At 37.5% G+C, this 144,179-nt stretch overlaps 1 long non-coding RNA gene across 1 annotated transcript; it reads right to left on the bottom strand.

Moving 5' to 3' along the window:
• Positions 1 to 43,026: 43,026 nt before the first annotated feature.
• Positions 43,027 to 132,896, bottom strand: LOC134759853 (uncharacterized). The gene is made up of 6 exons (XR_010136701.1): positions 132,480 to 132,896; positions 131,977 to 132,091; positions 122,422 to 122,529; positions 97,936 to 98,050; positions 96,420 to 96,497; positions 43,027 to 43,090 (listed from the first exon to the last, which is right to left on the bottom strand). It is a non-coding gene; the product is annotated as an uncharacterized LOC134759853 (long non-coding RNA).
• Between the last annotated feature and the right edge of the window lie 11,283 nt (positions 132,897 to 144,179).

Genomic DNA, 144,179 nt, shown 5'->3' with positions numbered 1-144,179 from the left:
AAGTGGTGAGAGAGGGCATCCCTGTCTTGTGCCAGTTTTCAAAGGGAATGCTTCCAGTTTTTGCCCATTCAGTATGATATTGGCTGTGGGTTTGTCATAGATAGCTCTTATTATTTTGAGATACGTCCCATCAATACCTAATTTATTGAGAGTTTTTAGCATGAAGGGTTGTTGAATTTTGTCAAAGGCCTTTTCTGCATCTATTGAGATAATCATGTGGTTTTTGTCTTTGGTTCTGTTTATATGCTGGATTACATTTATTGATTTGCGTATATTGAACAAGCCTTGCATCCCAGGAATGAAGCCCACTTGATCATGGTGAATAAGCTTTTTGATGTGCTGCTAGATTCTGTTTGCCAGTATTTTACTGAGGATTTTTGCATCAATGTTCATCAAGGATATTGGTCTAAAATTCTCTTTTTTTGTTGTGTCTCTGCCAGGCTTTGGTATCAGGATGATGCTGGCCTCATAAAATGAGTTAGGGAGGATTCCCTCTTTTTCTATTGATTGGAATAGTTTCAGAAGGAATGGTACCAGTTCCTCCTTGTACCTCTGGTAGAATTCGGCTGTGAACCCATCTGGTCCTGGACTTTTTTTGGTTGGTAAGCTATTGATTATTGCCACAATTTCAGCTCCTGTTATTGGTCTATTCAGAGATTCAACTTCTTCCTGGTTTAGTCTTGGGAGGGTGTATGTGTTGAGGAATTTATCCATTTCTTCTAGATTTTCTAGTTTATTTGCATAGAGGTGTTTGTAGTATTCTCTGATGGTAGTTTGTATTTCTGTGGGATTGGTGGTGATATCCCCTTTATCATTTTTTATTGCATCTATTTGATTCTTCTCTCTTTTTTTCTTTATTAATCTTGCTAGCGGTCTATCAATTTTGTTGATCCTTTCAAAAAACCAGCTCCTGGATTCATTAATTTTTTGAAGGGTTTTTTGTGTCTCTATTTCCTTCAGTTCTGCTCTGATTTTAGTTATTTCTTGCCTTCTGCTAGCTTTTGAATGTGTTTGCTCTTGCTTTTCTAGTTCTTTTAACTGTGATGTTAGGGTGTCAATTTTGGATCTTTCCTGCTTTCTCTTGTGGGCATTTAGTGCTATAAATTTCCCTCTTCACACTGCTTTGAATGCATCCCAGAGATTCTGGTATGTTGTGTCTTGGTTCTCGTTGGTTTCAAAGAACATCTTTATTTCTGCCTTCATTTCGTTATGTACCCAGTAGTCATTCAGGAGCAGGTTGTTCAGTTTCCATGTAGTTGAGCGGTTTTGAGTGAGATTTTTAATCCTGAGTTCTAGCTTGATTGCACTGTGATCTGAGAGATAGTTTGTTATAATTTCTGTTCTTTTACATTTATTGAGGAGAGCTTTACTCCCAAGTATATGGTCAATTTTGGAATAGGTGTGGTGTGGTGCTGAAAAAAATGTATATTCTGTTGATTTGGGGTGGAAAGTTCTGTAGATGTCTATTAGGTCTGCTTGGTGCAGAGCTGAGTTCAATTCCTGGGTATCTTTGTTGACTTTCTGTCTCGTTTATCTGTCTAATGTTGACAGTGGGGTGTTAAAGTCTTCCATTATTAATGTGTGGGAGTCTAAGTCTCTTTGTAGGTCACTCAGGACTTGCTTTATGAATCTGGGTGCTCCTGTATGGGGTGCATATATATTTAGGATAGTTAGCTCTTCTTGTTGAATTAATCCCTTTACCATTATGTAATGGCCTTCTTTGTCTCTTTTGATCTTTGTTGGTTTAAAGTCTGTTTTATCAGAGACTAGGATTGCAACCCCTGCCTTTTTTTGTTTTCCATTTGCTTGGTAGATCTTCCTCCATCCTTTTATTTTGAGCCTATGTGTGTCTCTGCATGTGAGATGGGTTTCCTGAATACAGCACACTGATGGGTCTTGAGTCTTTATCCAATTTGCCAGTCTGTGTCTTTTAATTGGAGCATTTAGTCCATTTACATTTAAAGTTAATATTGTTTTGTGTGAATGTGATCCTGTCATTATGATGTTAGCTGGTTATTTTGCTCATTAGTTGATGCAGTCTCTTCCTAGTCTCGATGGTCTTTACATTTTGGCATGATTTTGCAGTGGCTCGTACCAGTTGTGCCTTTCCATGTTTAGCACTTCCTTCAGGAACTCTTTTAGGGCAGGCCTGGTGGTGACAAAATCTCTCAGCATTTGCTTGTCTGTAAAGTATTTTATTTCTCCTTCAGTTATGAAGCTTAGTTTGGCTGGATATGAAATTCTGGGTTGAAAATTCTTTTCTTTAAGAATGTTGAATATTGGCCCCCACTCTCTTCTGGCTTGTAGGGTTTCTGCCGAGACATCCGCTGTTAGTCTGATGGGCTTCCCTTTGATGGTAACCCGACCTTTCTCTCTGGCTGCCCTTAACATTTTTTCCTTCTTTTCAACTTCAGTGAATCTGACAATTATGTGTCTTGGAGTTGCTCTTCTCAAGGAGTATCTTTGTGGCGTTCTCTGTATTTCCTGAATCTGAATGTTGGCCTGCCTTGCTAGATTGGGGAAGTTCTCCTGGATAATATCCTGCAGAGTGTTTTCCAACTTGGTTCCATTCTCCCCGTCACTTTCAGGTACACCAATCAGATGTAGATTTGGTCTTTTCACATAGTCCCACATTTCTTGGAGGATTTGCTCGTTTCTTTTTATTCTTTTTTCTCTAAACTTCCCTTCTCACTTCATTTCATTCATTTCATCTTCCAGGGCTGATACCCTTTCTTCCATTTGATCGCATCGGCTCCTGAGGCTTCTGCATTCTTCACGTAGTTCTAGAGCCTTGGTTTTCAGCTCCATCAGCTCCTTTAAGCCCTTCTCTGTATTGGTTATTCTAGTTATACATTCTTCTAAATTTTTTTCAAAGTTTTCGACTTCTTTGCCTTTGGTTTGAATATCCTCCCGTAGCTCAGAGTAATTTGATCGTCTGAAGCCTTCTTAGCTCGTCAAAGTCATTCTCCGTCCAGCTTTGTTCCGTTGCTGGTGAGGAACTGCGTTCCTTTGGAGGAGGAGAGGTACTCTGCTTTTTAGAGTTTCCAGTTTTTCTGCTCTGTTTTTTCCCCATCTTTGTGGTTTTATCTACTTTTGGTCTTTGATGATGGTGATGTACGGATGGGTTTTTGGTGTGGATGTCCTTTCTGTTAGTTTTCCTTCTAACAGACAGGACCCTCAGCTGCAGGTCTGTTGGAGTACCTGGCCGGCCGTGTGAGGTGTCAGTCTGTCCCTGCTGGGGGTTGCCTCCCAGTTAGGCTGCTCGGGGGTCAGGGACCCACTTGAGGAGGCAGTCTGCCCATTCTCAGATCTCCAGCTGCGTGCTGGGAGAACCACTGCTCTCCTCAAAGCTGTCAGACAGGGACATTTAAGTCTGCAGAGGTTACTGCTGTCTTTTTGTTTGTCTGTGCCCTGTCCCCAGAGGTGGAGCCTACAGAGGCAGGCAGGCCTCCTTGAGCTGTGGAGGGCTCCACCCAGTTCAAGCTTCCCAGCTGCTTTGTTTACCTAAGCAAGCCTGGGCGATGGCGGGCGCCCCTCCCCCAGCCTCGCTGCTGACTTGCTGTTTGATCTCAGACTGCTGTGCTAGCAATCAGCGAGACTCCGTGGGCGTAGGACCCTCTGAGCCAGGTGCGGGCTATAATTTCCTGGGGCACCGTTTCCTAAGCCTGTCGGAAAAGCACAGTATTCGGGTGGGAGTGGCCCGATTTTCCAGGTGCCGTCTGTCACCCCTGGAAAGGGAACTCCCTGACCCCTTGCGCTTCCCTAGTGAGGCAATGCCTCGCCCCTGCTTCGGCTGGCGCACGGTGCACTCACCCACTGACCTGCGCCCACTGTCTGGCACTCCCTAGTGAGATGAACACGGTACCTCAGATGGAAATGCAGAAATCACCCGTCTTCTGCGTCGCTCACGCTGGGAGCTGTAGACTGGAGCTGTTCCTATTCAGCCATCTTGGCTCCTCCTCAAAACTTAAAGTATAATAAAAAAAAAAAACTACATCAAAAAAAAAGATCAGTCAATGTAATCGACCATATTAACAAACTAAAAATGAAAAGTATATGATCATCTCAATAAATGCAAACAATAATAATTTAACAAAATCCAAAATGTATTTCTCATCAGAAAATCTTAGCAAACTAGAAGAAAACAGTAGGAATCACCAAAAACCTATAACTAACAGCATATTTAATGATGAAAGCATGAATAATTTTTCTCTAAGAGCCTTAATAAGACAAGAATCTTCACTCTTATCACATTTATTCAATGTGTTTCCATAGGTTCTAGCCACCACAATGGGTCAAACAAAAAGGAGTTTTAAAAACATCCTTAATGGAAAGGAAGAAATAAAGTGTTTTCTGTTTTTTGAGATGGAGTTTCACGCTTGTTGCCCAGGCTGGAGTGCAATGGCACAATCTCAGTTCATTGGAACCTCCACATCCCAGATTCAAGCGATTCTCCTGCCTCAGACTCCTGAGTAGCTGGGATTACAGGCATGCATCACCTTGCCTGGCTAATTTTGTATTTTTAGTAGACATGAGGTTTCACCATGTTGTCAGGCTGGTCTCAAACTCCTGACGATAGGTGATCTGCCCACCTCAGCCTCACAAAGTGCTGGGATTACAGGCATGAGCCACCACGCCCAGCCAAGTGTTTCTTATTTGAAGACAACATGACCATCTATGGAAAAAACAATTATATGAACTTTATTTTAAAAGTACTAGAACTATTAAGTTTAGCAAGATTACAGGATACAAGATAATATACAAGTCAATTGCATTCCTATATTCTAGCAACAACAGTCAATTGCATTCCTATATTCTAGCAACAAACAATCAGAAATTAGAGTTATAAAACACATAATTTACGATGACATCAAACCGTATTAAATTTATAGGGATAACTCTGGCAAAAGATGTTGAAGACTTGTTCACTGAAAAGTACAAGACATTCCTTAGAGGAACTAAAGAACACCCATATAAATGGAAAGATAAACCATGCTCATGAATCAGAAAACTCGTTATAGACAAGAGATTTTTTTCCCAGTTAGTCTATAGATTCAGCACAAGCTCAATCAAAAGTGAGCAGCTTTATTTTGTAGAAATTGAAAATGATTCCAAAATTCACATGGAATAATAATGAGGCTTAAGTAAACAAAATGTTTTTGAAAGAGAATCATAAAATTCTGTGAAAGAAGACAAATTTTCAAAAGCAATCAATCAATAAAGGATAGTCTTTTCAACAAATGGTACTGAAACAATTGGATAGCCATATACCAAAAAGAAGAAGACAAAGAGGAGGAGAGATGGGGAGAGGAAGAAAGAACTTTGAGCCACATAAATATTAACTCTCAAAATGGATCATATACCTAATTGTAAAACCTAAAGCTATAAAACTTACTATAGAAAAAAAGTAGAAAATATTTAAGACTTTTTGTTAAACACGGCTTCCTTTGCAACACCACCAAAAGCACAATTCATAAAACTTTTTTAAAAAACAATAAAATTGGCAATTTTATTTCATTAAAATTAAGAAAGTCCTCTTTGAAAGGCACTGTTCAGAGAAAGAAAACATAAATCCCAGACTAGGAGAAAATATTTGCACATCACCAATAATTCTCAAAACTCAATAATAAGAAAAAATAATAATCCAGTAAAAACAAGAGCAAAAGATTTGAACAGATGCTTCATAAAGAGAGTATATGGAGCTCAAAGAAGTACATGAAAAGATTTCTAACATCAGTGTAGTTCAAGCCATATTGGTACCTGAAATGAACAAATCAGTAATATTAATACTATATTTAAATTTTAATATTTTGTTTATTGTGACTATTTTGCAGTAATTTTTAAAAAATATTGTACTAGAATATGATTTATGATGATGACTGAATTTTTTGGCATCCCTTTAAATTTTATGTCCAAAGTTAATGTCTCACTCACCTCATCATATTGTCTCTGCTTAAAATTAAATAAATAAATAAATAAATAAATAAATAAATAAAATTAAAAAGAAAAAAAATTATTAGTTATTAAATAAAAGGAAAATAAAACCCACAATTAAATATATCTACACACGTATTAGAATGTCTAATTTTTTTTAAAGATTAATATTTTGTAATGTTAGTAAGAGCAGAAAGTGACTGGGACTCTCATACACTGGAGATAGTAGTGTAAAGTACTATAAGCCCCATTTTGAAAAGCAGTTTGTCAGTTTCTTAAAGAGTTAAACATACCACTACCATATGACCAAATTGTTCCACTCATATATTTACCCCAGATAAGTGAAAGCATATTTTCATAAAAAGACTGTATGCAAATATTAACAACTTAATTGGCAATGGCCAAAAACTACAAACAACCAAAATGTTCAACACATAAATAGATTAACAAACTATAGTTATCCCTAAAATGGAATACTGCTCAGCAACAAATAGGAATAAACTACTATTATGTGCAAAAACAGATAAGTCTCATAAATATTATGCCATTTGGGAAAAAAAAACAGAAAAAATAGCTACTATATGTTTCCATTTACATAAAATTCAAGAAAATATCAAGTAACCTATAGTGATAGAAAGTAAATCAGTTTGCTTGGGGTGGTGGAGGAAGTTGCAGGGAGAAGTGGGAGGGAGATGACAGAGGGGCACAAAGAAAGTTTTAGTGGGAATAATATGAACCTTGTCTTCACAGTAATGATGGTTTTTCAAGTCAGCACATCTGCCAAAACTTATGGAGTTGAACACTTAAAATTTGTACCGTTTATTGTAGGTCAGTTACACCTTAATAAAGCTGTTTAAGAAACATATGGTTGTACAAGAAAGAAGTCATGTCTTACTCTATTCCTTGATATGTATCATTTAGAAGTGTCAAGGGAGATGTCTGGAAGTAATCAGTGTTGGACTCAAGATGGTAATACATTACACCTGGTGAAAAAAGAAATACAAGATAGCATTGGGAGATATACCTAAAGTATAATAATAAAAAATAAATAAATAAATAAATAAATAAATAAAAAAGAAATACAAGTGAAGTTCAGGGTACAGAAAAAGAGGCTGTTATTTTTCATTATAAGGCTTTTATATATTTTTACTTCAAAATTATCTACAGTGTATTGGTTTAATACAATTTAAAGTAACTTTAAAAAACAAAATGTTGGTTTTCCTGTAAATTGTAAAACTTCTTGAAAATTCTGAAATTTCCTGACAAGAAATTTTGATGCAAGGTAAAAGTTAAAACTCACATAATTTTGGTGGTGCCTACAATAATACTAAAAAATACAAGGTAGCAGTGTGTAAAATAAGTTAAACTTTATTATTTTATGCTAAGAGCCACTGATTATTGGCCCTGTTGTTTATCTAGAATTATCTAGATGTTAAACAAATTCTATTCATTTTCCCCTAAAATAATAGTTCCTGAAATATTAGGAAACCACCACTAAACCCCAAAGTACTTTGAATGTGTTGGTCAAAAAGCCACAATTTTATACCTCCTGCGAAGTTCCCAAATATGAAAAATACTTTATCCCTTTCTTTGTTTGATCATACAATACTCTTATATTAAGAAAGAAGTATGCTCACTGTATGGGAAAAGATAGCATTTTATTAAAAGTAAATAAACATTCATAACAGTTGTTAGTGGTGACCTCTGAAATAACCTCGGTGTCAACATCATACATCAGGGAGCTGTGTAATCGCGGGCTACTCATTTAATTTCTTTGTGCCTTACTTCCTCAAATATTAAATGGAGAAGTTAAACTAGTTCTCTAAATCTCTCCTGGCTTTAGGTGTATTTAGTTCTATGATATGATGACTAAAGGCTATATTTTATTGAATCTAAAATGCCATTGATTTATACGATGTATTATTATTTACCTACCACAAATAATAAAATAAATGCCAAGTAAACTACATTTTACTGTCCTTTGAGATTTTTGTTTTAAATGTATTGAAAGAGCATTTAAAAACATATTAGGTTTGGCTTTCCTCCCTCCATGTAGTGTTCTTGTTTATACATTGAAAAGGGAAGTGTAAATTAAATACATAGTTAAAGGTTTTGCAAAACTTCTTGGTATTCAGAAATCAATTCTTCCAAGCTACATTTTTTACTCAGCCAAGAACATGGATGCAGCACTTCCTGAAAGAGCATTCTGCTATTTTTTTCAGGATTTTCTCCAAGCTACTTGTACCCATTCTTCAAGATTTCATATTGGTGCATTCTTAGAAGAGTTTCAGACTAGCAATCTCACATTCCTTTTTCAAATAGTTCTTAAATGATGTGTTGATTAACACGTCAAGGAGTTACACTTTTTCAGTTATGCCAATACATTCAAATATGGATAGGCAATGACAATCATGGCAAAACTGTCCCCAGACACCATTAGCTGGAAAATGTTCTTGATTTCAGAGGAGTTAAATATGAGGGAAAACACATTCATCTTAGAACTGATGAAATATGACAATAGCAATGAAGAATCAGTGAAGTATATAAATTACTAACCTAGAGCTTTATGGCAGCTGTACTAATTAAATTAACAAAGGCTCAGGACATATGCCCATGGACAGTCTCCCTCCTTCTCTCTCTCTCTCTCTGTCTCTCTCTCTCTCTCTCTCTCTCTCTCACACACACACACACACACACAGAGAGAGAGAGAGAGGTTGACATAGAGAGAGAGATGTGCATACCTTAAGTAGACCAAGAATTAGGATATGTGCAAGAAATATTCTTAATATAGGAAAACACTTTTCTCAATTTAGATAGTTTGTTTCATCAGAGTATTAATGATTTTAATCATACATTGAATAAATTGTGGTTATGCTCTGTGCAAGGAAAAATTTGAAAGAAAATCAAAATATACATCATCATCTTAACCATGTAATAATTTCTGGTGTGCATGCCTCTTACATATACTAAAGTATGAATACAAACATTTAAATACACAATTTCCATTTCTCCCATCATACTGATATCATACATTCTCACGAATGAGCTACCTCTAATGGAAAAATTCTCTGTTGATTTCTGCTTCCCAGTAGGCTCTATGTTTTGCCTGGTCAACTGGATTTCATCATATCTCATTGCTTGAATGAATGTTGGTTCCTCTCAGGAGTCAATAAGGACTGTTTCCTCTAAGAATTAGAAAAGCAAAGCATTGTAGGGTCATTAGCAGTATTATTGGGGGGCAGGCTGTAAATAGGAAATAAATATACATGGGTCTTCATCACTTTTACTGAAAATGAATTGGCAGAAAAAATACCCAGCTGATCGGTAACAAAATATGTATTTACTTTTGCTTGCTCAAGCTTGGGAATGAGTGCAGAAGCAAGCTAGCTCTGGGACCAATTTCTCTCTGCCCTTGCTGCCCTGCAAATGACATTCTTACCAGACCATTAAGAAAACTGTTATAACTTCTAGTGAGACCACCTGCTAGGTCTCAGTGCTGGGACGATTACATCTATCGGAAATAATGACCCATAACTAGAATAAAACACATTAATAACATCACATTTACCCAGGATAATGCCTTTCACCATTTTATATCGCAGAGACCAAGTTAATCAGTAAAAGCATTACCAAAAAACGAAGCAACTAACAGCACAGAGTAGATAATGAATATAAAAGCAGAATGTTCAGGCTATTTTTTTTCCTTTAGAACTGAGAAGATGTATAATGGGCAGTAATGGATGGAGCATTAGGTTGGGAATGGCTAATCCTGCCTTCTGTCTGTGGCTTTATATGTTAAGGAAGAGCTGAAAGTGCCTTCCTCCAGACATAAGAGAAAACATGAGGTTGTTCAGTACAATGGAAAGAGCCCTGGATTAGAAGTTGGGAAACCAAGGTCTTATTCCAGCTGTGTTGTTAATGAGCTGTGTGACCCTGAGCAATTCACTTCACTCTTCTGAGTCTAAATTTCTTATCTGCAAAATGAGCAGCTTAGATGAGGTGATCCCTGAAATCCTCTCCAATTCTCATATGTTGTTATTCAAAGCAGACTGTCAACCTGACATGGGAATGCTGTGAGATGTAATAAAAATGCCTACAAAACCTTGAAGCTTCAGGATCCTCAGAGCTGCAGGCAAAAAGGATAAGATTGCAATGGCATTTAGGAGGCTACTTCAACACTGGACCCAGGCCCTGGTAAAACACGAGGACTTTCAAGAAACAGCACACCTGAACCACAGCAGGGCAAGCCTATGGTTCTTCTATTATTCACTTTCTTAGGCAAGAGCTTGGGTTGACTGTAGTTTATTTTGGAAATTTTCATATGTAGAATTACAGGACAAAACTAGCCCGAAATAAAACTGGGAATATACAACCTAAATAAACCTCAATTCTTACAATATATAACACACAAAATTTAACCTAACAATTCCATATTTTTGGAGTGTAAGGAAACACGAGAACAGGAAATTATTTAAGGATTTTGAAGCCCTTGATCTTTCATACTTTTCTGTTTTGTTTCTGTGACTAAGAATGGTCATCTTAGAAAAACACATTTCCTAACTCACTGCAACAGCATTTCCACTGAGACATAAAGTAATCAGAAACAGTCGTGAGGAAATGCATATGATGAAACCCAAAGATCTAAAGATTCCAAGGCCAATGCCTAGTGTATGTCTTATCTCCTTCATCCTGGTTTGTAGATACTCAATTCTCAGGACTACTGTCAATATTTTGAAGGAGAAAAGTCAGAGTGACCTTTTCATTTTAATCAAGATGCAAAGTGTTGAGTTGATTTTACGGAAAGGGTAGAAGTGGGTACAGTACATGCTGGCATTTTACATGCAGAGAGCTGCACTGACACCTGCACACCAAACCCTCTGGGACGTTAACAACTCTAATCTTGCTACATAATGCTCTTTCATTTTAGCCTTGCATTATTACTTGAATCGAATTTTAAATTAGTCCACTTTAAGAACAAATTACCAAAAGTTTAATTTTCCTGTTTCAACAAATCCCACTACAAGCACCAGCCACCTGAAGCCAAGTGAATTGTACAGTTTTGTCCAAATGCTAGTGTATTAAATATTAAAATCAACTAATTCTCCCTCAAAATAAATGTGCAACCCATTTATACTAACAATCTTTGGTCAATCCATATTTTAGCCAAACATAATCAGAAATGGTTCTTAAGTCAAGCTCTCCTTGTTACCCCAAAATAAAATACAGAATATAATAGAAAAGCTGATAGCTTCTTGTAATGAAGGCAAGGTGATTGAAAAAAGATGTAAAAATTAATGATATCTGGCTGACATTATTTAAATAGACAATGGTTCTATCAATAAAAAGAAACCCTAACAAATGTGTTTCATGACAGAAATATATTAACCACTTTTCATCATCTGGAACCTTCATAAATCAATAAGAGATAATATTTACTCTATCCTGCTGGGGTGGCTTTTTGTATTTCTAATAGAATTCATTTAATTCTGGTTTCCATAGTTACGACAGAGTTTTAGAATGAGTTTGTTTCATCATAATTGCTGCATGTTCGTATATAAACAGCTGAACTCTACCTTCAACTAGCAGCATTCATTTGTGAATAAAGAAAATCTCTTATCATAAAGTAATTGAACTAGAATTCAAAATATACCACTGAGTCCTCGCCCTCCTCAGAGAGTTGGCAAATATGTCTCAAACTTCTTTTCAGCATAGTTATCTCTGAAAGGCACATCAGCAGTACAAGAAGAATTTGGAGGAAGATTAAAAATGTTTAAAGTGTTGTGGATATTTGCAGAATTTAAAATAATTTATTTTTGGCCTGTACCATAAGGCATAAAGAAAATTTTGTTTCTTCTAATTGCAACCTTTGATATGTCTTTTTACTAGATATTTGTCAGTTCATGTAAATATTACATTTGAAATGTGTTCTTTCCCAGCCAGTTCAGTGCCAATTGGTTCAATACAACTTTATCCATTTAAAAAGCACAACAGCCAGAGAAATTACTCTTAAGCCTGATATCTTTTTCACATTAATTTCAAAAGCCACAGGTAAAGGTAAAGTAAAGGAAAATAAAAATGTATTCTTTCTTGTTACTTGTTTAAGGTAGCAAAGAACCAGGAAACATAAAATCAAAAGGGAATAATTGGATCCCACCGATTGGGTAACAGGGTATTTAGAAATCACAAGGTGTAGTATTTGTGCCCTAAGCAAAGCTGATACAAAAATTTCATGGACAAACAAATCTGTGCCAGTAGTAAGTAAAATAACAGTTAAGTTAAAGATACAACCTTTAATTTTTTTTTTTTTTTTTTTTTTTTTGAGACGGCGTCTTGCTCTGTCGCCCAGGCTAGAGTGCAGTGGTGCGATCCTGGCTCACTGCAACCTCTGCCCCACCAGGTTCACGCCATTCTCCTGCCTCAGCCTCCCAAGTAGCTGGGACTACAGGCACCTGCCACCACGCCTGGCTAATTTTTTTGTATTTTTTAGTAGACACGGGGTTTCACCGTGTTACCCAAGATGGTCTCGGTCTCCTGACTTCGTGATCTGCCCACCTTGGCCTCCCAAATTGCTGGGATTACAGGCGTGAGCCATCACGCCTGGCCCTACCCTTTAATTTTTTAAAAACAAATACTTCTATTTATTACTAAGTTTTTTTCAGATGTATTTATCCACTTGTAAAATTCTACAGTGATGAATGTGAAATCCAAAAGAACAAGTCATGAGAATATGGAAGGACAAGCAACTTAAACTAAAATTGTCTTTTCCCAAATGGTAGCTTTAAACAATCTTAGCCATGTTAGTTTGAGAGATACACAAGTTTTAAATAACTGTAGATACCTCAATTATTCTAGAAAATAGAAATACTTTCACTTATTTGCCTTATAGTTTTTCTATTTAGAGGTTACTATTCAATATATTCTACGTGAAACTCTTTATTTCCTTTATATTTGTAGAATGTATTGATTTTGAGGGGAACCATTTTCCTATGTATATGTTAGATTTGAATTGTGACAATTTGCATGAAATTCTATTCAAATGCATGGTTTTGAGCATGAAGAAAATGATGTGCTAGTAATTCAAGATATACAGTGGTAAATAAGACAGTTCTTGCCCAAAGGAACAGATACTAGAAGAACTTAGAAAAAGAAATGGGGAGATATGTTGTAATAGGTAATATTATATGTTGTCATGAGTCGCTTAATGACAGAAATACATTCTGAGAAATGCCTCTTTAGGTGATTTTGTCCTTGTGTGAACATCATAGAATGCACTTATACACATCTGGATGGTATAGCCTCCTACACAACTAGCCTGAATGGTATAGCCTGTTGCTCTTAGGCTACAAACCTGTACAGCATGTTACTGTACTAAATACTGTTGGCAACTGTAACACAATGGTAGGTACTGTGTATGTAAATATAGAAAAGACACAGTGAAAGTATGATATTATAATCTTATAGGACTACTGTTGCATATGCAATCAGTCATTGACCAAATCGTCATTATGCAGCACACGACTGGTTCCATAATATGGGCCGGTTTTGGAATGTGGTAAAGGAAAATGGAGCAGAGTTTGTTGTGAGATTCAACACAGCAAAGAGATATACCCTTAGAAGAATTAGAAAAGGCTTCAAGAAAGAGGTAGTGTTTGAATTGAGTGTCCTATTAAAGGTAAAGTCAACAGGCTAAGAATAGTGAGAGACATTCAGAAAGAAGGGAAAATATTAGCAAAAATAAAATTGATGACCAGAACAGGATATGCAAAAGTTTGTTCCAGAACCTGGACCAACTTTTAGATGTCGTTATAACCAAAGGCAAGAGTATTAGTCTGTTTTCACACTGCTAATAAAGACATACCCAAAGACTAGGTAATTTTCAAAGGAAAGAGGTTTAATTGACTCATAGTTCACCATGGCTTGGAGGGCCTCAGGAAACTTACAGTCATAGCAGAAGGGGAAGCAAACACATTCTTCTTCATGTGGCAGCAGCAAGGAGAAGTGCTGAGCAAAAGGGGGAAAAGCCCTTTATAAAACCATCAGATCTCATGAGAACTCACTCACTATCATGATAACAGTGTGGGGCTAACCACCCCCACGATTCAATTACCTCCCACCAAGTTCCTCCCGCAACATGTGGGGATTATGAGAACTAAAATTCAAGATGAGATTTGGGTAGGGACACAGCCAAACCATATCAGAAAGTTATTAGAAATACGTTTTGATTTTGGCCAGGCACAGTGGCTCACGCCTGTAATCCCAGCACTCTGGGAGGCTGAGGCTGGCAGATCATGAGGTCAGGAGTTTGAGACCAGCCTGGCCAACATGGTGAAACCCCATCTCTACTGAAAATACAAAAATTAGCCGGGTGTGGTGGTGGGCACCTGTAGTCCCAGCTACTCAGGAGGCTGAGGCAGGAGAATCGCTTGAACCCAGGTAGCAGAGGTTGCAGTGAGCTGAGATCACGCCACTGCACTTCAGCCTAGGCAACAGAGCAAGACTCCAACTCAAAAAAAAAAAAAAGAATGCAACATTTGTGAAAATTTTAAGACCTTTTTATAAATTGAGGGAAAAGCATATTTCCACCATGCAGCAGGGGCCTTGGGAGAGGAAAGGCAATGTTTGAGTGATGCCAGGAAGCCACTGCAGAGGTAAAGAACTAGCTTTGAAGGCAGCCTGTTTCTGTGTGAATACTTGCTCTAGGTGAAACTAGAAAGTTCCTTAACCTCTTTGTGCCAGTTTTCTGATATAAAGGAGGATTATTAATAATATTTACAATTTAGTATTCCTAAATTGTCATAAGTATTAAATGAAAATATGAACAAAACACTTAGACAAACATCCTGCAAATTGAAAGTGTATATTAGTTCTCATTATTATTGTGTAGAACAGAGCTGAAAATATTTCAATTCAGATATAAATATTGTTTTGAAAACTGTCTTTTTTTCTTATAAGTAATATCATCCTGCTCTGGAATATCTAAGAATTTCATTAATGAGGGGAACATACAGTAAACTAAGCTGGTCAAATAGAGATAACATCCAATTTAAAAGTATTCTTCAAATTTCTTTTTTCTTGTTGCAGTGGTTCTAGAATCTGGCTGTACTTTTTAATCATATGAAGAATTCTCAAAGGTAAGAATGCCAGGATGCCACCTTCAGAGATTGTAAGTTAATTGGCCTTGGCTTTAAGGAATTTTAAATGCTTCCCAGGTGAATCCAATGTGCAACCAAAGTTGATAACCTCTGATCTAATGGTTAAATCATCTACCAATTTGAAACTTAAAATCCCCATGAAAGCCATTCACCCCTTCTCACCAGAGTTTTCTCTTCATTATGTCTTTACCCATCACATTGGTACTGGGGAAATTATGACACCTCATAGTGATGTATCTTTGGTTTGAGTCTTGACTGTTCTCCCCTGCCATGAGTTTGGTCCACTTTTATTGCGAGAAGCTTGCACTGATGCCTACTAATGTATAGATCCAGTATGAACCCTGCCTTCCCTGTCCTGATATCAGCCCACATAGCAATTAATCTTACCTAGTCTTGGTAGGCACTTTGCTTGACCTGCTGCTGAGGCCCACAGTCTCACACATGTGCCACTTAGGCTCTCTGCTGGTCACTGGTCCTCTTGAAACCTCCCTAAACCCCCTACTCTATCCTCAAAGCCATGCACATGAGAACCCTTGGGTAGCTTGCAAACTCTGTGCAAGCCTTGGTGGTTTATGGTCCCTTTACAGGTGGGTCTATCTAGACATCCCTTTCTCTATGCTCTTGCTCTCTCTATTCCTCTTGGGCAACATTGGAAGCAAAAGAGAGAATAATCTGGGATTTGACCAGATTTATATTATCTTGTGGCTGAGACCTAGGAGTGTAGATTCCAGTTACACACAAGGGACTCAGGAGTCACCCCACTCTAGTCCGTCATCTTCTGGTGCACCTCTTCCTTCCCCACTCCTCATCTTGTTTCTATTATCCTCTTTGCCCCATGCTTCTCATTTCTACTATTAACAGCTTGGTATTGGTCATATGCTTTCTATACTATAGCTTAAAGAAAACTCTGTGATCCAAGTCTCCTTGGGTTGCCTCTGGAAATAAAAAGGGGAAATTTCTGGAATTCAGAAAAATCTTTTTCTGTTAGTGAATCCTGGTGTATTTTCTCACCACAGACAGAAAATCCTTCATTTGTAGTCCAAACTTGAATAGTAAAAAAATTCTCTTTGTTTTCTAGCCCTAACATTTCTGCCTAAATCCTTCCTGAGGCAATGGATATATCTGGCTGAATCAAGGGACAGCCCAATACAAGGAAGTATAAATAAGAAAAGTATATTAATATATTTCAAACTATATTATTCCCATGATATTTGTAATTGCAAATAATTTCAGCACGAATCTTCCACTTATCTTGAAGCAATTAAACCTTCTAGCTCAGTAGACAGAATAAGCTTTTTTCAGCCTCATGCATTCATACCACTATTTTTCCTTTCTATCTCTCTCAATTCAAATCCGTGTGTTAACTCTTATATATTACTCTCTAGATACTTTATGTACATGTCACAGCATGCCAATATATTCTAAGCATTTAAGAATAGGAATCCTGTCTTGACTATCTGTTCTAGTCAGCTTAAGCTACCATAACAAAAATACCATAAACTAAGTGACTTAAATGAAAATTCACTTCCTTACAGTTCTGGGGCTTAGAAGTTCATAATCGAGGTTCATGTAATTTGGTTTCTGGTGAGGGCTGTCTCTTTGTGTTGCATATGGCTGTCTTCTCACTGTGTCCTCACATGACCTCTGTGATGATGTGAGAGAGTGCAAGCTCTCTGGTGTCTCTTCTTATAAGGGCTCTAATCCCATCCTGAAGGCTCACACTCATGACCTCTCAAAGTTTACACCTGTGGGTGTCACCATTTGAATTTTGGGGGAACATAAACATTCAGCCTACAACACTCCATCCTTGGCCTTCAAAAAAATCTGCATCCTTCTTATATGCAAAATACAACATCATTTGATGCTATCTCAACAGCCCCAGAAGTCTTAATTCATTCCAGCATCAACTCTAAAATCTAAGGTCTGAAGTCTCAACTAAATATTATCTTAATTTGCAGGTATGTGTTAATATCTATGTAAAGATTTATCCTGAAGCAAAATTTCTCTCCAGCTGTGAATTGGTGAAACCAGACACATTATGTTCTTCCAAAATGTAATGCTTGAGACAGGCATGTTCATATCTGAAGAGCTCTATGGTCTGGTCCTATAGAATCCAAGTCCAGCAGCTATCTTTTATCTCATCTAACATTCTCTGTCCCCTTTAGTTCAAGTTGGCAGTGTTTAACTGACATGATTCCATGTTTATTCTTGTCTTCTATTGAGATGACTGAGCCCATGAGTAGCATGGCTGATCTCTTTTTCAAATCAAGGTTCATGCTCAGATGAAAAGAATGGCATATTCTGTTTTTATTGGGTGGAGGGTCCTGTAGATGTCTGTTAGGTCTATTTGATCAGGAGCCAAGTTTAGATCCTGAATATTTTTGCTAGTTTTCTGCCTCAATGATCTGTCAATTACTGTTAGTGAGGTGTTGAAGTCTTCCACTCTTATTGTGTGGTTATCTAAGCAACTTTGTAGGTTTCTGAAAACTTGTTTTATGGCTCTGGGTTGGGTGCATATATATTTAGGATAGTTGAGTCTTCTTGTTTAATTGAACCTTTTATCATTAGGTAATGCCCTTGTTTGTCCTTTTTGATTATGGTTGATTTAAAGTACGTTTCATCTGAGGGAACATATCTCAATAACAGTGTTCTATCTTACATCATACTGAATGGGAAAAGCTAGAACCATTCCACTTGAGAATGAAGCAAGAAAAGGTTGCCCACTCTCACCACTTCTGTTGAATATAGTACTTGAAGTCCTAGCCACAGCAATCAGGCAAGAGAAAGAAATAAAAGGCATTTAAATAGGAAGAGAGAAAATCAAACTATTTCTGTTTGCAGATAATATAATTCTATATCTAGAAAACCCTGTAGTCCGTGCCCAAAGGCTCATAGAGTTGACAAACAAATTCACCAAAGTTTCAGGATACAAAATCTATATATAAAAATCAGTATCATTTCTATACACCAGTAAAGTATGGGCTGAGAATCAAACCAAGAATGAAATCCCATTCACAATAGCAACAAAAAAGAATAAAATACTTAGAAATACAGCTAATCAGGGAGGTAAAAGTTCTCTACAATGAGAATTACAAAACAATGATGAAAGAAATCAGAGATGATGCAAACAAATGGAAAAAAATTCCATGCTCATGAGCAGGAAGAATTAATATTATTAAAGTGGCCATACTTCCCAAAGCAATTTACAGATTCAGTACTATTACTATCAAACTACCAACATCATTTTACACAGAATTAGAACAAAACTATTCTAAAATTCATATGGAACCAAAAAAGGCCCAAATAACCAAAGGAATCCTAAGCAAAAAGAACAAAGCTGGAGTTATCATACTACCCAACTTCAAACTATACTAAAATCCTACAGTAACCAAAATAGCATGGTACTGGTAATGGTACAAAAACAGATGCACAGACCAATGGAACAGGTTAGACAACCCAGAAAGAAAGCCATGCACCTACAGCCATCTGATCTTTGACAAAGTCGAAAATAACAAGCAATGGGGAAATTACTCCCTATACAATAAATGGCGCTGGGATAACTGGATAACCATATGCTGAAGATTAAAACTGGACCCCTTCCTTTCACTATATACAAAAATAAACTCAAGATAGATTAAAGGCTTAAATGTAAAACTTAAAACTATAAAAATTCTAGATGATAACCTAAGAAATACTATTCTGGACATAGGAACTGGCAAAGATTTCATGACGAAGACACCAAAAGCAATTGAAACTAAAGCAAAAATTGACAAATGGGATCTAATTAAATTAAAGAGCTTTTACACAAAGAAACTATTGACAGAGTAAACAATCTACAGAATTAGAGAAAATATTTGCAAACTATGCATCTGACAAAGGCCTAATATCCAGAATCTATGAAGAACTTCAGCAAATCACCAAGAAAAAAAAAAAACATTAAAAATGGGCAAAGGACATGAACAGATAATCCTCAAAAGAAGACATATAAGTGTCCAACAACCACGTGAAAAAATGATTAATATCACTCATCATTAGGGAAATGCAGGTTGAAACCACAATAAGATACCAGTCAGAATCGCTATTACAAAAAGTCAAAAAATAACAGAATCTGGTGAGGTTGCAGAGAAGAGGGAATGCTGATACACTGTTGTCGGGAATGTAAATTAGTTCAGCCACTTTTGAAAGCAGTTGGGAAGCTTCTCAAAGAACTTAAAACAGAACTATGACTTGACCCAGCAATCCCATTACTAGATACATGTTCAAAGGAATATAAATCATTCTACTATAAAGACACATGCATGTATATGTTCATTGCAATGCTTTTCATAATAGTAAAGACATGGAATCAACCTAGATGCCCATCAATGGTGGACTAGATAAAGAAAATATGGTACATACACACCATGGAATATTACACAGCTATAGAAACAAACAAAATTATGTCCTTTGCAGCAACACACTTGGAGCTAGAAGCCATTATCCTAAGTAAATTAATGCAGGAAAAGAAAACCAAATACTGCATATTCTCACTTATAAGTAGAAGCTAAACACTGAGTACACATGGACACAAAGAAGGGAATAATAGACACTGGGTCCCACTTGAGGTTGGAGGGTGGGAAGAGGTTGGTGAGGATCAGAAAACTACCTATGATATACTATGTTCATTACCTGGGTGATGAAATAATTTCTACACCAAACCTCGGTGGCATGCAATTTACCCATGTAACAAAACCCCTGAACCTAAAATAAAGTTAGAAGGGGAAAAAATAAAAACACATACACAGACCACAATAACAATACATCTTCAAAGCACCTAGTTGATTATTATAGTCAAGCACAAGAATTATGTGAAGAAAGCCTCACTGATATATATTTGTAAGTCTTTAAAAGGATTCATATAAATATAAAATTTTTCAGTGTCCTCAGGAATAGTAATAATATTTAAGAAAATAAGATGTTGTTCTACATTCAAACTGTTGTTGTTATTAAATGTAACCAAAAGACAAAACAACCACTTTGAATATACTGGAGTACAGATATTAGTGATATGTTAACATGATACTACTCTTTTTGTGAGTTGTGGTGGAAGAGTAAGCACAGTAACTGTAGCAACCTGAAGCTCCTTTTAAATAAAGAAGTACTAAGAAAAATTATGCAACTTATTTTAGATTACCCTTAGTTCAAGGTGAAATGGTATGAGAAGGGATGAAAAACCCACAAGACATTAGAATGATAAATAATAATAGTGTCAAACCTACTATACTCCAACATCTGAGATCTGCTGCTTGGACATTAGTTGCAATTAATAAACATAGTATTGAAAGAGAAACTATGGCTTTATCCTAATGGTTTAATGTTGTAGGGAATAATAGCCCTGCCTCTTCTACCAGATCACATAAAAATGGAATATGATATCAGAAAAAGACAAATGCATGTTCAACCACATTCTTAGTATTCTCTTAAGAATGAATGTTATCATTTTTTGCAGTATAAATAGGCTGAGAATTTTCCAAATCTTTATGTTCTGGTTCCTTTTTGCTTAACAATTTTTTCCTCAGTTCATCTCTTTTCTTTCACATTTTACTATAAGAGATCAAGAGGAACCAAACTATTCCTTTAACAATTTGCTAAGAAGCCTCCTCAGCTAGATACCCAATTTTGTTGCTCGCAAGTTCTACCTTTCACGAAACACTAGAACACAGTTCAGACAAACTCCTTAACACTTTTTAACAATGATCACCTTTCCTCCAGTTTCCAATAATACATGTCTCATTTCTATCTGAGATCTTATCAGAATTGCACTTCATATTCTTATTTCTAGCATGTTTCTCAAAACCCATCCCAAAAACTGACATCAGCAAGATGGTAGAATAGGACTTCCCAGCCCATATCCTTCCACCAAAACAGCAACTTGAACAACTATCCCCATACAAATACAACTTCACAAGAGCTAACAAAGCCAGGTGAAAGATTACAACACCTGTGAGTAACAGAGAACATTTAAAAGGTGAATTGAAGAGGTTAGAAAGGAAAGTTTTATATTACCCAAGTTTTCTCTCTCCGAATCCCAGGCAATACAGAATGGAGCGGAGAGAGGGAAATGAGCACTAGACTTTTCCTCAGACTCTGGGTTTCTAGGCCTACCCCAGGGCCAAGATGGTCTGGCAGCCCCAGCCTCCAGAATATTCTCAACACCTGTCTGATCCACGAGGCCTCAGGCCTCAGGCCTGCCCTAGCATCAAGCCAGCTTAGAAACTCTAGTCATCTGGCCAGCACTTGCAGATCCAGTCTTCAAGCCAGTCCCTCTGGATACAGGCTCCAGGTCCACCAGCCCCAGGCAAATCCCTGAAGCTCCAGGCTTCAGACCTGTCCCAGATTTCAGACTATCCCAGAGCATAGCCTCAGGCTTTGTACCCTTTGTACCCTTCCCCCCAGTCAACAATGTCTCAGTGCCAGGTCAGCCCCCATGAATTCAGTCTCTAGACCCACCTAGTGGCTGCAGGTGCCTTCCCCATCCCAGCAACTGTCAGCTCCTTTGGACCCAGGCTTCAGACCAACCTCCATTGATACAGGCTCTAGACCTACAACATAGACCCAGGCACCAGGCCCACTCACATTCTGACCCAGGCACTAAGACAACCTTGCTGAGGTCCTAGCAGTAGGCCCATCTGTGGGCCATGCCAGACAGGCTGCCTTGAATCTCTGGATGGGGTGACTGGTGAAGAGCTTTCCTAAACAAAGCCAGTCTACAAAGACTGGAATTCATCCCTATTTCTTCAAATGTACACAGATCAACATAAGGCAATGAGAAACATGAAAAACCAAGGAGACACAGCACCACCAAAGGAACACAATATGCCAATAGCTTGCCCTAAAGAAATGAAGATATACAAAGTGCCTGACAAAGATTTAAAGATAATTTTTTTCAGGGAAGCTCAGAAAATTTCAATAAAATACAGAGAAATAATAAAATAAAATCAGTAAAAGAATAAATGATCAAGATAAGAAATTTAACAAAGATTTAAATTATTTTAAAAAATCAGACAAAATCTGGAGCTGAAAAACAATGAAACAAATAAAAAATGCAATAAGAATGTCACCAGGAGAATTGATCAAGCAGGGATATCTGTGAACTTGAAGACAGGTTATTTGAAAATATACAGTCAGGAGAAAAATAAAAAAGGATAAAGACGAATGAATAATGCTTATGGTATTAATAGCAGGGCATCAGAAGAGCAAATATTTAATTTATAGGAGTTTGTGAAAAAATAGAGACAAAGGGATAGAAAACTTATTTTAAAAGATAATAGCAGAAAACTTTCCACATATTGGAAAAAATATAAATATCCAGATACAGAGTACAGAAAGGCCAAACATCCCCAATCGGATTCAATCCAAAGAAGATTACATCAAAAGATATTATAATGAATCTGTCAAAAATCAAAGACAAAGAAAATATCTTGAAAGCAGCAGGAGAAAAGAAGCAAATAACACATAAGGGAGTTTCAATAAAGTTAGCATGAAATCTCTCAGCAGAAACCTTACAGGACAGTAGATAGTGGGACAATATATTCAAAATGATTAAGAAAAATAATTGCTAATCAAGAATACTGAATATTAGACCCACTTGTATGGTTCCTGAAAGAGACTCACTTCAAATGTAAGGATACACACGGATAGCAAATAATAGATGACAAAAGATATTCAATGCAAATGGAAAGCCAAACAATGCAGGGGTGACTTTATAGGTAGAGTATAACTTATCCACAATGCTTGGGACCAGAAGTGTTTCAGATTCCAATTTTTTTTGGAGGGAGGAGGGGAATTGGAATATTTGCATTATACTTACTGGTTTTGCATCCCTAATCAGAAAATCTGAAATCCAAAATGCTCCAGTGAGAATTTTCTTTGAGCATGGCCATTGAGCATCATGTAGGCATTCAGAAGTTTCAAATTTTGGAGCATTTTGGATTTCACATTTTCAGATTAGAGATGCTCAACCTGTACTGTATACCACAAGTACCATTGTTACCATTTTGGTATATTTTCTTTAATGAATTCAGAATAGATTATGATCAAATACATAGCTGCCATTTTCACTTTAGAATATTGTGAGGATATGCTCATGCTCTTAAAATGTCTTTGAAAATGCTTGTTTCAACTGTTTTTACTCTTATAAATAAAACTGATGAAAATAGCAACAATATGAACAAAATGTAATATTACTTAAATTTATAATTGCCATGCACAAGGCTAACTCTTTAACATGTATTATGTCATATAATCCTCACAGAAACTTTGTCAGTCATTATTAGCATCATATGCATTTTATAGATGAGGAACCTGGGAGATCCGATGATTAAAATAATATGGCCCTTAACACAACAAATATAAAGATGTCTTCTGTGGCATGTGACACTACATTTTATAGTTACCAAATCTCTATTTATGTTTGAGTGGTGTGGACAGTGGGACTCGTGTTATAAAGTGATTTGTGTGCATGTGTTCTTGCTCACTCTAGGCTCAATTATGCACCACTCTTTGAATGAGGATGTGAACTTTTCTGCCCAATACTTTATGTAAAACAGCCTGGCAATCCCCTCCAAGGGAAGGGTGAGTGAAGTCAAGGGCTAGCTATAGACCCTGTCTACTAGCACCACCACTTCTGAATATACCTCTCTTTACTCCACCTCACACAGATAGCAGGACCCACCTGAAGCACCAGACATACCAAGTGACCTACATGTAGGACTGTAAAGTATGTGGCCCCACCCATGCTGCCCACAACACTGACAGAGAATGTTTTTACAACTCTTCATCCTTGGTGTTCTCATGAAACTCCAGAGTAACAAAGATAAAGTAATAGACAGAAGAAAGACTATTATTCTCCCCCAATGAGTACTGCTTTTCTTATCCCTTCTATTCTCATCTTATCCTAAAGATATCTTGAGTAATGCTCTCCAAATGGAAATGAGCTAACCTGAGATGGACTTATTAAGTAGCCAAGTTCTTTCTCCATAAAAACCTAACTTGTGGATTTTTTAAAAATATTTTTCTCCAGCTGTTTAATTTAGCTTAGTTTTCATCCAACAACAACAACAACAAAAGAAAAAATACGGAAAAGAAAACCTCTACCAAATAATATGAATACTCATAAATAGATTTTTCACATTTGCTTTCAAATCTAAAAGAAAATAAGATTTGAAGCTAATTTACAGTGATGTAATACCTTATCTTTTGACTAAGACCTGAATCAATGAAAGCCTTCACAATTTGAGCTAACATGGATTCTGTTTGAATTAGGTTAGGTAATGTCTAACATTATCTACTTCAATTTATATTCACCAATAATTGCCATAACATGTTTATTCTCTCCCAGAATTCTGCTACTAGCTTCTCCGCCCTGGCCTCTGACTTAGCCTGCCACTGTGAAGTTTGTCTTGGTTCATTAATTCCTATGTAGGTTTCTGACTTGCCTCCAAGTCACGGAGAGGATTTGTGGCTCTGTAAAGCTCTTGCAAGCACCTAATCCGTGAGGGTCCTTATAGCTGTGCAGGAGTCACCTCTGGTTCTGGACTGCCCGTATCCACAGGCACAGCTGACTGGTTTTCTCTTGGGTCTCAAGGCCAGGCATTGCACTAGACCCAAGACTTTAAGGCTGAGTAAGAAACTGAACTTAGGAATGGAGGAAAGCCTTTAAGGCTTTTTACCTTATTTCCCAGCTCTTCTCTTTGGGGTAGTGAGAGCTACAGCAAACAAAGACGCTTTGTCTCTCTTCCCTGTAGAGTTTCTTGACTAATATTAAAGCCATCTCAAATACCCAAGTTCTGCTATGAGTTTTATTTCTGATCATGTTGTTTGTGGCTATTCTTTCCCACCAGTCAGGACAGACTTGTCCATGGTACCAGTGCATTTCATTTCCTTTATTCATTCTCAAATCCCTCCTGCCAATACACTTAAGGATTCTATAAAAAAGTCACTCAAGTTTCTCTTATGTATTTCCTTCTCATATGGTCTAGTTTATTGAAAAAAAAAACTAGCTTAACATTTGAAATAGATACAAAAGAAAAAATCTATACCAGCTAATAGAAATATCATCATCATCATCATCATCGTTATCATCATCTCTAACAATTACATAGTATTAAAAGGTACCAGGCACTAATATAACTGCTTTACACATATGAATTCTTTCATTCCTTACAAGTTAACAGGGGAGGTAATAGTATTGTCCTTATTTTACAGATAAGGAATCTACAGCACAGAGAGAATAAATAATGTGTGCAAGCTCACAGAAACAGTAAATCATAAAGGCAGCATCAAAACTGGATTCAGACACCCTGCTCTAAACCCCAGCAACATGCAGCTTTCCTACAATGTCAATTCTTGATGGCTTCCACAAATCACTATTTCATGTAACCAAGCACTCTGTCTTTTGAGTTTGTAATTCTCTCCTGAGTGTGTATCATGGTGAATTTACCCTAAAGGGACACTCAGTGAGAAATTGAGCAGGTATGATTATCAAGCAGGCAAGTATAAAAACTGGGTTTGAATGTCCACAACAGAATAGAAACTTTGACACCTGCATACCAACATGTAAACTATATCAAAACTTTTTTTTTTTATTTGCAACATTTATTTTAAGTTCGGGGGAACATGTGCATGATGGGCAGGTTTGTTACATAGGTAAATGTATGCATTGGTGGTTTGCCGCACAGATCATACCATCCACTAGCTATTTTCTTCCTGATTCTCTCCCTTCTCCCATCCCTCACCCTCCAATGACCCCAGTGTGTGTTTTCTCCACACCATGTGTCCATGTGTTCTCATCATTTTGCTCCCACTTGTAAACAAGAACATGTGATATTTGGTTTTCTGTTCCTGTATTAGTTTACTGAGGGTGATGGCTTCCAGTTCCGTCCATGTCCCTGCAAAGGACATGATCTCATTCTTTTTTATGGCTGCTTAGTATTCGACGGTGTATATGTACCACATTATCTTTATCCAGCCTATCACTGATGGGCATTTAGGTTTATTCTATGTCTTTGCTGTTGTAAATAGTGCTGCAGTGAACATATGTGTGCACGTGTCTTTATAATAGAAAAATTTATATTCCTTTGGGTATATACCCAGTAATGGGATTGCTGGGTCTCATGGTATTTCTGTCCTAGGTCTTTAAGGAATTGCCACACTGTCTTCCACAATGGTTGGACTAATTTACACTGCCACCAACAGTGTAAAAATGTTCCTTTTTCTCCACAGCCTCACCAGCATCTGTTATTTTTTGACTTTTTAATAATAGCCATTCTGACTGGTGTGAGATAGTATCTCATTGTGTGGTTTTGATTTGCAGTTCTCTAATGATCAGTGATGTTTAGCTATCAACAACTTTTATGTAACAGTATGGAAAGCATTGCCCCCATTTTATGGAGGAGAAAACTAAAGCTCAGGACATTCAAATATCTTGAGCACCATCACATATGTAGTGGCTGAACTATTTTATTATAAATTGTATATTCTTTTCCATTTTAACACAATTTCTATTCAATAAAGATAGTCTAGTAAATTGTATAAAAGTCACTCTAACAAGGTACTCTTACACTTAATCCTAGTGGAAATTTTCTTCCACTATCAATATCCTGTGGTACTGGGAACAGATCCACATCTCCATGGCCTTCTCCTCAAATTCAGATTACCCTCCTGAGACATTCAAATGCAGGCAGTGGCCTGAGGTGGAGGTAATAGGAACTGTTAGATGGACTGGGCAAACATTACACTGAGACAGTCTATCATGTATGCTTCACAGCCACACCCTTAAAGTTTTCTGTGATTCCACAAACAGCTGTAAGTATTTTCTTCAGTTTCTCTAGTCTGCTCATTCAGTGACAGAACATTCAAACTGACTTCTCTGCTAGGGGATAGCCAATCACTTTGCCCAAAAAACATTTGCAAAGAGCAAAGTTTCACTGTTCAATTTTTTACAGTCACTATGGTGTGAAGTACAGAAAAAAAAAATCTTTAAAAAAGCAACACTCAACTAATTTAAGTCCACTGATAGTAATTCACTATCAGTGTGAACATGAGAAAATATCCCCCAGCCCCAGTTTTAGTTAATTCACCTGTAAGTATATACGAATAATATGTGTTGATAATAAATATAATTTTTAAATTTTAAAAATTAAAAAATAAAATAAAATAAAAAGGAAGGAGGAGGTGGAACAAAGTTTGAAAGTGCTAGTGTCTATCTTTCAAATCATACAGACAATAAGTATATTCTTTAAAATTAAAAAATCTATATATGAGGTGGGAGAATTGCTTGAGCCCAGGAGTTCAAGACCAGCCTGGGCAATATAGTGAGATCTAGTCCCTACAAAAAAAAAATTTTAATTAGGCAGGCATGGTGGCATAAACCAATAGTTCCAGATACTCAGGCGCCTAAGGTAGGAGGAACACTTGAGCCCAGGAGGTCCAGGTTGCAGTGAGCTGTGATTGCAGCATTGCACTCTGGCCTGGACAACAGAGCAAGACCCTGTCTCAAATACATATATATATATATGCTTAACATTTATGCCTAACTCTAGGCTCTATTATGCACCACTCTTTGAATGAGGGCTTGAACATATATATTTTTATTATTTGCATATATATAATGCATATATATGCATACACATAATATTGTTATAATTTTTGGGATTAGAGAGGTGGTAAATGCCACTGTATCTTCCACTGTAGAGTTTAGAACCAGCTAAGAAATAAGAAAAAGGAAAAGGGCAAATCCTTATCAAAGTGCCTGATTTATTGACAAAACTGTTCAAAGACCATAACTTTAGTTCTGCAGCTAGGTTGGGTTCCTTGAATGTCTCCAATATTGGGCATGATTATTCCTCTACTTATACGTAGAGTAAAATAAGCTCTAGCCACTGGCATCTAGCCCAAATGGAAATCTACTCCTGTGTCCTGAAGACATGTGAGCTCTGCCAAGAGCAGACCCAGAAAGCACAAAGCCATGCATGCTAAGCTCCTTCTACAAGATTCATCAGTAAGATAAGTCAATAACTTCCCTCAAAAGAGGAGTCAGTGAGGAGGAAGAGCTGAAAGTGTTCCTTTAATATTTTTCTTCTGTGGAGTGGAAATTCTCTCCTCATTATAAATTCACAAGGATGATGTTTTCAGCTAAGAACTCTCTTATGCATACCTAACTGCATGTTGAATATTTCAATTTGGATATAACACAAGTACCTAAAATTTAAAAGCCTGAAATTGAATTAGTAATCTTACTTCTTAATTTATTCCCCATCTAAGGTACCCCATCTCCATAAAAGGTACCACCCCCCTTTCAGGGACTCAGACCAAAAATCTAGGCTTTCCTAATGCTTCTCTATCTGACTTTATTGAACTAAACACAAGATCTTACTTAATTCTACCTTCTAAATATTTCATATACATCTCAATTCTCTCCCCATTCCCACCATCATCATTCTCTTCCAGGACATTACCTTCTCCTGTATTTTTGTCTTACATCCTATTTTTCTTTTTCTATTCCTGCCCTCTACCGTATCATTTACTTGAACTAATTCTCCCAGCAATGCCCAAATTTACTTTCCAAATATGTAAGTTGAATTCTGTTTATCTCATGCCAAGCTATGATTTCTTCAGGTTTCAGCTTAAATCTTATTTTTTTCAGGAAGGACTTCATAATTTTCTGTAGAGTTAGTTTACAGCAACTTATTATTTACTTCGTCTTATGATAATACTCACCATACTTTAATTGCTTTTAATATTTGTCTTCTCTACTAGCTTCTGATTTTCATCAGAGAAGAGACCAGGGTCAAATTGTTCACAACTGTACACAGAAATTCAAGCAGCATAGCTGAAGCATAATGGGAGCATAAAAATATTTAATGAATGAGTGAGCTCTAAATTATATTAATCTTTGCTGATATTGAAAATCTCTAATATGAACTATAAATGAGTCAGTCAAAAACCTATGACCAGTCAGCCAGTCAGCTTGCAGAAATGATAGTCTAAGAACTTATCAGATTTTTCTCCTGCAGAAAATAACTATAAAATCTGGAAACAATACAAAAAGCAATTCCATAAAGGTACTGGAAGTTAAAAAAAGCAGACAGATTCTGGCATGAGTACATACTCAGAGGAAGAAAGCTGGGTGATTTACAAATAAGTTCCCATCTTTATGGCTTTTAGCTTAGGAAAGTACAGTTGGTACAGTGAGATGCTGATTGAAAAAATATAGTCTCTATTGCCTAGGTAACAAGACAACAAAAGCAAAGTGAAACATGGTTGTTGAAAACAGCAATGAAATCTCAGAAAGAAAAGAGAGAAGGGGGATTCCCCATTTGTGTCTACCCGCATCTCTGATTGAGGACTAGGCCATAAATATTTAGAACAAACCAAAGCAGAATTTCAGATAAAGCAGAATTTCAACTCATGTAATTCTGAGCTGAAAGCAGAGCTACCACCCAAAAATCTGGGTTTTCCCTTTGTGTCCAGATTTTTTTAAAACGCCTGCTCAGAAGGAGGAGGAGGAAGAGGAAGAAGAGAAACAACAATACTAGTTGGAAAAAAAATAATAGAATCCTGAATATTCACAACTTTATACTCATAATGTCTAGGATATAATCCAAAATTACCTGATGTCTAAAGAACCAAGAAAATGGAAAATATTCTCAAGACAAAAGAAAATCAACCTTGCTCAATCCCTAAATGAACACAATGCTAGAACTACCAAATGATGAGTTAATGATTACATTTTAATGATAACAATACTATCACATCACATTTCAGTGCTATAGCAGTTAATCTAATTAACTGTTACAACTTTTCTAAATAAAACAAAGTAAAATAAGTGTACGATACATTTTTAAATATATAAAAATCCAGCAAAGAAATAGAACATATAAAGAAGAACCAAATGGAAAGGTGAGAACTGAAAAAATACAATATTGAAATTTGAAAATCACTGGATGGACGTAACAGAGAAATAAACATTACAAAGGAAATAGTACATGAACTTAAATGTACATCAATAGAAATTACCTTAGGGACTTCTCATGAAAACCATGGAGGCCATTAAGAGATTGTAACACGTCTTTAAAGAGCTGAAACAAATAAACAAATTCTTGCCAACCATAATTTTCTAACTAGTAAAAATATTTGTCAAGAATCACAGAAAATAAAGACATTTTGGATAAAACAAATTAAGAGCATGTGCTGTCAACATTACTGCACTAAAATAGATGCTAAAGGAAGTTCTTCAGGCTAAAGGCATATGATGTAACATGAAAACTCAAGACTCTCAGAGCGGAAGAAAGAATATCAAAAATGTTATGTATCTGGGTAAATGTCAAAGACTTTTTTCTTTTTGATTTATTCCTCTTAAACCATACAACCACTTAGAACTAAAATTATATTATCTTATGAGCTTTATAAATGTATTTAGATGAAATTAATATTATGAAATGCATTAATTTTCTATTGCTGCCTTAATAAATCACCAAAACTTAATGGATTAAATAGCACAAATTTATTATATTATAGTTCTCTAGGTCAGAATATCTGATTTGAATCTCACCAGGCTAAAATCAAGGAGGCAGTCTGTGTTTTTCTCTTAAGGCTCTAGGGAAGATTTTGCTTCCTTGCTCATTGGGTTATTGACAGAAGTCTCTTGTATGTGTAGGACTAAGATCTCTATTTCCTTCTGGCTGTCAACTAAAGGAATTCCTAATTTCTATGGGACACTCTTATTCCTTGTCTCATGAACCTCTTTCTTTATCTTCAAACAAATAGCAGGTCAAATCCCTTTTTCAATCCTTTTTCTTTCTTCCATTTCATGTCTTTGACCTAGCTAACAAAAACTCTCCTCCTTTAAAGACATTATGATTAGATTTGGTCCACCCGTATAATCAAGGATAATCTCTCCATCTCAAATATATCTGCAAAATATGTTTTGCCATAGAAGGTAACATATTTACAAGCTCTGGAAATTAAGGCATGTGGATCTTTGGGGGCATATAGTTCTGCTTATCACACAAAAGTACACTAAAATTTGGGGAAAGAGAATATACAACTATAGCATTGAAATTTTAAAATATTTTACAGAAAGTAATACAATATTAATTGTAAGTAAAATATAAAAGGTTAAAAAAATGCAACCCCAAAGACAAGCATTTTTTAATATTGCAGAAAAATATAGTCAAAATTTTATAGAAAATTTTTAAGAATTGTAAAACAAAATCAAATTTTTAAAAATCTGTCAAGAAAGGAGGAAGTGAGGACCAGAAACAAAGACAAAGAGAAATAGTAACAAACAGTGGAAATAAAATTCAAACATACTGATAATTACATTAAAGTATAATGACCTAAACACACACCAAATCAAAAGCAAAAATTGTCATAATAAAATTTAAAAGATAAAAACAATTATATGATATCTGTAAGAAATGCATTTTTAATATAATGAACAGACTGAAAGTAAATAAAGAGAAAAAGACATACAAACAGTAAACATAGAAAGAGTGGAGTGACTGTTTTTACCAGATAAAATATATTCAAAGACAAAAATTATTCTCAGAGGAAAAAAAAGCCTGACACAGAAGGCCATATAATATATGATTACATTTATATGAAGTGTCCACAAAAGGCAAATCTAAAGAGACAGAGAGTAAATGAGTGGTTTCCAAGTGCTTGAGAAAGGGAATAATGGAGAATCACTGCTAATAGGTACAGAATTTATTTTAAGAGTGACGAAGTGTTTTGAAATTAGATACTATTGATGGATGTAAAACTCTGTGAATATACCAAAACTCTTTGAGCTCTGCACTTCAAAAGAGAAAAATTTATGATATGTGAATTATATATCAATACATCTATTATTTAAAAAGTATTCTGAGTAAACGTATAACTCATAATAATAAAAGAGTCAATTTATCATAAAAGACAGGATAATCATAAATATGTAAGTACTAATTAAAAGAGCTTTCAAATACATAAAACAAAAATATTACAGTATTTAAGGGAGAAATAGACAACCTCACAATCATTGTTAGCTATTTAAAGACCCTCCTCTCACTTGATAAAACTAGACAAAAATATAGCAATAATATAAATGATCTGAACATTATCTACCACATTAACTTAATAGACAACTGATGATAGATGATAGATTAGAGATAGATAGATAGATAGATAGATAGATAGATAGATGATAGATATAAAAGAAGGGAGGGGCTGGGTGCGGTGGCTCACGCCTGTAATCCCAGCACTTTGGGAGGCCGAGGCGGGTGGATCACAAGGTCAGGAGATTGAGACCATCCTGGCTAACACGGTGAAACCCCATCTCTACTAAAAATACAAAAAATTATCCGTGCGCGGTGGCAGGCGCCTGTAGTCCCAGCTACTTGGGAGGCTGAGGCAGGAGAATGGCATCAACCCGGGAGGCGGAGCTTGCAGTGAACCGAGATCGCGCCACTGCACTCTAGCCTGGGCAACAGAGCCAGACTCCGTCTCAAAAAAAAAAAAAAAAAAAAAGGGAGGGAGGAAAGGAGGAAGGAAGGATGGAAAAAAGGAACTACACGCAACAGCAAAATACTCATTTTTTCAAGCACCTAAGGTGCTTTTCCCAGGATATATCATATAATGTGCCATAAAAGAAGTCTCAGTACATTTAACAATATTGAAATCACACAAAATTTGCTTCTGAACCTCAATGAGACTAAACTGGAAATCAATAGCAATACATAGCTAGGAGAAATACAAATATTTGGTAATTCGTGAACGTACTTTCAAATGATATGTGGGTTAAAGAAGACACCCAAGAGAAATTATAACATCATTTAAACTAAATGACAATAAAAATATAACATATCAAAATTTACAAAATATAGGTAAAGCAGTATTTAGAGAGATATTTATACATGTAAATGTCTATGCTAGAAATAAATATTAAAAGATAATTATTTGAATCCCCATCTTAAAAACTAGACAAAGAGAAAAATGAACCTAAATGAAACGGGAAGAAGAAAATAATAAAGGAAGAAATCAATGAAATGGAAAAGAAGAAAAACAAGACTATTATCATTAAAACCAAAGCTAGTTATCTCAAATATAAGTAAAATTAAAAATCACTTGTCTATGCTAATAAAGAAAAGAGGGTCCAGGCACAGTAGCTCATGCCTATAATCCCAGCACTTTGGGAGGCTGAGGTTGGCAGATCACTTGAGGTCAGGGGTTTGAGACCAGCCCAGCTAACATGATAAAACCCAGTCTCTACTAAAAATACAAAAATCACCTGGGTGTGGTGGCACACACATGTAATCTCAGCTACTTGGGAGGCTGAGGCAGGAGAATTGCTTAAACCTGGGAGATGGAGGTTGCAGTGAGCCAAGATTGCTCCACTGCACTCCAGCCTGGGTGACAGAGCAAGACTCTGTCTCAAAAAAAAAAAAAAGAAAGAAAAAAGAAAAGAGAAATGCATGTCAAAATATCAACATAGAAAGAGGATACATCAGTACAGATCCTACATACAATGAAAGCACAATAACCGAATACTATAAACAACTTTATGCAATACATTAACATCCTAGATGAAATAAATTCCTTAAGGTCATAAAGTACCTAATTCAACCAAAGAAAACACAAAATCCTTGAATATCTTATATCAATTAAAGAATGAATTTATAATTTTAAAGGCTTCCCACAAAGAAAACTCCAGGATCAAGTAGCTCTGCTGTTGAATTCTATCACATTTTTTTTTTCTTTTTTTTTTTTCTGGTGCTTTTTTATTATTATTATTATTATTATTATTATACTTTAGGTTTTATGTCACATATTTTTAAACCAATTCTATGCAAACTCTGTCAGAAAATAGTAAAGAACACTTCCAAAATTACTTTATCTGGACAGTATTACCCAGATCCCTAAATCAGAAAATATTATAAGAATTATAAAACTATAAACCAACATCCATTATGAACATGACTGCAAAAATTTTGAACAAAAGTTTACAAATCAAATCCCACAGTATAAAAATAGATAAAATGCATCATGACCAAGTGAGACTTGTCACAGGAGTGGCTAAGTTGGTTTAACATCTGAAAATCCATGTAATTCACCATATAAAAAGCATAAAGTAGAAAAATTATATAATCCTTTCTCTTTTTTTAGTGGCTTAAATCAACATACATTTATTGTTTTATGGTTCTGGAGGTCAGAGTCTCACTAGGCTCAAATGAAGATGTCACCAGGTCTAATTGCTTCTGGAGACTCCAGGGGCAAAATCATTTCCTTGCTTTTTCCAGCTCCTAGAGGCCACTTGCACTCCTTGGCTCTTGCCCCCTTCCCACCATCTTCAAAGCTGGCAGCACAGCACCTCCAAATGTCTCTCTCTGACTCTGAACCCTGCCTCCTTCTTACAAAGACCTTTGCAATTAAATGCTTGTCTCTGCATCTCGGGATCCTTAATCATTCATATTGCACATTCCTGTTGCTGTGGGAGGTGCCTATCACAGGCTCTAGGGATCAGGCATGGGCATTTTAGGAGGTCATTATTATGTTTACCACCATACTTCTCTCAAAGGGCTCCAAAGAAGAAAAGGTTTGGGAATGGGGCTGGGCTGACAGGCTATGAAGAAGATGCTGCTGAGCAATTAACTCAAGCTCCATCTTAGAATATCTGGGTTTGGTGAGGTTTGACGGGTCTAGGAGGTACAAGCTGATGCTTACTGTGATCAGTGGTGAATTCCTCATCAGTGGAGGTATTCAACTAGAGGTTATGAGATGTTTGACCCTGGTCATCTTTTTCTTCTTTTTAATTTATTTTGAAATAATTTTAACTGCAAAACTAGTACAGAGAGTTCTGATACGACGTCACCCAGCTTCTCCTAATGTTAACATTGCACATAATCACAGTACACTGACACCGACACACTTTAACTCACTACTCTGCAGACCCCAGTGGAGTTTCACCCATTTACCCCCTAATGTCCTTTCTCTTGTTGGAGACCCCACCCAGGGTCCCACATGCATTTTGTTGCCATGCCTTCTTAGTTCCTTCCAGTCCAGTACAGTTCCTGGTCTTTCATTACCATGACACTTTTGAGAAGGGAGCATTGGCCTGTTATTTTGAGAATGCCCATGAATTTGTGATTGAAATTTTTCATGTTCGTTTCTATAGACACAGAAATAGTATTTCACGAGTTATAATAAGCGTCTGAAAATGAAGAATAGGAGGCATAGTTTAAAGACAGCTATGAAAATCTTCAGCTAATATCATACACAGCTGTGGCATATTCAAAAACTTTTAGCCAAGATCAGGAAAAAAGCATGGATGTCTGTTCTCCCCCACTTCACTTTAATATTGTACTGGAAGCACTAGCCAACTCAGTAAGGCCAGAAAAAGTAATAAAAAGAATTAAGATTGGAAAAATGGAATCACGCTGTTTATAGAGGACATAATTGTGTTTACAGAAAACCCTTTAAAAATCTACAGAAATATCTACTAGAACAAATAAGTGATTTAAGTAATATATCAGCATACAAGGTCAAACAGCAAAATCAACTTAAGTTTTACGTATTAGAAATAAGAAATTTAAAAATAATCTTTAAAAATGTAACTATTAGGCTGGGCACAGTAGCTCATGCCTGTAATCCCAGCACTTTGGGAGGCCAAGGCGAATGGATCACTTGAGGTCGGGAGTTCGAGACCAGCCTGGCCAACATGATGAAACCCCCGTTTCCACTAAAAACACAAAAATTACCAGGGTGTGGTTGCTAATGCCTGTAGTCCCAGCTACTTGGGAGGCTGAGATGGTAGAATCGCTTGAACCCAGGATGCGGATGTTGCAGTGAGCCAAGATTGCACCACTGTACTCCAACCTGGGCAACAGAGTGAGACTCCATCTAAAAAAAAAAAAAAAAAAAAAAAAAAAAAAGTAACTATTGCAATAGCAGAAAAAAAAAGTAAATTTAACAAAAGATTTCTAAGAACTGAGCAATGAAAACTACAAAACATTGCAAATACAAATTAACGACCTAAAAAAAATGGAGAGCCATACTATGCTCATGGTTCAGAAGACTAATATTAGTAAGATGGCAATTCTCCACAAATTGGATATATAGGTTCAATGTAATTCTAATAAGAGACTAAGAGGCTTTGTTGAATAAATTGACAAGTTATTTTATACTTTACATGAAAAGAGAAAATAACCTAGGATAGCCAAAAACAATCATGAACTCAAGAGTAAACTTGAAGTATTAGCTTGATTTGCCTTCATTACTTAAAACAAAGCTATAGTACTTATGGCAGTGTGGCATTGGTATAAGTTGAGAATCCACAAATAAACTCACACATTTATGGCCAATTTATTTTCAACAAAGGCACTGAGGTAATTCAATGAAGAAAACATCTATTCAATAAATTGCACTGGAACAATTGGATATCTGTAAGAACAAAAAGGAAATAATAAACCTCAACCTGGGTTACGCAAAGATATCTTAGACAAGACACAAAAGACTACTAAAATAGTGATAAGTTAAACTTCATAAAAATTAAAACCTTTTTCTCTTTGAAAGACAGGTACAGATCATATAACTGGCAGATGGGAAATTGGAATCCCATTTTAGGCATCCTAGGCCCTAAAACCCTAGCCTTTTTCACCACTCCATGTGGTCTCTGGCACTCACTCTGGGGTAAGGTAGTCTGGTCAGAAATAAACAGCATATATTAGCATATATATCTAAAGAAGCCTAGGAAATATTTGATACAATGAGTCAAAGGTCAATGATAGTAGCTAACACATGTATTACATAAAATTAACTTTCTTACACTACACAGAACGTTTCCAGAAAGTAAATACCTTTTGCCTCCTCATATTACATAGATAACCAATAAAACAGATGACATTAAAAAAGTAAGAAATGCACCCAGAATGGAAATAGCACTGACTGACCAGGGATCTGGACCATTAATCTTAACTCCTTACCGACAAGGAGTATGACCTTAAATTACTGCACATTAGATTCCCTCTACCTAAAACACAAAGGTTAACTTAGAAGGACAAACCCTCATGCTCCTTTCAGATTCATAATATTAGAAAAGATTCTCCATTCCTTTAGTCAACAACTTTTATTGCCAAGTTCTAACTGTGCATAGTTCCTCAGGTTGAGCGAGGAGTGTTAGAACAAACAGAGTCCGAACCCCTGATCTGAAGTCAGGACCATCACGATGGCTGACGCTCCCCTTTGGCAGTTGAGCTGCGTAGTCCCTGCTGGGGCACCGTCTGTCATAGCCCTATGAAGCCAGAGGATAAAAGGTGGGAAATATTCACTAGCTGTGGTGTTTTATATGGTGGGTTATTTTTCACCAGCTGCAGATGGCTCTGCAAGAGAAAAAAAAAGAGGGCACCTCAGTGACTGGCAAATCACACCCAAGAGTGTCACCAGAGATGAATGAGCTCTCTGTCTAACTGGGAGCTAGGCCTGGAGATTCACTTTGGGGAAAGTCCAGCCTCCTCTATGTTTTCTGACAATCTCCATCCAAACTCCCCACAGGCCTGTGGTGTCTAGTACTGCACAATCTCACAGCCCCCATGCACTCAATTCACAATGATTAATGATGCGATGCAGTGCCTCAGACTCATCCACCCATTCTAGAAGTCCCTATGAAATAGCAGTTTGTACCTGGCCCACAGTAGGTACTTGACAGGATATTTATCCAAATATATTGCACTGAAAAGTCCTTCACGTCTATCATAGAAAACTACAGATGGAGCTTGTTCTTTCACCTCTATCAAATATCTTCTGAAAATAAAGCTATTTAAGCATAAGAGGCTAAGCCTGATTCAATCTGATTGTCGCTGTTGTTCCAAGCCTTCTTCCATTGTCCCAAATTCCTGCTTTAATTTTGAGCTAACTGAAATTAACCTCTTGTACATCCAACACAGCTGGAGTAATGAGAAGTTCTAAAATTAACAATAATAGACTTAGGGCTTGGCCCAGTCATTAAATGGTGAAATTTGTTTGTTTGGGGCATCCAAAATATTTCCTTTTTGCATCAGCCAAAATACCACTGGCTGCTCTTTTTTACTTCTCTGCACAAACTTGCTTTCATAAATGGCTCTGACATCCGTCATCTATACCATAGCATAAGTTTGTCAATGTGATGGAATTCTGAGGAAATTTACATCCTAAGGAATAATTCTAATTGTTTCATGAAAACTTTAGCCAACCAAATAAGCAATTTAGTTGGGAGAATTCAGGGAGAGGTTCTGTTTTTTGTTTGTTTTTGTTTTGTTTTGTTTTGTTTTGTTTTGTTTTTGAGACAGAGTCCCACTCTGTCGCCCAGGCTGGAGTGCACTGGCACAATCTTGGCTCACTGCAATCTCCGCCTCCCAGGTTCAAGTGATTCCCCTGCCTCAGCCTTCCGAGTAGCTGGGATTACGGGCATGTGCCACCACACCCTGCTAATTTTTGTATTTTTAGTAGAGACAGTGTTTCACCATGTTGGCCAGGATGGTCTCGATCTCCTGACCTCATGATCCCCCCACCTCAGCCTCCCAAAGTGCTGGGATTACAGGCATTAGCCCCATGGCCGGTCCTGTTTGTTATATCATAGAGACTATGTTACCTAAAAGTAAAATAGGCCTTAACTTTTTTTGTGTACTCTCCTCCACTACTTCTTTTGACCTTTAGCTACCCATACACCTGATTCACTGTGTTAATGCTTTTGATGCTAAAAGGTGAAATAGATGGCTAATGACTTTAAAAAGCTACTACCAAGGAGTGACTAACGGTCTGGAAAGACACAAGCAGACAGCATCATAAAATACACCTGTGCATTCAAAGAGTTAATGTATTTCTGAAGGTTTCCTCCTCCTTAGAAAGATATTCCTCACTTTGAAGTAGAAAAAAATCTAGGTGTACCTGAAGAGGAATGCTAAAAGAAGAGAGGCTGCTTTTAGGAGATATTGAACTCCAAACTTTAAATGATTTAAATGCAATCCCCATGTGCAGCTGCTAAACCAAAGCACCTCACCCCAGGGAAGAGATGAGAAATTTTGAGGGCAATTGAACACTGAGAATTCTCATCGTGGCTTAGCAAAAAGTGACTTAGCACATGTGTTTCAGTAATTATGAAGCGTCGGAGTGCTCACTGGCTCTGAAACACAGTCACCAGTATGACAACTCGGGTGCTGGTGTAAGAGGCAATCGGATGAGGCAGGAATGAACACCTTTTGCCTTTGCAATCTGCTCATGCTCTGGGCAACTTTTCTTCTGGGAATGGATGTCTGGGTTGTGCACTCACACCAAGATTATTCATTACTTTTTAAGATTAGCTGTGCAGAGCGAATCAGGGGAAGAAGAAAGGTGGAATGCTTATTAGGTAACCACCATGTATTCAGCGCCTACTAGGAACCTGGAATTTTACATATACTCCTTAAAAACAAAAAGAAAAAAAATATATTGTGAAATCTCACATACATTACAGAAAGATATAGAAACAGCAAGCTCCTCTGTCACTCTGTACAAATCATAAAATAGAATGTTGCTAGGCGCTCAGAGGGCCTCTGCAGATCCATGCTTTAGAACCACCTACCCCTCCCATAAAGGTTAGCCTCATTTATGTCAATCTCTTTGCCATATATATTCCTTGTAAACATGCATTTACAAAGGCTTGGTTTAGTTGTGCTTGTTTCTGAATTATATATAAATAGAATTATGCAGCATGACCTCCTTTGTACCTGGCTTCTTTCATTCGGAACAAAGTTATGTTTATGATGTTCATGTTTTTGTTTATAAATGCAATTTGTTCATTTCATTGCTGTCATATTATATTACATGACTACATCACAATTTGTTTATTCAACTGTTGATGGGCTTTGGGTTAGAACTACTATAAATAATCTGCTATGAACATTCTTTTTTTATTTTATTTTTTATTATTATTATTATACTTTAGGTTTTATGGTACATGTGCGCAATGTGCAGGTAAGTTACATATGTATACATGTGCCATGCTGGTGTAATGGCTATGAACATTCTTCTACCTGTCTTTTGAGGCAGATGGGCATGCATTGTTAGATATATACCTAGTGGTAGAATTGAGGGTCATGGTAGACTAAGGGCCTATACAGTCAAGTTAGTGCAGACAGGTAAGTCCATTATGTAATTCACACCTATAGACATTTATGGAAACTTACACAAGTACTTTGAAATCAGGAATCATCCAATCAATAATTATCTTGAATCTAATGCAATGTACTATAGTAGGCCTGCAAATGGGAAACTCACAAATGGTGACTAAATCAGAACCAAAAAAAGGTCACTCATTCATTTATTTGACTTTTTCATGGAATACTAGCTATGTACTACATACTGTGCTAGGAGCCTGCATTGTTCTCTGTAGAGTAGAACTTTCTAATAGAAAATAAGAATCACAGAATCGCAGTAGGGTATAACTGAAAAGAGATAATATAGTTGAGGCCATTTATTAAATAATGAAATTCAGAGCCACAGAGAAGTAAAGGAAGTTACTCAATGTCCATAGAGAGCTGTAGGATCCAGGTCTCTTGGTTCTCAGATCTAGAAAAATCTTTTCTGAGAAGGAAGAGTGGGGTCAAGGAAAGGAAAGTTGTGTGCTCATATTAATTAAATTCAACTGCTTCTGAGACTCTATTTTCCCTTTCTTCTCCCTTTTAAAGGCTAAAATAAGAAGTATACAACTCACCAAGGTGCAAAGTTTGTTTCTTCTCTCAGTCTCCAAAGACTTTGCCTCTGACGTGGTCTACATCTTCTTTCGCCAGGTACCTATTCTAGCAACCCTGAGGTGCTTAAGAAACTCAATCCAACTCTTCTATAACATCTATTGATTTGTTAATACTCCAAAAAGCCTTGCCTTCTCAGCCTCACCAACCATGTTGCCACAGCAGCTGTGGCATGAAAGAACCACAGCTACAAGAGAGTAATGCACCTTTCCCAGATCAGATACAATATTTCTGGCAAGTGAGATTTACATGGTCACTTTAGCCTCGTTAAACCTAGTTCAATTTGTACCTTTCCATACATTTCTCAAAAAGTGTTGAACAGTTACAATTCAGTGATCATAGAAGCTTCATTTTGACCTATTTTTCTTTAAGTAAAAAATAGGACAATGCTATTTTCTTCCACGACATCATTAGTACTCTTGGGTTTCTTCTCACTAAAAATTGGAGAGTTCAATATTCTGTTCAATGGTAGAAAGAGCATGGGAATTGGGGACAGAATACACGATTTATATCCAGGCTTCCAGACAAACCATCACCTCTGTCTCAAGGTTGTTTATTACGTATAATCTATTTGAAAAATTGTTTAATAGTAAGTGCTTAAAAATGTTACCCCTTTCTGTTGTTTCTTTTTCTTTCTTTATTTTGGCTTAAATTGAGTTCTGAAAAAAGTGCTAATTTAAGTCCTCAGAATAAAAAGACTGCAAGGTCTTGTCAAGCTCTGTATGATTCTGCAGAAACAGTGTTGTGTCTAGTTCCAATGGCAGCTACAGTCCCCAGCCTGAATGTACCAATGTATGAAAAGGACCATAACTATCTCCGGGAAGACCAAACTAAATTCAGCTTCTCTTGATGGCAAATCTCCACTTTGTCAATCTGCTTCTTAAAACAACTACGTCTTTTCCCTGTTTATTTTTCTTCTACCTCCCCAGCATTTCTGTTTTAAATCTGGAGAGTCTCAAAAAGATATGAGGAAGTTCTTTTTAATTCCTCTGTCAGAGTGTGATGACCCACTACATAGAGTCTCATAAGTTGCACCCCATAGAGCAGGCAATCAAAGATTTAAAAATGACATGTTTAGATGAGCATTTTTAGCTCTGGGCTAAAAATCAATACTGGAAAGTGCTGGAACATGGCTCATCTTGCTGTGAAAACACTCAATCAGGGCTCAACCTACAGCAGAGTTAAATTAGTAGAATGCTTATCTTTCAAAGTGTTCAATTGGGAGTACTCAAATTTTGATGCATTTTAGTTGGGTACTAATTAGCAACTAGCTGACTGCTAAATGGACTGTCACCTTTCCTTTCGACAATTCACTGAAAATTAGTCCCTCAACGTTATTTGAACACAGAGGAAATGGGTTGGGAGGGCTAGAGTTAAAGATGGGATTTCACTTGGTGTATTTATATGAGAACTTTTAGTGTGCTGCTGATATTTAAGGACTTCAGTAAAGGCAAAAGAGGGGAAAAGGTTGGGAATGACAGACAGTGAGTTCTGCTCAGCAGGCGTTGACTCTATAGTTAAAGTATGAATGGATCTAGTTCTTTTTAAATGTTAATAAGCTTTTACACTGGAAAGGATTTCATATGTAGTTGCTATAATATCAGGCACTGGCCTATTCTGTGGTGGCTGAGGTAGCTTGGGTGTTTGAATTATTGCCAATATTAGGTGAGAAGGAATTCAAAAGAGATGTTTAAATGTTAATACAAAAAAAATCTTACATTTGAAAAGTAAATATAAACTATAGGTATTTTCTTCCTTCACATCCATTTCTTAATTGTATTATTTTGATATAGAATTGAATTTCAGTCCATCATACATTAGTTATCTTAGCAATAGAAAATGCATGAAAGGCAAGCATAAGCATGGGCTGAGGTAAGTAGGATCTCTACTTTCCAGTGCTTAGAGAAAAGTGTTTTCCTGAGTATGTAGCCATTATATTGCAGGGTTTGGATCTCAAATCTTCACATTCTTCCCTGACTTCTTAGGCAGCAAATGTCAAAGAAACGAAGTGATGTGAGAGAAGGTGGAGTGATAATAATTTGGATCTAATAAAAATTAAATGATAATTGTCTTGGCTTCCAGAAAAAAAAAGTCAAACCTATCTTAAGCAGAGTTTAATATTGGAATTATAACAACAAAAAAATGACTCAATATGCTCTTACCAGATGTATGCAAGGATCTAGATGCCAAAGTCACCCAGGCCAGAAATGGTCCCTACCCAGTTACCTAGAAAAAAAAAAAAAATAGCCATTGGAGAGAAACTGATTGCATTAGTCCAAACCCTGAGTCCAGTAAAACAGAGGAATCAGTTTATTGATGTTGAACAACAGCATTGATCATGTTCCATAAGACCTTCTAGACAGAGTGATCTTAACTCTCAGGCTAAGAGATCTATAATTTTAGGTATATGAAACAACTCCTGATACAGAAACTTAATTGTCAAGAGAGAGAAGGCAGATCCATCATGTGGGAAAAAGGAGGACCGAAAGTATAAATTACAGGATTATAATAAATATGTAGATTCCATGAAATACAAATGATGATACGTTTTGGAAATAAAATAGCAGATAAAAGTTTATCTTAAAAACATGTATGATATCTAGCTTAAAATAAGCCTTGAAAAAGAAGGGTAATGAGAAGGCATATGTCCTGCCTAATAATAAAACAAATATAGCTGTGACAGTAGAATGCTTATATTTGGCACGTGAGCTAAGAATGTTTTTTGTTGTTTTGTTTGTTTGTTTTACATTTTTAAAGCTTTGTTAAGAGGTGAGGGAGGGAGTGGAGGAAGAACCTATGCAACAGAGGTGTATACGGCCTACAAAGTCTGAAACACTCATTGTCTGGACCTTTTCTGAAAAACTTTTGATAACCTCCAATTTATAATGTACATATACATTATTTTATATTTTTAAAATATATTTTGTAATACTTTTTAAAAATGACTGCCTAGTCTCTACTCTGCTGGAGGAAATGAAAGGAAAACTCAGTTACCGTGTAACAGTGATCTGAGAATCTTTACTTGGGGCAAACACTGAAATAACAGGGTACCTTTTTCTTCCTTTGCCAGCTCCACATAGTGACTGCTGAGAAAGATGATCTACATTCCAAAGGACTGGATCAAAGGCTACATACCAGGTAAGAGATAATAATCATAAGAAATAAAACCTGGCCCCAGGACAGCTGATTTCTCTCCTGTCTCCTGAGGAGGAAGTTGAAGTGAACTAAAAAGGAAAGGGAGAGGGTCAGGATTTGTGGAAAAAAAAACAAAATATTTGCTTCTCTTGATGATTCCAGCTCTTCTAGGATGTGCCTTTCCGGTCCTTCTCAAAGTTTAGTGCTTTCCTCGGGCAAAAAAGACCACCATTTTGTTTCTCATTTACTCCTCCATAGACGAGAAAGGCACTGGATGGGGTGTAGTGGGAGAAAACAGAGCAGTGGGAAGAGGAGACTGCAGACAGTGCCAAAGGAAGACGCAGGACTCAGGAATATATTCCTCCCTGCCCTTATTCCCAGCTCAAGACACAGATCCATGCATTTCTGTACCTGTGGTGTGGGCCCAGAGTGAGCCAGCAGAGTTCAACGAGATCATGAGGAATAAGCCTCCATTGCTATCCCTATCCAAAGTTTGTCTGGCATATCAGGAAGACTCCTACAGCAAAAACAAGAGGAGGTATGCTTGTGGGGGCAAAGGACTGAGTGAAGAGAAACTGAGCCTTTTTAAAATCACCAGTATGTGAAAGAGGGTGTCCAGGCAGCCAGGACACTTAATGGGCCACCCCTTAGAGCTAACAGTGAAAAGTGATTGGGGGCAGCCAAAGGGTAGTATGAAAGCTGTGTCCTCTTGAAAATTGGACACTAGTAAGTGGAAAATGACCAAAAAAAGGGAACAAACCACTTCATCAAAACCTCTGCCCATATATTTTCTCTGTATTTAGATGTTTCTGAATTGCCGAAGCTTATCCGCTTAACAATAATAAGCAACAACTTAATAATAGCTAACTAGTAAGAACTAAACTACCCTGTTGGAAGAACTAGATAAACATTACTTCTGGGAAAGGAATCGCTGTTATGCTCTCTCTCTCTCTCCTTCTCAACAGGTCAGCCTCCTCCCTACATATTAGTTATATTTAGAGTGACCACAGAATTTATTTGGAAACTTTTGAGAATAAAGAGTATATTACTAATGATTTTGCCAGGACCAGGAATAAACAGATTCTGCCCGGAACAACCAAGAATGCATGGTTACCCTAGCAATACCTGTGCCCTTTCACTTTCACAACCACAGACTTTGTAACAATAAAAGCTGTCACAAGTAAGTGCCTACAATGTCAGGTGCTTTACCTATGTCGTGCCATTTAATCCTCAAAGCTACCCTATCAAGTAGGTGTTATTTTCACAGTTTTACAGAAGAGGAATCTGAAACTCAGACAGGTTAAGTAACTTGCCTAAGGTCACACAGCTTTCATCCAACAAGAGAAGGTTTTATCAAGCCTGTAATATATGTTAAGTCTTTTGCTAGCTGTTTCCACATTTGATATGCCATGTTAATGCTTAACCTTTGAGAAGGGGGTAAGGATATCTCTTTACAGATGAGGAAATAACATTTCAGAGGAGTTATTATGTTATTCAAATTCAACCAATCCAGGAAGTGCAGAGTCCAAGTTGAACCCAGGGCTCTCTGAACCTGATGTATAGGGTTCTCAGCTTCCCATGCTACCCTTCAAGGGGCTGAAAGGGGATGTTCTCAGTCTTTAATTGCTGAAGCCCAGTTTGGTAAAAACAGAGTGAATGGACAGCTGATGATGAAGTTCAGGTTTTCCATTACTTTTATCATTGGAGCTTTGTACCTGTCATAGATACATTTGTTTAAGATGCCTAGGGGAAAAAAAAAGCCATGCTAAATTATCAGCACAACAAATGAGGCATAAACCTGTAGCTCTCCATACCAGAACAAATCTCACTAAGATGCTACCAAATTAAAGAGAATTGTGTTTATGTGCAATGTTCCCAGATAGCCTCCTGCAAGGCACACAGTGAACAGAATGCACTCATCCTTACTGACTCATATCCAGGCCTTTCAAATGACTTACATGGAACCAGGGTAACTACACACTCCATCTCTTCAGCATTGGGTCACGTAGCTGCAAATCCTTTTCGACCCTCGAGTAGATGAACGGTGTGCATATAAGCTATCTAAATTTGTGAGTAGCCAGAAAGAATTGAAGGTGGTCAGGGAGTGTGCAAAAATTAGCAAAACAGTGCCTCAGCCTGCCTTCCCTGGTGACCTGAAGGGAAATTTAATAGAGTTGGTTTTCGTAACATTCCTTATTACTGTATTAGGATCATGTTAAGCATACTATCAAAGCCTGATACAAGTGAGGCAGTCCTAAAGAAAAGACTAGAAAAAGTCTAACAGTGAGTTATTTTCTGAGGGAAAACAGATATTCCCAGGACACACTCGAAGGCAGAGGTCTCTCTCTGAAAATCAGTTCATCCTTCAGCTTATGAAGTCACCTACCTGAACACGAGATGAGATTAGGACCATAGGCTTTGCTTTCAGGCAGAGTTGGATTAAAAAGTTAATTCTCACACTGACTGGCTTCTTTCAGCTTGGGTTAGCAACTCAGTTGCTTCCTCTATAAAACATGATCCTAATACCAACTTCCAAGGGTTGTAGTAAAAACTAACCTGAGAAATCATGTATGTGCACACCAGGCACAGAAGACAACATGGAGTCACGTAGTAGAGGCATAGTGAAGGTTAATTTTCCTTACATTGCTCTAAATGTTTGACCTTCTGTGAGTCACTCAGTTCCTCAAAGTTTGTTTCTTCATTTGCAAAATGTGAATAATAAAATTTGTGAGCATTAAATAAGAAAATGCATGTAAAGTATGAATCACAGTTCCAGGCACAGGTCTAGCCACTCAGTAAATATTACTTCATATCCCTCCAGTGCTGTTTCTCCAGGCCGACTTTCTCTTCAGCTGCACTAGTAGATACTGCATTATATTTGCCCAAAGTTTGCACAGAATCATAGGAGTTAAAATAGTGGTGCTATTCCTGAGCAATGAAAGAAGTGAATGGTGTCTGCCTGGTTTTGGCCATCACACCAGTTGAACCAATCTGGAATATGTGGCCTTTGCATTAACCCAGAGCCATCCAGCCTACTTCTACCACTCAACTGCAGCACAGTGACCCACCTCCTGCAGAGGCTCATTATCATAGAGACACTGATTTGTCATGCTGGGCCTTGCTAGCAGCTTTCTAGTCACTCACTTCATGCTTCTCGTGGCAAATTATATTTGACTTTCAATTTAAAATCCAGGATACTCTAAAATAAAATCTCAGTGTAATCATGGTGATAAAGCAGAGGCACATGCACTTTTAACAGGATGAGTTTTTTTGTTGTTGTTTGTCACGAAGAATCTCCTTCTGCATATACCCATGCCCAAACCCCACCTCTAAAACCCCCACATACATATCAGGAAATGATAGAAGGTTCACTCATCCGCACTACCTTGAACTTATAGGGAGCTCACCACGCTAGAAGTTTCTTTTAGAAGCAGAGGATTACTGTCCTATTGAAAGTCATGGAGTCTTAGTTAGGCTTGGTTCAGTGAGCATGAAATGAATGAAGTTATAAATGGAAAGAAAAGCCATATCTCAGCAATAAAGTTTTCATCTTATTTAATCAAACACATATTTGCATATTTATTTGGCAAAGACATCAGGTTCTCCAGTTGACAAGCTAAAGCAAAATCTGCCAGAGGAAATTGTTTTGGTTCTCTCTCTTGAATAAGAATATTAACTCCAATTTTTCAGTATTAAACTTTGGTGGCTATTATTGCTATTTTCAAATCCATTTGGCTGTCATTATCTCTAATGAATTTCAAAAACACAATCTGGGATTCCGAGTATTTAGAGGAGGGTTACTTAATTTCAATAGATTATCAACTGCATGAAAGTTTGCAAAGGTTGGTCAACTCTGTTTGAGTGATCAATCCAAAAGTATTTACATTTGGTCCTGAGCTACAAGCGTACTCACATTTAAATATGGATGTTGGACTTGTATCTTATAAAGTACTTGATATTTTTAGCATCTTGGCCTTGGAAACCTTAAAATTAGCTACAAATTAGGGAATTATTTAAACCTAACTTTTACAAGCATTCTTCATGATACTTCTTCACATATAATGTTGTCATACTGATTTATACTTAATCTCCTCCCTTAATGCCTTCCAACTGGAAAGTAAACTGTTGAACAAGCCAAATTAAATTCTGGTATTGAAAACTCTATAAGTGCCAAAAATATAAAACCCAAAGATAATTCAACTTGCCATTGGAGATATGTAAATTATATATTAAAATTTACAGCCTATCAGATATTTTCTATAAAAGCATTTCAACTGCATAGAAAATTGGTATTTATAAATATTTGACAAATATCCCTATGCCATAAATTTAAATAATAGGCAAAATGCTGTTTGCCCCCAATGACATTGTAACCAAGGGAAAAGCTGTGTGACTCAGCCTCCAAAGAGCTGTGCTGGGACTCCCCTGGATGTATCTTCTTCAGTCTCCCCATTTGCCACTGATTTCAATGGTTCCTCTTTTTCTCACACCATCTGGTATAATCTGGCCACGATTATTTTTATGACTTAAGAAGAAGAAACACTGCCTCAACACACAAGAGGTTTCCAACTTTAGTCTTTGAGAGCCAATGCCAGGAAAAGAAAGTGGGGATGAAGACAAAAATTCCAGAAACTGACCAGATGTGAGCAGCGCCTGTTAATGTTCCCCCTAACTTCTCTGTGATTGGGATAGATCTGTATCATACACTAACATCAGAAAGCAGTAATGTGCTCAGCCAGCTTCTCATCTTATGCAGTCATCTTAAGACTTCACAGTCTTATTCCCAATAAATTAATATGACAGGTTATCTTTCCTGTCAATGAAATCATTATCCTTGGAATTCCTCTTCCAACCATATATTTTTCTCAAGGCCCTTCTTTGGTCCAAGATCTATGTTAATATAATAGTCAATATCTATTGAGTATTTACCTTATATTGGCCAATTTACCAAATTCTTTATATGTTTTAACACAAAATAATGATATTATTACCATTTCCATTTTACTCATGAGGAAATGAAGGCATAGAGAGGTAGAAGCATTTAATGTGAACTCCAGAAGACTGAGTCCCACGAAGTTAGGCTTAGCATCTTCTTACCCTTACTGTTCTCCAGAAACAGTACCTTGTTTTCTCAGCCTAGCATTATTAGTAAGGCCACATGTTTGATTCTTAACTTTTGAGCTTCTGATTCCTAATTGCCTTGATGAAAACTTATTTTGAGTTCTAATTATATAATAGGCACTAAGTCATTACTTTAAGGTATATGAAGCCAACCAAAAACCCATCTCTAACTACCATCATTGGCTTCTTCCACCAACTGATCCATGGATCCTGACTTATGCTGGCTCAGAAGGTAAGGGAGTTCTGATTCAGTAGAATCAAGAATATTGTCCCATTCCTGGAGCCAGGGGTCTCTTATGGAAGGGAAGGGAATAGTGTTCTGCGATGAGCCCTCTAAAAATACCTAATCTGCCTCATTGGGAAAGATTCACAAAGGTAAAGAGAGAGTATATTGTAATAGGAATGATAAAGGCACTGTAATGTGGCCTGAAAGTTAGAAAGAAACCAGAAGCACAAAAAATTGTAACAATAACCACAGAACCTATTTGTGAAGCATCTGATATATGCCAGCAATATACCAGTGATTGTGACAATGATGATGATGATAACAATAAAAAATGCTTATATAGTGATTTTTATGTGCAGGCATTGTTCTAAGTTCTTTATATATAGTAACAATCCTATGACGTATATGTATATTCATGTATGAGGTATGAGGTATATTCACAACAGTCCTATGAGGTATATGTTATTAATACTCACACTCTAGAGATACAAAAGGGACTCTTATGTTGAGTAATTTGCTGCATGTTGGCTCAAAGATGGGTTCTAGAATATCCTCTCATAATGAAGCCCCCAATTTGCAACATAAGACATGGTTTGGTACTGAAAACCCACAGGACTTGAGTGACACTTCTGTGAACTTTCAGACAATGATGGGTGGGAATGAGGAAAGAAAGCAAATAACAGTAAAACCTCTGCTCAGGAATAGGTACCACAGATATTTTAAGACACAGAAATAAACTAACTTTATAGAAAACAGCCAAATTACTCGTGAAATGAAAGACTATGTCTTGGGATGTAAAAATATTGGAGAATTTATAAATAATTTCAAAGTATACATTAATTTTATTTATTTATTTATTTATTTATTTATTTATTGAGATAGGGTCTCACTCTGTCACCCAAGCTGGAGAGCAGAAGCTGGACAGCAGAAGCTGGAGAGCTGGTGGCACAATTATAGTTCACTGAAGCCTGAAACTCCTGGGCTCAAGTGACCCTCCCACCTCAGCCTCCAAGATAGCAAGGATTACAGGTGCACACCACCACATGCAGCTAATTGTGTCTGTCAGGGGGTGTGTGTGTGTGTGTGTGTGTGTGTGTGTGTGCAGGTAGATGGGGCCTCATCATATTGCCCAGGCTGGCCTTGAATTCCTGCCCTCGAATGATCATCCCACCTTGGGGTCCCAAAGCATTGGTATTATAGGTAGAAGCCTCCAAGCTCAGCCTTAAAATAGATATTTTATGAATCCGAAAGAGTTAATGACAAAAAAATACCATTCTTAAAAGAACAAGAGATTATGAAACAAAAGAGACAGATAAAATCTAATATTAATAAATATGAAAAAAGCAGTAAATTAGAAATTCAGAAAATAAAAAGCATAGCCACTGAAAAACTTTTGCAATATATGCTATAGAATAGTAACAATAGTATGGTATACGATTGCCATAATTGATTGAGAATCATTAAACTGAAAGATAGTCCTAATGAACTTACCCAAAATGCAGTACAAAATTATAATGAACACAAAAATATGAAATAAAAGCTGTTGTAGTATTAAGAAACTCCAACAAACTATAAATTCAAGAATAAGCAGAGCAATATTTGAAGAAATAATGACTACAACTTTTTAGGAAAATATTAAAAACAGGAATCCTCAGATTTAAAAGACACAATACAACCTTAGGTTAATTACAAAGTAAAAATAAAAACAAAAGCAAACGGTAAGGTATACATTTATTATTTGACTCAGCAGTCTTACGACTAGAAATTTATCCTAAGGATACACGTCAATAAACTAAAACAATATATGCACAAGTTTATTCTTGATGGAACTTTTATTATACCAAAATATTAGAATAAACTCAATGTCCATCCATAGAAAGCCAATTGAATAAACTTGATTTATAATAATGATGGAATATTATACAGCTGCAAACAGATTGAGAAAGATCACTATGAATTCATATACAGTGATTTAGAGGATATGTCATTACATGAAAAAAGCACAAAAGAATATAAAGAATATACAGTGTTTTCTGTTAGAAAGTCTGAAAATATGTATGCACATATGTTTATTTTGGCAAAAAGAATACAAGACAGATTGAAACACAAACAAAAATAACAACAAAAAGGTCACCTAGAAGTGATGAGTAGGAACAAGATGAAAGGGTTAGGGAAGGGAATAAGGCTTCTCAGAATATACAGTGAAACAAAATGAATGTAGAAAGAAAGCAATGTAGTCAATAAATTAAATAAATTGGTTTGAAAATGTTGGCAAATCTATTAAGTAACATCTTTTTTTAAAAGAAGCTATTATTATTATACTTTATTAGTTTAAAAATACTCGAAATAGAATTCTATCATAGAAAAATTTTGGAAATGCTGGTTTCTTTGTCTTATTTTTGTAGTAAGAGTTTCTAAGATCCTTTAGTCTTGGTTTAAAAACTATATTAAATATGTATGATAGAAATGTAATAGTAATCTCTAAGAAAATAAAAATAATGTAAATCTTCCAAGCTAACAGGAAAAAAGCATCAAGAAAATTTTGTCAATCAAAGAGATGAAAAAAAAGTTAAGTGAAAGAGAACCAATATAAAATGGCTACAATACATCATAATGTTTAAAATATAAGGATATTAAAATCAGTTTTACAAGGCTGAAGACATAAATAGCTGAGGATAAAGAATGTCTGAACATTGGGCAAGAAAATGAATTTGGGGACAACATTCTAGGCAGGGCTGACTTGACAATATCCTGAATCCTTCTGCCCAGAATAATACAGACACAAACACACAAACGCTATTTTCATGTGATCTCATGGTTTGAAATTCCACCAGTCAGAGATGCATATGGGTTAAGCATCTGAATATACAAACACAGCAGGGTTGATGGAAGTTCTCTGCTATACATGGAGGGCTCAGAGGGGAAAGGGTGAGGGGAGTAATAATTTTGGAATGTGAAAAGGAGTGAATGTACAGATAAATGAAAGCAATGGGAAATTAGGCAACTAGATGCAAAAACAAAAGGAAAGGAGAAGGTGTCAAAGATATTCATCTACTTAAAAATCTTGCTTTAAGCTCAGCTCACATGTTTAAAAGATGCAGGAAAAAAAAAAATTATCTCATTCTCTCTTCTCCTGACTCCTCCTGAACTGCATGGCTCTTGATAGCAGGTGATGGAATTTATGGCTCTGCTATCAGTCCTTCTGTTATGCCAGGATTAGAGATGCTTTGGCTGCCAAACATAGAACTAAATTAACCTATACCAATATTTCTACAAGCTATTGTGCTCCAAGAGAAGCACAGACATGAAGCAGATATTCTCAAAGCCTATATTTGACAAAAGATTAATGTCCAGAGTGGTATGTATTCTAAACAACTAATTTACATGCATAGATTCTGCACAAAACTCCTGTGTTGGTTAAGTTTTTCCTCTTTAGAATTACTTTGATATTTTTCCCCATTCACTTTTCTTTTTTTCTTTGAAAACCTAATGTGTGCTGGGTACCTCAGTGGATGAGGGCTATACATGGGTAAGTAAAACAAGCTCCTGCCTTCAGAAAGCCCTGACGGGGTAGCAGAGGAATTCACTGCTGAGGCAAAAGTTACCAGATGAAAGAGAGAGGAAAATGTAAAAGTTGGTAAAGAATAATTCAGTTGGGTGTGTTTTTTTCAAATCATTCATCCAGTTTTTCTCATTGCTTTCTACTATAAGTCTGATTTCATTAAGAAAGTACTCAAGAAATTTCTAAGACAACAGACACAAAAGGAATTTTTCAACAAAATCTGCCTAATATATCTCCCCCATCTTACTCCTCCCACCCCATGGAGCAGACAGCTGGAGTCAGCTGATTTGTTCATGTTTGTGTATTTGCAGGGTTTAACCTCTTCACTGCACCAACAAGCCAGGCATGACCATTGAATTGTCACTGTTCTTCCCACAATCCATACCCTCCGCAGAGACAACACCGTTGGCAGTTTTTTAAATGGTTGATGTTGCATAATAGGCACTATGCAAAAAAGGCTCAGTCCCCAATGCAGCCTGCTTGCCATACTCCAGAGGTTACACTTTGTGAAGTTCATGCCAGAATGTTCTGCTTTCACTGAGTGCTTAAATGCTCTTAGCAGGAAGAGAGGATAGGATTTGTTCCCCATTGAGACTCCGGAAATAATAAGTAGTTTGCAGAAAGTGAAACCTCTCAGTCAGCGATCTGTGCTTGGGAATGAGCCTTTGACCCATAGGAATTTGTTAAGTTTACTTTCAAACTCTTCATTTTTAAAAAAGTTTTTTCCTTGTTGTTGTAGAGAGTTGTTTCATTTGATGCGTCACTAGCTTTTTCCCCTGTTTTTTGTTTTTTGTTTTTTAATCAAGGGCTGTGTGTTGTACTTTACCCTCCAAATAAAAACCATTGTGGCTACAGCCTTTGCTGAGAACTTTACCCGGCAGGGACTGAAGCATTTGCTTCTTCTGATGAACCTGATCATGCCCATCTTCTATCAGCATCTCGATTCTGAGTGCAGCCCCTCAATTAAAGGAAAAATCAACCTTCTGCAGCCCTGGGCCTAACCCAACTTCTTCCCTTGTGTAGTTTCATCTCCAGACTTTCCAAACCTGGCTCCTTTCCTGGCTGCTTCCTCCCTGGCCCCTTGGAACAACAACTGACATTTATGCACCAGCATTTACAAAGGGCTTCCACACACAGAATGGGAGGCAAAATAGACTAATCAGTTACTGTGAGCCAAGCACTGGGCAAGACACTTGAAAAACATTACTATACCTAATCCATAAAACTCTGTTGGGTTTTTCTATTCCCATTTTACACATGAAGAAAACAAAATATGCATCTCTTTGATGAAATCTGGCTTCATGATTATTGCATAAACTATAACAAAATGCATCATTCCATCATCTCAGTATCTGTTTCCTAAAAAGACTTATGATGATCAGAAGCTAACTAGATATTTATGATTCTATCTCCATCTTTTACAATCATCTCATTCATAATTAACTCAGCAACGTTTTTTCAACATTTAACCACTTGGACTTTATTGAGTCTTTTCATAGCATTCAACTTAGTTTATGGAAACCACAGTCTCCTTTTGAGCTCATATTTGAATAGCTTACATAATGATACATTAAAACATGCAAGTACTGTAGCAAGTGCAAGTGGCAAAAACAGGCTTGGGAAGAACCCAACTGACTTTTCATGAGATAAAATTTCAACTAGTGGCTGCCAGAGTGCGGAGACATACTAGAGAGTAACTTTCTAACCTCTAGCTTCCGAATGAGCATTTCAGAAAATGGAGGTTCGCCGTTTTACTGCTAATTGATGTGTATGGCATGATCATGTTCTTTCCTCGTGTGTATGCCTACATTATTATAAACAAAGCAACTGAAATAGGCAGAGTATCCTTTAAATGTTTACAGACTCACCTGGGTTTGTTGCTTTTAGCTTAATTGACTGGCATATTAGGGTGTGGCCTCTGGGAAAGGATGTATTTTTAAGTGCTAGACAAAGACTGTGACCAAGAGTTAAGTCTGGACTAAAGCAGGATCCAAGGTTATATGAGATATCATCCCACATCAATCAGAATGGCTGTTATTAAAAAGTCAAATACAACAGATGCTGGTGAGGTTGCGGAGAAAAAAGAATACACTGCTGACGGGAAGGCAAATTAGTTCAGCCATTGTGGAAAGAAGTTTGGCAATTCCTGAAAGACCCTGGAACTACCATTTGACCCAGCAATCCCATTACTAGGTATATACCCAAAGGAATACAAATCATTATACCATAAAGGTACATGTAGACAAATATTCATCACAACATTACTCACAACAGCAAAGACATGGAATTAACCTAAATGCCCATGAATGGTAGACTAGCTAAAGGAAATGTGGTACGTATACACCATGGAATACTATACAATTATAAAAAAGAATGAGATCATGTCCTTTGCAGCAACAGGGAACAAGTTAGAGGCCATTATCCTAAGCAAACCAATACAGGAACACAAAACCAAATACTGCATATTCTCACTTATAAGTGAGAGTTAAACACTGAGTACATACGAGCACAAAGAAGAGAGCAGTAGACATTACTTGAAGGTGGAGGGTGAGAGGAGGGTGAGAACCAAGAAACTACCTATCGGGTACTGTACTATGCTTATGTTACCTGGACGACTAAATAACATGTACACCCAACCCCTGCAACACGTAAATTATCTATATAACAAACCCACATATATACCCCTGAAACTAAAATAAAAGTTAAAAAAACAAAAAAAAATTGACAGAAATGCATTAGTTTATTCATCCACTTATTCAACAGTATTTACAGAGGATTTTCTATGTTTTAGGTGAAGAGGATGCAGTGATAAAAGCAGATATGGTCCCTCTTATCATAGTTTTCAGGCTTTAATGAAACCCTTACAAAAGTAAAAATTATATTACAACTACAACAAGTGCTATAGAGAAGATCTTCTTGGTGCTTCAATTTTATGTAGTAAGGAAGGTCAAGGGAGATATTCCTGAGGAAATGATACCTATGATAAGAAGGTGTAGGAATCAGCTCCATAACCAAGGGAAAGAAGTGCATTCAAAAAGAGGGAGAAACATGTAAAAAGATGCTGTTGTGGGAACAAACAAAGCAATTTCAAGGCAATAGAGCTATCAATAAACATAATAAAGTGTCTTCAGTCAGAAAGGTTATTCTCAGAAATAATACTGGGCTTGGTAATAAGCATCTCACAAGTTAGAAGGGGGAACTTACAGATTTCCCCTTGGTGACATCCACAGCATCTAAACCAAGAAGTAGCACTGAATGCCTTAAAGGAAGATATGTAAGAACTAAGCTCAGGGATCAAACTCCCAGGGCACTGAGATGGAAGTGGGGCTGTACAGGGAATGAGAATGACCAGATAGGTCTACAGAAAGGTCACCAGGCTGCACGTCAGGGGACCTCGGTCATAGCCCTGCCTCTGTTAAATAGCAGCTGTTTGACATTTGGGAAGACATTACTCTGTCTGGGTCCACAGATTATGAACACATTTCTGGGTCTAAATTGTTACTCTGCCCCTAATTAGCATATAACCTTGGGCAAATTACAAGACTAATCTGAATTTCAGTTAATCTCTTTGAACAAATAGAGATTAAAAAATCCCTTCCTCTTTGAACTGTAAGGATCTAATGAGATAATATGTGTAAAGTGCTTAGTTGTAGCAGATGCTGTTGGTCCTCCACCCGTATGCCTTGTAGCTGCCAGTGTTCCCTGACAGACTTCCAATTGCCAGTAACTTCATTTTGTGCCTCAGGACATTTTCTCCAAAATCTTGAAAAGTCACTTTGCCGATGTAAAATTAACACCTGCCTCCCTTCCACAGCAGCCATTAGGCAATGGTTCAGAAACTGCACATAAATGCTTCAGTTTCTTAGCTCTTTAAATGGATTACTTCTGAGGTTTGGGTTTTACTCCTTTTCTCAGATTTTCCCATAGAATTAAGCTCCACCCACCCAAATGGAATAAACCACTTGCATTTGAATCTTTATCCCAGGGTACACTCCTGGAAGTACCCAAACTAAGACTCTGTACAATATCTTTCATATAATAAACACTTAATAAATATTTGATAAATTAATAACATGTTTAAAAGACAGATCCAGTATATCTACTAAAGAAAATAAGTTTTCTAAAACTCTAAAGATCGTTCCAGTTTCTGGGAGAACTCTAAAAATTGTTCTAGCACAAAATAACTAAAAAAGATTCATTATTTTTTCCTGGTACAAATAGAAGGGTAGCTATATGGGCAAAGTAAAAGGTAACTAGATTCAAAGCACAAGTCATCTGGACTGTTAAAAAAGCCAAGCAAAGACCTGAAGATAGCAGCAGATGGTATCCATAAATTATTTGAAGGAGCTTAAAGAAGCTGCAAAAAGCAAAATGATGATGCTTCCTCTGGGAGACAGCCCAGACTCCTGTTAGTACTCCAAACTTGGTAGCAACTGGCCCCTCCTTCTGTCTTCGAATATTTCAGGATAGCCAACCATATAAAAATGCAATATATTATGTAAGTTTACATTATAGAATATAAGTGCACTCATGGCAGTGCTAGGTCTAGGGAAGGCTCTGCTAATCAATGAGGGAAAGCTGTGGAGTTACAAGGATTTTTCAAGCTTGTAAGAAGCTTACGTTCACAACCAGCTACCTTGACAGTGTCAAGCCTCTGCTTTGGCGATAGACACGAAGGGTGGTAATGGTAGCAAACTCTAGCCAATAAGAAGAGTATACAAAATAAGTGAACATTCAAGCCCTGAGCCATGTGGGCCCTCATCATGGAGTCAAGCTAAGGATAATAATTATACTACTTTCATTGTTAATTATTACTACCTTAATAAAAATTTCTTAGGAAAACTATGGTCAGCAGACTTTCAGATGGAAAACACTAATTTATCCGGTAAAATATGTTTCCCAGGTATTTTTGTGCACATTCAAGCCAAGAGAAGAAAACTAACTTCTCTTCAAGTTAGTTTTCAAGTTAAATTGATCTTCAAAAATAATAATTTTTATCACCATATAACAGAAAATAGAGGGTGCAGAGAAACATGTTATCAATGCCACAGGTATGCAATCAGCAAAATACAGACTATGGGAAACTCTACCAGACAACCAACCAAGTTTCTTATGAAAATTGAAGAGAGGTGGAACGTGCATGTGTATAAAGGAGGGGAACTATAAATTAAAGAATACTTAAGGAGACATATGATGATAATGATAATAATTTTCACTATTTGCTATGTGATAGACAGTAGATGAAATATTTTGTATGTATCATTTTATTTATCCTCATAACCATCCTCTGATGTTACATGTGGCTGCATAACAAACCATTTTAATACTTAGTGCCTTAACACAACAAATCATTTATCATTTCCCATGAGTATAGGGCCACACTGCTCTGTATCAAAATAATTAAGAGCCTTGTCTGGGACAACTGAGTTGACCTGGCTGTGCTCCACAGGATCTCTCATTCTACAGGAGGCCAGGCTTGATCTCATGGTATAGGCACAGATTCAAGAAAACAGAAGCATGGGCTTGGAACTGGTACATCTTTTCTTCTAACACGAAGTACTGCCATACCACCGACTCAGGAAGTAGGGGGAAAATAGTCCATCTTTTGACGAGAAGAACTGCAAAGTCACATTGCAAAGAGAATGGATACTGAAAAGAGTAAAGAATTGTGGTAATTTTTCAATCAGTCCACAATATCTGCTAATTGTTGCGATTGTCTCACTGATACTGTAAAAAGAAACAAAACAGCAGATCTTGGAAGTCTCAAGGTTTGCCAGCATTTGCATGCAATCAGGGCAGGGATAGGGTTTGCACCTTTTAATTTTACTAACTAGATTTTTCCTCTGTTTCTCTGGGAAACCCCCACTCAATCTCCTGAGGCTCTTATACATAACTATAGCACTCTCGAATTCTTCAGCCTTGGCTCTCATCATATTGTATTGTATTTCTTTGTTTAACTCCCTGACTTCCCTTAGAAGGTAGTTGTCTGATGGCAGAAACTGCCTTTTCCCTTCATCACTATATCCTATGCATATCAACTGGCAGAGTCTGACAAAGCATCACCACACAAGAAAATACTGTATTATTTGCTGAGTGAATGAAAATTCAGAAAAATATGAACGAAAATAATAATGAAAGCCCCTGTGTGACTGCGAGGACACAGAAGCATGGTGGCTGTCATGATTATTCCAGTGAAGAGATAGGAATTCCCTATGATAGAGAAATCCCAGCAGTAAAATGCTGGTTAGCACACAGCCAACTCCATTCTTGCTCTTTTCCCATGGGTAACTCTCTACTAGCGAGAGAACCATAGCATTTTAACACCATAAAAATTGCAGTCCGTTATTTGTCTGCAGGCTCTTGTGCAATTGAAAGCTAAAAGTCTATCAGAGGGTTCTAAATAAGGGTGTATTTCTTGATTGGATTTCTGTCTCCCGCAGAGCTTGGAAATAAATTGTCCTCAATTTTTGGTGAGGTATACAGATCTGCTGAACCATTTTCTTTTCAGCCACGTTTCCAATCACTAACTAATTATTTTCTCCAATTCTTATCTAATAAAACTTTATTTGGATCAAAATTGAATGGTCTTGGTTATGTGGAACTAGATCTGAAAAACATCAAGTAGTTAGAGAAGATATTTGAAGATATCGGGGTTGCTTTGTTGGATACAACTAGCCTACACAATTTCAACTTAAAATTCACTAAAATTGAAAATAATTTTGTTAAAAAAGAACAACAAAATAAATGTAATACAGTTACTTTTTTCTGCAACCATTTTTCTTATAGTATTTTAAGCTTGAGCAAAAAAAAGTATTAGGTTACATGTGATTTTGCTAAAATAAGCCTCAATAAGACAGACTTCCTGATTATAAGCTTTTTGAAATAAAATTCAATAACAGCTTTATCATGTTCTGAACTTCAGCATATTTATTAAGCAATTCAACTCTGAGAAACAAGTTAAAGACTTCATAAAAATAAAAGAATAAATAAGTATGTATAACATTTGATCCAGCAATGTTACCTATAGAAATTTATCTTACAGGTGTCCTTTCATATGTTCACAAAAATGTAATTTAACAATACTTATTACCATTTTTACAGTAAAATATTAGGAACAATCTAAACATTCAATAAAAAGCTGGTTAAATAAATCATATATATATATATATAATGAACTGTTATGAAGCAGTTAAAAATAAGGCAATACACACATATTTATACCAGTATGGAACCTTCTCCAAGATATATTGTTAAGTCTAAAGAAAAAGAAAAAGGAAAAAGCAAGGTGATGAAAAATGTGATTGCATACTAAAGTTTGTATTAACTATTTTTAATTGCCACAAATATCTGTATTCTCTTGAAGAATGCACCAGACACAAGTAAGAGTGATTGTTACCTGGTGAGACATGGGTCTGTGGAACAAGGGTGAGAGAAAGAGTTACTTTCACTTAATTGTTTTCTATCTTTTGAATTATTGACCTTACAATTGCATTACTAGTCTTGAGCAAAATAATGATGCTAAAAACAACAAGTAAAGCAAAACTTACGTCTGTAAAGCAGAATATTAATGCACAGGCTTAATTACAATCAATATTTCAAGTAGAGACCAACCAGAAGTTGAAAATAATGAATACTACTTTAGTATATGTATATAAGTTACAAAGCCAAAGGTAAGTGTGTTTAAGATGTCTTGTTATGACTCAATAATTAGTTTCAGTGAAAAATTACACTGGCTTTTCAGTCAACTATTTGGTTTACATGCTACTCCCCAAAGTGAGAATTAAAACTCTATCCATTCACCAGCATACAAACCTGTGATAAGCTTTCTTTTCCAAACTTACATATGATCAAAACTCTGAACCACAGGTTAGTGAATTGACCTTAAATGTGCGCACCTCCTCCATCTCACTGAACAGGCAGCTCCAGAGGAAAAAAAAAAAAAAAATCCATTATCTTTTCTCACCTGAACAGTTTGAATGAAATATCTATTTTGAAGTTATAGAGAAGAAATAATAATGTTACACAAGGGCTAGTTTGATGGAACTTAAGCTCTTAAATTTCATGTAATAAATGCTAGTTATTAGAAGAATAGGTTCTTTAGTGGAATTTAAACCACACAAAACTTAACTGGGTACATTACTAGTTTTAAAAGTTAACATGGGAGAAATAAAAGGATTTTTCTGAACTAATTTAGAGCAGTGGTCTTCAAATCTGACTACAAATTAGAACCACTCAAATAGCTTTTGGAAAAACAAGCATGGCTCCATCTTCCAGAAATTTAGACTTAATTGTTATGAGGTGGATTCCATATTAAAAGATGTGTCACAATATACATAGAGAATTGCCAATCAAAGAGGCTCATTAGAGCCTTTGGGGTCCAAAATTTTTACTGGGGCTTGATTAGTTACTGTTTGCAATAGTTTCAGCCTGTCCTGTAAGTTTGGCTTAATACCTTTAGTTTCCAGCTTTTCCAGAGATCAGAATTGATCTATTAAGTCCCATCTTAAATCATATTCATATTGTCAGAATTTTTGGTGGCCAAAATCCCCAAGCAAGCAAAGACCCTGCTCTCAGGTGGGACACTTCAGAGGCCTAGAGAGCAGCTTCGAGTAACCAAGGGTAACATCCAGACCTTTCTTTGGATAATATTAATTCTCCACTATGCAATATGATGGTCAGAATAGCAATTACCTTTAAAGGCATGTAATAACCATAAAGGAGCAGGATCTCATTTCCAGGGTGCTGGTAATGTTCTATTTCTTGGCCTGATAGTAGTGGCACAACTCCGTTTATTTTACTACATTTATTGAGCTGTGCTTTTATGATTTGTGTGCTTGTCTGTATGTGTGTTGATACTTCAATAAAAATATATACTTAGGGAAAAAATTTTCAACCTAGAGATACTACTCAGCCCAAGCAGCTATTTAATAGTATAAAACAGGGAGTGCTATACAATTCATGGCTTCTACCCAGTAGGGAAGCACTTTTCAGGTTGAACTCAACACAGAAGCTGCACTCTTCCTGCCAGAGAAACAGCTGCAATGAAACCCTTCCTGCTGCTAAGGTGCTGAAAGACCATTTCAACCCAAAATGGCATAGGACATGAATGGTGTGTGGCCCAGAAAATATCAATGAAGGATGCAGAGCAGTGTAAGAAAGAAAGAAAGAAGAGGAGGGAGAAAAGAGGGAAAAAGGAGAAATAAGATCAAGACCAAGTAGAAATATTATTTCTTTAGCTGAATATTCACTCATGTCTTAGCGTTTCCTAGAACAGTCTCTGAGGCAGGATTTGTGTACAAGTGATTTATAAGAGAGTAAGGGAGTTGGGTAATAGGACTGAGGCAGGATTTGTGTACAAGTGATTTATAAGAGAGTAAGGGAGTTGGGTAATAGGACAGTGAAAGGCAGCAATCCAAGCAAGGCTGCAATCTGAGGTACAGTCCCAGCCTCAGCCTGATCTCACAGAAGAGCCCTGTAGTATAAATTATGCCTTAGGGTTCATCTCTACTCAGGGCAATGGAGCTGGATTTCCATACTCCTCTACTAGTTGGTCATTTGCTAGGGGCAACATGAAGCGGGTCGTAAGCTCCCAGGCATTTGCAACTCTCTGCAACTTCAGACAAAGCAGCTCTAGTATTTTGAGGACAGTCCTCCAAAGAGAATTGGCATGTGAGCTGTTACAAGCTAAAGTATACAGATCAAGACAGAAGCCTACAAACTATGGAAGGGACCTGAGAGGATCACAGTGGAGCAGTAACTGTTCACTACACCAAGTGACAAAGAATTGCAAATTAATATATAAATATGCTATATATTTGTTACACATTTATGTACACTTTCTTGTTTGTTAAACATTTAGTACACTCCCTTTGGTTATCATTCCTGGTAGGACAGTCATCATTCTCCGTCACCCTTTTATAATGTTCCAAGTTAGACAGTCTTTTAAATTATTGTTAACATATTTACTCAAACTGGATGAATTACAGCCAATAATTTCAGTCACTATTTTAGGGATCAGAGAAGGAAGACAAGAGAAAAATGTCTCTGATCTGAATGTAATTTAGTATAGTCACTATGAAAAACAGTATGTAAAAATAGACCTGCCATATGATTCAGTAATCCCACATCTGGGTGCATATCCAAAGTAAATAAAATCAGTATGTCAAAGAGATATCTGCACTCTTATATTCACTGCAGCATTACTAACAATATCCAAAATATAGAATCAATCTAAATGTCCATTGGTGGATAAATGGATAAAGAAAATGTGGTAAACATACATAATAGAATACTATTCAGCCATAAAAAAGAAGAAAATTCTGTCACTTGAGACAACATAAATAAACCTGGAGGAAATCATTTTAAGTGAAATAATCCAGTCACAGAGAGATAAATAATGCATGATCTCACTTATCTGTAAAATATAAAAAATTGAAACTCAGAAGGAAAGAATAGAATAGTAGTTACCCGGGGCCAGTGGGGAGATGTTGGTTAAAGGATACAAACTTTTAGTTATACAGGATAAATAGATTCTAGAGATCTACTGTATAGCACAGTGTCTACAGTTAATGATAATGTACTTGGGCCAGGCACAGTGGCTCACGCCTATAATCCCAGCACTTTGGGAGGCCGAGGCGGGCGGATCACGAGGTCAGTAGATGGAGACCATCCTGGCTAACACAGTGAAACCCTGTCTCTACTAACAAAAAAAAAAAAGATCCAAAAAATTAGCCGGGCGTGGTGGCGGGCACCTGTAGTCCCAGCTACTCAGGAGGCTGAGGCAGGAGAATGGCATGAACCCAGGAGGCAGAACTTGCAGTGAGCCGAGATTGTGCCACTGCACTCTAACTTGGGTTACAGAGCGAGACTCCCTCTCAAAAAAGAAAAAAAAAATAGGCCAGTGCAGTGGCTCACGCCTGTAATCCCAGCACTTTGAGAGGCTGAGACGGGCGGATCACGAGGTCAGGAGATCGAGACCATCCTGGCTAACACGGTGAAACCCCATCTATACTAAAAATACAAAATAACAGAAAAGATTTGCAAACTATGCATCTTATAAGGGACTAATATCCAGAATCTACAAAGAACTCAGCCAAATCAACAATAAAACAAAAAACAGGTTACCCCATTGAAAAATGGGCAAAGGACATGAACAGAAATTTTTCAAAAGACATACAAATGGCCAAGAAGCATATGAAAAAAATGCTCAACATCACTAATCATCAGAGGTACGTAAATTAAAACCACAATGAGACAACATCTTACATCACTCAAAATGGCTTTTATGAAAAGGTCAAAAAATAATAAATGTTGGTGAAGATGCAGAGAAAAGGGAACATTATATACTGTTGGCAGAGGTACATTAGTACAACCTCAATGGAAAACAGTATGGTGATTCCTCAAGGAACTGAAAATGCAATTATCATTTGATCCAGCAATCCCACTACTGGGTATCTACACAAAGGACAAGAAATCTACAATACCAAAAAGATAACCTGTGCTTGTAAGCTAATCACAGCATTATTCACAATAGCAAAGGTTTGGAATTGATCTAAATGTCTGTCAACTGATGACTAAAGAAAATGTGGTATATATATATATATATACAAAATGGAATACCACTCAGCCATAAAAAATAATGAAGCCATATATTCTACAGCAACATGGATGCCAGTGGAATCCATTATCTTAAGTGAAATAACTCAGAAACAAAAAATCAAATGCCACATGTTGTCACTTAAAAGGGGGATCTAGTAATGTGTACTCATGGATACAGAGTGTGGCATAGACACTGGAGATTCAACAGGGTGAGAGGGTGGGCATGGGGTGAGAAAGGGGAAATTACTTAATGAGTACAATGTACTTTATTCAGGTGATAGTTACACTAAAACCCCAGACTTCACTGTGCAATATATCCATGTAACAAAACTGCACTTGTACCCCTTAAATTTATACAAATAAGAAAAAGAAAACAAAGAAGAAAAAAGAAGAAATGTTCCCTGACCACTGTTATATCACATTAGGTGTAAATTATAAAATTTGAAAATCTCTGCTTAGAATTTACTTATAGCTTTAAGAGAATTCTACTCTGTCTATGCCTTCTTAGAAGCTGGATATTGGTGTCATTTTCTGTCTCATGTGATAAAACTCTAGGGGCAGTGGTAATGCCTATTTACATTATTTTCACTCACTACTTTTAACACTGAAATGTGAAACCAGGTCTCAAAAATAAATGTTTGTGATGATTCATTCCTCAGCCTTTCTGTTAGCAGTAAATCTTCAACAGATTGTTGAAGATTGTTGGTCAATCCAAAGGCAGTGAGAAAATTAAATAACCAAAACCCCATAAAATGGATGAGATTGCTAATTTAATATTCAAGGATAATATATAGAGATACAAAAAAGAATAAGATAGTTTTGGTACATTTCCAGCTTCTAATTGGGTCTGATTATATGAAAGACAGAATTAGAAGAAAACATATCTTCAAAAAAACCCATGAGAAAAATGAGAGTAAGTTAAAGGTATTAATAGTGAACTCAAAATTTAGGAAGTTGGAAAATTTGCATATATTTTGCAGGTGTACAAACAAATTTAAAGGTATAAATTACCATTTTATAAAACACACCAAGAAAGGATTTTAAAACTGAGGTGAGGCCAGGTGTGGTGGCTCACGCCTGTAATCCCAGCACTTTAGGAGGCCAAGGCAGGTGGATCACTTGAGGCCAGGAATTTGAGACCAGCCTGACAAACATGGCAAAACCCCACCTCTATTAAAAATACAAAAATTAGCCAGATGTAGTGGCACACACCTGTAGTCCTAGCTACTTGGATGGCTGAGGCACGAGAATGGCTTGAACCTAGGAGGTGGAGGCTGCAGTGAGCTGAGATTTCACCACAGCACTCCAGCCTGGGTGACAGAGGGAGACTCTATTTCAAAATGAAAAAAAAAAAAAATGAGGTGAATAAATTCTTTTTTTTTTTTTAATTTTTTTTTCTTTTTTATTATAATAATAAGAATAAATTCTTTAAGAAGGAAAAAAAGAGTAGGATGTTTATAGCAATTAATCACCAGACTAATAAAGTTTTGGCTTTGTTTAAATAATTGGAAAGTCATTCAAAAATTCCAGAATCAACTTATGTCTTAAAAAAAAGAAATACTTGTTTTCATCACAATGGTACTTATTATTTACATTTTTGAAGGACTTTATGCTTCATGGGGCATGCCAATCATATCACATCTAGTTGTATAGTTTCTCTCAAATTTTATGATTTATGTCCAAGTAGATTTATCCATAACCTTACTGTACTTCAGCAATGTGTCTGTCTCCATTGAGAATTGATTTGTACAAAAGTCTTTGGCTTCCTGCTGTCAGTAAAGAGAACATATAAGCTCCAGGAATGATTAAGGTAAAGGCTGAAGTAAGTTTTTCACTTTAGAAAAATATCAAAACACTTCGAGATTGTGCTTTCTTAAATCTAGCTATATGGACTATAAAATTCAATTATCACTAACTTTTAAACCTTACAAATTTTCCAAGTTAGTTGAGGAAGTTGGAACTTCTGACTCTCAAGACACTATCACGGTCTTAACTTTCCATGAATATGCTTCCTGATCTTGGTTACTTTCTGTTTACTCACATACAAAACTTTATATTAAGAAACCAAACTTCCCTTTATTTAATTTCATATTCAGCCCAATAAACAGCCTTCAGCATGGAGCATATAGACTTCTGCTCTCATTGTAAAGCCCAAACAAGAGTCTTGGAAAGTAGTGTCCTGAGGATTTAATAATAAAAGCAAATCCTTGAAAGCCTCAGCCCCATTCATTAGCATAAATCAAACCCCTGTAACTAACTGTGGGGCTAGATCTAAGGTGACTCCCTTGCCAGCCAATATTTAAATAAGAAGGTTTGTACCTACAGAATTTGAATTATTACAGCAGGGAGCTGAGTTCAAGCCATAAATAAAACAAATAGCTTGCTCCTCATAAAGGTGATGCTAGGTAGGAAATCAATTTTCCTCTCTGCAGAAAATGACCAGTCTTCCATCACACAGGTTTGTTTGGAACAGTGCCAGTCACCTAATGGGTGCTCGATAAATACATCTAGGATTATTCCAGTCAAATCCTTTACAGTCTTTTTAGGACAAGTCAATGTATCAGCATGATCCTCGACGCTGTTCTCTTGGGGTCTTTCTTGCTTTTAGAGTGGGAATTGTTTCCTTAATCACTCTGAACTTTGGCTTAGTGCTTTTTTTTTTTTTTTTTTTTTGACTTGGCAGTTCATTCCAAAAATTATTCAATAAAACAGGTTTTGCCCTGGAGATCTTTTATAACTGGACAGAAAAACCCATCTGACCAAAATAGTTAGGTGCTGTCTTTACTGCAGGTCAGATACCCAAAGTAAACATATTTTTATTGCTTTTCCTTATAATCTTTTAAGTCTCTGATTTCAAAATCTAGACATAATGCTCTAGAAAAAGCTTTTTCTAAGTGGACCCTTCAATAGGTCTGACGCAGTCACTCTGTACAGAGACTCTGGTTTATATATTAAGAAGTATCTTAATGCCACTCCAAAAAAAGAAAATCATAAAATGATCTTTTTAACGTTATATTTTGTTCTCTCTTTGTAACTGAAATGAACTAACTCAGAAATCTAAAATCTTTTGCAGCAATAACACAAAAGGGTTCTTTTTCTTATTTCCATAAATAGAATAATTTAATCCCTGTCTATCATTCACAATTTTTTGTACTCGTCTTCCCACTCCTTACCTCACAAGCCCTACAAAATGGTGTCAATGTGGAACAATGTGGAAGGCAAAAGTTTTAAATACTTTGAGGCCATGGGCCAGGTTTTTTGAAAGTGCATTTTACACATTCTTATTCTCATTCTCTCTATCTCTTTCTCTCTAGCTTTCACTTTTTTTCTCTCTCTCAACTTGTTTGTTTACAAATGCTTCCACTAATTATACCATTTTCTCCCTAGAAGAATTCCATGATTCATTGTTACTACCTCAATTTTATTTATTTATTTATTTTTTTATTGATGGGGTCTCATTCTATTACCCAGGCTGGAGTGCAGTGCCACAGTCATTGCTTGCTGCAGCCTCAGACTCCTGGGCTCAAGTGATCCTCCTGCTTCAGCCTCTCAAGTAGGTAGGACTACAGGCACGTGTCACCACACCCAGCTAATTAAAATAAAAATTGTAGAGATAGGGTCTCTCTATATTGCCCAGGCTGGCCTCTAACTCTTGGCCTCAGTTCCTCCCGCCTCAGCCTCTCAAAGTACTAGGATTACAGACATGAGCCACCACACCTGGCCAACTTCCACTTTAAAGATGAGAAAACTGAAATGTACAGGCTTATCCAAAGTAACATGGTGATTCATTCATTCATTTAGAAACATTGAAATGAGACAAGAGTCTACTCTTTCTTCTGCCTAAAACCTTTCATAGTCTTCTAGTTGCTCTTAGAACAAAGTCCAATAACTGAGTTAGATGAGGACTTCTTTACCAACTGGCCTCTGCCTCAGTCTCTCACCTCTTTCACTCTATCCTCCCTATTGCTGCTTCCCCTGCAGCCACATTGCACAGCTAGCAGTGCTTTGGGGTTCTAAGTTCTCTCTCATCTAGGCCACTCTGCATATATTATGGATCCATATACATGGATCTCTCTTCCTGGATAACTTACCTATCTCTTAATAAATGCTTCTTATCCTTTATTTTGGGCTTAAATTTTAGTTCCTCTGAAAAGCCTTCTCTGATTCCCTCAGACTACAGAGGTCCTGCTCATATACATTCTCATAGAAACTAGCATTTCTTCTCATACATTAACCAGAATTGTTATCTAAAAATTATTTGCTTAATTACAAGTTTCCTGAAGGCAGGCACTGTTCAGAATATTTTACACATAGTTGGTAATCAATCAGTATGTCTGAATATGTATAAATGTATGAAAGAATGAAATGTATGAAAGAACAGTATCTGCCTAGCAAAGCAATAATCTTCCTATAATGTTTTAATAACATAAAAAGTCATTAAAACTTAATGACTGTCATTTTCCATTTGAATTTATTAATTTTGCTCCCATTTTTTGTATGCAATAGTCATAGACAAAATTATAACAGCATATATAATTACCTGTTTTCAATCACTTTTCTCTTAACTACTTTATCTTTTTCATTTGTAAACATCATTAAAGATAATCTAAGAGAATATAATAATAAATTATTATTTATACTGTGTATTCATTGCCCATACAAACATACACTAATAATACATACTATTATTATCCCAGTTTTACATAAGAGCAAATGAAAGTTTAGACTTTGCCAAAGAAATAGAAACATAGTATCTGAATGGTTTTAACACCAAAGCCTACGCTTTCAATCCCCACTTTGGATCGTCTTCCCAAAATGTTTCCCAAATATTCACTCCCCTCATATACAATCTGGGAAAAGTGTAAATATACTCTTAAAAAGCTTAATAAGTATGCTATTGGGCTTGTTTATAGTGTTATGTATAATTTGTAATTACAGCATGATTGGCTACACTATTTTTTCGGTCGGGTGCTGAAGACTCGTGGCAATTTTCATGAATAAGTATTGTGTTATACATTATTATAATTATTGATTATTATAATTAATGAACAAATGTTTTGTTCTTTAACTCAATTCATAATCTGCTTAGTAAGTACAGATAATCCCTAACTTATTATTTTTTGATTTTACAATGGTACAACAGCAATATGTATTCAGTAGAAAACAGACTTCAAATTTTGAATTATGATCTTTTTCTGGGCTAATAATATGTGGTTTAATACTCTCTCGTTATGCTGGATCAGAACATGCCACACAAAACCTATTTTATAATAAAATGATGAATATCTCATATAATTCACCAAATACTGTACTGACAGAGTACTGAGAATGTTTAAGGCAGGCTAAGCTAAGCTATAATGTTCAGTAGGTTTGGTGTATTAAATGCATTTTCAACTTTCAATATTTTCAGCTTATGATGGATTTATCTGAGCATAACCCCATCCTATACCAAGGAGCATCTCTAGTTAGTATATAGTCAGGATGTCAAAGATCTTACGTATCACTGGGATTCAAACCACACATGTATAAAACAGATAACAATATAAAACAATAAATAATTAAATATAGAAATAAGTAACACATAGAGAGTCTATTGTGGATAGAAAAAATATTAGTAGGGCAAGATTTTTTTTAATTGCCTTTTTTTATTATACTTTAAGTTTTAGGATACATGTGCACAATGTGCAGGTTTGTTACATATGTATACATGTGCCATGTTGGTGTGCTGCACCCATTAACTCATCATTTAGCATTAGGTATATCTCCTAAGCTATCCCTCCCCCCTCCCCCCACCTCACAACAGTCCCCGGTGTGTGATGTTCTCCTTCCTGTGTCCATGTGTTCTCATTGTTCAATTCCCACCTATGAGTGAGAACATGCGGTGTTTGGTTTTTTTGTCCTTGCGATAGTTTGCTGAGAATGACGGTTTCCAGCTTCATCCATGTCCCTACAAAGGACATGAAGAGTTTTTTGTTCAAATTCTTTCAAATCATAATGTGTATGTAGTTACTACCTGAATCCTTCATTTGGCCCTTATACTTCTTTACATAATTATCTTCTACATGTTTTCTGTACTTTCTGAACTAGATTTTATTTTCTTGAAGACATATCTCATAGTCTATACGGTTTTTCATATCCCAGGCATCTTGAGAAGACATGGAAAACTTGACATTTAATTAGTATTTATTTACTCTCTAGATAGGAGCAATAGAGTCGTGTTGTTAAGGCTTTTGAAGACAGTAAAGAACCAATTCAGCTTAATCCCAATAGCAAGGTAAAACATCCAAATGTTTTTGAGGGGAGGAAATTTTTCATGATACGTATGTTTCAGTGACATTTATTAAAGATAGTGGGAGAGTAGACAAGGACAGGAAAAACTTGATCCAGGTAAATCAGTTTGGAAGCTCTGAAAAGAACTAAAAAAAAGAAAAGAAAAAAAAAGTAACAGTGGGAGTAGAAAGCATGGAGGGAAGAGATATTTGCAGGTAGAACTAGAGAAAACAGTAAATTATTAGTGAGATGAGGCTGAAAACACCTCATGAGTCAAAGACAACTTCAAGATTCCAAGCCTGGGGAATACAAACTATGGTTTGGTCATTTCTAGCAACAGGAAATTAGGGAAGGATATCAAATTGGGATATCAAAAATATAATGAGTTGTGCTTGAGATGAGAGAAATAGCAGTAAAACTAGGTAGGAATAGTTGAAACATTAACCTGAATCTTGAAGAAAAACGAGATTAGCGATATGCATTTTGTAGTGAATCCAGTAAAGCTGATCATCACAGCCGTGAATCAGATGGTAAATTATCACACTCAGAACAAATGCAATGCCTATTTACTTTTCTTCTTTTTTTCTTTTTTTTTCTTTTTTTTTTTTTTTTTGAGATGGAGTCTCACTCTGTCACCCAGGCTGGAGTGCAGTAGTGCGATCTCAGCTCACTGCAACCCCTGCCTCCCAGGTTCAAGCAATTCTCCTGCCTCAGCCTCCCAGGTAGCTGGGACTACAGGCACATGCCACCACACCCAGCTAATTTTCTGTATTTTTTTAGTAGAGATGGGGTTTCATTGTGTTAGCTAGGATGCTTTCAATCTCCTGACCTCGTGATCCACCCACCTCAGCCTCCCAAAGTGCTGGGATTACAGGTGTGAGCCACCACACCTGGCCTGCAATGCCTATTTCCTTTTAGGTAACTATCTCTAATTTTTAAATAATTTGATAGTATTCTATTACATACATATTTATAAAATGTTCAGATCTTATTGTATTCTCATATTTTTTGTAAGCTTATGTTCTTTAAAATGAACTCAGAACCTTGAAACACTGAATTTTTTATAATTATTGTTTATTTCTTGGAAATTATTTACAGTATTTTTTTAGTCTTATGCTGTATTCTAGAAACCCAAAATGCTGCACTGTGCCAGTTGGAACTGTGTTTCATTCTGTCTTGTGTTTTCCCTAAACATTGCTAATATGATTAATGAACCAGACTAGAAAATTGGAGTGCTTTTTTTTTCTCCCACCCCCTATGGATGTAAATGCAGACGACACTTTAAAAAACATTCTCTATTCCCTTCCCTCCACCCGAGGGAAGAAATGTACGTTTCTGTTTCTAAATTACACTTCCTCTCTGGCATCAGACTTATTCCCAAAAGATTTTCAACTCAAAACACAGTGTGTTTTCGGTGCAAATCACATAACCAATCTAAATTTTAATAGCGTCAATATTGTGCCTTTTACAATGTCTACTGCAAAATAAAAGTGCAAGGGTGACCTTTAGAGATCCTCACTTCTTCTGGAACTCAGCACTCAGTCATTGTGAAAAACAGTGACGCTTTTTTAAGTACAACCAAATGATTTTTGAGGACTCCTATCTTTCATGATAGCTTCTGAAGTCTTTCACATTGCTTCTCTCTTTGCAAAAGTCATTTATCAATCACTGGCTACTTAGCTGTTACCAAATGAAACCAAGAATTTTAATGGGGTACTATTTTAATATTAAAATAAAGAAATGTTGTTAAAAAGTAGTAATTAAAAGGGATTATACAAGAAAGGCAAATATATGAGACAAGGGTACACACAGGCTCCATGTTTTATTTAAAAGATAAACTTTGGCTAAGATACATAATTCTGCATTCAAGATATACTCTGTTCTTGGGAGAAAAGTTCCATTTTCTTGTGAGAAGATCTGACGACAAAGACTTTTGGAAAAGCAGAAATGAAGGATGAAGCAAATTATTTATAATTTAGTAAAAGCTGAGTGATATTCTGAGATTGTCTTCAGAGGACCCAAACAATATGCCCAGACATAATGGTGATATCTGGCAATTACTTGGCCTAAAGGAGAATAACTGTTATGGCCTGGCTGAATATGCCTAAAAGCACAGAGAAAACTCGTGAGGGTGTTTGTGCATATGTTTTTTGTCCTAAATTATATATGAGAAAATGGTGCCCTGCACCGTGCAAGCATTGTAGCAAGAGGGTTGGCCTAGGATGGGATTATCACTTGGGAATGAACATATTTTGTAAATTGATTCACATTACCCATTCTTTAAAGAGTATTATTGATAAATCAGGATATTAACCTAAAGAGTATTGATCAATAGAATATAAATCTAAAGTGAAACTAAAACAATTAAGTCTAAAATCCAGACACCTACAAATAGTATCAAAGAATGTGGAACGCCAACTTGGTAATCTGAAAGTATTTTGTTAAATCAAGAATCAAAACAAAATGATTTGGATAGTAATCCAGTATATATAATTACTATTATATTTCAGGTTTTAGAGTTTGCCCTTCTAGTTATTTAAATGTTTCTATTAAATATTGTCTCCCCAACTTTTGACTAATTTAGCGGCTATTTCTGATATGGTCTCACCCTCCAGTTCTCATTATAATATATCCCATTAAGACAACTGACATTTGTTTGAATTTGTCATTAAGTCACTTTCCTTCATTTGTCATATTATAATTCAAAGTTTGTAGATAATGTGGAACTGGTAATATTTTAAGTTAACTGCTTTCTGCTTACATAGATAAAAGAATCTTTAGCCCATCAGGAAAATATTTCTAGTCTACATTTTTCAATGGATGATTCCAGATCGTCTTCTGAGAACTTGTTCATTCAACTTACTTTGCAAGGTGAGGCAGCTCTCCTTATTAGACTGGCCATATGTAATTACTTTTTTATTTTAATTTTCTCTGATCACTTTAGTTTCTATCCACTCATTAAAAGTGTTGGAATAAATTTGATTTACAAATTTGTTTCCCAGTGTATTAATAACCCAATTCAAATGTAGAAAACCACTGGAGACCACCTGAGGCTGCCAGCCAGTCAATCAGTGTATATTTGTTGATTGCCTATCAACATGCATAAAGGTGGAGAAGACATTGTCCTTGCCCTCCGAGAATTTACAAAGTAATATGTGAGAGAATTACACAAAAAGTTAATATACAAGGCACTGTTATAGAGGAAATCTCAAAGAAGCGCACAGTATCCTAGAGGAGTCAGAGAATCAAGAAAACTCTCTGAATACATGGACTTTGAAGAATGGGCATGATTTTGACTGGCAGAATTGGGTAAAAGCACATTCCAGATATGACAACTTTTTCTTCTAGCTTCAGGCAGAAAATAATTCTGTGTCTTTTTTGCTTATCAAAGTCAAGCCCTCAAATGTCTTACATACATTTTTATATACTTTTATTCATTCTATGGATTCAATTGATCATAACTATTAGTGATATTTGCATATCATCATTTATTGCTTTCAAAGTATGTGGACCCAATTGATAATACTGTTTTTGATGACAAAAATTTCAAATTAGTTTATTCTAAATATGGTCAGTGTTTATCTGCAAATTGTTAGCTTTCTGAATATAAAACATAGTACCCAGAATGCTGCCTTAGAGCTAACTGAATTAATGTGGGTACAGACACCAAGGGCTCTACCAAGAAAGCAAAAAGCAAAACCTTTTATGTAAAGCTTGATTGTGGTGCAGCTGCTTTGGATATTATAGGTGAATCCATCAATTTCTTTGTAAAGCTCTTTTGTACTTCCTGAGGATGAATATGTACTTAGTTCATAAGACCACACTTTAGAAGACATACTCTAGAGCTAGACTTTCCCAATTCAAATTCCAGATCCAATACTTAGCAGATCTGTAACCCTAGGCAAGTTATTTAACCTCTCTCAGTTACTTCATGAATAAAATGGACATAATAAGAGTAGTCACATCACCACGGTGTCAGGGGAATTACATGAGTTTATAGATGAAGAATTCTCTCAACAGCACAACTGGAACATCACAAGCCATCAGTAAATGACACTAAAACTCAAACTCAGCACACAGTAAGCATCATACAAATGTTTGCTCTTATAATTATTGTTGCCCTAAATGTTAGATACATTTTCAAAAGAGTGACAACTGACGGCAGCCTAAACTGACATGGTAGAAGGGTTAAGTGGATAAAAGAATGCAAAGTATTTATTATCAGCTTGTCAGGTGAAGACACTTCCAGAAGAATAAAACTTTAAATGTGGTGGATTCTGTAAGTCAGAAATTTACAAGTGGTCTATGGCTCATTAATGAAGCACTAAATTGGACAATCAGTGTTAATGGGAATTGCAAAGTAAAAGCACTACACATCAAGTTGAGACTCTGGACTAAATGCGTAATCACACACTTCAGCAATTCAGTTCCAAACACCCTTTGTGTCATCCTTCAGAATAGATAGATGGATAGATAGATAATCATTATTTGTAAAGGATGTTTTATTTTGTCATTTATTAATTATATCTTACCTAGTTCAAAAAAAGAATTACAATCAAAAAGGGCAGTTAAAGTAGATGGAAAAATACTAAGTTGGAGCTCAGAAATAGAACAAAATTTATCAAAGAAATTAATATAGTTATTGTGATTGAATACAAAATTGAGCTGAAAACTTCCTGGTCATCAGAAATAAGAGCAAGTGTTTAATTTTATTGGTAACTCTCTTAGCAAGAAATTTTTTGAAATATATTTCTCTTTTATACCTGACATGCTTTTTTCTATTAAGTATGTAAGAGACACCCTCTAAATGCCCCACATTCATTTCCTTACTGCTTTAAAGTTTTGTTTTCCCTTTATTTAATATGAGGAACTGTCCAATTGTTGCAGAAGTCTCTTTATCATGTCTCCTAGGAAACCTAGCTAATCCTCAAGCAAATAAGCCTATTTGTATGACAGCCTTAACTCCCAGAGTTCCCCAGAGAGAGATGAAGAGTAGCAGTCTACAGACTACCCCTCCTTGAAGAGCTAACCTTTTGCTTGTGTGATTAGGCATCTGAAATACATCTCACTTTTCTTTTATAGCTTATATTTCCTGGACAGATGATTGACATGACACCTCACAGTTTAGCATCATAGAGCAGTTAAATCCGACTCCATTACCTGTCGAATTTAGTTTCTTAATCCCAAACACAATATGCACACAACTTAGCCCTACCCAGCTTTTATTTAAAGCTCATGTCACGGTGCTTTATGTGGAGTCAAGAAGTATTAAACGGTGTGGAGTGAAGCAAATGGAAAGATTAATTTTGCAATGTGACACTAAAAGGAACACTTTAAAACAGGGATTAGGGGCTGGGTCTGTTTGGGGAAAATACTGAAACGTATCCATTATAAGCACCAATGCCTCAACCTACTGCCATGAGAAAACCCAGCTTTATAAACGTAACTTCTATCTTCGTAGGAAAAAACGAACGTGGAATAGAATAAAAAGTTCAACATTTCTGGCTAGAAGTAGTCAGGCACCTCTCTGACTTATCCCCTCCACCCCACTGACCACCACCTTTAATCAAAAGTTTTTAGAGGAAAATAAAAACCTAAGTTTCTACAGAAAAAAAAAAGAAATATCTATGAATGTAACTTACAGAAAACTCAAGCTCATGGAGAACTGCAAACAAGTCTAATAATTAGCCTTTCAAAATTAATCATTACAACCATTTTGGAGAATATAAGTATATCATGACTTTTCTGTGAGCAAAAATACAAGAGAACTAAAAAAAAAATTCAATTTTGGTTTTATTTAGTGTTTGCATGTTTCCTCTGGTGTTCTTTAGAACACAACTACAAGCAAGACATCCTTGTTAAAAAATATATACAATGATCATTTGAAGACCCATGATTTTGTCTTAAGAAGCAGCTGAAGGAAGACATGAAACTTCCAAGTATATAAAAGGCTATCACACAGAGAATGTTTGAAAGACAGTGAAGAGAGGAAATGGCAGGAGGTATTCAGACAAGAACCAATGGCAAATTTCTTGATAGTTAATGCTGATAAACCATGGGATGTGTTTCCATAGGACACTGAGGAATCTCATTTTCAGAAATATTTAAAAACATGGTAGAATCTCATCTCACTGAAAAATAAAGCTTATTGAATTTCTGTTCTAATTAGAGCACTTACTGTAGAGTCTTGGGAGGATCAAAATAAATAGAGGGCATTCTCTAACTTTGAAGAACTTTGAGTAGGAAGATGGAAAACACAACTGGAAAGTATTTTAAAATGTTGAACCAAAATTAAGTTGGTGAACTCTCTTTAACTGGATAGTCAACACTTCTCAATTAGCTAATATTTAAAAACACAGAGAATGATGACAAAGAAAGGTTTTCCAGGCAAAAGAGATCTTGTAGGAATGTAGAGAAGGTCTTATCAACCAGAGAAGTATTGAATTCTATAAAAATAATATTGGTGTATTCTGTTTCTTCCTCTGGAGAAAGAGAACAGTAATAATTTCTTCACATGATTGTAAAAGTACAAAAATAATCTATATAACACATTGATCAAGCAAGAACTCAACAAATTGAAACCATTCCTATCATCATCACCACCATTATCATGAACATCTTCACACCTACTTCTACTACCGTACTACTATCCTATCACCAGTAATAGGGTTGAATGTATCAGGGAGCACTTTCCAGTGTTCCACTTCTACTGCAATCTGCATTAAAGCTATTTTTTCTAACCGGCTCACATTCATGCTGGTTAACATGCCTAAGGCTTTGTGATTCCTGCAGTGTTAAGCAGGACCTGATAAACTGAAAATAAAAGATTCTTTCATTTCACTCTAGGTTTAATGGGAGTCACCCTTGTCTGAACACAGGAAAGCTAATGCCTCAAACCCAAACTCTTGGGCAAATAAATCAACAAGTTGAAGCCACATTTATGTTCAAGATTAATTTTTACCTGGCATTTCCTCAAAGAAAGACCTACACTTATGTGAAGGATGTTTTTCACGTTTTTAGATTCATATTTATCATTTTCATGTGGGTGGTGAATGATTTTATTAGTAGTATTCACTCAGCCCTATAATTTGGCAACTTCCAGCAGATACACTCACTAATTTATTATTGTGAATTCTCTCTTCAATCAGAAGCAAAAAGTTCATTACCGCATTCAAAATAGTCCTTAATGAATGTGCTAATTGGGAGCACATTAGCACATTTCATTTGCTTCTGTGTTTATTTCTTTAAAAAAGTAGTAAATTTGTTCCTTTGTGTGTTTAACATGAAGTAAATTTCTACTATAAGAAAACCATTTTCAAGTTCTCCACCTCAACAGCAAAGACTTGAAAGATATAAATAATTCACCATCAAGATATGTTTAAAAGTGATCTTATTCAAAGGAAAATTGTTATGACTTTCAATAGAAATGACTGAGGACACTACGGTATCTTCTGTCTTGTTACATGGAGGAGTCATTCATGATATTGACCAATAGGAGTCTACTGAACCCCTGAAACTCAGCAAAATCCCACTCAGTTTCAAAATGGCTAAAAATGTATAGGTTTAGTGAACTGATATTTACTTAAATGTTCACTGAAGGACATTTCACAAGGTAGAAACATATTTCTAGAGGAATCATTCATTTAAAAGGGCCCCAATTCTGCCCAGTTTTCAACCTCAGTTTACAGTTTACAGATTTTGTTTTTTGAGTGCACATATCTGATAAAATGCTTTCTTTGTTTTAAAAAAAAATGTTTTATTCTTTGTTCTACAAGCATCCTTTTATTTTGGACCCTTATGAAATGAACTTCAATGGTCAATGATAAACAGGACACTGCTCTTGAGGTGGAAATAGACATTCCATCACCATCCTCCTTCAAGACCAATTAATTATTGTATTCAATAATGATTTTGAATTTTGTTATAATTCCAGTAAATGAAGAGGAGTAAAACAAACTGAACTTTATTAGTCAGGGTTCTCTAGCGGAACGGAACCAATAGGAGATAGATAGATGAGAGAGACAGAGAGAGATGAAAGAGAGATAAATAGATAAATGATAGATAGATAGATAGATAGATAGATAGATAGATAGATAGATAGATGAAAGATAGATAAAGATAGGTGATAGATAAATTATATATACATGATAGATGGAAGAGATTTTTGAAGGAGTTGGCTTATGTGATTAGGAGGCTGAGAAGTCCCATGATATGCCATCTGCAATCTGGAGAACCAGGAAAGCCAGTAGCGTAGCTTAGTTCAAGTTCAAAGGCCTAAGAACCAAGGAGCCAATGGTGTAACTCTCAGTCTGAAACCAAAGGCCTGAGAAACTGAGGGTCTGCTGGTGCAAGTCCTAGACTTTGAAGGCCAGAGAACCTGGAGTTCTGATGTTAAATGGCAGGGGAAGATGAGTGTCCCAGCTTCAAGACAGAGAGAGAAGAATTCACCTTTTCTCTGCCTTTTTATTCTATCCAGGACTTCAACAGATTGGGTGGTGCCTGCCTATACTGGGTGAGGGTGAATCTTTCTTACTCAGTCCACCCTTTCAAATGCCAATCTCTTCTAAAAACACCCTCAAAGACATACACAGGAGTAATGCTTTACCAGCCACTGAGTATTCCATAATCCAGTCAAGTTAACACCTGAAATTAACCATCACACAAAGAAGACAAATAAAACAATAATGGCCCTGAATTTTAAAGGGAAGCTTTGGTATCAGGTAGAGACCAAGGGGTTCAGACAACGTTGCCTATTCTTTACACTTCATTCTCTGTCTATCCAAATATCACCAGTCCCTTGAGTTCTCACTCATGTTCCACTCTCTCTTTAAAGCAACCACCAAAGAGCCAATAGTAAGTTGTATTAGGTAGCCCTTTTTATGAACGTATTTTAAGAGGAAATCAGGTCAGTTTTTACTACAAATTATCAAACATTATCCTCATCATTTGATATCCATCTTAAAATGCAACACACCTAATACTTAAGTGCATCCAATACACATATTTATAAATACTCTGGTTTTCCTGTTTCCATTCCCAACTGGGTGTACTTCAATTCAGTTCAATTCTGGCACTAACTAGAGTAGTGCAGAACTCACATGTTAAGGACTCAGTCCTCCACAAGAGTACCTTCATTTCAGTTGACAGCCACACTTTGAGGATCCCCAGCGCACCGTCTCTTCTGACTACCTAGCTATTATTCACAGGTTTCCACAATCCTATCCAGTTCAGTAATTCACTAGAACAACTTGGGAATGTGCTATGCTTATGATTCCAGTTTTATTATAAAGGATACACCTAAGTAAGATCTGAAAGGGAGGCTGGGCATGGTGGCTCACGCCTGTAATCTCAGCACTTTGGGAGGCTGAGGCAGGTGGATCACCTGAGGTCAGGAGTTCGAGACCAGCCTGGCCAACATGGTGAAACCCTGTCTCTACTAAAAACACCAAAAGTTAGCCAGGCATGGTGGCACATGCTTGTAATCCCAGCTACTGGGGAGGCTAAGGCAGGAGAATCACTTGAACCCCAGAGGCAGAGGTTGCAGTGAGCCAGGATCACAACACTGCAGTCACTGCAGCCTGGGCAACAAGAGCGAAACTCCATCTCAAAAAAAAAAGAAAGAAAAAAAAAAGATCTGAAAGGGAACACAGAGCTTCCATGCCCTCTCCATGTGAAATCATGTCATCCTCTCTGCATGTCAATGTGCTCACCAACCTCTAACACAGAGTTTTTTGGGGGTTTCATTATGTTAGCAAGTTTTATTAAATCCTTGGCACATTACTGAACTCAATCGCCACTCCTCCTGTCTTTCCCTGAAGGTTAGGCTGGTCCAAAGTTCCAGCTCTAATCATGTGGTGGGTCTCTCTGGTCACAAGGCCCCATCCTAAAACTATCTAGAAGTCTACCATTAGTCTCTTCATTAACATAACAAAGACAGTCTATCACTGAAAAAATTTCAAGTGTTTTTGAAGCTCTGCACGAGGAACTGGGGACATAGACCAAATATATTCTCCATTATACAACAATATGTTATACTTATTTATTATTTATCCTCCAGTTAAAAACATAAATTCCATGATGTCAGAGATTTTTATCTATTTTTATCTATTTCATTTGCCCCATACCCTGGCACACAGATGAGTTGAAGCACACAGTGGATGCTCAATATTTATTAACTGAATAAATGAATAAATGTATGGGTGAATCAATTCTATATTACAACTTTTTCATTTGAATCTTGACATATTTAGTATTCCTGTCCTATTAAACCACAATATCTATAATGATTATCACTCATAAGCCCTGAACAAATAACACCTGGATTTGCATAGACTCAAGATTGGAAAAAATTCAGTTAATTCAACAAGTATTTTATTGAGTACCTACTAAGTTCTAGGCACTATTTTAGGTGCTATGTGTTTAACAATTGGCCCAGGTGATTTTAACTTGAGCAAGTTTGAAATCTGCTGTGATCTTACAATCTGCTGGTGTCTCCTATTAACTATCTATCTGTATTACTCCATTCTCACATCACTATAAAGAAATATCCAAGACTGGATAATTTATAAAGAAAATAAGTTTAATTGGCCCACAGTTCCAAACGCTATATAGGAAGCATGATGCTATCTGTTCAGCTTCTGTGAAGACCTCAGGAAACTTACAATCATGGCGGAAGGTGAAGGGGAAGCAGGCATATCTTACATGGCTGGAGTAGGAGCAAGAGGCAGGGGGAGGTGCTGCATACATTTAAGCAACCAGTTTTCATGAGAACTCACTATTGTTACAGCAGCACCAAGGGTGGGGACAGTGTTAAACCATGAGAAACCATCCTTATGATCCAATCACCTCCCACAGGCCCCACCCCCAGCATTGAGGATTACATTTCAACATGAAATTTGGGTGAGGACACGGATGCAAATCACATCACCAGCTCATGCAGTACTTGCCATTTAATCATTCTGAACACCACTTTTATTATATCTTTTCTAGATCAAATACTTGAAATTGTACCTACAGACTAGTGGATCAAGTCCGGGATCTATCACCTGCAGATCAACTTAATCATTCTCATTTTTATCAGCCCCTAGGATGAATGCTCTATTTTTCATGGACATCAGAACTCATCTTAGTTGTTCCTACTTTCAAGCACTTCCTCCTTCATTGCACCCTCCAGGAATGCTATGCTCTGCCATCTCCATTAATCTTTATCTGACTGATCTATCTGCTGTTATGCAGCCGAAGGTCCCTGTTTGCTGGCTTCCCCAACCTTTCTATCTATGAAAACCTTAATTCCTACAGTGTTTGTATCTTAAACACTCATTTGGTACTTGCCTACTGATAATATAATTTTTGTGAATGTACTATAAAAGATTATTACTGATATATTTTGAATCTAAATCAAATGTTAACTGATACTTTCAAATTGCATTCTCTGTATTTGGAAAAGAACTCTGGAATATTATGGAATATTATGGAATATTGGGCTCTTATTTTCTGTTTTCTCGATCACTTTTTTTTTTTTTTTCGAGATGGGATCTCACTGTGTCATCTAGGCTGGAGTGCAGTGGCAGAATCATTGCTTACTGCAGCCTCCAACTCCTGGCCTCAAGCAATCCTCCATCTCAGCCTCCTGAGTAGCTGAGACTACAGGTGCATGCCACCACACATAGCTAGTTTTATTTTTTTAATTTTTTGTAGAGATGGGGCCTTACTATGTTGACCAGGCTGATCTTGAGCTCCTGGCCTCAAGTAATCCTTCCTCTTTGGCATCTCAAAGTGCTAGGATTACAGGTGTGAGCCACTACACCCAGCCAAACTCTTATTTTAAGCATTTAGATACCTAGAATTTATTGTCTGAATCTGTTTACTATTCTCCAAAACCAAATAACAAAATACAAAATCGTCTTAGACATAACCTACTTACTTATAACCATTATTATAGATTTTCTGCTAATTATTTTCTCCAGAATTTAATAAAGCAAACTCTTTTTTCCTAATCTTCAATATCTCCAATAGATATAAGAGCGATCCTAAAATCTGTGGTTTCAAGGTATATAGAGCCTATATGTAGCTTTCTTTGGGGGCCTTCCAAAATAAGTGGAGTTATGATATAATTGTGTATTTGTCACTCACAATAGAAAATTATGTGGGCAGCTTTCATTATAGCTGGGTAAATTTAGATAAATGAAGTGTGTCAACTTACTAATTACTAAATGTTATATGTGAAGCCATTAAAGCACGAATGCTTTTAGACATTGTTGAAGCTACAGGCTGTTTTTATGAATTGTGATTCAAAATAATAAGAGCTGGCTTTAAAGTGAGTTAAGGGAAGAACAAAGGTGAAAATAACATAGGAATCATTCTACTTTCAGGAAGGTTGTATTTTACTCTTTGGTAATAAGAATGTAACGGTGAGCTAGCTTTTTATAATGACATCCTCCCCCCTTATGCTCAAAAAATGTACAATGCATAATACTTTTAATGTTCCTAAGAATGTAACTGAGGCAAAGATACTGTACTGTTTCATAGATTAAACTATGTTTCACTAACTGAGGTAAGACAAGAACCCAGAATTTACATATTACTTATTAAAACATATCCTCTTGCCACTCCTAATATTAGGCCATTTCTCAAAACCAGCAAAGTTTTGAGAATTCCTTTACAATGAACAAAATAATACAAAGTCTAAATTCCCTTACAATAAATAAAATATAGCATACATAAACACAGTACAAAGTCTGAATTCCCTTACAATAAACAAAATATAGCATACATAAACTTCATGTCAATAAGGCTATTTTAAACAATAGTAATTTACAGATGGTGTCCTAAAGCGAGCTGATCAGTATTCTCTTTTCCTTGTAAATATGTTGCAACAAGATCAAGCCATGCATTCATTTTGTTAAGATCTGTGAATTCTCATCAGTTCAGGGAACTACCAAGTTTACCTATATTGATATTTGGCTCCAACTGAAAATGAAAAATCAATATTTTAGAGAAAGAAGTGCGCCTTGCTCTTTAAATATTCCCTTAATAGATAAGTCACAAATAATCCTCCCTCACTCTCTCTGCCACTCCTTCTCCCTCCCCCCAGCTTCTTGCCTGCACCCTGCCCAGCCACCATCCTATTCACAACATAGTGATAACGACATCTGTTTGGCTACTATTTTTAAATCATTCACTGAATGCTATCAAGTTTTTAAAGATCTGTCAATTATTCTCACCATTTGATTGTTCCTTATCAATGTTATCTCTACCAGGTAATATAGCCCAGAAAAGTTATACTGAACATGGTCACAGACAATAAATATTCTCCCAATCTCTGATTTTAAGCTGGGTACAAGGCTGCCCAGCATAAAGCAACATTTCCCAGCCTACGTTCTTTTTTTTTTTTTTTTTTTTTTCTTTTCTTTAGGACGGAGTCTCGCTCTGTCGCCCAGGCTGGAATGCAGTGGCCTGATCTCGGCTCACAGCAAGCTCCGCCTCCCGGGTTCACGCCATTCTCCTGCCTCAGCCTCCGGAATAGCTGGGACTACAGGCGCCCGCCACCACGCCCGGCTAATTTTTTTGTATTTTTAATAGAGACGGGGTTTCACTGTGTTAGCCAGAATGGTCTCGATCTCCTGACCTCGTGATCCACCCGCCTTGGCCTCCCAAAGTGCTGGGATTACAGGCGAGAGCCACCGCCCCCGACTTCCCAGCCTACGTTCTTTTAGGTGGAATGTAAGCATAAGTCAAAGGTAAAAACTACAGGATGTTCCTAAGGGGACATGCCATTTTTCAAACCATTTCTTCTTCATACACTCTGAAATGGGAGCACATGGTAGCTCGATCTTAAGCAGCCATCTTGGTTCTCAGTGTAGAAGACACACATTGCTGATAATAAAGCAAGAAGATAGAAAGAAACTGAGTCTTTCTGTCTTCCATGGGGGCACTATACCAGCCCGTGGCTGATTTTTCCTACCTACAAATGTAAAAGTGCAGTGGCTATCTTTCTTTTGTCTGAATATGGACTTTCAGAAATCCGAATAATGGGGGCGCTCTTAAGAAAAGAACACATCTTCCATTGCACTTGTCATTTGATTAAATTTATCTTTTCTGGTCACTTCTAATACTGAACTCTAACACTTTAAATATGTTTCTAAAATAATTGAAAGTAAATATATATGTGTGTGTGTGTGTGTATACATGCATATATTTAAAATTATTTTTAAGAAAATGAAATCTGTGCAATGCTGGTGAAAACGAAATCTGTGTGAACATTAAACCTATATCTTCACCCTCTTCAGGGCCACACTGAAACATCCTGGTGTTATTTCACATTCTTAATAATATCCAATTCATTAAGCCTATCCAGTCACAAAAACCTATTATAATTCCAAGTGTAATCCAAATATCTACCACTTGAATGTCTTCAAGAACTCTGGTCATCCTGTGTCACCTTTTCCTTTAATGTGTAAATAAAACAGCCCAGTTCTATGCAACCCAGAAACAGCAGTATGTCCAAGGAGTCCTTGGAGTGCCTAACTTCCTCTTAATCTGGAACCCTCCAGTTTCTTGCCCCCACTGACTCCCTGACACCCATTCTCTCCTTGCTTTCTGAATCTACTCTTTCCTTCCTTCTCTGCTTTACTCCACACTGGACACAAAACCTATTCTTACTTTAAAAAACCACACACAAGGCTGATATATGTGGTTCAGGTCAAATTTCTGGTCATAGACACCACAGAAATTTCTCACTGTCCACTTTTGCACTGTAGCTCCCAATTTGTACAGATTTCTTCCCCACCTTCCTTCTCTTTTCCTCAGTTTCTTGGCTCTAAGAAACCATTCTCTCCAACTCTCAAGAGAATGTCCCCTAATTCCTATTACCTTGTTTGCAAGTCAATATAGTCATCTTTGACGTAATCTTTTATTGCAGTCCAGAACAGAAAATGGGGAGAGGGGAACCCATAGGATCTTTCCTTTCCCAATCCAAAGATCACTGAGGTAAAGGAAAACAAACATAGTCATAAGAGATATAGCCTGTATCTTCTGTTATGAATAGAGATCAAAAGATTGGAAGTATTAGTTCTTCTTAACTTTGGGCCAGGTTAAAGTTAAATATTTAGGGAGGGTTTTATCCTAAATAAGAAAAGTCTCTGTTAATGAAAGGGGTAGCTGTAGAACATCTACTCCTGTCCTTCAGATCACATTCTGCAGGATTGTGACTTTTTTCTTCATCATTACATAAGCCCATTCCCCTCTATGTACAACAGCACCAGGGTCTTCTAGGTGACTTCTAGGGCAGAGCTCTTTCCATTAAATCCCATTGCCTTTCAAACCATTTTATTGGAGTTTCTAAATCCATTTTGATCTCCTGTACAAAAGGAACAGTCGTTAATGACCACCTTTGAATAATATGTCTCTTGAGTGAATTAATGAGAACGCTGTCTCATTCCTTTGAGTAAGGGCATGACCAGACTGCATTTACTTTTCATAAGTGAAGAGACTCTCTCATCATAACTATGTAATCCTCATATACAGAATGAAAATTCTTTCTTAGAAAAAATAGTCCTGAAAATGAATTCCTATAGAAGATTCAGTCCCAGAATTTTCAGAATCAGTTCAGTTTTGTTTTTCGATAGATTATGATCTATTGGATACCTTTTATCTGCTAGTCATCATACTGGTCACTAGAGCTATTTAAAGATAAGTAGGATTGAATTGTACATTCTAGAGGAGGGGAAAAGTAGAAAAGAGATATGATAAAGTTATGATAAGGAGCTATGTGAGTGCAAAGAAGGGTCCTTATTCCAGTCAGAGAAGTATCACCTATGGTTTCCTGAGGGATACAATATCTGAGTTAAATTTTCAAAGATAAAATAAGGTTAGCTGAAAAATGAGGGCTCAGAGGATATTTTATTCAAAAGAAACATTATGAGCAAAGATTTAGAGGATTAAACTTCATGTGCAAGGAATTTAGAATTGCTGTAACATTAACTGCAAAGTGACAAATGGAAGAAAGTAAGCTGTGCTTTCCTCATGTATGTATATACATATTTGTGTTCCATCTGTCTTCCTTATTAGCTCTTTGAGAGTGGGAGTTTCACCTATTTTTTTCTTCTGCACCTAAAACAATGTTGGTCACATATTAGATTAAAAATATTGGTTGGATAATTGAATGACTCTAAAGGTAGCCAGGGTGGGAGATGGTATAGTCTAGGGATGAAGAACATGAGCTCTGTCCAAAGAAAACCTGTATACACAAAAAATAGAAAACATGTGTAAGAATGTGCATAGCAGCACTGTTCACAAATAAAAAAATTCTGGCCACAACCCAATGGCAATCAACTAAAAAGTAGATCAATAAAATATAGTACATTCACAAAATGGCTTATTATCTAGTAATCAGAGTATAATAATGCAGATCAATTTTAGCAACAATATGTCCCAAAAGATTACATGCATCATGATAGGTTTTTTGAAGTGAAAAGCATCTAACATAAAAATATATGTTTTAGGAATACATATAATAGTAATAAGACTATATAAAAAGAAAAGTAAATTCTTAATAATGGTTACTTCAGGGAAATAGGGGAAAGGAAATAAATGAAAGGACCACATTTTGGAAATCAGATTATTGTCAAGGTCTTACCTTCTGTTTGGGGTAGCACTTGGGGACATTTATCACATTATTAAAAATAATAAATTATCCATGCATGGCAATAATAAGAATGTGTCATGAAACAAAACACTAAACCAATTTTGTGTAATTGCAGCTCGTAGAATTAAAAAAAGGAGAAAAAATGTTTTCCTGGACACTTGATTTCTCCTGGTAGTGGGGGTAGGGACAAAGGGTATTCTGTGCTCTGGTATCAGGCCCTCTGGGTTCAAATTCCAAACATACAGCTTCCTAGCTATGTGATCTTGAACAAACTCCTTAAAGGCTTTATGCCTCAGTTTCTTCAACCGTAAATAGGAGTTAAAACAGTACCTTCATTTTACGGTTGGTTTGAGATTACATTAAATATATGTAAATGCATGTGCCTGGCACATAGTACTCAGTAAATGTGGTGATAAATCCGAAGAGTAATTAAATATTGGCTGTTGACAATATAGGGCTAGAAAATGGAAGACCTTATGTATTATGCTAAATAGTTTCTGCTTTACCTGCAAAGGTTTTGAGATTCCAGAAACAGTTTAAGTCGGGAAATAACATCATTAGATTTCTATTTTTCAACAGATCTCTCTAATTGCAATATTATGAAGGGGTACAATACTTCCAGCAGGGAGGCCGATCAATATATTATTACAATAGTTATGATGAGAGATTATGAAAGTCTTAAATAAGGCCATAATAGTGGAGGTGGAAGAGAAGGGGACAGAAATTGTGACACAGTAAGGAAATGGAATTATGTTGCACAGTTATGCATGAAATCAGGAGCATGGAATGACTCCCAGGATTCAGGATCATGGGGTGAGTGTTGACACTGTTCCCATGATTGGAAATATAGAAAGAGTGGAGATTTCCCAGTCTTGGCTCCATTGACATGTTGCTGTGAATAAGCCCTGTAAATAAAGAAAGAGTTTATTTAAAGGGAAAGATCATGAGTTCAGTATTGGATATGTTCAATATGTTGACTTTGAGATGTCTGTGGGACATACAGCTAATGCTAATAAAGATTTGGATGATAAGAGTATGCAATGCAGGAGAAAAGTCAGAATTTCCAGTATAGATTTGGACTCTTGATTCATATACTATAAGCCACAGGAGGCAATGGGTTCACATAGGTGGGGCATGTGGAGTAAGAATGTAAATGCATTCAGGATATAAGTTTGGAGAGCACACCAATTCAGGATGAGCAGAAGATACACTAGTGTGAAAGTTAATTTTAGGCATTAACTTGACTTGATTAAGGAATGCCTAGATAACTGGTAAAGCATTACTTCTGGGATTGACTGTGAGGGTGCTTCTAGAGGAGATGGCCAGGTGAGTCAGTAGACTGAGTGGAAAAGATCCACCCAATCAGCTGGGGGCTGGATGGAATCAAAAAGGCAGAGGAAGGATGATTTTCTCTCTTTCTTGGGTCTGGGACACTCTTCTTCTCTAGACCTTGGACATCTCAACTCTAGGATCTTTGGCCTTTGGATTCCAGGACTTACACCAGTGGCTTCCCCTGGTTCTCAGGCCTTTGGCCTCTGACTGAGAGTTATGCCATAAGCTTTCCTGGTTCTGAGGCTTTCAGAGTTGGACTGATCCATGCTACTAGCATTCCAGGGACACCAGCTTGCAGATGGCCTTTTGTGGGACCCCTCAGACACCATAATCATGTGAGCCAGTTCCCCTAATAAATCCCCCTTTCTATATCTATCTGTCCTACTGATTCTCTCTGGAGAACCCTGTCTGATACAACCAGCAAGTAGATTTTTTCCCTTGTGTTATTGCATTCTCTGGGACCTCCACTAGAGTGCTATACAGCAGTGATAGCAAGCATTTGTGTGTTTTTCTCAAATACAATAAGAATGCTTCTAAAGTATTCATCATTTGGAATGATGTTTCTGGAAAATTTTGGTAGATACCAATGGGAAGATTGTTAAAAAGCTTATTTCTAAGGAGATTAAAAATAGAGAGACCAGCACAAAGGTGAAGGAATAGGCTTGCACAAAGAAGCATTCAAAAGAGAATATAACTCTTTCTCCAAGAATAGAAAAAGGAAGTGAGAATGGGTTTTGGCTGTTTTCTAGTAATTACCTCCCTTTCTTTTATATAAAATATATGAAGTGCTTAACTTAGTTAGACTAACTCTCATAACATTCTGCCAATAAAATCAGAACAATATTTTGGCCTGTAAGTTTGTAGGTTTAGTGGATGAAGAAGAGCCCATGTCTAATAGCCTTAAGTTTTTTGTTTTTGTTTTGTTTGCTTTTTTTTAAAATAGTAGGCCATCTGGATGCAGATGTTTTTAAATGGATTCAAAGTGCCCCTCAAAAGTTAGTCAAAGCTGTATTTACATGGTAGACCTGAACAAGGCTAATTCCATTTAGAGAAAGTAACCATTAAATATGATTTTTCTCCATGTTCAAAATAAATTATATTGTTGCTACAATAAATTAAATTCTACTGTTGGTACAAACTTCAAAAACATTTGAAGTTTGAGAAAGTTCCTTCAGACTGAGATTAAATAATCCTCTCAGAGAAAAAGGAAGATGGAGAAACAGATGATACAGAATCAGGTGTTGGGGGATACAACAAACTGCAGCCCAGGAGCCAAATTCTCCTGTTTCTCTAGAGCCCATGGGCACTGCATGAACCAGCTAGCATTATGAGGTGCACAGGGCATCTGCCCTGTGTGCTGATCCACAGCAGCACCTGCCCTCCAGCTGGCAGCTGAGTCTTGGTGCTGCACAGAACCAGCACTCTTTGACACCTGAACATTGGGGGCTTCACTGTCAGCATCGAGTGGTACAATCTCAGTCCAGGAGTCACCTCACCACCAGGCCCCAGCCCCTGGAATCAGTTCCTGTTCCTCCAGAGAATATCTCCACTGAGACACAACTGCATGTAAAGTTTGCCCAACACCAAGGGACTGTCCATTCCAGGCAAACATAGCAGGAAACAGCAGGAGTTTTCTCTCTTAAGACATAAGTATCCTCAATTTTGCCTCCTAGCCCTGCAAAGACTGAAACATTTACTGTCTGGAACAGGTAAAGTTTGGTGATCTCTGGTATAGATCACTTAACGGTAACAGAGTAAGAGAAGGAGCCAAAGATAAAAATTTGTTCCATAGAAAATTGCATCCACTTGCCTAGCTACAGAAAATGTATCTTTTTCTTCCTAGATAAACTAAATTACCAATTGTAAACAATATGACTTTGTTATAATTAAGGTAACTCAGTATTTCTCCACAAAGCTACAATTAATATTTTAGGCTTCGGAAGGCCTGTGTATTGAAGTATATTTAGGGACATCCTTAGCCTATAATGATTGCTGAAGGTAGCAAACCCTTAACTTCACCTAGCACAATTATGAAAATCAATGTCGCCAGATATTGCCAAATGTACCCTGGGGAGTGGAGCAAAACTCACTCTCAGTTGAGAACTACTGGATAATTAAATGGCAATGAACTCCCCTAGATTTGTCCACTTCCATTCCATCACTATTTTAACTTTATAAAAATTACTTCATCACTTCAGGGAAATTATTTTACTTGTATTCTTTCCTCAATCAGTATGAGAACTTCAATCACTGAGACATCTGTACCAGAATGCTCCCCTAGTGATAAGTATAGGCGGGCAGGAAGAATGGCAAGGAAGGAGGGGATGTAAAAGAGGTAGAGGGCAAAGTGGGGAGGTGAAGGAGGCAGAGGGTGAAAGCGGAGAGAGGGAAGGTGATTCAGCCAGCAGTGCCACTCTCAGCCCCCACATACACTGGGACACATGAAAACCAAGGAACGAGGACCAGAAACTGAGATCTGTTCTCTAATATCTTGAAGTAGTCCCAAGGTTTGCCAAAGAGAAACAGGCCAGAAGCAAGGATTAAAGCGGGATTGCAGAGCTAGGAAGATGATGGCAAGCACAAGACATCACACAGAAATAGGGAAACATCTAAGACAGTTGCTTTGAGAGACTTCGTTGGCTATGGCTTTTATTTGTCACCTACCATATGGCATTTTAACTGCCTAGCAACATTGGAAGGGCCAGAGAAGATAGTGACATACTGGTCTGATATTATTGGGACATATGTTAGCTAAGAGAAGTCAAATTCTTCATTCAGAAATCACTTCCTGAGATAGAAGACATGGTGATACACCTGTGGTTATATGAAGACAAATTATGTTTCCTAAGGCTTCAAGTTTTCTGTGATTCATGGACAGAAAATGAATGGGGCTTAGTTTGCCAAAACAGCCATCCAAGCTAAGATGGAACATATATAGGAACTCCCAAGAGGGGCTTGAGCAAAAAAAAGCTAAGAGTGGTAATGTCTTCCTGTTGCTTTGCACCCTCACTGTTCCAGCCCACCAAACATCTCTGTTTAGTCTTTTTTCTACTAGTTGTGAGTGCGTCTTGGTATTCAAGGGCTTGCCAGACAATCCTCTGTAGGTTCTGATTCCTTCTTTCATCATAGCAACATCCTTAACACTCAGATAGTGATGTACAGGATTACACATGTCTCTGAATATAAGTTTTTTTCTGTGTATTTTCAATACTTTGTGTTCTGTCCCTCTTATTTTTATTAGAGTGCATTGTTCCCACATAATTCCCTGCTGTGACTGGGACAGTTGTCGGCATCACTGCAGGTTCTTAGTAAATGCTGCCCGCCTGCCTGACCACTCAGACAAGGACTCCCATCCCCAGCATATTAATGACAGGACTTCTTTTGAGATGACATAGCTGTTGTGTTATATCTATGCTGGAGATTCTTTGATCTCTGTTGGTCTCTGCCTCATTATCTCTTTTTCTAAAGGCTTTATCAGTCATACACACAAGAATTCCAGCCATGTATTTCCCTTAAGAATAAGAATATGGGCAAGAATAGCAAAATGAGATTCAACTTAGAAAAATGCACAGAATTTTTCCTAAGAGATTCTAAGAATAAGGGAAAAAATTCAATGAATTGGAGAGGAGTAAATTTAAAAGAAAGAGAGAGGGAGACAAATAGCAGAACAATAGCACCTCTCTTGATGGTTTGCCCTTGAAGACCCCTGATCAATTTGTACTTGTCTTAATGAGAGACCACAATCTCCTTGTCTCCTTGAGAGCAATGTCCAGTGTGTGTGTGTGTGCACGCACGCACACACATGCAAGCACATGTGTGTTTTAAGTCTAGTACCTCTATATGTACATATAATAAACAGCAATTATCCTTCCCTCTATGTAACCCTTAATGTTCTCCCTACAATAACATTCTTGGTAGACGCTGGAGGACAAGTTATTAGATCAGATAGTTTTGGAAACACCTTTTCCCATAGGTGCATCCCACACATCCTCATTGTTTAACTTTGCATTGTACTGTGTGTCCCAGCTTTCTTTGACCCCGAAACCCTTCCATCATGTCATTCCTAGTTCTATTTCATTGCCAAGCTGGGAACACTTCGCATTGCAGGGTGAGGTTAGAGAAAGAACTATAGCAGCAGCTAGAGACTGCTGTCCTAGATGCATCTCCCCTCTATTACTATAATCTTACCAGGGGACAGGAGAGCACCAGATGGGGCAGCCTCTCTCTCCCCTCAAAGCAGAAAGCTTTCATTAGCAGACTCAGCTAGGAACAGAAAGAATGAAACACACAAACTTGCTCCCTCGTGACTTTCCAGAAAGCATTCCAGAGGATTCCAGAAGGCAGCCTGAGGCCGGCAGCAGGACCATGTCCAGCACTGACCCAGGCAGGAGCCTGCTGGGATTTGGATGGGGCTTTGACAGCTAAAAGACTGTCAAGTCAAAAGAGTATCTTAAAAGGGAAGGTAGGCGAAAGAGACACTGGCCTGCTGTCCTTTCTCGTAAAAACAAAGGCTGCAATAAACCATCATGACCTCCCAGGCCGGGCAACTCACTGGGCTTCCTTTTGGCTCTTTTCATTCTGTTTGGAACCCTATGAGTGACAGTTGCGGTATGAAAAAAGAAAACGACAAGTCACGACACCTGTTCTTTTTCTTCCTTCCTTAGTATAAGCTTCAAATCCTGCAGAAAGGCCAGAAGTTAGACTATGACTCTCTGTACTGTCTGCTGTTAATGAGGCCTCCAGTGACATTTCCCCGCTAGACATTGAAACAGGTAACGATATTGGTTCTGAAACAGGAGAGGTGGATCATACCTGGGGCATCCATGATTATTTCCATCTGCTGACCCCTACGTTGGGAGAACCCTAGCTATGGCAGGTATACTAATCACAGCAGAGTGGCTGGGATAAAAAGACCCTGGATTATTGGGGTGACGGCCATGCCAGCCTGCAGACCTTTGTGCCGATACTTCTCTCAGGGAGTCCGCAAGCGAGCTGCCTGTGTGGGGAGAGATACTGGTTCCTGAGAGCTTTTGCAGCCCTTCAGCCACTTATAGGGAAGAAGACACCTCTAAGGCTTATGCCACGCATTTGTTGATACTCAGTAGGTGGGTTATGTGGGCTTCATCTAGAATATAATCTGCATGCAAACAAAAAACAACCTGTTACCAAGACTAATTTGTTTGCTTTTCCAAAGTCTGTCACCAGTTAAAAGCCTCTGAGAATAATACACTCAGAAAATGCTTCCTAAGATGATGATCATTATGGCTGCTTCCTGAGTAGGTTGATGTCTTTGGATAGAGAGTGTGAACATTTATACTTCTCACCATCCCACCCTCTCCAGATATCATCTCTACAGGCTAATGCATGCAGCTCTGCCTTGGCACAAATGTTGCCCATTTGTGTTAGCCATGAACTGGTTCTTTCATCTGCTCCATTTTACACTCTCATTTTTCCCCCTTTAGTGGGTCATTACATTCAGAGCAATTGCCACTTCCCTGACTATGATTGATCCCCACTTATTTCATCCTGCATGCAAAGTATTTGATTTCAAGTGTGGTTCATTCTGCTCGGTGAACTCATTAAAAAGTCAAGCTGAACATCTCACAGATGTGAAGCACCTTGTCTTTGAGGTTCAGCAATCTAATTTGGAATCTCATTATAGAACTTCTACTAGTGGTAGGCACAGGGGCAACTACCTGGCTGGCATTTTCCTGCCCATCTCCTATCCCATAAAGAAACTGTCATTTCAATACAGGCATGCCAGAATATTCCCCATTTTGGAAAATAGCTTTATTTATCTCTCCACAAATGCCTCTTGGCACTGATGAGAGAGTAATACTTTGTAGGCAATTCTATTAAGCATCTCAGGAGGTCAGGTGCTGAAAGAGACAGCTCACAGCTGCTTGCCTCCCATCTAGTTAGTAGGCTCCTTTATGAATCTGATGTTACATTTTCTAAGGTTTGTAGTGTGGTTGTCATTTTGCTAAGAATCTATATACCAAGAATCTTTGCTTGGTACCGTAATGTAGTTTAACTCAGGGAGGACTGATTTCTGGTGTGTCTATGGTGAATGAAGGGAGAATCGGGTTGAAATGGAAAGTTCACTTTATTTCCAGAGAAATGCATTGATTCTGAAAGATTGATGCATTCATTTTTTTCGCTTATTTGGTGCTTTCAAAACCAATGAGCATCCAAGGTGCAGTTCTCACTGCTAATGAAGTTTTTCTTTCTTCACTTTCGATTTTAAAACTTTGGTAAGAATATTTGCTTTTCCAATTGCAATTGTTTCCATTCCCCTACAGAGCAGGCTGAGCCTTCAAGAGAACAGTGCCTTTGTTTCTTTGCTATGAAAATGTAAGTAGATTTATTTAACCACATGGAAAGAAAAGTGAACTAATACATATATTAATGAATAGGGATAGGTTCGTGCGGCTATGTTCAGCAACACAGATTTTTATCTTGCATTTCAGTCCAGCAAAAATACAGATTTTCCCAGGATTACACCCCACCTCCTGACTTCTCCATTTGATCTAGAAAAGGGGTCAACAAACCACAGCCTGTGGGCCAAACCCATCCCACTGCCTGCTTTTGTAAATAACATTGTTTGGAACACAGGCACATATATTAATTTGGCACATATATTAATTTACGTTCATTGCTGCTTTCCAGCTGCCCAGACAGTTTAGTAGTTGAGACAGAAACCATATATCCCTCAAACCTAAAGTATTTGCTATCTGAAATTTTACAAGAAAAGTTTGGTGACCTCTAATCTGGGAAAAGAGATCTTACGGTTCTATTTAATTCACATGTAACAAAGCATGTGTTTTGAAAATAATTTTCAGTAGGATAACTGAGAGGAGAATTACAATGAGCATGGAATGAGAATCTGACCCTACTCACTGTCAAAAAGGTTTTATGAATGTTAAACCTCTGCTTTTTCTACCCAAGAGGTCTTTGAATGGAATGATAAATTAATAACAACAATGTGATATAATTTATTCATATTTGAATGATATTTTTGACTTGGAAAGCGTCCTCTCCACTGACTTTTGATTTCCACTTATGGACTGGGGAATTAATTATTTCATTTTATTTTCATTGCATTTCATTTGGGTCAGATGCATTGCTCAGGAAAGGTGGAATTAGGAATAAGTGACACTAAAGTTTTATAGCATATTCACCCCATAAAATTGCCTCAGTGCCTTATTTCCCCCCATTTGGTGCCCCATTCTGATAGTTCCCCTCTGGTTGGTATGACCCTTTAGGAAGTACCAGCAGCTTCTGTACCATAAGGGCTGGCTCCTATCACACATCGCTGTGCAGTTGGGAGGATGTCACCACATGACTATTCCTCCTGGATTCAACTTGCAGACTTTGAGTTACATCCAATCATTCAAACAGGTACAGTGAGGCAATGAAATTAGATGGATGAATACAGGCAGATACATGTAGATAGATGATGTAGATACGTAGATAGATTAGACAGATGATAGATAGATAGATGATAGATAGATAGATAGATAGATGATAGATAATACATACATACATATATACATACATATATAGATAGATCAATAGACAAAGGGACAGAAACAGAGACAGGCAGACAGAAAACATGGGACTAGGAGTTCAAAGACCTAGATTCAAGTTTTGTCTCTGCACTTACCTTAGCCAAGCCAGGAAAGTTAGGTGCTAAAAGAGACAGCTCACAGCTGCTTGCCTCCCATCTAGTTAGTACGCTTCTCTGAAAATAATAATAATGTACTGTAAGAATTTTATAGGATATTTTAAGAGAAAATATGATAATATAGCTGAAAGTACTTTTAAGTTATAAGTTAATCTAAGCTATTAAAATTATGACAGGACTAAAAATTACTTTTTACCTCAAAGTTCACAGCCTCTCCTATGACCCACAAAAGAGATTTCTCACATTGCCCAGGTCAAAACTCTCATTCCTCCTTGCTTCCAGTCAGAAGGAAGTGTGTGCAGCTAGAGATGGGATAGGTCAACAAGCCTTGTTAAGGAATGGAGTGTGTGGAGACACAGAGCATAGGAGGAAGGACACTGGGTTTGGGAATATGAAGTAAGTCTGGGAGCTGCAGAGAAAATTCCTCCAGAGCAACCTCGACTGTGTGATGGAAACGAGAGGAGAAAAGAAAGGAGAATTTTTGTAAGTGCTAGGCTGAGAGATGCCAATTAAAATTTGTTACTTTGAAACTTGTTGGTTGCTGGAATTTGTTTTATTTAAACTGGAAACTGAACTGAATAGTTCATCCAGACTTTTAAGGGTGTATTATGCATTTTTATCATTTATGGGTCCCTGGCTTGATTTTATACTATTACTTTTAAGCAAGCCTATATTTATACAAATGTGTAATTTTAGGTATATATTAAAAACTGTCTCATTTAGAAAGCTTTTCTCTAAAGCCAGTGAGAAATGCCTGACATTGATATTTTCCGGACAATGTTAGGGCACAATTTCCTGTGTGTTGCAGCCAGAATATTAGTCCAGAGATTTTTCAAATTGGGGAATGTGTGAGGTGTGATGAGTGTATAGTTTGAAAGAAAATACACATACTCAACCTATTGTTTTCTGAAAACAAACTAAAGAGAATATAACACATACCCCTCATCCATTGGTGATATGGAAAATACGAACCAGAAAGCCCTTAAAGGATACAAATCTAAAACATGAAAATTCTTTAAAGAGATTGAGAAACCTGCTAGTCAGTCACTAGGACTCCAGGATTGAGTTAGCATGATGATAAACTTGCCCTAAAATATTTGGGAAAAAAGTTAAACATATATATATATATATATATATGTTTTACATAGATTATCCCATTTAACCCACTCGATTCCTCTTAAAGAAGATATAATGGTCATTATGGCATAGAAACAACATTGAGATTTACAAACCTGCCTATATATAGTAAGTGATAGAGGTAAGATTTGCACCAAGGTGTTTTGGTTCCAAAGCCCTGTTTCTACTAAGCTGGATGACTGGCAGTGTCAGACCCACAGGCCTCAAGGTGAGTTGATTTTATGAAGGAGGCTCTGAGAATTTAAGTGACATTCCAGGGTGGCATAATTAATTAGTGATGTCCTACACTCCTAATCTTCTGAATCACATTCGTACCTATTCCTCAAACGGCAGATCAGATAAAACAGGCAAATATTACCTGGGACCAGCTCCCCAGGAGCAATGGAAAGGCTTGTTGGCTTCCACTAATGGTGCTGCTGCTTAATTTTTTTTCTGTCAGTATCTTCTGGTCATCTTGCCTTTTTTCTCATTTTCTATATCAAACAAACATGGCAAAAATTCAGATTTTCATATATTATTATTTTCACAATTTCTAGAAGAGAGTCAAACTGTATTAGTTTCCTATGTCTACCATTTAAAAAACTACCACACACTTCATCACTTAAAAATCAAAAATTTATTATCTCGCAGTTCTGGAGACCAGAAGTACAAAGTCAAAATCAAGGTATTGACATGGTTGGTTCCTTCTATAGGCTCAGCGAGAGAATCCGTTCCATGTTTTTCTCCTGGCTTCTGGTGGCTGTCAGCAAGTCTTGGTGTTCCTTGGCTTGTAGCTGCATAACTCCAATCTTTGTCTCCATCTTTATCCGGCCTCTGTGTCTCTGTGTCTTCTCCTTTCTTATTTCTTATAAGGATACGCTGCATTGGAGTCAGGGCCCAAGCTAAGTCCAGGATAATCTCGTTTCAAGATCCTTAGTTTAATTACATTTAAAGATGATTTCCAGATAAGGTTATATTCAAATGTACTGCATTAGGACTACGGATATGTTTGGGTAGACACAATTCAACCTAGTACACCTCAAAGGCTTTGTGACCCAGGAGGTGATTAAGCCCACAGAAGCAATAGGCTCTACACACCATATTCCAACCATAAACAAAAGGAAACTTCTCATTCTAACCTCTCAGCATCATGAACATGCACGCTGCCAGCTGAGATTTCAAGGATTCAACAATTCAGACTTGGCTATATTGGAATGAAATGAGGTTCTTGGAGAAAGGGACTATGGTCTGAGCCCCAATAGCTTCACCACCCTAACCTTAGGTAAGTTGTTAAATGCCCTTAAGCTTTAGTTTCCTCGTCTGTAAAATGGGACAACAATAGTAACATCTATAACCAATTTTTGATTATTATATATAAAAGTGCTTTGTAAATTACACAATAGTTATTTTCACTATTAGCTAGTTCAAAGCCCAAGTAAATAACTCTATTTCCTTTTTTATTTTGTATAGCTTTTCCTTCTTCTGTTTTTTAAGGAGCAGCATTATCCTTACAGCATTTTTGAAGACATTTTTTGTATCAGACTCTTGGCATGATCTAAAATGGCTTTCTGTATTTTATATTTACAGTGAAATGATTATATACAGGTGTGTATGGGAAAGCAGAGGTCACATTAACAACAGTTAATTTAGGAAATCAAATACTTCATAAGTAGGAGATGCATCTAAATATTTCACTATATTCATGACTCAAAATATGGCTCATCCTAATAGCAGATACACGAGAAAAAGAGGGAAAAGTTAAATGTCTTTCACAAATATCATGTAAACTTGTCCTTCTGAAAACATTTTCATGATCATTTAAAAGGAAATGAATAATATAATTCAAAAATATAAATAGATGATCATATTGGACTGCAATGAGAGCAGATGTTTTAAGTTATGTAAAATCTTACCCCATCTGGTAAACAGTAAAAATGTCTCAACAGCAACCCACAGATGAAATGTTGCCAATAAAGCAAGTATAGCGGGGACTGACTAGAAGTCAGTTTTACTGGATTACTTCATAAAATGCTTAAAGGCTATTAATATGCACATAATAATTTTACCCCTTACAGCAATTACCATCCTGAAAACTATTTTTAAAAATTTTAGAAATTTCAGCAAATTTCATGATAAATTTCACCATAAATCACATTTGTTAAATTAAACAGCTCATTTTCTCCCAGAGTACCTTGAACTTAGAAATACATCCTGGAGTAGTTATATGTTTAAGTTAATTAAGACATTTACTCCATCTCCAATCTAATCAGGATGAGTACCAATAAGACAGAATAAAATTAGAGATGGACCAGACTCCCACTGTTACAGATCCCATTCTGTTTGTGAAGAGTAGGTGGATCTATCAGGAACATTTGGTTTATGTCAGTTTGCCTTATAGCTGGGTTTCATTGTGTGAACTATTTCCAGTCTTTTCATCTACAAATAGGTGGCTACCAATATAAACTTGCTGCATTATTCCAAGTTGAGTTATTACCAGAAAACTTTTCTAAGAGCAATGGACTTGAATCTCTTCAAGCAGAAAGTCTGTTCTTTAGATTCTTCCCCATTTGGGTCTAAAAGTTGTTATTCCCATCACATCTCTTGTCCCCTTCTTTAGACTATTCTATGGAAACCCAGTACCATTTCATTCATTCATTCTAAATAGAAGAAAGGTCAGAAAGTTACCCCCACACTACAAAGAAATCTGTAAAAAGTTAAATTAATTACTCCCAGGTATGTGTAAACTCCTGCTTAGAACGATAAAAGAATTTCTTAAATTTATGAGGAGTAACCCCGAATGAAGAGAGAAATAAAGTGAAGGGAGGGGATTTTATTACAAAGACAAATTATTGTACTATTTTTTAATGTGTTCTGTGAATTCAATTAAAGGGGCATCATACTCACACAAACAGTTACCATCCCCCACTCTTCAGGGCTCTGTTTATACTAGAAGATTGTTTATTATTTTTAGCCAAACCTTGTTCATAAATTAGTAGAAATCTAACAATTAAAACTAACTGGCCAAGACAATGAACATGAAAAATTTGAGTTAAGTGTTCTTTTATTTTTGATGGTTTTATTCATGGAGTCTTTGAAGGCTCTGCAAATGTTTCATATGAAGAAACAAAGACTATTAATATTCAATTAGAGTAAATAAGCCCTCTTCTTATGAAAAGATAGTTTAATTCAACAATTATCTACATTATCTCTAAAAATACATATCATTTGGCTGGGCATGGCAGCTCATGCCGGTAATCCCAGCACTTTGGGAGGCCGAGGTGGGCCAATCACGAGGTCAGGAGTTCGAGACCAGCCTGACCAATATGGTGAAACCCTGTCTCTACTAAAAATACAAAAATTAGCTGGGAGTGGTGGTGTGCACCTGTAATCCCAGCTACTCAGGAGGCTGAGGCAGGAGAATCACTTGAACCCTGGGAGGCAGAGGTTGCAGTGAGCCAAGATTGTGCCTTTGCACTCCAGCCTGGGTGACAGAGCGAGACTCCATCTCAAAAAAAAAAAATATATATATATATATATATAAATTATACAATATCACATTCCTTCTTAAAACCATGCAATGGCCTCCAACTACACTTAAAACACAGTCCGGGCTGGGCATGGTGGTTCACACCTGTAATCCCAGCACTTTGGGAGGCTGAAGCAAGCGGATCACTTGAGGCCAGGAGTTGGAAACTAGCCTGGACAATATGGTGAAACCATGTCTCTACTAAAAATACAAAATTTAGCCAGGCGTGGTAGTCTGCGCCTGTAATTCCAGCTACTTGGGAGGCTGAGGGAGGAGAATTGTTTGAACCCGGGAAGTGAAGGTTGCAGTGAGCTGAGATTGCACAACTGCACTCCAGCCTGGGCAACAGAGCAAGACTCTGTCTCAAAACAAAAGAAAACAGAACAAAAACACAGTCCAAACTCCTTGTCCTGAATGATCTGACACCGGCCTAAATATCCAACTCTTCCTTCTACCTGTTCACCCCTTACCACAAAATGACTTTTGACAATTCCTTATATATGCCAAGCTTTTGCTTGCCTTAGGACATTGTTGCTACTCTTCAGAGTGTTCCACACGGCCTTCCCAGTGCCATTTCTCATCTCCCAGATCACCACTACAAAGAAGCCAGCTCCTATACCCTATCTAATGAAATATCCCCCTCCCCAAGACTCTCTTATTCCATTGCCCTTTGTGCTTGCTTTACAGCATGTATCACAGTTTGTAACTACTTTGTTTGTCTATGTTTCCCATCTATTGTTATTCTCCTGCCAGTGCAATACCAACTCCATGAGAACAGAGACTACACATGCCTTCTTCTCTTTGTTTCCCTGGCACTCATTAGCGATTAGCATGTGCTCAATAAATGTTCTTTGGGAGTACTACTTTTTGAAAGAAAAATGATGAAAATGATTTATTATTCTCTGGCCAGGTGCAGTGGCTCACACCTGTAGTCCCAGCACTTTGGGAGGCCAAGGCAGGTGGATCACGAGGTCAGGAGATCAAGACCATCCTGGCCAACATTGTGAAACTCCGTCTCTACTAAAAATACAAAATTAGCCAGGCATGGTGGCAGGCACCCGTTGTCCCAGCTACTCAGGAGGTTGAGGCAGGAGAATCGCTTGAACCCAGGAGGCAGAGGTTGCAGTAAGCTGAGATCATGCCATTGCACTCCAGCCTGGGTGACAGAGCAAGACTCTGTCTCAAAGAAAAAAAAAAAAAAAAAAAAAATTCATTATTCTCAAGGAACTTACAGTCTGAAGGCAAGGGGATATAGAAACACAACCAGAATGCAGAGAGGAATGTACAGATGTTAAAACTACAGAATGAAAGCAAAACGCTATAGGAACAGAAACTGGATAGTAATGATCTAAATAGGGTTATTACGAAGATTAAATGGGAAAAAAAAAAGATGAAATTTGAAAGGAGTCATTTAATGTGATAAGAATATCAGAATGACCAGGCACAGTGGCTTATGCCTACAATCCCAGCACTTTAGGAGGCCAAGGTGGGCAGATCACTTGAGGTCAGGAGTTCGAGACCAGCCTGACCAACATGGTGAAACCCTGTCTCTACTAAAAATACAAAAATTAGCTGGGCGTGGTGGTGGGCACCTGTAATCCCAGCTACTCAGGAGGCTGAGGCAGGAGAATCGCTTGAACCCGGGAGGTGGAGGTTGCAGTGAGCCAAGATCACACCACTGCACTCCAGCCTGGCGACAGAGCAAGACTCTGTCTAAAATAAATAAATAAATAAATAAATAAAATTTAAAAAATAAAAATAAAAATCAGGAACAAAGACATAGAAAGGGACAAGAAGTTCAAGAGAATTTGCAGAATGATGGAAAGTTTGGGTGGGTACGACATAGGGTATATGTGATGGAAGTGAGGTGGGAAAAACAAAGTGGGCTGTGGCTGAGGGCAGGGAACCTGCAGGCTTTGCTGAGGTGTCCAGACTGAACCTTAAGGGCATGTGGGGAAGCAAAACTTCACCAGAGAAAATGAGCCTGATCCCTACAGAAGCACGTGCTCCAAGGGAGCCAGAGCAAAGGGAAGCCAACAGAAGTTCTCGCCGCAGCATGTGCCTTGATGAAACCCTTTTCGCATCTCTTAATCTCTGCTTGCTTCAGCATCTCAGACTCTTGATTGAATAAGCCCTCCAGGGATAATGCTTCTATCAACTGTGCCTCAAAAGTGATATCTAACATTTTACCCTCTTTAAGTGCATTTCATTACAAGTAGTTACCTTACTCCCCTCCAATTCTCAAAGGCACTGGGGAATGATAAAGGAAGAGAAGTAAGGACTTAGGTATTTGAGGTTTATGTTTCTAAGTGATGTTTTTAAACCCATGTCTAGTTTTATCAAGAGAAGAAATCAGGCAATTTTTCACAGAGTGAAGATAATGGCTTATGCCTGTGGCAGTTAAAGTACCTCCCAGCTCCCCTCTCTCTTTTTCTGGCTTTAATACTGACAACAGCAGCACTAAACCTCCACCAGACAAAGGGTGACACCATCAGCAGACTGTTTTACCAAGATAAGAATAAAAGTGAAAAAAAGTCTTTATGCTCTAAGCACCTATGTTTTATTCGATGATAGCAAGAATCCCATCTATTAGCTTTTTGGAAAGTGGGTTTCTAGTTGACGTAATGGAAGCAGATTTTTAAGTCATCAGAAATAACACCAAAAATCCCCTTGGGTAAGACCTGTGTTCTCCTAGATTCCTTTTTGAAATCTGCTAATAGTTTAACTCTGTAATGCTATATGACTCAACATTTTTAATGTGGGGAGTTTGGATTCCCACGTATCTTCCTACTACACATAATGACATCATTTCTGTGATATTATTTCATTTTCTTTCTTATTTATTTATTTATTTATTTATTTCTAGACAGGGTCTCGCTCTTTCTCCCAGCTGGAGCGCAGTGATGCAATTATAGCTCACTGCGGCCTTGACCTCCTGGATTCACATAATCCTCCCACCTCAGCCTCCTGTGTAGCTGGGACCATAGGGGCATGCCACCATGACAGGCTATTTTTTAAAAAAAAATTTGTAGAGATGGGGTTTCCCCATGTTGCCCAAGCTGGTCTCCAACTCCTGAGCTCAAGCAATCTTCCCATCTCGGCCTCCCAAACTCCTGGGATTACAGGTGTCTTTAACCACACACCCACCCACGCACCCACCCACTCACACACACACACAAACACACACACACACATAAAATACATAATAATTTCTGCATTATTTATATAGGGCCTTTGTAGCTGTGCATCTATTGACTTACATATTAAAATATGTTGACTGATGTAGAATCCTGGTGGTTGGGGGAGGCAGGGACAGAGCAACCTCCTCAAGGGGATTTTGTTGTCCAAAAAAAAAGATCTCTTTATTATTAACGGATCTCCTCCCACCTTATAAATTCATATCTCAGTTGTCTATAAGTCGATACATTTGGTTAGGGTTCCTTTTCACTTCCTGACAGTTGCTCAAAGAAATTTTCATAACCTCTGGGTTCGAAGACTTGCTTCTCTTTGAACTCCTAGTCTCTGAACTTCAGGTTGGGGACACATGGGTCACATGTATGAAGATTTTTTATTTTTGTGTTGTGTCTTTCCCCTTAAACAGTAAATTTTTATCTTCTCCATGTGTCCATAGCAAACATTAGACACAATAAATATTATAATGAATTGTATAAGAGGAAGAAAAATTGAAATCTGTGAACTTAGAACAGTATCAGTTTTGTGAAGAACTCCAAGTTATATCAATACGCCAAGCATATTTAGACAGGCAAAGAAAATGGTCATGCTGTCCAAAACACCAGTCTGATCCTATCTCCCCCAACTTAGAAACTTTCAGTAGCTTAACATTGCACTTAGAATAAATCCAAATGTCTTCCCATGACTAGGAATGCCCTGCCTGCTCAGATCTTCTGTCCATTACGCATCACTCTTTCCTTCTGCCCGTACACCGTCCGCACACTCAAGTACATTTTCAGTTCTTCCAATATATCCAGGTTTTCCCCACTGTCAGGTTATTGTGCCCATTGCTTGGAAGGCTCTCACCTTCCCTGAGGCCAATATTTTCATAACCAACTCCTTTTATTTTAGGTGTCAACAAAAAGGTGACCTTCTCAGAGACCTTTTCTTATTACCTAAATTAAGTAAAACACTGTGTTTGTTGTTTGATGGTTTTCTTGTTTTATAATCTCAGCCTCTTACTGGCTTTCTCCATGGGCCTTAAATGCATCTTTTCAATCCATCTATTTCTGTATAGCCTTACTGTGCACAAGTGCATGTGTGTTTCTGTCTCTCATAGAATGTCTGCTCCATGAAGACAGCACCCCTTTCAGTTTTGCTCACTACTCTATCCTTAGCAACTAGCACAGGGCCTGTAAAATGTCTGTTGATTTTAAAATTGAAGAGTAGGTGCCAGGCCCCTGGAACTCTACTGTTTCCTTCTAAACTCCATCTCTGGGGGAACATGTCTAATAAAAACATTTTAAAACATCTTCTGACCTAGGTTTTTCACACTATTCTTGGAGCAATGAGTCATTAACGTCTCTAGCATGAGGATCAAGTGACTGGCTACTTGGACCAGTGGAGGGATTTAAGTATACTCTATCTGTAAGTACAATTGTAGGTCATTTGGTGAGTATAAAATTGCATACTTAAATGGAGCACTCCCTTTTGGAAATTTGGCTCATTAGTAAGCTGAGGAGTAATGGAGTGTGATCACAGCTTCAATGCTTTCCTTGGAGTCAGTGGCACCTTGGGAATGCTCTCTAATAACTAATCCCAACTTGCTAGCAGCAGGACCCGCCCCCACTTTAGGAACTGAAAACCCCTGCCTGAGGGCAACAGCCATATGCCTTGCTCCGGGCCTGCTTTGTTTCACAGAATTACAGACCTTTCTCTCAGCCTCCAAAGCACATTGCTGCTTATTTAGATAATAAAGAACAATCTAAATATCAACCACATGGAATGTTCAGTGCCAGATGCATGCTCTCAAGCTGTCAAAAAAAAGATCTCTTTATTATTAACGGATCTCCTCCCACCTTATAAATTCATATCTCAGTTCTGTACGTTGATACATTTGGTTAGGGTTCATTTTCACTTCTCAACAGTTGCTTTCCTTGTTTAAAATCCTCAGAAGTTCATACTATACGGAGATGAAATGCACAAAGTCCCTAGAAAATTTAACTGAAAAGGCAATGGCTATGTCTGTCAGTTTTTATCAGAAACCTCAGTTCCTATTCCTAGTGCTGCATGTCTTGCTTTCAGAAGTACACCAAAGGTCAGCTGGAATTCAAGTCTCATCAAGTTACCCCTAATCGTAAAGAAGGCACACTCTAGATTTTGAACAACTAACAAGTGTTTTGGCACTTCTCGAGTTGCTCTCAAGGCAGGTCATGTTTGTTGACAGTGTAATAACCACATAAATGTACTTTAGTTGTCCAATTGAAACTTTACTGAATTGATGCCTTTCTGAGTAGAGTCAGTACTCTTGGAAAGTTTGGCATTGCTAAAAACTGAAATAAAGTGTTAGTGTAATTACAGTCTTGAAAGGGCAGCCACACAGGTTTTACAACAATATTAGCAGCACCAACAGTAAATATTTGAAGCAACTACAAAAATTGAACGCTCTAGTTTAGGCAAAAGATGTGTACACTAAAAGTTAGAAGACAATATAAGGTAAGAGCTCATAAGCAAGTGAAAGTATGAAACTTCCATTCCTTAAACTTTACAGTGGCATCCTATTACACCTAAAAAAGCAACTAAGCTCATTATCAGGGCCTATACAACCCCCACGTGATTATTCAACACCACTTCTCCAACCTCTTGTTCTCCTGCTCTCTCCTCATCCACTCCATGCCAAGCTTGTTTCTGCCCCAGGACCTTTGCACTTGCTGTTCTCCCTGACTGAAAGTTTATTACTTCAGATGGAAGAAAAGACCTAAGCTCACACAGTATCCTCTTTTCTCACCACCCCCCACCTCTGTTTCATTTCCTTCACAGTGTTTATCATAGTCTGAAATGATCTTATTTACTTATTTGTTATTAGTTTATTATTTGTCTCTTTGCTCCAGAATGCAAGCTCCATGGGGGCAGAGATTTTGCATGTACTATTGTCTGCTATATATGTAGAACCTATATCTGCCACACTGTGTTTGTGTGGTTTTTGTTTGTTTTTGAGACAGGGTCTCACTGTCACCCAGGCCGGAGTACAGTGGCATGATTATAGCTCAATGCAGTCTTGAACTTCTGGCTCAAGCAATCCTCCTGCCTTAGCCTTCCAAGTAGCTGGAACTACAAGCACACACCACCATACCTAGCTAATTTAAAAAAATTTCTTTAGAGATGGGGTCTTGCTGTGTTGGCCAGGCTAGTCTCAAACTCCTGAGCTCCAGCAATCTTCCCACCTCAAACTCCCCAAGAGCTGGGATTACAGGCATAAGCCACTGCACCCAGCCACACTGTGTGTTTAATAGATGTTTGTTGAATGCATAAATTAATAATAAATAAAATATCAATAATAGTAGCAAATACCTTAACACTTCTATGTATTAAAGAATAGCATTAAACCACGATATGAGAAAAGTATAAAATAGATGGAATAGATACAAGGACTAGAGCAGTTCAGGAGAGAAGGAAACCTTATGGGACAAACCCACCAGAAAAGCAACCTGTAAAGAAAGGGTAAATGTGGGGACAGAAGGCTTGGAGAAATGGATTTACTGGAATAAATAGGAAGGAAGAAGCAATACATACAGCATGTTGGGGGTCACATAAATCAACCAGAAGTTGTAGAAGAGAGTTCAAGTAGGAAAATAACGGGAAAGAAGATCAGAGCCTATAGCGCAGAAGACACTGAATGTTAGGTCACAAAAAATGATAGCATTGTTGAGGGTTATGAACATAGATAATAAAATGACAGATGATGAAGAAAATGGTCCCCATAATTACCAAAAAGTGTTGCCTGTGGGTACGGGTAAGTGTTGCCTTCTTCTGATGTCACAAGGGAACTTAATCATAGCAGGCTGCACAGGAAGTTTCTAGAGCACTGGCAACCCTGTTTTTGTTGATTGGATTAGTGCTTATACACGTGTCTGTCTTACAAGTATTCTTTAAATTATGTGTGTGTGTGTGTGTGTGTGTATGTGTGTGTATGCTTTTTTATGTGTATGCTATCTTTCAGAAGAAGTCATATAATTTTTTTAAAGGCACTAAAACAAAATAAGAAGGATAGGCATCGGTGTCAGACTTCCTGGGCCTAAATGTCAGTTTTGCCACTTATAAGTTCTGTGTTCTATAGCGTATTACTTAATTCCTCTGAGCCTCAGTTTTCCCCTGAAGAACAGTTATCCCTGAAAATGGGGATAATATACCACTACCTCCATGGGTTTTCATGATAATTAAATTAAATAATATAGGTAAATCATCCAGTAGAGTGCCTGGCAGGTTATTTGTTCATATTAATTTTGTGGGATTTTGTATCCCAAATTGCATTTATTGGAATCATATCTTCACTATGTTGTCTATCCATAAACCAAAGAATGTGCCATGTTACTGCTGAAAAGGCACTCATATACCTAAGGAGAGTTGGTTGACAACACTCCATCCCAGCAATCTGCCTATGTCCCGAAGCAATATATCACAGATGCTCCAGTGACTTAAAGTTTGAAGATTCATGAGCATGCAGAGAGGCCTCTAAGATGCAATGTATTCTAAAATGGATTATTACCTAACCATGATCGAACTGAAACCGGCCCACTACTCCCATAGACTGTTCTTTTGGATCAACATAGAAATTGGCCCTTCTGCTGTTAAAGCTTGAAACCTGTATTTGTTTTATCTTGAGTTCCTTCTTCAGGAAAGGACCTTCAAGCCTCTCAAAAAAAGTATCAAAGAAATGATCAGGGCACCAGATGTCTCCTTTTCCCTCCCTAGTTCTTGTTTTCTTACACTTTGTTACATTTCTTCCCTGCTATATAAACCCCTAGTTTTAGTCAGTCAGGGAGATGAATCTGAGACTGAGCTCCCATCCTCTCAACTGCAGCACCCAACTAAAGCCTTCTTGCCTGGTAATACTTGTAGTTTTGGTGATTGGCTTTCTGTGCAGTGAACAGACAGATCTAGACTGAATCCTTGGTGTTTCGGCAACATAACTTCAAACTAAATTTGAAAAACTGTGAGACTGATGTGTCAATTATACAATTGTTAATCATTTATTTTTATGTCTATACCATCTAAAATCATATCATGATATACACACACAACAATGTTGCTGCTTTCCACAGTAAGGATTTTGAAAAATTTAACGTGTAGATAGCACTTACTATGGGACAAGCCTGTTTTAGGCATTTTATAAATATTAATTCATTTAGTCCTCATAATGGCCCTTTGAGATATTGAAGGTTTTAACGTACAGGAGTGGTAAGAGTCCAGGTCAAAAATCATGTCAATGTATCAGGATCACCTGGTATATTAGTTTTCTAGGGCTATTGTATCACAGTGAGACAAACTAGATGTCTTAACACAACTTACTGTCTCACAGTTCTAGAGATTAAATATGCAAGGCCAAGTTGTTGGCAGGGCTAGTTCTTTCTGAGGGCTGTGAAGAAGAATTTCTTACATGCCCCTCCCATAGCTTCTGTTGATCTCTGGCAATTTTTGGCATTCCTTGCCTTATAGAAGCATCATCTTGATCTCTGCCTTCACATAGTATTCTCCCTATGCACATGTATGTGTCCAAATATCCACTTTTTATACGAACACCAAACATATTGGACTAAGGACCTATCCTACTCTAGCACGAACTCATCTAAATCTACCTAATTACATCTATAATGACCCTATTTCCAGATGAGTTCACATTATAAGGTACTAGGGGTTAGGACATCATCATATGAATCTGGAGAGATACAATTCATCCTATAACACCTGGTAAGCTGTTAAAGAATCCAGTGTGATACCTATTCAATCAGAAATTCTGGGGGTGGGGCCTGTTTTGTAATAAACTCCTTGGGTAATTATGGTGCAGCCATCTTGTGGCAAGTCCATACAGTTATACTTGGAAACAATCAATATAGCCAAGGGGATAATATGCAGAGTTTCTTAGCAATGCAAAGGGGGGTATGACTGTGAAGAATGCATGAACCAGACTTAAAGAATATTTGAGTGGATGGAAAAGTAAAGAATAGGGTCCAGTAATGTTTGAGGATTCAAGTCTTAGTGGGAGGAAAGGATTACAAAAATGTTGAATAATTCCAGAAGAGAAAATGATTTCCTCCTTCAACAACTGAAATCAGTATGTATGAAGTGCTCAGTGAGTGAAGTCATCGCCCTAGGTACCAGAAATCCAAAGACGAATGAGATGCCCTGCCTTACCCCAAGGAGTTCACAACCTATTGGGGAAGGGGGCAGATAAAAAATTAAAATACAGGCCAGGTGCGGTGGCTCACACCTGTAATCCCAGCACCTTGGGAGGCCAAGGCGGGTGGATCACAAGGTCAGGAGTTCAAGACCAGCCTGGCCAAGATGGTGAAACCCCATCGCTACTAAAAATACAAAAATTAGCTGGGTGTGGTGGTGGGCACCTGTAATTTCAGCTACTCAACAGGCTGAGGCAGAGAATTGCTTGAACCTGGGAGGTTGAGGTTGCAGTGAGCTGAGATCATGCTACTGCACTCCAGCCTGAGTGACAGAGCGAGACTCCATCTCAAAAATAAAATAAAATAAAATACAATTTGATAAGGACTATAATTCAGATGACCAAGCTCCTATGGAGGAAACCAGGGAAAGATGGTGGGTTTCTTTATAGTCACTCAGAGGTGACTTCAGGCTCAGGCATTCAGGAGGCTTAGACTGAAGAGAAATCCAATCTATTGACATCTTGTCCTACAGAATAAAGGTGAATCAAAAGTGGGACCCACATTCAGTCTTGGTACAAACAGGACCCAGATGGAGGACTGCTGTTCTTGTTTCTGCTTATTGTACAGGAATGTGCAGAAGTAATGGAAAATATTCAGCGTGCCAGGTGGATGTCATCCCTGTGATGATTCTTCCCTTTTACAGGTTAAATGCTTTTGTTTTTGTTTGTTTTTCCCAGTTTCTGTTCTCTCTGATATCTTTCTGCTAAGATATTCAATATCAAGTAGAAACTTACTGAGTTTTTGTAAAGAAACAAATATAATAGATGGCAAAGAAATTCATGGAACTTCAGGAATTATCTGCCAAGTCATTGTCATCCCTACTCCTCCAGAATGGTGTGTTTGCTATGGAAACAAGTCATATTAAAATCAGAAGTTAGTACTCCAGTAATATTCAATGGAGCCTTTTCTAGGATTTTTTTTTTTTTATCTTTGGAAGTCTGTCTACAAGTTGGCAAGAGGAGATTATATGTGTTTATCTCTTGTAGTTTTCCAATTTATTTAGAAAAGGGATATAGATCTGAGCAAAACGTAGGTGGCTGCAGAGAGCAGGAGAAGCATCTTTCCACATTTTTCCTCTTGTTCCTGGTTGCTCCTGAGTAAAGCTGTTGCTGATCTATGCAGATAGACCACATAGACCTGCCGGAGTTGGGAAAGAATAATTATTGCTATTCCACAGCTTTTATATACTTAGGTTTACATTTTCTTTCCAAAGATCTTACAGTACTTATTTATGGATTTATTATTGCACTAGCTTTCTATTGCTGCAGTAAATAAATTACCCAAACAGGGGCTTATCACAACACAAGCTTATTATCTTATAGTTCTGTAGGTTAGAAATCTGACCAGCCACACTGGATAAAAGTGTATTTGTCAAGGTGCTGCCAGGGCTGTGTTCCCTTCTGGAGCCTCTAGGGGAGGATTAGTTTCCTTGCTTTATCTACCAGGCTACCTGCATTCCTTGGTTTACAGCCCCTTCCTCCATCTTCAAAACATATCACTCAAATCTCTGCTTTTATAGTCATACTTTTTCTGATTCAGTTCCTCCTGTTTTCTTCTTATAAGAACGCTTGTAATTATATTGAGCTCACTCAATAATCCAGAATAATCTTCCTATCTCAAGATCCTTAATTTAGTAACATCAGCAAAGTCCTTTTGCCATAAAAAATAATATAATCCCAAATTCTGGGGATTAGGACATGGGAATCTTTGGAGAATGAGGGGAAATTATTCATATACCACCCTAAGGAGCTGTTTACAAGTTTTTGGTTCTCTTGATTTTCAGCCTTACCCTACTCCAAGAAGAGCATATCTTCATCTCATGGAGAGAACCCATTAGCCATCCCTGAATAACACATTTGACTCCAGTTTGCACAGGCTGCAGAAAGCCAGACTCCTAGCAACCACCAAATGGATGTTTCAGCTAAGATATGCAGTTTTTTAAAGGAGGAAGGCAGATATGATTAATAACTTACTGAAATTAAGTATGTCTTTGCACCATTAAGCTTCAGTGTAAATTTCTTGTGTCTCCCGCAGAGCTTAGCATATTGTCTTGTACATAGTAGATATAGAGTAAGTTTAATTAATATTAATTTTAAGAGTGAAATAGCTTGTTACAAAAATAACTGCAATTTTACATGCCAATATCTTTGCATGGCAGTATCGCAATTAATTGTTTAAAAGGATTTTAGTCAGATTGCAGGGACATAAAAACACTCATTTGCAGTTATTACTGGAAAAGTGGGAGAAACTCCCACTTCAACATGGTCCTCTAAACTTCTTAAATAACAAATTGAAACAAAAAACAAATAGAAACGTGCATTTATAAAAAATGCACACCTTTAGAAGTATTTTATATAGGCATATTTTTCTAAATATTTACTTGAATGCTTGACAGTGACAAGTGAAGGTAAAATATTTTAAGGTGAATTGACCATTTTCCTGGCACAGGAAAGTGTAGCCTGTGAAACTAGAGGTGTTAACTCAATGCTACTCAAACAACGTTTTATCTTCTGCTTGCCATCCCCTCCTACTCTTTCTAAAATAAATGTGTGGTAATTGAGCCTTGTTCATTTTGTTTCATTTTCTATGAAAATCAAGTCCCATTCATATCTCTACATCCTACAAGTTAGTTGTAAATCTAGACATAGATAAGAACAAACTCATTTCCAATAATATACTTAAATTTTCCCCCACAAAGCAATGAAAATAATAATAATAATAAACATGGATTCAAAATTTTCCCCAACCACTCCATCTCACGCCACATACGAAAGTAGCAGCCATTCTCACCACCACCAAACATTTCTGGGTCTAGCAATCTCTTCATAGAATCTTAAGGGGAAAAAACATTTTTCTTACATACTCTTTAAAATTAATAGTATAAAATACATTTTCTTTCTGAGAGTGGGAGAATGAAATTTAAAAAAAATGCTTATTTGTTCTCTCTGCTGAAAATATCTAACATTAGAAGAAGAAACTTTGGTTTCCACAGAAAATATTGGCTTCCCTATTAGCCATCTGCTAGATGGTGGGAATGTTCTGTGTGGCTTTCTCAGCTGGAACATTTGGAAAATGAATACATTGTTGCAAAAACTCACATTGTTGGCCATAATGTTTGTGATAATGTTGTTGACTTACCAGATGTCCTGGAAATTCCTGGGGTAGAAGTATCTCCAGTCCTTCCAAATCCCTCTGTCATGTTGCAGAATGGTGTTTGATATATACAATTCTAGCTATTTCTCATTGTTTACTATGGAAATTTTCATTCAGTCAATCATTCTGTAGACTAACACAAGATGGAAATAGATACCGTGGAACATGTTATCCCCACTTGTACACCTGTACATAAAAGACCTATTATTTACCATTTTTCAAAATAATTTCTTCTCCAACCCCAACTATATACATACATCTATCCATAGTTAAGATTAGATAGCATGACCTTCATTGTGCTTATCTCCAGCTGGTAAAGAAGCAACAAAGTCTGACAGTTGAATGCTCTGCTCACTCATGCCTGAGAAGTTTGTTCAAAACGTGAATAACCCCTGTTTTCAGTCTGGGCCTTCCCTTTTAAAATTAGATTAATGGAGTGATGAATAAAGTAAAAAAGTCTTCTACACTTTTGCATGCAAACAGATTAGATTTTGCCTCTTGCAAATGGAATTATCTCTTACCAGTCTGTTTCTCTACCTGTTTTCGTTTAAAGCAAAAGAATACTCTGAGCAGAATGAGAATGTGTTCTAAGTGGGGATTCATTTTAATACTCCATAGAATTCTGACTGCCGTACGTATGATTATTCTGACATAATCGTGTATGACTATATGTACTTGCCAAACTACACTTCATCATTAATTTTAACTTTTACTTCTATCAGAAGGATATAACATGAGGGTTTATATCCCCAGAGGTTTTTAAAGGACAACAATTTATCTTTGAGGCCCCTGTTCCACCACACAACTCCATTTCATTTTCTTCTTGGATTTTGCATACTGCCACAGCAAGTAGGTGGCTCATCCACTCCTATATCACTCATCTTTACGAGCATCCTCTGACTTGTCCATCCTCTGGCCTGGTGCTCTGCCATCAGTGTGCACAATTGCTACTGAGATAACTCTGTCCCAAAGGCGCCTTTGGGTCTGGTGGTTGTTGCTGTTGCTTACAGACAGGGGAATACCTGATAAGCTATTTATGGCATATATTCTTAAATAGACCTCACAGCCATCTTATTGTTACCAAAACACCAGGGGTTCTGTCTAGGTCCTGCTGCTCACAAAATAGAAAGCCAGTCACTGAGACGAGTATTGCCAGGGAAGAAGGCTTTCATTGTGTGTGCTGCAGTGAAGGAGATGGGAGATCAGTCTCAAAAGCATCTCCCTGACTGACTAAAATTAGGGTTTAAATAGCAGGGAAGAAATGTAATGACATAGAGGAAAACAGGAATTAGGGAGAGGTAAGGAAGAAGAGTTGGTAAACAGGAAGAGCAGGTGGTCACTTAGGCAATCATGACAGGTGAGGCGTCTGGTGTCTCATTGTCCAGATGCGGCAATATGATAAGTTTCAGTTTCTTTATACTATCTGGATGGCCTGATGGTTGATTTCCTAAGAAAGGAACTCAGATAAGACAAATACAACTTTCTTAAGTTTTAAGACTGGGAGTACTATCTTCTGTGTTTATTGAAAAGAACCATTAAATATCAGTTGTATGGGACAATTAGGTTGGTCTCACCTCACTGGGCTTCTCCATCGTAGGAGTGATATGTTTTGGCTCTGGGTCCCCACCCAAATCTTATGTTGAATTGTAATCCCCAATGTTGGGGGAGGGACCTTGTGGGAGGTGATTGAATCATGAGGGCAGACTTCCCCCTTGCTATTCTCATGACAGTGAGTGAGTTCTCATGAGATCTTGTTGTTGCTGGGCACAGTGGCTCACACCTGTAATCCCAGCACTATGGGAAGCAGAGGCGGGTGGATCACCTGAGGTCAGGAGTTGGAGACCAGCCTGGCCAACATGGTGAAACCCTGTTTCTACTAAAAATACAAAAATTAGCCAGGTGTGGTGGCAGACACCTATAATCCCAGCTACTCGGGAGACTGAGGCAGGAGAATCACTTGATCCTGGGGGGTGGAGGTTGCAGTGAGCTGAGATCATGCCATTATACTCCAGCCTGGGTGACAGAGCAAGACTCCATCTCCAAAAAAAACAAAACAAAACAAAAAAACAGAACATGTGTAGCACTTCCCCCTTCACTCTCTCTCTCTTTCTCTCCTGATGCCATGTGAAGACATGCTTGCTTTTCCTTCACTCTTCCGCCATGATTGTAAGTTTCCTGAAGGCCTCCCCAGCCATACCTTCTGTACAGCCTGTGGAACTGTTAGTCCATTAAACCATTTTTCTTTATAAATTACCCAGTTTCAGGTAGTTCTTTGTAGAAGTCTGAGAACAGACTAATACAGGGAGTCTCCATTATAGAAAATGGGCTTAATCACCCTTTTCCTTAGCTTTTATACGCCCTTCTTAGGTTGTACTGCCTCTTCATCACCCCTCCTGCAAACAAAGCCCACAACATATCTCCTGGTCCCACTGAGGTCCCTTTTCTCACTTCCCCTTCATCCCTTTTCATTCCCCTTTATTACCTTTCATTCCACCTTGGTGAATTCACTAATCTGGAGGGCATTGCCTATATAAGAACAATCTCCTTAAACAGACAAGGTTTGAGAACCTAAATACTTATATGGCTTTTTTTTTCCTCATCCTTCCCCTGAGGTGAAAATTACAAAGCCAACTATTTGCTTGAATGCAGAACTGGAGTTGGGAAAGAAAATACAGGAAAGAGAAATTTTAGATCATGTTCATATCTAAAAAATATTATGCCACCACTTAACTGTAATCAGAACAGAGAAATAAACAGAAGAAAAGGCCAAAATGGAGGAAGGAGAGTTGATAAGTTTAATCAGCAATTTTCTGCTGTTCAATGAACTTTGCTCGAACTACCTTTTATAGAGGTTGCTATCACTATAACACACTTCCAGATTCATGGTCCCTGCCACACCATGTTCAAGTAAATCCAGTCCCCCTACTTAAAACTTTGAATTTGGTAATAATTGTCAAGAGTTATTTAACCTATGATTGACTTAATGAATAAATACAAATTAGTGGCAAGAAAAATACTGATCACCCTACGTTTTTGTCCTTCAACACCATATGTCGTTCTTACGAAAAGCTTTTTTTAATTCATAAGTGTCCTCTTTCCTTTGGGAATATCTACATAAAAAGAAATATTATGGAAATGTAAGAATAAAGAATATACATATCTGTCACCTGGGGAGATTTCACAGCTATATATACCCCTCCCCAGACAAACTGGATCAGAATCTCTAAGGTAAGCATCTATACCATTGGCATGTTTTAAAGCTCCTCAGGTGATTCTAGCACACTCATTCCTACCTACATCTCCCATTTATACAGGTAGGTTGTGATTTCTCTAAAATACATCATCATATGTAAAAGAGACAGCTTAAAACCACTTCTCCTGACCCTTTGTTATAGAGTTCATTCGTTTCACCATACCCAACCAAATCTCAACACCAAAAGGTTCTTCTGGAGTTTATTTCAATGTCGAATAGAACACATGGAAATACTGTCAAATTTTACTCACGTGGTTTCCCACTTTAAAAGCTGTAACTTTTGTTCTTATTTCCCCAAAGAATGACTCCATAGCCTACCAACCCCACCCCATCCACATGTTTGATAAATGTTAACCAACACATTTATGAGATGGCATTCCATTCCAAAATGACATTTAAAAGCTCTGGAGCTTAATTGCTGTGGATAGCCATCAATCATCACTGGGATGCCGTGGGATGGTGGACTTTGAGGTGTGCCATCCATCTCGTGGAGCTATTGTGGCTGGCTGGCTGCCTCCCTCTCTTCGTCCTGGGTGATGGGGCTGATGGAGATCTGCTGCTGCACTTTTGAAGTGCTGCCTGTTCTCTCACCTGTTCTGCATGACTACTGAACTGAGCCGTGTTGTGACAGTCTGCCTGCTCTTCCCTGTTCAGATTAATGAATACAGCTTTAGCTGTTAATTCAAAGCTAGTCAAGCTTATATCCAACAATTAGAGACCAATTTTCATATTCAGTTTGAGTGTATGTGTAGAAGCGTGTGGGACAGCAATGCAATTTGGCATAATTTTTTATATCTAGGGCAAACCAGAAGAAGAAGGAAGAGTAAGGGACTCTGAAGATAGTACCTGAAATTCTCATTGAGCCTGGCTACAATGAAATGTTTCAAGCCTCAACATCTTTGCAAGCTACAACAATGTGACCCTGGGGGTTTGAGCTTCCTGCCCTGCAGCCAGACTGTAATCCATCAAAAATAATAAGCACACACGGCAGGCCCCTGTGCACATCTACCTTCAAGGAAGGTCAGCAGCTAAGCTGGCATTTCAAGAAGCTCTAGAGTCAGTACCCATACTCTCCTACTCCTCCTTTCTGCCACAATAAGAAATGAAATACTTACTTATACATAGACTTATGTACATGACCTCATATGCCTCTGTTCAAGATCATCCAGGGCAATGGAGACTTAGTACTTAATTCTCAACCCTGGATTATCCTCCCTGATAAAGCAAAGGCTACACATGCCCCCATCTTGCATGGAAAAGCTATGTATGGACCCCAGATGCTAAATCTGTCAAAATACATTCTTACTAGAATTTGTACCTACAGAAAGGGGAAAACAAACCTGGCCAGAGTATTCCTGCCCTAGTTACTGTTGGGAGGGGAAGTTCAGAGGAGCATATGTCTATTCAAGGTATATAATACCTTTGTCCTGGGATTTGAAATCTCCCTTTCGCCATTTTGACTGATATTCTTAAAGTGAGGGGCCTGTGACTGAAGCACAATACGCAGCAGCTGATAGTATGTTTGGTAACCTTGATGACTCTAGTTGCTTTCCTTATTAAATTTCTTTTCATTCTACTTTATTTAGCAGTCATCTCTAGTGTTACACTAGCTCAGCCATGCAATGGAATTGTTGTCCTTCTTTAGGCAGTGTACCCATGGGGACCATGTGGAAATGGCAGCGGTCATTGCAGTTTGAATATCTCCACTCGGGAGGCAAAACACAGGCAGAGTCAAGGGCAACACATGCAATAGCTATTTTTCTGGATCTCTATTTTGCTCAAATGTTTGCAGTTTCTGTTTAGTGTTTGTAAAGGGTGTCTATTATCTTGTCTGTAACCTAGTAATTAAAAAGACCTAACTTACAGACTGGATGCTAGGAATAAATGAGATAAATGTAAAGCACTTAGTACAATGTAGAGTGCATAGACAGAATTTAATAAATGATAGAGTGGAAAATATGTCAATAATTGTTCCTGTGTTTTTCGAAGTTTGTTTCTAATTGGGGACATATATACAAAACAATTGAATTGGTAAATAGACGCTTGTAGACTAAGAGCTAGCTATGATCAAAGTTGAAAATCAAAGTTACTTTAATAGAGAATAACTGGGAGTGAGGGGGCTGTTTTGGATAGGGCAGTCAGGGTAAGCTATGCTGAGAAGATGCCATTTAAGCTGAGACCAGAGAAGGAAGAGCCAGAAGAGCTGGGTGAGTGGGATTCCATGCACAGCAAACAGAAATTACGAAGCCTATGAGGTGGGAAACGGATGAGAGTGGCTGGGATTTGGAGAGAGATGGGTGAGAATGGGGTGAGATGAGGCCATTTTGATTGTACTCCAAGTACCTGCTACTCAAAGTGTGGTCCACACACCACCTGGGAGCTTGTTGGAAGGGCAAAAACTTGAATGCCACCCCAGACCACCAAGTAAGAATTTGCACTTTAACAAAAACCCCTGGGTGATCTCTTTGCAATTTTGAGATTAATAAGACTGGCTTAGGAAGTCACTGAAAACTTTACACAGCATAGTGGTGCGATCTGCTTTATATTTTTTAAAGAATCATTTCAGATGTTATGGCAAACATGGATTAGAGGGCAGTGTTTTTATTGCTATTTTATTACTCCTTTTGAAGTCTTCTGCCTAGTTTACTGCTCCTTCCAAGACTGGATCCTGCTGCAATCTGGCCATCTTCCACCTGAAATCCAGCCCAGTTGGCTCCAGCCCTGTGTTTCTGCTTATGCATTGCTCAGTGCCCCTGCCTACCTCCCTTGTACTTTTGAGGGTCATGGCTCTTGTATTCACCATATCCAAGCTCTGCCCACCACATTAGAAACCTCCACCCTTGTACATCCTGATGAATGCCTCTGAGGCCAGAGACAGTGCCTGCCTTTGACTGTGCATGCCACACCTTCAGCTGGTTCTTCCAGACCCAGTCTCTGCCTCTGAGGTGGTTTCATGCTACATCCTTCTGTTCCCACTGCATGCCTCTTCCATGCCCCAGAAACTCAGGGACCATGTAAAAGAATGAGCATTCCACATGACTTTAATTAGATTCCAAAGATGAGAAAGGAGTTCATACATAAATTCTAGCCACCCTTATATTAAAAAATAAAACTTTTTAATCGATTGTTGGGGGGAGCTGTTAATGAGCTAACTATTTTTAATTTAATATTTGACAGTAATTGCAACAGAATTACATTTAAAAAGACAGGAACCTCTATGGGTTTTTAGCAGGCAAATGAGGTAACAGAACAGTTTCTGTTAAGGAACTGAAATATAATCAAAGGAGCCTTCATGCCTGTGGCTGAGTCTGAGTGACAAGACTACCAACAGTAACCCCCAAAGACGGATGATACTGGTTGTCTGGAATAAGAAACAAAATACAAGATTTCCCTGTGCTTGGCATAGAACAATCTAAACGCAGGGCCTGATGGAGTACGTAGGTTGTTGAGGATGGTTGGAGATCTTGTTCAGCTAAAGCTGTCAAGGAGGCTGGGAGCCAAGGGAATAAAAGGCACTGCTTAATGAGTTCTAATAGAAGTTAACAGGTAACTTTCACAGTGATGCTACGAGTAGATGTAATCCCTCTCCATTATATGGCAATAATAAGGAATACTTTTTTCTCATTCCATGTGTGCTCTGGAGAGGAAAAAAAAGCAGTTCGTGTTGCTGCTCACCATCCTCTCAGAGCGGCATCATAAAACTCAGTCCTTATATTAGCAAGGTTCAATCAGACCCATGAAATGAGGGCAGTATTAAAAGAGGTGTTTCGATGAGGGATAGAGGCGGGACGGTGGGAGCATTGTAAGCGTTTAATCAGGTCACAATTGCATTTCATCCTAGGGCTGCCATGGGAGATCTGAGTTAGGCAGCTGGGAGTATCGAAGAGGCATGGCTCCAAAATTGTCTTCATTATGCACTTTCTTGAAATCCTCTGAAGAAGCTCACCTTTCTCACCTCAAATGGCTGTGTCATCACCTTTATTTCGGCTCTAACTCTGGCTTTAATGGATTTTCTGAGCTTCCAGCTTTGAAACCATGTAGAAAGAACGACCTCAACTGAGTACCATAGCTGTTACTCAGATCAAATGTCATCAGTCCTCAGGGACAGCTTTAACTTCAGAATGATGTTCAAATTTGGACAGTTTAAAGCCAAGCAGATAGATTCTATATATTTTCAATGGTCTCTAGAAGAGGCATCAGAAAGAAGACTCTTATTTTCTCTCAGTTTAACACTATATTTGTTATTAAAAAAACAAATAGGTCAAATGCCATTTTTATACAATTTTATGTGGGGAAAGAATGTGAGAAGTAAGAAAAATAGTTAACAAAATATTCACATTGCTATATAAGGAAAAGGAATCTTTGGATACAAAGTTCATATTTGACAGGTAATGTGACAATAAAAGAGGGAAAAACATGAATTAAAATGCAATGAAAAGTTCATACTCTCTGTGCACAGAGAAATAAGTGAATGTCCTTAAATTGATCAGTTCTCTAGCTGGAAGAAGGGCTTCAAATGATTGATGGATGTGTGATGCTTTTTTTTAAAAACATATATGTTGAACTACAGTGAGATTAATCTAAGTCATTTTTCAAAGAATATATAAATGAATTTCTAATATACTGTGCTTTGCATACAGTAAGAAGTTAAAAGTGCCTTTAAGATTAATTCAAAACTAAGGGATAGATTGATAATAGAGAACTATGTACTGTACATATTTAGTATGAGGAAAAAATGCTCTAAATATTGGAGTTAACTTGAGAGTTAAACCTAAAAGATGGTGTCAGACTGAGGCACATTGTGCAGAGAGCCAGTAACAGTCATCACAGTGACAAACCACTGGGTGAATCCTCAAATTCTCATCAATGAAACCTAGCAGACCCATCACCAATTACACATGGCAAGATATAGGTTTTTATAAAATGTTGAAACAGACCCAAATTGCATGCAAAAATGTAATTCTCCAAATCAACTGCTCATGAAAATTACATGGGAAGTTTCTGAGAGAAGAGACGTTAAGATCCACTCTACAGGCTGGGCGTGGTGGCTAACGCCTGTAATCCCAGCACTTTGGGAGGCTGAGGCAGGCAGATCATGAGGTCTGGAGATCAAGAACATCCTGGCTAACATGGTGAAACCCTGTCTCTACTAAAAAAAATACAAAAAAATTAGCCAGGTGTGGTGGTGGGCACCTGTAGTCCCAGCTACTTGGGAGGCTGAGGCAGGAGAATGGCGTGAACCTGGGAGGTGGAGCTTGCAGTGAGCCAAGATCATGCCACTGCACTCTAGCCTGGGCGACAGAGCAAGACTCCATCTCAAAAAAATAAATAAATAAAAGATCCACTCTACACTGACTGAATCAGAACCATAGTTTGGACCCTGGAATATTTCCTGTAGTTCAAATCCTCTGCTTCTTTTTCAGCTGAATCAGCATATTTTTTGATGCCAAAAAAAAAGGAAGGGGCACCATGTTTATAGTTGTAGTGCCTGCTACAGCTACTGAATGAAAAACTTTGCAAGCATACCTGGACTGTGCCCACGATCAGTGATTGGGAATGACTGATGCAGAACATAAGCTTCGTGAAGACAGAAACTATCTTCTCCACCGTTGTTTTCAGATGCTTACAAGGTACCTGCCAAATAATGGGTGATCACAAAACATTCATTGAATTAATTAGGGGATTGGGGGACCTGCAACTATCTATTGCTGTTTTTTTCTCTCTTTCATGTAAAATTGAAGATTTATGAATGTCACATCCAGAGGCAATACAGGCCAGCCACAGTGGCTCAGGCCTGTAATCCCAGCACTTTGGGAGGCCAAGGCGGGTGGATCACCTGAGGTCAGGAGTTTGAGACCAGCCTAGCCAACATGGTGAAGCTCTATCTCTACTAAAAATACAAAAATTAGCCAGGCGTGGTGGCAGACACCTGTAATCCTAGCTACATGGGAGGCTGAGGCAGGAGAATGGCATGAACCGAGGAGGCAGATGTTGCAGTGAGCCCAGATTGCTCCACTGCACTCCAGCCTGGGGAAAGGGTGAGACTCTGTCTCAACAAAACAAAAAAACAAAACAAAACAAAACAAAGGCAGAGGCAATACAAAGAGGATCAGAGTGGAAAGTCTTTCATACCCACATTTTGTAAGGTGTCAGAACATCTGGACCCACGAAACTTGCCTGCATTGACTTTTGAGACCTACACAAATTATTCAGCTTTGTATCTTCCCTTGTGCTTACAACAACCACAGGCTCATAGGAGGTGTACAATGAATAGCATTCATTGAACTAATCAATGTATTCACTTTCACAGTCATTAAGGTAATTTAGATTCATTAGTTACAAGGACAAATTTTGTAGTAGATCTCTTCTGATTTTTTTCAAATAAATGGACACTAAAAAGAACCTATGAACTATATTTAAGCTATATGAATCTCACATTAATTCACACAACTCATAGATCAAGAGAAAGCTATTTTAAGTTTCTTAAAAGGCTTAACATTTTAAATTTTTTATCAGTCCTTCATTAAATCAATAGAAATGAAAGCATGTAAAAGCCCAAGGAGTTTCTCCATAATATCCAACATGATTTACCCATTTCTGTGGATTTGCCAGCCAGACAGAGTAAGAAGTAGAATTATATATTCTATCTTAGGATTTCTGTCAGCTTTCATTATCCACGGCACCACGTGACAGAGTTCTTCTGATCAATGGGATATAAGCACAAGTATTGTAGCCAATTTCTGCATCATCATCTTAAAAATAAAGCTGCCTGTCTTGACTTCTTCTCTTTTTTTGTTTCTACTGGATGGCATCTGGACTTGTCAATGACCTAGCTTCAACTAAATAGACATGGACAACACTCTGAAAGAGGATGGAGCCACATGATTGAAGGAATTTGGGACTCTGAATAACTATCGTAAGCAGAGTCTTACCTACAATCCTGAACTGCTCGCCCTTGGTCTACATGTGAACAAAATAATCTTCTGCCTTGATTGAGTCTCTGTATATGTGGGGTTTTTGTTTAAGTAGAGCATTACTAAATATTATACTTCCTATTCCAAGATTCCATAATTTCATATATATCTGACAGGCCAAACATCTCATGTTTCTTCTACAAGGAGTACGGGTTGCCAGTTTTCCCCAAAGTATACTGTATGGCTTAAAGCAAGTATTCTACTTTGTTATCCTACACAGCTGACAACCAGCAATAGAAAATGTTCTCAGGCAATTGCGCCAAATACAGTAGTGAAAAAGGTGAGACCAGGAAGCTAAAAATATTATGATACACAACATTTTTGACCTGGATATATCATCTGAAGGTGCATTTTGTTTGGCATACTGTAAAGACATTCTTAGTGACAAGAAACAATATTTGTGAGACTATTTCTGGTCATGTGCCTAGAGTTAATTAGCAAACTTCCAACTTACCGTGCGTGCAAATTTCAAAGTTCAAGAAGTGGCAATTTGCCCACATAAACCTTATGCAGCTTTCATTGTTTTGTCAGATCTGCTTATTTAAATGCACAAATTAAGTACTATGTGTTGTACCTACTTAAAAATATGGTATGATTCCTTGGAAGAAGTGAAAATTAAAATGTCAGAAAGAAAAAAGCTTTGCCATCTTACCCTCAAAGGGTGCCATGGGATAAAAGTCAATTTTGGAAATGTGTTGGCTACCAGGCCAAATGTGGCAACAAAATCTAATGCTTCTGTTAGATCCATCCCACCCCAACTCTCTCTCTCTCTCTCTGTCTGTCTTCCCCAGATGCCCTAAAAGAAAAGTCTATGTTTGTTGGGCATTGAGAACACATGAGCTTCAGGGATACAATTGTGTCCAGAATTGGTGGGTTCTTGGTCTCCCTGACTTCAAGAATGAAGCCCCAGACCCTCGCGGTGAGTGTTACAGTTCTTAAACATGGTGTGTCCGGAGTTTGTTCCTTCAGATGTTCAGATGTGTCCAGAGTTTCTTCCTTCTGGTGGGTTCATGGTCTTGCTGACTTCAGGAGTGAAGCTGCAGACCTTTGCAGTGAGTGTTACAACTCATAAAGGCAGCATGGACCCAAAGAGTGAGCAGCAGCAAGATTTATTGCAAAGGGTTAAAGAACTAAGCTTCCAAAGCGTGGAAGGGGACCCAAGTGGGTTGCCACTGCAGCCTCTGGCAGCCTGTTTTTATTCCCTTATATGATCCCACCCACATCCTGCTGATTGGTCCATTTTACAGAGAGCTGATTAGTCCATTTTACAAAGAGCTGATTGGTCCGTTTTGACAGGTTGCTGCTTGGTGAGTTTACAATCCCTGAGCTAGACACAGAGTGCTGATAGGTGCATTTACAATCCTCTAGCTAGACACAAAAGTTCTCCAAGTCCCCTCCAGATTAGCTAGATACAGAGTGTTGATTGGTGCATCCACAAACCCCAAGCTAGACACAGAGTGCTGATTGGAGCATTTACAATCCTCCAGCTTGACATAAAAGTTCTGCAAGTCCCCACCTGACTCAGGAGCCCAGCTGGCTTCACCTAGTGGATCCTGCACGGGGGCCATGGGCAAAGCTGCCCACCAGTCCCACACTGCAGGCCTGCACTCCTCAGCCCTTGGGTGGTCGATGGGACTGGTCGCAGCGGAGCAGGTGGCGGCACCTGTCAGGGAGGCTCAGGCCACACGGGAGTCTGAGGTGGGGGGAGAGGTGGAGGAGGGGCAAGGGAGGGGGCAGGGAGGGTGAGGGATGGGGGATGGGGGAGGGGAGGGGATGGGGGAGAGGAATGGGAGGAGGATGGGGAGGGGAGGGGGACGGGGAGGGGGAGGGGAGGGGTGAGGCAGGTGAGGGGACTCAGGCATGGTGGGCTGCAGGTCCCGAGCCCTGCCCCGCCAGGAGGTGGCTGAGGCCCAGCAAGAATTCAAGCACAGCCCCACACCAGCAGTGCTGGGGGACACCCTGCACCCTCCGCAACTGCTGGCCCTGGTGCTCCGGGCCGCAAGCAGAGGGAGCCGGCTCCTGCCTCAGTCAGCCCAGAGAGGGGCTCCCACAGTGCAGCCATGGGCTGAAGGGCTCCTCAAGCACAGCCAGAGTGGACACAGAGGCCGAGGAGGCGCCAAGAGCGAGTGAGGGCTGCTAGCACGTTGTCACCTCTCACAATCAAAGAGCTCACCTCTCCTTTTCCAAATGTTCCATTTAACATTTCAGAACCAAAAACTGATCCAAGATTCTTTGATCAAGATTATTCCTTTTTGTTGTTTTACATAGAACAGGCCTCTTCATTCTTAATTTTTTCCAAATTTGTTTATGCATTACTGCTGGAAGACTATTTTTCCCTTTGCCCTGGCTCCTTAATGACAGGGACTATCCCCTACTAAAAAAGATAAAGTTTTCCTCCACAGTAGCCTATGAAATTGGTTTAAACCATAGTTATTCTCTCAGTATTTTTAAATGCTTTGTGTGACACTACTTTGAAATACATGACTTATTCCTGTATTTACTGAAATTGTTCAATGGTTTCCATCATAAATTTAAGGCACTTAGACATCCTCAAAGATTACAAAGGAACTCCTCCAATTATTTTTGGCATTTCAAAAAGATACAAACATGCGCACACACACACATACACACTTACTCTTGATAATGCTGCCCAGGTTAGCAGACATAAATTGTTTTGCTTTAGGCTGAAATTATTTTAATTCAATATAGCTATACCAGTTATCTTGTTGCAAGCTGGTCAGAAACTCGATCAAAAGGTATATATCCGTGTGTGTGTGTGTGTGTGTGTACAATTACCCATCTATCTGAGGATTTCTGCATCTACAGATTCAACCAACTGCTGATTGAAACCCCCAGATACCGAGGGCCAACCGTACTATGTCATTTTATGTGAGGGACTTGAACACTTGTGGATTTTGGTATCCACAGCGGTCCTGAAAGCTCTCCCCCATGGACATGGAGAACTGAATAGATATATACACATATATATCCATTAAAAATTGCGTTAATCATTCTCTTCATAATTTCATATATATGTAATTTCTTTCTGGTAAATATATTTTTTTACATAATGGGCCTACTGGAGAGTGAAAAATAATACATTTTTGTGGCACTTAAAATTTAGGATAAATCTATCATCTTCTCTGAGGATTTTAAAATTCTATCCCTAAGTGATTTAAACAATTTATTCATAATACTGTCAAACTATCAAATAGAATAATCATGGAAAGTTCTGCTTGTGTTCCACACATCCCTACTTAATTTTGTTATTAGAGCAGGTGACAATTCCCCATCAACAACCAAAAGGAAAAGAAATCTCTCCTATTTCCCAATCTTTTACTATTCAGAAAAATAAGCAAAATAGAACTCATGCCAATTTTGTTCTCCTGACATTTTCCTATGGGGAAAAAAAATCCTCATCACTGCCCAGTCTACCCTCCCTTGTTTTTTGTTTTAATTTTTAATTTCAAAATGCATTTTTGACTGAATATTTCCCACCCTATTCGCATTTCCAGAAGCAGTTTAAAAGAACATAAAAGAAAAAGAATGTGGCATCATATTCTGTTGTCACTGTTGCTCTCTGCACCAAGCTCAGCCATCTGAAAGATATCCACATCTCTGGGTCTCATGTCGAGTGTTTACTTTTTATCATTTCAAAGTGTTTCTCTCTGATAGCACTACTGTCAAATTTAAGAATAAGTCTAGAAATTTTCAAGATAAGCTGAAATCAGTCTTATTTGTTGGCTTTCTGACTCAAATTCCCTCTACCTCTTCAGGGAGGAAACTTCTGATTTTAGAATCCAACTGCTGTATGTTTCTTTGCCCCAACTCTCTCTGTAAATCACACTTGGTTTCACAGATTTGATAAAGCCTGCAAGCTTATAATGTCCCTGCCAGAGCTAGCCAAGAGTTACTTCCTGGGGAAATGAAGCCAGTCGGCAGCCCTTCTAGCAACACAAATATGACCCTATTAGATGGAAGTCAGTGGGCCTGTCTAACTGTGGGGATTTGCCCAAACAACTCCACAAAGTAGCATGATCAAAGTGATAAAAGAAATTTCCTAAAATGACAGGGGGGAAAAACAACAGAGGGTTCTGTTTTGATTTTGTCATCTGTGCTTCAACTCTGCTTGGATTCCACAGCAAGAAGGATTTCCTACCAATACATACCTGTTTCTATATAAAAATGAAAGCTTATCCACTAATACAGACCATCTCTCACACTTCAGACCCCACATCACATCGCAAGCTGCTGTTTTGAGAAGTTTAAGCACAGAGACTTGTATCGAGTTTGACAGTGGTGGAAGAGGTACCAGTAGTTATAGAAATGCAGGTATCGAGTTTATGCAATTCACGTCTTTCCAATTTTAAAATATACTTAGTGCCCTTTGGTGGTGCTAGTGAAAGCCAATGGTAATGGCAGAGAATTGTGCTGTCACATTGACATGTATTTTATCCATGAATAAAAAGGGTATATATGATAGAGCTGATAATGTGTTATTATCATAAGAACTGCCTTGCTCAGCTGGTTCTTATTTGACTTTATCAAAGGCCATCAGCTAACATGGAAATATGTTGCCTGAATATTTGCTACTACATACACACAGTACATGCATTTGCTTCTATTACTGACACAAAGAATGCCCATGCATTGTTTGGGACAGGAGGGGAAGAGCTACACAAGCCATTCAAAATCTAAAAGACAAAAGGGCTGTTTGGGGTTTTTCCCCCCCAACATAGATGCATATTATTACAGTTTACTCCCAAATAAGGATATTTGTATTTCACTAAATTCATGAGTTAGAGTTCATAAGTATTAACAGTAAAGTCTGAGAATAAAGAACGCCAAGCTTTAAGTACTAAATTCAGATATGATGGTTAGACAAATTAGATTGAATAAATAATAATGATGCCATTGTTTTTACTTCTAACATTGTCTTTAATAAAATAATTTTTTTAAAAAAGATAATTTTAAAAATCTGACAGGACCGTAAAGATCAATTAGTCCAATATTATGATTTTATAGATGAGCAAACTGAAATCCAGAAGGTTGAATTTCTTAACACTGCACAAATAATCATGGGATATAGGAATTACTAATTGCATAAAGATGTTGAGATTGCATCCAGTATGACTTGCAGCTATCTGGAATAAGAATTCATGTTCAGACTCATGCCTGTGTTATGGGCTCCTTGTTCAGGTGCTTAGAAAAAAGTCTAATAAAATGTGATTAAGAGAGATTTTTTTCCTCAAGGCCCTGAAAGGGTTTTTCTGACAGGGAGAATTTGCTTTCAAGTTTCTCTCTCAACATTGTCTTGACAAATTAATGGATGAAATGAAGATTAAAGTGTCTCAAATTAGACACTAAATTCTGTGAGTTGTTTTTACTATGTAATCAGAATTAAAATAAAAATTGGGAATCTGCCAGTTCCCAGAGCTTCTCAAGTCTTTACAAAGGAGGAACTCACTGTCCCTTCATCTTGTTTTTAGGAACAAAACTCACCAAATAAGCATTGCCACCCTTGGATAGTCAGTAATGGGTTGCATTTCATCATGAGTGAGGCCCCTACAAAGAGTCCAATCATCTGACCATTTTAAGAAGACACCGTAAAAAATAAAATAAAATAAAAAATAGTCAGTATTGGATGGAATGCCACTCATTTCATCCTCAGTAAGCTAACGGATGCCAGCCACTGTGTCGCTTGACAACCAGCTTGTGCCAACTTGCTTGACACAGAAAAGGCCATTCTAAACCTGTCATTCAAGGCACATCTGCTCTGGCAGAACCTCATACGAGGAATCCCTTCGTAAAATGATCCCTCTGAGGATAATATAAACCTGCTGCAAATAAAAATAACCATGTCAGTGCAAAGAATTAATACAAATGGTGATATAGTGAATTCTTGCTTTCTTCCCACAACCTATGCCAAGTAAAAAACAAGAAGTTGTTCATCGAGATAATTTTAGTACAGTCTCTCAAGAATCACACCAAGAGGAGTATTCTGAGGAAGCTCCTGTGCAGATTCCCTTTTTCCAGGAGTAGTGTTTGAACTAGGTCGGCATAACACACAATGCCTCATTTCATTTCCATTCTGAATCCTCTTCCAAATATTTACTCTTGTGACTTTGTTGGAGAAGACTGATACTTCTCCAACTGCCTTCCATTGAACAACTGTGAAAAATAGAAAAATCTGTTCAATCTCTCATTCAGCTTACAAAGTCTATTAGTAGAACCCACCAACTAGTGAGACTAGCCCTCATATCTCATGTTCAGAGACATTTGAGAACATGTAATAAAGTTCTGAAATGGTTGGTTTGAGCTGCCATTTTCAGATCTTGTGAATTTAAGTTTATGGTGTCCTACCCAAGAGATGACAGAAATATTTCTCTTGATTAATCATTATTTCTACATTTTTGTAGCACTCTCCAGTTTTCAAATAATTTTTAGACTTACCACTTCATTTAATCTTCACAACATCAAGAACTATCAGTTTTAAAGAAGAAGAGAATGAGGCTAAGAACATTTAAGTGGTTTCCTACAAGTCACACAGCTGGGAAATGTATATATTTGAACCCATGTGCAATGGACTCTTGTCATGTTTTGCTCAGCAGCATTCAAAGGCACCCCTAAATGGAGAGAACGCACTATTGTGTGTTCCTTGGCAATAGACTCCAATTCCCCAACTTTGTGTAGTATAGTGGAGCCAGTCAACATTCTACAGGTATATGCTCCATAAATAATAATGTCCTTTTCAGAACTTAGAACTCCACTCAGCCATTGCTTCTCATTACTGACACTTTTCTTCTGCACTATCTTTCTGGTCAAAGCATGCCCACTCTTCTTTAAGTAAACGTCTATAGTCATAAATATCAAGGAAGCAGGAAAAGTTTGATCTTCCTCTCCCAAGTCTCTCATAATTAGGGTACAGAGCCACAAAATGGAATTATCTATTCAGAAGTTCATCCTCTGGTCCCTAAAACTTGAGGGAAAAATGAAAGGCACAAGGAGCAGCAAATCCTGAGAGAAGTGATAGAGAGATGTGGCACCTAGCACAGTGAATGTTTGGCAGGAATAGCTCTGAGTGCAGACATCTACCCACCCAGTTCTTTAATAAATATTTGAAATTCAGTGGTTGATTGGTCCAGAAGATTCTTGACATCTATGATTGCCCAATATTATTTAATCAAAAGTTGACAGGAAATGATCAGAGAGAAAGGAGTGTAGGAAGAGGATGACAATAATTATAGGTTGTATATACAATTCTTATAATAGGACTTCAGTGAATATAAATACACACACATACATATATAAATTATGCTTATATATTTGAAATACTCAATAAGTTTACATTCTACGTGAAGAGATCTCCTTCTTCCTGTCCCTTTGCCCCTGACTAAAAAATCGTACTATGGAGCTTTTGGTAATTGTCAATTTTTTGCCACAGACTCAATCTTTTCTAGCCATAACTACATCTAACAAAACAAAACAAAAAGCCTTTGGTAAACACACACAGTAAAAGAGAGAATCACTCGTGGGAAATTGGTAATGGCACATGCATATTTTTAAAACATTTCTTTCAACTGCCAGTAGCCTTGTCTAATCAGGGCACCTCTATTCTGAAGGAGCAGATATCAAAGTCAACCTGAAATGTAAATACAACATTATAATATATGGCATGTAGAATGAAGATATGGCAAAGGTTGACATCGATGATGATTAAACCATTTGGGATTTGGTCTTAGAGACATGAGGATGGAATCCATAATCACCAGGCTTCCTCTCATCTTTATATAGTACCTGCTAATATACACCAGCTTTGTAATTACCTACTAAAAGATAGGTGGGGAGTTCATTAACCACGCTAATTACAAGAACAATTTATGCTAAATCATCAGCAGGAATGTTAAAAACACTCCTTGAAAGCCAAAACAGTGTAAAACCAACCTTAGTGGATGCAGAACATCTGTTCTCTGGGGCAGGATCAAAGAGGAAATCACCAGAAAACAGAGTAGATGAGAGCAGAAAAATAGTTTCTTTGTCATTCCCAACTGAAAGAGAGGTGCAAGTCTATTATGTAAAGAGAAGGGTATGTGTTCCAGATGCTGACCTCACAGGTAAAGGGGACCACTGGCAGCTGCTGGCTCCTGGATGCTTCACCACTTGTCACCCAGTAGCCCCATCTGTCATCACTCGGAGAGATTCCATCGTCTGCTTTCTTCTCTCTGAAGTGTGAGTCAGACAGAGAAGAGCAATATTCCATAAGTATTTTGAGATGTTTTAAATGTCATGTCCATTTTTACACAACTCTACCACATGTTCAGAAGTCAAAGAACAAAAGATGATGTCTGACTAATGACTTGATGGTGCATGATAGAGAAGTTTAATTGTAAAATTAGCAGAAAAAATTACTGCCAAATATACTTTAGGACATCACTTAGTAAGTATATATATAGGCACCAGGAGCCAAATTTTACTGAAGGGTTTCTTTGAACCTTAGAGTTTTAGGACTATTATTATTTCATGATTATGAAATAATTCCTTGTGATTAGGCGGTGTCAACTAAAAATTATTTTTTACAAAAGCTATCTATACCTAAATACATATAATTACCTTTTTCCCTGAAGGAATAGAATTTTTGAAGGGGGAGCTGATTCAGGTTATGCTTTAGGTTCTCTTTAAAATGGAAATGCTTCTTTGGAAATTTTCCACATAATCATCATCAGAAGCCTCCTTGGTTCCAGCTGCACTAATTAGAGGTATGCACATGGAGGCTGCCATGTAAGGAGAGGGGAAAGGAACATTAATGACCCAGACTGTGATATCACTTGTGAGAACTTTCCACTGATCTGACACCAATTTAAGTTCAGCTTTCAATTCTGTCTTTGAAGCCTGGATCAAGCAGTGTCATGGACCCTTGTCTTTTTTGTTACATAGTCATGTTTTCTCCTAAATTGTTATGGACTACCTGTGAAAGAAGGCATCCGCCCTACATCTGTCAATGAACTCTCTTTTAAACTAATTTTTCATTTGATGTAAAATCTACTGCAGAAACTTTTGTGCCTTTTTAGTAGCTTGGGACAGGACACATCATAAGGGGAAAATACTGCCTTGGAACTAATAAACAATGACTAGAAAACTCATTTCTACCAAACTCGTTCTTTCTTACTTCAACTCATGGTCTACTTGTGGAACTGACCAAGAGGGGGGTTCAAGATTTGGTAACCTCTGCTAAGCCATCTCTATGAGTTCAATGACAGCGGATCACTAGAAAATTTCTTTGCAGCATTAATACACTGCTGTTCTTTCCACTACAGGAAAAAGAAACTGGTCAGTCTTGGAAAAACAAAATTGTTAGTCATTGGCAAGCCCTTGTCTTCTTAGTTGGCACCACTTCTCTCCATTACAACATCCGCCTGATGCCTAGACCCCTCTTACTGGCTTTTCTTCCTGTCTCTGCTTATTTTGGTAAAAGAACCTTTGATGTAGAGCAGATGTTTTCAACCACTCAGATGGGAGCTATTTAAAAGTGCCATTGGCTAGGCATTAACCTTTATAAAAAACTGTGCCAGGCATGGTGGCTCACACCTGTAATCCCACCACTTTGGGATGCCAGGGTGGATGGACCACCTGAGGTCAGGAGTTTGAGACGAGCCTGGCCAACATGGTGAAGCCCTGTCTCTACTGAAAATACAAAAATTAGCTGGGCATGGTGTTGGGTGCCTATAATCCCAGCTACTCAGGAGGCTGAGGCAGAAGAATCGCTTGAACCTGGGAGGCAGAGGTTGCAGTGAGCCAAGAGTGCACCATTGCACTCCAGACTGGGCGACAAATTCCGTCTCAAAGAAAAACTGTCTCTAGAGATCTAATATCCAAAGAAAATTTAAGAACCACCATAACCTTGCTACTCAAAGTGTGACCCCCGAACCAACAATGTTAACATCACTTGAAAGCTCGTTAGAAATACACAATCTCAGAAACCTCCCAGCCCTACTGAATCTGAATCTTCATTTAGCAGGAAAAACTGCTCAGGAGTAAAGGATCTTATTAAACTTAGTTGCAAGCAAGACTTCAAAGAAATCTGTTGTTGAAATATTCTATGTTTGTGTTCTTACATTTCTAGAGTAGTGTCCAGTAGTTTTCATAATATTCTTTAAAGACTTTGTGACCCAAATAAGGCAAAAAGCCAGCTCTAGAGTCTAAACCAGTTCTCATAAACTTAAATCCTTTTTGGAGACAGCCAAATGAAATAAATGTGTGGAGTATGTCAGGAATTGCCAAATAAGTATGTAGACATCTGTAGACACATTTGGCACAAAACAGTGCTCTTTATCACTTTTTGAAACTTATTCTTTTATGTATCTTTAATTTTATCTCTTTTAATAGGAGAATGGGTTCAATACAATAACTCTTTCCTGTAAGGAAAAAAAAATCACCTGAACAGTGCTACATGACAATTGACACAGCCTTGGTAGGCCAAATAGGACAAGATGAGAATGCAGTAGTTGTGTCTCAGCTCCAGCCAATTGCTGGTAGGGAGGAATATGGGGCCATTGTTGTCAGATCTTCTGCCTTTTTTTTTCTTTTTGAGACGGAGTCTCACTCTATTGCCCAGGCTGGAGTGCAGTGGCTTGATCTCTACTCACTGCAAGCTCCGCCTCCTAGGTTCAGGCCATTCTCCTGCCTCAGCCTCTCAAGTAGCTGTGACTACAGGTGCCTACCACCACACCCTGCTAATTTTTTGTATTTTTAGTAGAGACAGGGTTTCATCGTGTTAGCCAGGATGTTCTCAATCTCCTGACCTCGTGATCCACCCGCCTCAGCCTTCCAAAGTGCTGGGATTACAGGCGTAAGCCACCGCGCCTGACCAGATCTTCTGAATTTTAAAGACAGTTCACAACTCCACAATGGTATGTGAAATTAAATCTTGAAATATTGCATCAATGTTTTTTGATACTAAGACTGAGTAGGCCAAACAACACTTACACATAAGCATATCTAACAGTTAACATCCACTGGTACAGAACTACCTCTTGTCTCTTACTTCCAAGGGAACATCTTCCTAGAGCACATTCTGGCCAGAATCAAAATTCTATAAAAAGGTTATGCAACCTCATCTTCTCGTTTTAAGAATGATAGGACAGAAAGTTGAGATGTCTTGGCAAAGGTCATAGTGAAATAATCTTGGTTAATATCAGTGTCGCAGTGAGAGTTTTGTCAGCAAAGGCAAAAGCAAGTTAAACTTTTCTAGTAAAAAGAGATTGAATACAGGGACATGAGTGATAAGAAGGGTGAAAGAGTAAGTATCTGGGAAAGCTGCTTCTGCTTGTCAGGGTTGTTGCTTACCTTCCCAGTCAGGAAACTGCAGAACTGTGAGAAACTCCTAGCAAGAGAACAGCTGCCTGCAGCAATAGGGTAAGTGACTTATAGAAAATGAAGCCTATCTGCCAGCCCTCTGCTACTTGAGGAGCAACAGGGGGCTCCCACTTTTTGAAATTTTGCACTCATGCTTCTTTTTGGCAAAATCTAACCTTGAATTCTATCAGCAAGAGATTCTGAAAACAAATGTAGTTCACAGACTTTCAACCCCTGCAATACAAAGCAGAGCACACAAGAGGAGCGGGGACATGCTGACTTAACTAAGAACCAGGCAGTCAGCTGACTAATCTAATATTTAATCTATGCCGATGCCTACTTTGGTCCAATTTGTTACAAACTCTTTGTCACATAGGACTTCATGAGACAGCTTTATGCTTACCTTCATGAGAAGACTAACAAATCTATTGTCAAGAATAAACTTTATTCTACTGGGAGAAGAGCTTAGGAAGAAATGGAAAACTTTATCTATTGGAAGTTCACTCTAGAGTAAAAAAGATATGATGGCCCAATAAGAAATAGGTGACAAAAACAAGTTAATCTAGATGAAAAATCTGAGCATGCATAACTATTTCCACCCTAACTTTAATCATGTTACTAAGCTGCATCTTATTGGCAGCATGTATTTAAAATAAAATAAATAAAATAAAATAAAATAAGACATGTGTAATAATGCCAATGAGATACAAGTAAGAGTACAAGTGTTTAGATCCAGAGCAGATACAAATCAAACTCAAAACAGTCAAAACACAGAAGCAGAATTTGAATGTATTAATAAGTTGTATTTTTCTTTGTCTTTTTTTACTTTTTGAAAGCAACTTTTAATGTATTAGTATGGTAAATACCTTCCAAAGGTACAAATTGCTCAGTATTTGATAGTGAGAATCATTATATAAAAATTTTACATCATGTGAATTATGAACTCAGAAAACACAAAGAGGGATACTTTTTAGTTCTATCATAGAGAGGTTCCAGAAGAACATTTCTTTTTTTCTCTGCCAAAAAATAAAGAGAGAAACTCTAAAAGAGTCACTAGATTAGAGATTTTAAATGTGAGACTTCAAACTATCAGAGTCCTAGAAGAAAACCTACAAAATACCATTCTAGACATCAGCCTTGGGAAAGTATTTATGACTAAGTCCTCAAAAGCAATTTCAACAAGAACAAAATCTGACAAGTTGGACCTAATTAAGCCAAAGAACTTCTGCAGAGCAAAAGAAACGATCAATAGAGTAAACAGACAACCTATAGAATGAGAGGAAATATTCACAAACTCTGTATCCAACCAAGGTCTAATATCCAGAAGCGAAAAGGAACTTAAACAATTCAACAAGCAAAAAACAGATAAGCCCATTAAAAGTGGGCAAAAGACATGAACAGACATTTCTCAAAAGAAGACATACAAGTGGCCAATAAACATATGAAAAAATGCTCAACATTTTTAATCAGAGAAATGCAAGTCAAAACCACGATGAGATATCATTTCACATCAGTCATAATGGCTATTATTAAAAAGTAAAAAACTAGGCCAGGCACAGTGGCTCACGGCTGTAATCCTAGCACTTTGGGAGTCAGAGACGGGCGGACTGCCTGAGCTCAGGAGTTCAAGACCGGCCTGGTCAACATGGTGAAACTCTGTCTCTACTAAAAATACAAAAATTAGCCAAGTGTGGTGGTGGGTGCCTATAATCCCAGCTACTTGGGAGGCTGAGGCAGGCAACTGCTTGAAACCAGAGGCGGAGGTTGCAGTGAGCCAAGATCGCACCACTTCACTCCAGCCTGGGCAAAAGAGCGAAACTCCCTCTCAAAAAAAAAAAAAAGTCAAAAACTACCAGATGCTGAAGTGGCTGCAGAGAAAAGATAATGTTTATATACTATTGTATGCTGTTGATGGGAATGTAAATTAGCTCAGCCACTGTGAAAATAAGTTGGCAGATTTCTTAAAGAACTTAATACAAAACTACTATTTGACCCAGCAATCCCATTACGGGGTATATAGCCAAAGGAAAATAAATAAGTCTACCAAAAAAACATAGGTACTCATATGTTCATCACAGCATTATTCAAAGACATGGAATCAACCTACGTGCCCATCAACAGTGGATTGGATAAAGAGAATGTACTACATATACACCATAGAATACTACATAGCTATAAAAAAGAACTAAATCATGTCCTTTGTAGCAACATGGATGCAACTGGATGCCATTATCCTAAGCAAATTAATGTACAAACAGAAAAACAAATGCCACATGTTCTCACTTATAAGTGAGAGCTAAGCACTGAGTACTTATGAACATAATGATGGGAACAACAGACACTGGAGACTACTAGAGATGAAAGAGAGAGGAGGGGGCAAAAGCTAAAAACCTACCTATTGGGTACTATGCTCACTACCTGGGTGATGGGATCGTTCATACTCCAAACCTCAGCATCATGCAATATAGCCACGTAATAAATCTGACCATGTACCTTCTGAATCTAAAATTAAAATTGAAATTAAAAATAAAAAATAAAGGCTGGGTGCAGTGGCTCACGTCTGTAATCCCAGCACTTTGGAAGGCCGAGGTAGGTGGATCACGAGGTCAGGAGATTGAGAGCATCCTAGCTAACATAGTGAAACCTCGTCTCTACCAAAAATACAAAAAATTAGCTAGGTGTGGCAGTGCACGCCTGTAGTCCCAGCTACTCTGCAGGTTGAGGCAGGAGAATTGCTTGAACCCAGGAGACATAGGTTGCAATGAGCTGAGATTCCGCCACTGCACTCCAGCCTGGGCAAGAGAGCGAAACTCCGTCTAAAAAAATAATAATAAAATAAAAATTAAAAAATAAGTTACTGACCCTTACATCAAAGATCAGTTTGTGACCAGTGGGAAGTTTACCCCTCTGAGCCCCAATCTTTTCAACTGTAAAACAGCAATATGGTTTGCAAAGCTGCACTAAGATTAAAGGAGATGATGCCTGATACCTAGAAGAAATGCAATAAATATTTATTTTCTTTTCATCTCATTTGTAAAATTATTTCAGTAGCATGCCATAAAAGAAAATGTTCATAGCAGTGTTTCCCAAAGATGAAGTACCCACAAACATTGCCTAAGCAATAGTTTCCATAAGTATTTAAGGAAAGCTGGAAAAATTACATATTCATTCAAATATTTCCAGTGCATGTTTAAAACAGTTAAGCACTGGTAAATTCTACTTAGATATTTAGAGTTATTGATTTGTAAGTCTTCTCTACAATAGGCCTGCTGTTGAAAAGTCAAATTTCTTTTCTCCATTCTGGCACTAATTCACTTTGTATCTCTGAACTTCAGTTCCCCACAGGTAATATAAGAACTTAGAACAGCTTAGTTATAGAATTATTATAAAACATGCCTCTGTAATAAAAAGGTAATAGGAACAGACATTCATAAGAGTGCCAGTGGGCATAAGCCCATGGCAAAACTGCTTCAGAGAGACAATGAAGCACATAAATTAGCTTCTCCGTTTTCTTATTGATTCAGCTCTTTTCTACTGAATCATGATTCAGAGAGTGAGTGGGGATGAAGGACAGTTTGATCTGATGTCAAGCAAACGCAGTATAGTTGGGCCGTTGAATAATAATAGCTAATGTTTTCTGCAGTTTACCATGTTCCCGGCATTGTTCAATATGTATAAACACAGTATTCATTCATTTAAACCTCAAGACCAATTCTCTGTTCTTTGGATTAGTGAGTTTGGAAGCTTGGAAAAAAGCAACCTTGTGGAGAGTCTACTATGACCTCCATTTTACAGGTGAGGAAACTGGGGCACCAAAAGGTTAAGTAAACTGCCCAAGTTACACAGCAAGACAGTGACAGAAGCAGGTTTTGAACCAAGTCTGTCTATCTTCTTAACCACTCAGCCATTCTGTCATTGAATATGGTTTTCAATAGAGTTGTATCAGTTTGGCCATTATGGAACTTTCCCTAAGTTTTAGCAAATGTGTGTCTTAATTCTTAATGTTACTGTGGATTTCAATTTTTCAAATGTTTGTATAAGAATTAGGAGAAACTACTAGCCAGAAACCATTTTAAATAGGAATTTAACATTTAAACTTTATAAGTTGTGTTCCAGGCCAAACCTTTGGCCTCCCCTACTTTCTTTCAGGGAGTTCAATCCACCTGTGAAGCTGTAAGTATCTTACCAAGAATAATAACTACAGACTCAATCAGACACCATTTTAAAAATATGTAAAGTATCTGTCCTAGGGATTGTATGAGGCCCCCACTCATCAGATGTAAGTGTCCCTTTGTTTTCAGAAACACATAATTAGTTTTATACAAATAATTAGTTGTCATACAAATCCTAACAGAAGAACATAATGAACCACTTGGGACCATAAGTTCCATGGTCAGTATGGAGAAAAAACGAATACACAGAAAAATAAAAATAGGCATAGGATTGGAAACACCCTTGGAAATGTTAGGAACATCAATTCTAGGTACTCAGATCAACTTGCCCTCAAGCACTTTCAAAGTGGAAAGATAATGACTCTTGACTATTTATTTTATGTCTTACTAAACTAAAGTCGTCCTGATTTTCAGACTGTGTTCCAAACACGAAAATGCTTTAAATCAATCATCAGATTGATTTAAATCATCAGATTCCACATCAGAGATATTTTACTATGATACGCTCATTCAAAATGAATTTTTTATTGTTATTTTTTATTTTTTTGAGATGGAGTCTCGCTCTGTCACCCAGGCTGGAGTGCAGTAGCGCGATCTTGCCTCACTGGAACCTCTGCCTCCCAGGTTCAAGCGATTCTCCTGCCTCAGGCTCCTGAGTTGCTGGGGCCACAGTTGCTTGCCACCATGCCTGGCTAATTTTTGTATTTTTAGTAGAGACAGGGCTTCACTATGTTGGCCAGGCTGATCTCGAACTCCTTACCTCAGGTGATCCACCCGCCTCAGCCTACCAAAGTGTTGGGATTACCGACATGAGCCACTGTGCCCAGCCAAAATTAATTTTTAAAATAGCAAGAATATCTATATGCATGTATATACAATTAGAGTTTGCATATTTGGCATACGTTTAGTATGCATTTTAAAGGAAGTACATTTATTCACATATACTATAAGAAATGCTGAGGATGTCTACTTTCTGAAGTTTAGCAGGCTGTTGCTTTCAACCACCACTTTAAAGCATTGCACAAAGCTTTAGCTGAAATTTCCAAGAATCTCAGGTCACTCACAGAAAACTGCTTCTTTGGTCCTCAAAGTGGGAATCCTTTAAATCTTTTAAATCAGGGGTAAATTACAAGATAAGAGGAAGAATTTTTACCCATATGTCATGTATTTTCTAGAAAACTCTTTACAAGGCCAACAGTTATCTGCCTGACCCTTTCATCAGCACCAAATTCATATTCAGAGGAAAAAATAAAGTTATTTGTGTTTGGAAGACTCTCCAATCCTAACTATACAAGTAAAAGCCACTTCAAGCTTTTTGCTTGCTCTGACACCCATCTGCTAAAAATCATTAGAGAAGGCTAAGCGATAGCATATGTAAAACCAACATTTCCAGTTGAAAGAACCCTACTTTTAAGGACATGTTTTTCCAAGCTTCCAAAATCAGTAATCCAAAGAACAGAGAATTGGTCTTGAGTAAAAATGATTGGATTTAAATTATAAAGCTCCAAATTTACTAAACCCTCAGATACCAGTCCTGATAATACTGAGAGCAATAGAAAAGCAGTTATATAAAAACTGTTTTGGTAATATTGTTGCTGAAGAAGTCACTGTTTTCATTTTCACATGTTGAAGTAAAAGATCATTTTTTATTTAGCAAAAACATGTATAGAATATCTCAAGCTTGTATAAGTGAATGAGTAACAAAATAACCCAAAAGTCATAATTTCATTAAAGAGCTTTTCTGAGAAATATATTTTAAATGAAAAAATTAATAAATATTAAAGAGTCTTAAACAATAAACATTTTTTAACGTGAGCATATACTAGCATCTTGATGTCAAATGATATTCTGGAAAAAATCTTAAGTTTAGCTCAATACACATTTTCAACCCTACATAACAGTTAACTCTAGATGAACCTTTAATTAAATTTTATATATATATATAATTTACCTTAAATAGTCTGCATAAAAGAAAAGCATAGCAAAAAAGGAGATGAAGATGATGAAGGAAGAGGAAAGGGGGAGGAAAAGAGAACGGGAAGGATCTGTTTGAAGCCCTGAGTCATCCTATATCTCTAACACAACACCAACGCTGTACAGAGAAAAAAGTGAAGTTTGTTAGCTACCTAATTTAATTAAACTATGTTTAAAACACAACCAAGGATTTCAATTACAAAATTAAAAAGCTCCCAAAATTTATTGTACATTATTAAATATTTTTTTAAATATTATAATATTTTTTAAATCATTAAATTAAATTAATAGAATTACTAAATTAAATATTAAATTAAAATTATTAAATAATTTTTCAAAATCAGATTAACAATCTAGAAGTATCAAATAAAATGACTAAACAACATCATCACATTCTATTTGTGAGATTTGCGAGAGGAGAGGGATTAATTAAAAAAAAGAAAACTGAAAAACACAATTTGATGCACAACAAATTAAAAACTCTACTTTTATGCATCCACAAGCATGAAAATGTAGGTATTATATTCTTCAGGAGAAACCAGAGCTAACTTTATATCCATGAAGTGAATCCTCAATCAGTCCACTGTCTAGAGCCATGCCAACGATGTAATTTTACCTTACATTAACAATTTTTAGGGAAGATTTTTTTATTCCACTTTTCTCCATAAGTTCTCAAGTCTCCATTCTGGTTTACCTTTGTAGACCTCAAATGTTAGGGGATAGGGAGGAATTCTTAAATAAACGTGCATGAAACCATCTGCCGAAACGTATTATTTTTTAATGTGGCTAAATTTGTTGGCAGTAGGCTTTATTTTTCTGGAGAGTTAGAAAATGTTTACTTTTCTTCATTTTTATGTGTCAACTCTGACTTAAGAGATGGAAAAAAATAGCTTATTGATCAGTTAATGAACGTTCATTACAGGCTGAACATACCAAGTAAAATGATTAAAATTCTGTTCTCTTCTATTGGCTCTGATTCCTTTGTTTAGATCTACTGTTTTCTTCCTGAAAGCAGAGCCATTATTTAGAGAGAAATTTCCTAAATTTTTGTGAGAAATTTACATATTGTTCTTTTCCATTATTTACGGTGTAATGGCTCAAATGTATTAATATTACTAAAGCATCCATTTATTCCCAAACCGTAGCTACTACACACAATCCCAAGCCTGGTTGCCTCTTAACATTATTTGAATGATTTGTATTGCTCCCAACCAATATAAAATTAATTCCATTTTTAAGATGTCACAAATAATGAGAAAAAAAAAGATCTTCTTTGCCCTTGTCTCAGCCTCAGAGTGGATGCCAATTTATAATGGTGAAAAGACTCCCAAGCTGCCCAGACAAGTTCAAAGAAACTTCCATTAAATCCTTTTATCTAGAATTACCTTTTTCTGGTTTCTGGGGAAAGAGACTTTTAATAAGCTGTATGCTCCTTTTACTCTTTCTGCCAACTAATGAGATGGACAGACCTGATAGTTACCTCTGGGAAAAAGTAATAAGTTTGTTCAGCTTGGTTCCACCACTATTCTTCTTGGGAGCTTAAAACTGGGAGGGAGTTGACTTTCCACAGCTGTTCCAGAGACTCCATCCTGTAGAAGTTGGGAGGCTCAATTGGGCCTGTGCATGGGGCCATTGAGTATCTGAGTCTGCCTAATTCCACTAGCTAATTCATTTGACTAACTGACCTAAGGCCACATCCTTCAGCCACTACCAGTTATAAATGGCTATTTTAGCCTCTACTTGCCATTCTTGGATATACATCTATTTGTTCAGGGAAAGATGAAGATTCTCTTTTTGAAGAGCTGTTTCGAAGCATCCTCCTCCAACATCACCTACAACCAATAGTTCTTTCTCCATCTGGGACCACCTATAGCACTTCTCCATCTCTCATGCAGGGAACTCCATGTCCTCTGCATCATCTCACAAGCACCATCATACAGTGGTTTAAGAACCTGCACATTGTGCACATGTACCGTAAAACTTAAAGCATAATTTAAAAAAAAAAAAGAACCCAGGCTCTGGCAAAGGTCTGCTGCCCTCAATTGTTCTTTACAAATTTGGGTATGTGTCAGTTTCCCTCCATTTGTTTCCTTCCTTGTAAAATGAGGAATCTAATATCTTATTTAGTGCTACTATATAGGTTAAATAGATTAATCTATTTAAAACACTTAGCATCAGGCCCAACACATAGGAAGCACTAAATTGGTATTTATTATCACTGTTATGCACTGAATTGTGTCCCCACACCAAATTTACATGTTAAAATCTTGACCCCCAATGTGACTGTATTTAGAGAAAGGGCCTTCAAAGACATAATTAAGGTTAAATGTGGTTACAAGGATGGGCCCCTAATCCAATAAGACTGGGGTCTTCGTGAGAAAAGAAAGAGACCCCAGGGGTATGTTCATGCAAGGAAAGGTCATGTGAAGACACAGCAAGAATGTGGCTGTCTGCAAGCAAAGGAGAAACCAAACCTGCTAACATTTGATCTTGGACTTCCAGCCTCCAGAACTGTGAAAAATAACTTTCTTTTCTGTAATCCACCTAGTCTGTGGTATTTTGATATGGCAGCCTTAGCAGACTAATATAATCATTACTGCCATTGACATTATTATAACTCTGCATTTATTATCCAAATAACTGGGCAGAATACAGGTAAACTCATTTATTTAAAGCAAATAATCCATGATCACTTTTGTAAACAAGGTCATTATCTTAAATTTTGTGAAGATGGTCAGCCTTCAAAGAGGAACGTGACCCAGTAATTTCAGGATCCTCAAGTAGTCAATGTATTAATATTACTACTCTTATT

The sequence above is a fragment of the Pongo abelii genome, chromosome 14 (genome assembly GCF_028885655.2).
Source record: "Pongo abelii isolate AG06213 chromosome 14, NHGRI_mPonAbe1-v2.0_pri, whole genome shotgun sequence".
Taxonomy (NCBI): Eukaryota; Metazoa; Chordata; class Mammalia; order Primates; family Hominidae; genus Pongo; species Pongo abelii.
Note: the sequence above shows the minus strand (reverse complement) of the source record. Positions and strands in the feature narration are given on the sequence as shown.